Genomic DNA, 144,179 nt, shown 5'->3' with positions numbered 1-144,179 from the left:
TCTGTCTCTCTGTGTCTCTGTATGTCTCTCCATGTCTGTCTCTCTCTGTCTGTCTCTGTCTGTCTCTGTGTGTCTCTGTCTCTCTCTGTCTGTCTCTGTGTGTCTCTGTCTCTCTCTGTCTGTCTCTGTGTGTCTCTGTCTCTCTCTGTCTGTCTCTGTGTGTCTCTGTCTGTCTCTGTCTGTCTCTGTGTGTCTCTGTCTCTCTCTGTGTCTGTCTCTCTCTCTGTCTCACTGTGTCTCTCTGTCTGTGTCTCTGTATGTCTCTCCATGTCTGCCTCTCCCTCTCTCTCTCTGTCTCTCACTGTGTCTTTCTATCTCACGCTCTCTCTCCACCGAAATCATATTAACTGACACATTAGCTGTCTTATACTTGCCTACAGCAACCAAATAGAGCATCTTTTAATGACCTGTAGCAAAATAGAAGCAGAGCTGTGAGCGTGTGTCTCTTTAGATGTGTGTGTCTGTGTGTGTGTGTGTGTGTGTCTCTCTCTCTGTGCGTCAGTTTCTCTGTCCATAATAGGAGTCTATACTTACAGATCCATTCCCAGTTCCTTTGACTTTAATGGAAGCAGGTTTTTTGGCGAATAACTGTAAAGCGCAGGGTTAAATTTTCCCATCAAAACATAGTCTATGACGTTCCCTGAGACAAATGAGGCGGCTGTGCAAAATTTTGTGATTGTAAATGCGACGGTGCGGATCCTTAGGCAGACATACACAGATACACATACACACACATACATACACTCAGCTTTATATATTAGATTACATGAGATTGGGCTGTTAACCTCTCCATTGTATGGAGCCCTATTTCGGCACCAGTAGATTTCTGTGGAATTTGGAGGCGTGGAAGTCACCTAAGAAGTCCATGTATTTTTTATTTTTTTTTACCAAATACTATAAGACTCTAACTGTAAAGTAGAAATCAGGGCACGCTCTATTACATGCTACATTACAGTAGTATTATGAGGCACCATATGGCGACACACAAATTGCCTTTTCCGGGCACATGAGGCCAAAGACGTATTGAACTTCTACTTTTCCTTTCACATTACTCAGCATCTTAATGATAATCTTCCCAGTACAAAAAGTCTCTACAGTAATAAACCAGGAATGTCAGGACTGTACCGCCGGGTCACGTGTACACTGCAGCGAGCGGCTAATAGGAGAAATCGGCCTCATTGACCAGCAGGATATTTTACGGTGCTGGAAATTGGAACTTTAGAAAATAACCTATTGACTTCTTTAGTCTGTTCGGGTGATATATGGGGCTTTGTGTGTCTGTGTTGTTCTGTATGTGTGTGTGTCTGTGTGTCTGTGTCTCTCTCCAGGCCTCAGTTTATTTGTGTATGGCTTTTCTGCAGTGCCCTTGTCCTCAGACAGTCATAAATCCTTTTAGTTTTGCAGGTGTAATTGCAAAAGTCAAGGGTCAGTATTTGAGACATTCCACTGTGGTTAACCCATTGCAATCCAGAAGACATTCCCCAAAAGTTCAGAGACCCCAATTCCTTATTGCAACCCCCCAGAGTAAAGAAAATCTTTGGTGTTTATTGCAGAATGATTAAAGTAATGTTTATTTCTTGTCTATGCACAATACAGTGTGTCACCCCAAACTCTCCAATAGATATCTAATAGAAGAATGTAGGGGGATATTGATAAATACTGATGGACGGACAGATGGATGGATGGATGGATGGATGGATGGATGGATAGATGGAGAGATAGATGGAGAGATGGATGGAGAGATAGATGGATGGATGGAGAGATAGATGGATAGATGGAGAGATAGATGGATGGATGGATGCATAGATGGAGAGATAGATGGATGGATGGATGGATGGATGGATGGATGCATAGATGGAGAGATAGATGGATGGATGGATGGATGGATAGAGATAGATAAGTGGATGGATAGATAGATAGATAGATAGATAGATACATGAATGGATAGTTGGATGGATAATTAGATACATGGATAGACAGATGGATAGAGATAGATAGGTGGATAGATAGATAGATCGATAGATTTTGGTTGAGACTTCGGAGGTGTTGCACCCATTGTGATCTCCTAATGTGAGCAGTTCTGCTTCATTATAGATAGTTACATAGTTACATAGTTACTTAGGTTGAAAAAAGACCTAGGTCCATCTAGTTCAACCTTCCTCCACCAGTTCTACATTTAGTCACTAAGTCATTTATAACCAACAATGTTGTGTGTACTGAGGAAATCATCCAGCCCTTTTTTAAAAGCTGTTATAGTATCTGCCGTTACTACCTCTTGTGGTAGGGCATTCCACAGTCTGACCGCTCTAACTGTAAAGAACCCTTTCCTATTTAGGTGTCGGAATCGCTTTTCTTCCACTCGCAGTGAGTGCCCCCTGGTCCTTAGTATTGTTATTGTAGATAGATCTGTATGTATAAAAATGTATACAATTCAAAACAGTATTACACCCTAAAAAAAATTGATTTTATTTCCGTTTTGTTAAGATGATTATAAACTTACAATATGTCAATGTGGTTAATATTGCAACAACATATACTACAGCACCGAACACTATTTGTAATGACTAATAGATTAAGACAATTTCCTAGCAAACCAACAGCGATGAAATTGGAGCACATTATATTGTGCTATTCTCCCTTGATCGGATATTGTTGTCCAAAACTTGCTGTTCCCAAACAACAGAGGTTACCTGTCTACGAGGCCAAGGAGCTTCCACTGTAATTAGATGAACTGTGTCTAGACCAGAGCAAGCCCTACAGGTCTCACCAGTGGTGCAAAGTTCAGCACTCTCCCCATCAGGTTGGGTTAATTATTAGGAAATGTCAACATCTATCAGTTGTCCTCTTGTGTCCCCTTCACTTTCCAGATGTAAAAACACTGGTGTTCAGGTCTCTTTATCTTACAAATTACTAAAATTACAAGGAATGGTAATATTGACTGAAAGCTATAGGCGGGATATGTTGTAAGCAGCATTGGTACAAAGCCATCATTTATTCACAAATGTGTTCTGTAATCTCATCTCAACAAATGGACTAGCAGATGTGATAGCCCATCTGGTGGCCTCAGTTCTCACAATATGGACACTGTTGGCTGTCAAAAATGTACACACAAAACACACACATATTAAGTATGCATTCCTGTATACTATATTTTCCATATATTAATTAATATATGTGTGGATATGTGTATATGTGTACGTGTGTGCGTGTGTGTATGTGTGTGTGTATATATATATATACAGCGCTGGCAAAATTTAAGAGACCACTGCAAAATTGTCAGATTTTCTGACTTTTCTCTTTATAGGTTTATTTTTGAGTAAAATGTAAATTGTTCTTTAATTCTAGAAACTACTGACAACGTCAGAAATGGTCAAAATAAAAAGATGCATTGTTTTTAGACCTCAATTAATCCAAAGAAAACAAGTTAATAATCATTTAGAAACAACAATACTAATGTTTTAACTCCGAAAGAGTTCAGAAATCAATATTTTGTGGAATAACCATGATTTTTAATGACAGCTTTCATGTGTCTTGGCATGCGTTCCACCAGTCTTTCACACTGCTTTTGGGTGACCCTATTCCAGAGTTAAAATATTATTAGTATTGTTGCTTTTCTAAATGATTATGAACTTGTTTTCTTTGCATTATTTGAGGTCTGAAAGCAATGCATTTTTTTGTTATTTTGACCATTTCTCGTTTTGAGAAAATAAATACAAAATTTATTGCTTGGAAATTCGGAGTCATGTCAGTAGTTTATAGAATAAAAGAACAATTTGCATTTTACTCAAAAATATAGAAATAGAATAAAAATTAGAAAAACTGAAAATGTTGCAGTAGTCTCTTAATTGTTTGCCAGAGCTCTATATAATGACGAGCAAAAGGGTAATAATGTTTTGAACTTTTGACTTTCAGGCTCCATATCTCACCATCAAATACAGCTTTGAGCGTGAGACTACCATCTTTTTATAGACAATCATCTTGGTTATATCATACATAGTTGACTTGCAACTATTTAGCATATGATTAGTTGTGCAGATTCTTGTCATGTCACTGCACTGTTACTGTTTTCCTCCTAAAAAAATATCTAAAGTTTAGTATTTGGTGCTTTGTTAGTATTTTGTAAATCCAGTTTTGGCTGTCAGCACTGGATGAATTCTTACGGGCATGCTCTTGATTGGATTCAAGCATGTCTTGACTGAATCTGATTCCAGGTCTCTTCTACACGTTCCCAATGTTGGTGGATACTGGTTGACTTACTTGGGTAAGTATAAAGCTTTCTCTTCAACTCTACCTGCAAGTATTCGATAGGGTTGAGGTCGTAGAACTGTTCGAGCCAATCCAGCATCCTTACATCATTGTCATTGAACCATTTCTTTGCCAATCTCGATGTATGCTTCTGGTCTTTGTCCTGCTGGAACACTGTGGTCATTTTTTTATACCCATAGTAATCGAGTGTATGAAGTAACTTGTTTTGTAGGATACTCACATATAGCTCAGCATTGAGACCACCATCAATCTTGGTCAAGTAGCCAACACCTTTGGCTGTGAAACAACCACATATCATCAGGCTTCTTCCACCAAACTTGACAGTTCTTTCAATTTCGCAATCCGTTAGCCCCTTTTTCCTTTGTTTCTTCCAGACCCATTTGTACCCATCGTAGTGTAGTCTATTAACTTTTCTCTCATCACTGCAAATCACCCATTTCCAATCTTCCACTGTTCACTTTTCGTAATTTTTTAATAGAGTCGAGCCGATGCTTCCCATGACGATATTGAAGTTGAGGCATTTTCACCTTTCTTTGGGCCACCATTCCAGACTTGTGTATTGTGTTTTCATGGATGTCTATGATCTCACTATTATGAAGCATACTAACCATCTCTACTGCCATGGTTTTTGCTCCAGAACTGATAGACCTTTCTGTTGAGCCGACTTGTTGACTGTTATTTTGCCTGGACGTCCACCTCTTCCCTTTTGAATAGATGGATGGACTTAATTTCATACTTTTGCAACTGTCATGGCGTCACTTGATGCAGTTTGGCAATGTTTTTGGCCAAGACACGGCTATCGATGAGCTGGATGATGCTATTTCTTTTTTCCTCAGGAAATCTTCTTTATGGCTGCTCCTCGATTTGGAACAGTGACCTTTCGCATGAAAACAGCCTAATAACACACTTAGCTATTAGAGAATGTGAGAATACATTGTAATTTGTAGTATACTGGAAGAAAAATATTTTTCCACCACCTGGAGCAAAACAGTAACAATGCAGTGACATGAGAAAAATCTGCATAACTAATCATATGCTAAATAGTTACATTTATGTATGAGATACTCAAGATGATGGTCTATAAAATGAAGGTAGTCTCACGCTCAAAGCTGTAGTGGATGGTATGATATGGAGCCTGAAAGTCAAAAGTTCAAAACATTGTTACCCTTTTGCTCATCAGTGTATATTCTAGAATCTTTTCACCATTTTGTTTTTGTTTCCTTTCTAGGAGCTTACTGTACACTATTTATACTCAAACTCAAGATACAGTATGCGGCTAGTACTTAGGCTCCCCCTAGAGGTATCTGCAGGCAGCCAGAATTTTGTCATATACGTACATATCAGTAGGGAATGTTGTAGATCTATATGAGAAATTTAGAGCTCTGAATTTTATTAAGAAGTTGATCAGCATAAAAATGTAGACAATAATGTTCAGCTTTACCACAGTAAGCCGCCTACTTTGCAAAATAGATATGAAGTAATTAAATTAGACTTAAATAATAAATAGATACAATTTCCTAGTATAATTTATTAGCTGAATGACTTTAGTTGCACAGCAGTCTAACATGCAGGAGGGCTGTCGAAAAACTGGAAGCTGATAGCAGCAACTCAAAAATTCTCCACTAAACATGTGATGGTGTCTCCGTGGCTTTCTCATTTGCATACTTCCTAGGGGGCTTTTCTCTAGAATCACTGCATTGAGAAACACGTGATGGTGTCTCCGCAGTGGATATGTTGATCTCCCTAAGGTCAACAATGCTTGCTTAAGTAGTCTTTTACTAGGCATTGCCCCCACTAGCCAGATTCCTACTCCACACTGATGAGGGGCAAATACCCCGAAACGGCTGTCTGTGGATGGATACCATGTTTGGTATAGGTGGTCTCCTTGACTGGAGACTGCCCTTCCCGTGGTTGTTCCTTCCCGGTGAAAGACCTGGCTAGTTTCCTGCCAGCGTTGAGAAACATGTGATGGTGTCTCCGCGGCTTTCTCATTTGCATACTTCCCAGGGGGCTTTGCTCTAGAATCACTGCATTGAGAAACACGTGATGGTGTCTCCGCAGTGGATATGTTGATCTCCCTAAGGTCAACAATGCTTGCTTAAAGATCTTTTATGATATGCTAATGAACACAGGGACTAGTCGCAAGCGCGTTAGTTCCTGCGCTCATTCTGTCCACTCTGCATGGTATCACACCCACAGGGGCATGATAACATGCTATTCAATGCAGCATCAGCAGCGGGGCCGCGTGTACCGTTGTCACCGCTGATCTGAAGTCCCGACACTTCTGGCCATGTGCAGCATAAAGCCGGGTGTATACATCTCGGCTTTAGAGAAGTCTAGTGCACATGACCGGAAGTGGCGAGACTTCGGATGTGTGGTGACAGCAGACACAGTTACATGTATCAGCACTGGTGATGCTGCATTGAATAGCTTGTTAGACTGCCCCTGTGTCCTTGCAGCTAGTCCCTGTGCTCATTAACATACGGTAAAAGATCTTTAGAAATACTTTTTCTATAGAGCTCTTCATCTATCTAGTGTATACAGGGACGGTTAGGCCGGGATTAGCAATATGCACCCAGAACTGCTCGTGGTACTGAGTGCATATTGCACCTGACAGGTGTCCTTTAAGTAAATTAAACTAAATTAACTAAATTATAGTAGGATATGGTAATCTAAACCTGCCGTAATGCCACTAGCCATGTTTTAAAGGAAAGTGCAATAAGCTAGAACTACTTATGGGGGGACTTTCTGTTTGGTTCTATTGCTTTTGGGGGCACTATATTAGATGTAGTGGTGCTAAAATAAATATTAATATTGGGAACATTTATATGGCTCTGATATTTGTTTACTATAAAATATCATTATCGGTGTATGACAGCATTATTTATGTGTACAGTGTGGCAACTTAACCTATGTATAACCACGCTTGTAAACGCCACATTGAGGAATTCCGGCATGCATCCCTGCCTATGTATTGTACATTTTCACTCACAAATTATTTTTTTTAAGAAAGGCTATCTCCATTTCTATATCACTTGAAATGGCTAGCATTAACATTGGAATATAAGAAAACAAAATCTAAACAATAAACATATTTTTTGAGGATTTAAAGCTTTTTTAATACTGTCCAGATGCTAGTAGCCATTTTGGCTGATGAAATAATATTTTTCACAGCAATTCCATGTAATGTAGCAATATTCTGGCCTGAAGTGTGAATCTTTATATACTGGAGTGTTGGTTAGGCCTCAACCAAAGAACACATTAAAACTAAGCTAATAGAATTAGGTGTTAAAATTAAACTTCCATAATTTATGAAGAGGAGAGAAAAATAAAGGCGATTGCAGTTATCCCTTCTTGTAAAATGCTCTTTTAGATATGAGAAATGTCTTACATTTATCCATTACTTTCATTTAAAAATACCACCACACCTCCCAAGTTGCTAATTTGAAAATAGAGGATACCACCACGAGAATAATAATCATCTCGCCCCTCCGCTATTACATATCAATCACTAGAAATGGTTGTAAACAATACAAATGGATGCCAGGCAAAATTAATCTGACTTGCCAAAATTAATTTTATAGGCTTCAAACGAATAAATTAGCTTCATTTTAATCCCTGAGATGTACGTCAAATATTCTAAATTAATCTGGGCCGAGTATTAATACGGTATTCTCTTCTTAATTTAAATCCTTTATTATAACTCCCAAGTAAATATTAATTACGTCAACTATATATTGAGCCAACCTAATGATTATAAATAGGACATGACGTGTAAAGACCGTCATTGTCATCTGTATCCTTCAAGTTAAAATTAGATTGTAAGCTCCTATGGGGCAGGAACCACTAGAATGAATGGGCCTTTTGTATAGTGCGATGCAGAGGAATAGCCTGAAGCTCCATGGTCCTGGTATAACATCTATAGCCCTTCTGAGTAATTAAAATATTTTTATTTTCCTCCATTTTCGCACCATTGTCCCAGGACACCACAACACCAATCATAACAACTAGTCAAAAATTATGGGTAAAGCTTGCCCAATATATGGACTAGTAGATGGTACAGAATGATATCAATTAGAAACCATTGACTTGCCACCATTGAGATATTTATTGTCCAGTCGATGACTTTCCATTCACATTTACTGAATTGTCACCCGGTCAAAACATCAACATCCTCTTTTAGCATCATAAAAAATTGTATCATTCTGAGACTAAAAGTGGTCTTATCCATTAGATGAAGGTCCTGCGATTTCAGTGGGACCGTCTGACCATCTAATGTGGTTTGGATATTTGGCTGACATTAATTACCTTATGTCGTCTATAGAATTTTTATCAAGGTAACCAGTCAGATGACACACCTTGAAAGGCGATGACTGGACCCGTGGAAGTTTGGTTCAGCGGGTTCAGATGGACCGAACTTCAGATAAAATTCGGTTTGGGTGAAACCAAGAAGAAAGAGTCTTTCATTTTGCCAAATAGCAAAAGTACCCACACAGGCCATATCATGAAAATATAAATATTTTATTATAAATGCTGTAGGGGAATCAATTGTAGGCATACATAAATAAATACAGGACCAAGGGAATAGTGCTGGAGGGAAAAACCCCACGTGTCCCAGGCATTCATTCAGGAGAACCAGTCTCTACTGAGTAACGGCAGACACACCATAAGTAACACCAGGCAGACAAAGCTCAAAGAGTAGTAAGGCGGCCGAAGAGGCCAAAACAGTTAATGCCCAAAGGCAAAGCCACCTACCAGGAGAGTATGACGCCGAGGGCCGGGATAACACGTGGGGACCAACGTCCCAACACGTGTTTCGCTCCGTGTGCTTCGTCGGGGGACGACTAAAAATAGTGCAGGAGTAAATCTTATATAGGGTCCAACCCCGATCAACAGACGCCCCCTCATTAAGTTAATCATAAGAACCAGGGTACAGCGGAACGCACCGCACTGGATCCTCAGCAGCGGAAGCCGGAGGGAAGAAAACTTCCTGTGACGTCACAGCACTTCCGGAATTCCGCTGCTAAGGACGCCAGCCGCGGCCGCGTCAGAAGGTAGGGACGTCCCTCTAACACGTCATCGGATACGTCCGCCTTAGTGAAAGGCGCCGGACCATCCATTAGTAAACAGGGCAAAAATGCCCACAGTTGTAAAAAAGAAGAACGGGCAGTCAGTTATAAAACCTTCTACACAAGGTTTGCAAATATACCCTAGTAGGAATAACCAGATAAAAAAGGGACATAGAAAAGAACAGCAGAGGATGCTTAAAAGAGACAAGGAGGGAAATGATATCGGCCACTCATACATAAATCACAACCACATATGCAGCGATAATATGTGTAATAATGCGCATACATGCATAGACAATAAAGATACATATTCAGAGATACGATGTCACATATAAAACAACCACATGTGTACATAAGTAGAGATATATCCGTTACATAGTTGTGGTAAAACATGTACATATTTAATTGTGGTAAAACATATATATCTTTAGATTGATCCGACATCAAAGATGCTCCTTGTCTCAATAAGGTTGATGAAAAATTGACATCTTCCGCAGTAGGTGTCCCAACTATAGGGGCTTAGGACATAAGGGGGGTGGGACCCAGGCTAAAGAAAACAAAAAACACACTGTTAAAATTTGAGAAAACAGAGCCGCACAAAGGGACCAATCGTCCTATTAATACCAAGTCTAAAACTCATAAATACAACTGCCAAGGGGTAACAATTACCACTAAAAGGACAATACTCCGGGCAAAAAAACCGGATGTTATAATGGTAATTATTATCCAAGACAAAACACGGATCATAGAAAGGGGACAAAAGTGAGGCGTTCATTAAGTCCTCTTGGGGACATGGTACCGAGTGTAAAGATCCATCGACATTCCACCTGTGCAAGACGTTTTTTCAGATCTCCACCACGGATACCAAGATGAACCCGGTCAATCCCACGAACCTTCAGGGAGGTTGGATCACAATTGTGAAACTCCCTGAAATGACGGGGGATTGTCTTGAGAGTCTCCGGGTTAGTAACCTCTTTGGCGGCCATAATATCACGTACATGTTCTCTCGTACGGATGCGAAGTTCCCGAGAGGTTAATCCGATGTATATTTTGTCACAACCACATGTGGCGTAATATATTACGCCAGATGTGTTGCAAGAAATATAGACTCGGATCGAAAACTCTCTCAGGCCGTCAGCGGAGCAGAATGTAGTGGCCCTAACGATGTTCTTACATCCCCGGCAACTGCCACATGGGTAGCAGCCAACTCGTTGTGGGCCACATCCGAAAAGAGGGGGAGTCTTTGCCACATAGTGGCTATGAACCAACATATCCTTAAGACTCCTCCCTCTTCTCGCTGTCATCATAGGGCGGTCAGGCAAATATCCTTCAAGGGAAGGCTCCGTTTGGAGGATTGCCCAATGCTTATTAAGGACCCCCCTTATCTGCTCCCACTGTCGACAGTAGGTGGAAATGAACCTAGCCATACAACCAATTGGCTTCACCGTTGGAATTCTTCCAGACAGTAATTGATCACGATTAGCGGACTTGGCCCGCTGGTATCCACGTTTGATGGATCTATTGCTGTATCCCCTGCTTATGAATCTCTCCCTCATATCACCAGATTCAGTTTCAAAGGCTTTACCTGAGGAGCATAATCTGACTTGCCACCATTGAGATATTTATTGTCCAGTCGATGACTTTCCATTCACATTTACTGAATTGTCACCCGGTCAAAACATCAACATCCTCTTTTAGCATCATAAAAAATTGTATCATTCTGAGACTAAAAGTGGTCTTATCCATTAGATGAAGGTCCTGCGATTTCAGTGGGACCGTCTGACCATCTAATGTGGTTTGGATATTTGGCTGACATTAATTACCTTATGTCGTCTATAGAATTTTTATCAAGGTAACCAGTCAGAGGACACACCTTGAAAGGCGATGACTGGACCCGTGGAAGTTTGGTTCAGCGGGTTCAGATGGACCGAACTTCAGATAAAATTCGGTTTGGGACCTGAACTTGACCTGAACCCCAATGAAAGTCACTAGTTGGGCAGTTCGGGTCTCCGTGCACATGCAGATAGCCATAAACAAATCACTTCCGGCGGTGGGGGTTTTCCAATTTTTTTTGTTTGGTGCACAATACATCCGATCACACTGTTGTTACCCCCAATGCGAGCCAATCAAACTCTGCAAGCGGCTCACACTGGACTGAGCACCAAGTGTACCTGAGCACAACGATTCTCAAGCAAGTGGTTTGCATAGCAAAAACACCCAAACTTTGAACCCAAACTGTGTTTTTTAGGAAACGTCTGTCTTCGGTACTAAAACTAAACCTTGAGTTCGATCGGCTATAATCTGAATAGTGCCAATTATATAAACTGCTTCTTGCATTATTTAGTAAATATCTACAGTGTGTGTACATGAAAGGAGAGAAGTAGCAAATGCCCAAAGATCCACAGACACATTTAAACATTTCACAATGTAGACAATATTATTTCTTCACTGAATGATAATAAGGGCGAGTGCCAGCAACTGGCAAACCTGGGAAAATTTGGGGAACAATGATTTCAATGTGAAATATCATCTGTATGTAACACTCCGGGGTCGAGGGGGTTTTCACCCGACATGTCGCCGGGCCAGGGGTGCAGATCCTCTGCATCGTCATGGGCTGGCCTGGCTCGGTTTTGTGACCCCGAGATGTACAGGAGGGAAGGAAGGCGGTGGACGGGAGGATGAATGGAGGATGGGAGTGGTGGTGACGGTTAGGGAAGTCTTTTTAGATCGTGACACCACCTGTGGTTTGCGGCCAGGGATGGGCCACCGCTGCGGGTGCTGCTCTCCAGGGCTGATGGTGAGTGTCGCAGCTGGGATGGTGTCGCTCCCCACAGGAGGAGTGGGGTTACCGCGGGGGTGATGGAGGACGGGGGTGGTGGTAGTCCCCGTTGGCGCTGCAGCGCTGGGTGACGGCAAAGGAGAGGCAGAGCCAGGGGCTGTGGTTCCAGGTCTTTTACTCACAGGTAGTTCAGGTGCTGCCCCAGAGTACCGGTCTCCACCACGATGGGCTCCAGCCGATCCCGAATCCGTGGAAGGTCAGATCCGGTGTGTGTGTCAGCCTATGAGCCCTTCCTCCTTTAATGCGCTAAGTATCAGATCCCTGTGGTGTGAAGCACTTGGGGATCCCGGTGTCAGTAAAGTGTCCCGTTCTGTATGCTGATAGCGCGGTTCCGATGTGGGGCCGGTCAAAGACCTCCGCCCCGGATCCTATATGCTATTTGGCTGCAGACTCGGTGGGACCGGTCCCGTGACTTTTCTAGCCATTCCCGTGACCCTTGCAAAGTTGGTAGACAACGTGAAATATGCCTGCCCTAAGGTTCAGTACCCCGACAGCGATGGTCCTGTGGAAGCAGCAGCCTGCATCTCCTCAGCGACTGTATTGAAACGCCTTGGCCCACAGAGCTGCCTAGCAGCATGTACGCTCTGCTTTGTGTCTATAGCTGTTCTCTCCTTGTTGTAGTTGTGTTGTGTATTCCAAGCTGTTGCCCCCAGCCGCTGCCACTAGTTGGTTCACTACTCTCACTAGGTCAACCTGCTCTTCCCAGTGTTCCTGACTCCCCCCTGGTGGTTGCTTCTCCCTGACCCTGAGTCCTGGTTCCAGTGGATCGGGGAGCTCCTGTAAACTCAACCGCTATAGTGACCCAGTACTGTGACTTGACCCTGGCCTAGTCCCCATTGGGGAGTGAAACCCACTGTAACTGTGTTTGTGTGTTGGTGGAACCGGTACCGACCTTCCTTGGACCCGACATAAGTACTACGTGCTAACGGAGGTGCCTCAGGGGCGCCACATGTACATGCATGACGAAGGTGTGCACTGCATGTATGGAGCAGGCTCAACTGCGTGACACGGGAGCTGTCTCTGTTATACAACTGGCAACCAATTCTAATGGCTGCCATTGTAGCTAGCACCGATTACGCAGTTCTATGCCTTTGATGCCTTTTTCCTCTGTCAGCCATGACCGTAGCATTTAGATGAAAAATGTATAAACATGTCGCTGCTGATGTCCATAGGCCATCCTGCTACATAATTGTGGGGTGCCAATGACATATTTTTTTTTATTTTTTTTTAAATATAAAAGTCCTATATAACTTCTTTTTTCCAGAATTTGAATAAAATTAAATTAAAAAGCTACAGCTCGTAAAATAAAAAATAAGCCCACATGCAAACTTTATCGGAAAATAAAAAGGGTAAAGCTCTTTGAAAGCGAGAACGAAAAAGCAAAAGCAAAGAACAGTTCACTGGGATTGTCGTCCAAAAAGCTGGCGTTTTTAATTATACTATTTATGGGTAGATGCGCTGTTTTTATCCCGTTATTGGCTACCAAAAACTGTAATTTTGGCGTTTGTAATTTTTTTCTCAACACGGCGTGTACCGATCTGATTGATTGATTTCATATTTTGATAGATCGGGAATTTCTGAATGCAGCGACACCAAATATGTGTATTTTTTATTGTTTTATTTTCAATGGGGTAAAAGGGAGTGATTTGAACTTCTTTTATTTTTTTAAAACTTTTTTTTACATCTTTTATTGATTTCACTAGTCTCCCTAGGGGACTTTATGACTGCTGTGTCCAATCACTTCTCCTGATCAGAGCGATGCTGCGGCATCGCTCTGATTAGGAAAAGTACTGCTTTCCTGGGATTGCCGGTGCTCTGTCGGCTTTCACAGGAAGTGAGTCATGACAGCTTCAGGGGTCATCAGCTGACCACACGCTACTGTGACAACACATTGGCGCCCTGTGATCGCGTCACTGGGCTGCCGATGGCAGCAGGGAACAGCGCGATCCCCGCCATGGCTGTATAAGTCGCGCTGTTTGTGATTAGCAGCGCAATCTAAGGGGTTAACAGGTGAAGGTTGATGGGAGATCCACCCGTGCCTGTTAAGGGGGCTTTACATGGAGCGACATCGCTAGCGATGGCACCTGCCCCCGTCGTTTGTGTGTAACGGGCAAATCGTTGCCCGTGGCGCACAATCTCACTTGTCCGTGTCACACGTACAGCCCTCCCTAACGACGTCGCTGTGGGCGGTGAACAACCTCCCCTGAAAGGGGGAGGTTCGTTCGGCGTCACAGCGATGTCACAGAGTGGGCCACCAATAGAAGCGGAGGGGCGGAGAGTAGCCGCATCTCCGTCACTCCCACGTCGGTGCTCGTTATGGACACAGGTACGCTGTAGTTCGTCGTTCCCGAGGTGTCACACATAGCGATGTGTGCTGCCACGGGAACGACGAACAACCTGCGTCCTCAACAACCAACTATTTTTTGAAAATGAACGTGTCAACGATGGACGATTTGGTGAGTATTTTCCATCGTTAACGGCCGCTCGTTGGTGTCACATGCAACGACGTCGCTAACGATGCCGGATGTGCTTCACGGAATCCGTGACCCTGGTGTTATATCGTTAGATACGTCGTTGCATGTAACGGGGCCTTTAGCCACACGTCTGCTGATCATATCAGCAGACGTGGGCTGGGAATACCGTGGGCTCACCGCCAAAACCCAGAGTACTGGTATATACATAGTTGTTAAGGGGTTAACTCTGAATGGCAAAGTTTTCCGATACATTCTGATTTTATATAATTCTTCAGGTATACTATATTTTTTCATATTTGGATTTTCTTTCCACTATTCTTGCAAAACTTGAAAAAAAAAATCTATTTCTTTCATCTAATTATTTAATGATATAAAACTCGTATCTCACTGTACAAATAATAGTTTTATTGCGTAGAACAAAACTGAATGAATTCTTAGAAACTTTTCATTGATGCCCAACAACAGTTTTCTGTGATCTCTATAAGCTGTATCGGCTCGTGTAAAGAACAAACTGATTCCAAAACGGTTTATTGCATTTACTTTTTGTCGATTGACTGTAGAGCTTTTGGCTTCTTCATCATTGACCCTTGAGTTTTTCAAATACATTTTCAGTATTTTAGAATCCAACAGGGGTCTTCAGAATAATGGATGATAACTTGTAGAATATGATGTACAGCGGTATATATATAGCACAAGGTTGATCTTTATCAAGAGTTGACCCTTCCGAAGGGGCTTTATTATAGAATGATAGAACCCATGCACATGTGGTAGGTCTGACAGTCAGTGCGAGCTGCAGGCCACAATTTAACTGGATAACTTTAGTATTCTTTCCATTCAGATAACTTTACAAGATTAGATCATTTGTTATTTCTTCTCCTTAATCTTTCTGTTTCCGTACACTCCTCCTGTACCTGCCTTCTCCCATTATGTACGCACCTGCAATGCTGGTGTTCTTCCCTCAAGGGATATGTTCTCCTTCCAAAACCCATTTGTCCTATAGAGCCTGGGGCAGAAACAGCCCCTTCACATGTAGCTAAGAACAAGAAATGGGGGAGGAAAGTTCTATTCAGCCTGAATGATGATGGAGAGAGACACTGTCAGGAGGCAGGAGAAGACAACATGTCATGTGGAAATATATAAGCGAGTTCTCCTGACTTCTACTACATGCAGATAAATCACGTCAGTCCTCGCACATCTGTACTTTGTAATCAAGTAGTTTGGAGTACTGCAATAAGATCTCACAGTTTGAAGTGGTATTAAGTAATGTCAGTGTGACCCTACTGCCGGGTAACCCAACTCTGAAGACATTTATGGGTCATATGTCACCACTCAGAGCTTTCGCCTTCACTTTTATCTGGTTTTTTGAAATACTGTAGAAGTTTTTGGGAAATTTGTATATTTATTGCCCTCAGTACAATTTGCAGATGGCAGTGTAAGGACAGGACTAGGGATGAGTGAACCAGAACGGTAAAGTTCAGGGTTCGTACCAGACACCGGCTGTCCTGGGCTCAAACTTGAACACGTACGTTTTAAATAAAAGTCTGTGTCCAAGTTCGGATTTTGTGTGCTGTTCGTATGCTAATAAAGTTTGTTGAAGGGCTGCAGTGAAACCAATCAACAAGCTTTATTACATGTGGAAGATGACTGTAAGCAGTTATGAACAATAAAGTAAAAAAATAAATGACGTGGGGTTCTGCCTATTTTTGATAACTAGGTAAAGCAGACAGCTGTGGGCTCCTATTTTCAGGCTGGGAAGGCCCATGATTATTTGGCCTCTCCCTGCCTAAAAATAGCAGTAAGTATCCATTTGATGCGCAAATTCTGGTGTTTGCCCAGCTATTCCTGATTGCCTTGGGCAGTGGCAATCAGGGTAATACTTTTTGGGTTGATCTCAGCTGTGAATTGACAGCTGGTATCAAGCTCATGGGTTAGTAATGGAGAGGCATCTATCAGACACTTCCATTACTAACCAGTCAAGTGTAGACTTTAAAAACACACATACACAGGAATAATATAGTTTATTTCAATAAAGACTCCCCCACACTCCCTCGTTCACCAATTTATTAATTAATAAGAAATCCTCAAAGTTCCAATGTAATCTAATGGTGGAATCGATTACTATGGAGCCTTGTTCTGAGAACATTTTCAGAACGAGGCTCCATAGGTCACTCAAGGTCAGATGAAGGTACACTACAGTTCAAGTTTGGAGTCACCCAGACAATTTTGTCTTTTCCATGAAAAATCATACTTTTATTTATCAAATGAGTTACATAATGAATAGAAAATATAGTCCAGACATTGACTAGGTTAGAAATAATGATTTTTACTTGAAATAATAATTTTCTCCTTCAAACTTTGCTTTCGTGACAGAATGCTCCTTTGCAGCAATTACAGCTTTGCAGATCTTTGGCATTCTAGCTGTTAATTTGCTGAGGTAATCTGGAGATATGTCACCCCATGCTTCCCCCCTCCCACAGGTTGGAATGGCTTGATGGATATTTTTTGCGTACCATACAGTCAAGCTGCTCCCACAACAGCTCTATAGGGTTGAGATCTGGTGACTGGGCTGGTCACTCCATTACAGACAGAATACCAGCTGTCTGCTTCTTCCCTAAATAGGTCATGCATAATTTGGAGGTGTGCTTTGGGTCATTGTCCTGTTGTACGATGAAATTGGCTCCAATCAAGCGCTGTCCACAGGGTATGGCATGGTGTTGCAAAATGGAGTGATAGCCTTCCTTATTCAAAATCCCTTTTACCTTGTACAAATCTCACAATTTACCAGCACCAAAGCAACCCCAGACCATCACATTACCTCCACCATGCTTGACAGATGGCGTCAAGCACTCTTCCAGCATCTTTTCAGTTGTTCTGTGTCTCACAAATGTTCTTCTTTGATCCAAACACTTCAAACTTTGATTCGTCTGTTCATAACACTTTTTTGCAATCTTCCTCTGTCCAATGTCTGTGTTCTTTTGCCCATATTAATCTTTTCCTTTTATTAACCAGGCTCAGATATGGCTTTTTCTTTGCCACACTGCTCTGAAGGCCAGCATCCCGGAGTGGCCTCTTCACTGTAGACGCTGACATTGGCGTTTTGTGGGTACTATTTAATGAAGCTGCTAGTTGAGGACCTGTGAGGCATCGATTTCTCATCTAGAGACTCTAATGTACTGGTCTTGTTGCTCAGTTGTGCAACGGGGCCTCCCCACTTCTCTTTCTACTCTGGTTAGAGCCTGTTTGTGCTCTCCTCTGAAGGGAGAAATACCCACCGTTGTAAGAAATCTTCAGGTTCTTGGCAATTTCTCTCATGGAATATTTTTCATTTCTAAGAACAAGAATAGACTGTCGAGTTTCACATGAAAGTTCTCTTTTTCTGGCCATTTTGAGAGTTTAATGGAACCAAAAAATGTAATGCTCCAGATTCTCAACTAGCTCAAAGGAAGGTCAGTTTTATAGCTTCTTTAATCAGCAAAACTGTTTTCAGCTGTGCTAGCATACATGCACAAGGGTTTTCAAGGGATTTCTAAACATCATTAGCCTTCTAACACGGTTAGCAGACACAATGTACCATTAGAATACTGGAGTGGTGGTTGTTGGAAATGGGCCTCTATACACCTATGTAGATATTGCATTAAAAACCAGAAATTTGCTGCTAGAATAGTCATTTACCACATAAACAATGTATAGAGTGTATTTCTGTTTAAGTTAATGTTCGCTTCATTGAAAAAAACTGTGCTTTCCTTTCAAAAATGAGGAAATATCTAAGTGACCCTAAACTTTTGAACTGTAGTGTATGTGTCAAACCATTGCATATGCATAGGAAGGGGATAGGGACTCTAGCAGAATAGTGGTAGCAATACCAAAGTCAATATTGACCTTATTAAACTTAATTTGCAGACATTTGTTTCTGGATGTTTACCCCTCATCAGGGCAAAGCAGTAAATCTGATTATTCTGGGTAAGAGTCCCCTGAAGGTTGGGTGTCTAAGGGGGAAGGTTCTCCTTGTGTAGAGTACCAAGGTGATGTAAAGAAACCTTTAAGTCATGCAATGCTCCTCTGGGAATGTAATTTGTTGTCTTTAGAGTCCCGGTCCTCTTCCTCTCTAAGGAGGCTATTTGTATATGGAATTCTCGGAGAAGCAGTATATGACTTACAGTGACTTGGCATTCTCCACAAGGAGAAACGTTACCCCTTAAACTATTGCAGACAATGCTAGAAAATGTGGAACTGTTTAGAAGATCTTTAATATTTTCCATTTTTGTTTTTAATTTTAGCTGTCTGATAAATCGTCTAATGGAATCTTTCTTTAATGAATCCACAGATGGCAGAATATACTGGACATATCTATTGTCAGAGGTTGTCACCAGAACTCCACCTATTTATTCGTGGCCTTTGTTATGCGTCTCAGCCAATGGAACAACTAGACGCTGCTTTTCTGTAGCGTTCACTAAGTGCGTGATGCCCTCTGCTGTTCAAAGTTGGTACTGCAGTTCTACATAAACTATTCTCCAGAGATGTAAAAATACAAAAAATATGATTTATGTAAAGCATATGATTAAAATTATTAGGATATTAGTAGTATAAAATATGTCATGTGTAATGTCATTCTTAAAAATAGACAAAACCTTAATGTTGCAAATAATATAACACATTTCAGAATTGTCTGCATATAGGATTATACATCAATATAGACTTCAGTGACTAGAAAGAATTACATAGATGGAAGCAATTTACAAATTTGCATAAATTTCACTTAAAATTAATTTTGAGGAAATTTAAATATACATTGCTGGTTTTTGCTCTCTCGACTTCTATAGATCCTACTGTGCACGATGGCTCAGTGCTTAGCACTATTGTTTGGCAGTGTTGGGGTCCCACCAAGAGCAACATCTGCAATGAATTTGTATGTTCTCCCTGCGTTTTGGTGGGTTTCCTCCTACATTAGTGAGCCCCAGCAGGGACGGTGATGATAATGTCTGTAAAGTGCTAATATGTGGAATATGATGGCGCTGTATAATCAATCATAAAAAATAAAAAAAAAAATATTTGAAGACACATGATGTAAAATTATTTGAAGATGCATAGTATAAATAACCTGAGCCAGACAGATATTAGCATTTGTGTTATAGACATCATGCTCAATGTGTATGTATAAAATAAAATGTCATTTTACCTACAGTTATCCATAAAGAAATAAATGTGCCGCCCAGGGCTATGGGGTACTCGGTCCCGAACCATATATGTACGGGGATGCTGTGTCACGGGTGTGTAATGGCCGATGCCCGGTTCCGTGACTCTGGGGGTCGCTTGTAAGGGGTTTATATACAGGGGAGATTAGAGATTTTATGTAGTGACGCCACTTGCGGGTTGTGGCTAGGTGGATGGAGCCGCCGCTGCACAGTTTATTGCCACTGGGGCTGGTGGTAATGGCAGCCTGGATGTTTGGTCCTCTGCAAGTAGGGCCGAGCCCTAGGGAGTAGATGATGGAGTTTGGCGTGAAAAGAAGGGAGACCACACGATGGGAATGCAGTGCAACTGGTGTTTACTCACAGCGGTGGTAATGCTAAAGACTGCTGGTTTCGACCCCTGGTCCCTTTAGTCCCAGTGCCGGTGTGGTAACCTGGTGGCTTCTTTCCCCTGCACCTCTCACTGGTTGGTAAAACCTCATGGATTGGAGTATCTGGGGGTCCCTTTCTGTTTGTCGTTCAGTCTCTGATCCATATGGCGAGCAGTGTGAACCCTGTAGGGTCAGTGTTCTGTTCCGGTCCCTGGCTCTCTCGTTATTGCTGATGTCCCCGGATTCTTGGGTCAGTGAGGTCCTGGATGGTCCCCTCACTGTGCAGGTATTTGTCAGGTAGCCTGAAGCGTTCGCCTGACCTAGGGCCCTCTGCCCCGTCGATGCTATGGTTCCAGGGGTACCTCGTAGTACCCTCCCTGGCAACCACTCTCTTCACCGCTAGGTCACTGCTACACGACCCGTCTCTAGACACGTCAGTCTCTTACAACGGTCACTACAGACTGTCCTGTTGTTTCACTCTCCCCCTTCCTGGTTGTCATCTAGTGGACCGGATCAGCTCCACCCCTGGGTGGCCATCCATTGGGTCTTAAACTAGTCAGTCACCAATGATTGGGAGAGGGAAACTGGGGATGTTTATGTGTTTTGCTGTTACCGGCACTGGTCTTTCAGGTCCCTGGGGGTAGGCCCTGCATCTTTGACAGGATGCAGTACCTTGTAGTGCCCTGACAGGTTCAGGGGCACTACATAAATATTTATAACAATTTGCTAATTTAATGGAAAGTAATTTGCAAGAAATTATATCATTGTTATATATTCCATTTGCCAGTGGCATGTCTTGAAGCTTGTGAGTCCCATTGCAAAATATCCAACAGGTCCCCTAATCATATGGACCAAAGGGGCCTTTTAGGACCCCCTACTTTCCAGGGCCAGGATGTGACTGCACCCAGTATTATTCCAAACCAAATAAGGCCCGGGGTCACACAATCATATTATCTACATGTGAGAAAAATGCTTCGATTATTCTTAATTAGACTCTGATCTGATTTTAATCCGAGTTTGATCCATTTTTTTCGGATGTGGAGAAGAAACAAAAAAGTCTCCAACTTCTCCATTCTGTCAGTCTGTGAAAATCAGACCTCACTGGATGGCATCCGAGTGCGGCCCGATTTTTTTCACAGACCCATAGACTTAAACGGCCAGGTGTCCCCCAATTTACGGAGTCAAATTAAGCATACTGTGATTTTGTTTCCTCGGACCACTAGCAAAATATGATGGCGCGATATAAGCAATGCGTAATAAATAAGTGCAGGTTATCCTTGTAGGACTTTGCTCAGTGGTTACCACTGTTGCCTTGTCTTGGCTCCTGAGTACAAATCTGACCAAAGTCCTCTCTATGGAGATAATCTTGGTTTCCTCTGGATTCTGATAAATGAATCTATTTACTATAATAATAATAATTTTATTCATTTAATAATAATAATAATAATTTTATTCATTTATATAGCGCTATTAATTCCACAGCGCTTTACATACATTGGCAACACTGTCCCCATTGGGGCTCACAATCTAGAGTCCCTATCTGTATGTCTTTGGACATGAAATGATCATTACTTTATGTATGAATGAGAATAAAGCCGTGTTGTAGACAATGAAAATCTTAATATAGAGCTACGAACCATGCTGACACTATGTGGATCTTGTCGGCTGTGGTGGGCACCAGAGTCTGTAACAGCAGAGACCAGAGCGAGCTCAGATCGCTGCATTTCAACCTGTAGCGTAGCAAAATGTCAATGTAATTTCATTATATATCACAATACTGTGTTATTTCAATACATAGGACAATTGATCTAATAATCATATGATCATATCCACTATGGGGGCTAAAAAAATGAAGTAAAAATGTTTTTAAAAATAAGACATAAAAATTCAAATCATACCCATTTTCCCAATTACAAATAACATTATTAAAAATTAAACATATTTGGCATTGTCACATCTATAAAAGTTTGATTGGTCAGAATATAAAATTATGCAACCTGTACGGTAAACACTGTAAGGCGGAAAAACATATATTTTTTTTTTATACAAAATTCAGAACTTATTTTCATCATTAAAAATAACAACACCTTTATTAGTTTGTTGTCACTGTAATAGTACTGACCTGGAGAATCATGTTGCCAGGTCACAAAGAATATAGTAAAAATAAACCCCAAAAATTAACGGCAGAATTGCATTTTTTTTTAACCATTTTAACACATTTTAATTTTTTTTAATACATTATATGGAAAAATTGAATGGTCTACTTCAAAAGTACAACTCACACCACAACAAAACAAGCCCTCCAAGAAAGAATAAAAAGTTATGGCTCTTGGAACAAGGGAAGGAAAAAAGGCACAAAAATTAAAATTGCATGCATGGGAAGAGGTTAACTATGATCATACCTCCTTGTTTGCAGAGGAAATGGGCACAGGGTGCTCCAAGGCCCATTTGCAACTTTTGTGCAATTAAGTCATGTATTTGGAACATAAATGTTGGAAGATCTCCTAAAAATACAAACAAAAAAATAAAAATGAGTTCTTCCTATGTCAACATTTGTGAACAAACAGCCTCTGGCGTGTATATGGTGAATGGTCGAGTGCATGTGAATGTCATTAACAGCTTTCTTATGTCTTCGTTATGTAAGGCAGCATATGTTTTCGCTTTCGTGACACTTTGAAGGAATGAGCTGGAGCATAATTTGTGTGCTCTGGGATGATGGAAAAGATCCAAAGTCTTGGACCATGTGCCGAATGGCTGGCATAGATCCAACTAAAATTCTTACATGTGTAGCCAAATTGGACCTTAATCTTGACCTGTATGCTGACTGACGGGTCGGTGATATGTTTGGCCAGTGCGTGACAATGAGAGGCTCAGTGTGCCCTCCATGACATAACTCTGCTGTGCGCCGCTCCGTAGTCAGTGTAGATCTCTAATCAGAAATAGCAGTGACTTCAACCTCGGGCTCAAGATATGAGCCCACAGGATGACACCGAGATCTATCCAGTCTAATTCCAGTATTCTCACTGAATAAAAATAGAACAAGCTGTAATAACCATGTAACACCAATAATTATAAGTATGGAGATGTCATCGACCATTGAATTTATTCGGTTGCCCTTGTGGGGTGAGGAAGGATTTTTTTCTCACCCATTAGTGCAGCTTTGCTCTTAGTGTCCAGTGAATTTCACTTTATTTTCCTCTAAAGGGTGCTTTACACGCTGCAACATCGCTAACGATATATCGTTAGGGTCACACCGTTAGTGACGCACATGCGGCGTTGTTAGCGACATTGCAGCATGTGACACGTAGGAATGACGATCAATGATCGCAAAACCATCAAAAATTGTTGATCGTTGACAAGTCGATCCTTTTCATAATATCGTTGGTGGTGCATGCCGCTGGTTGTTCGTGGTTCCTGTGGCAGCACACATCGCTGTGTGTGATACTGCAGGAATGACGAACATCTCCTTACCTGCGTCCACCGGCAATGAGGAAGGAAGGAGGTGGGCGGGATATTCCGCCCGCTCATCTCCGCCCCTCCGCTTCTATTGGGCGGCTGCCGTGTGACGTCGCTGTGATGCCGCACGAACCGCCCCCTTAGAAAGGAGGCGGTTCGCCGGCCACAGTAACGTCGCAGGGAAGGTAAATCCATGTGTCTGGTGTAAGCGATGTTGTGAACAACCGACGGGATCGCGGCGAGTAAAGTGCCCTTAAGGCTGTGTGCACACGCTGCAGATTTGGTGCAGAAATTTTCTGCTTCAGATCTGCATGCCGTGGCAAAAACCCGTGTGAAAACTTGATGCGGTTTTGAGGCGAACTTTTTGGACCATCAATAAAGTCAATGAATTGAAGTCAATGGGTGAAAACATGCTGTTAAACCTGACCAATAATTGACATGCTGCAGATTTTGTTCTGCATCAAAATCTGCACCAAAGCCGCACCGTGTGCATAGGAAATCTAAAATCCTATAGACCATGCTGGCTTCAGCAGAGACATGCAGATTGTAAAAAAACTGCGTCAAAAACAGCAGCGTCTGCACAGGGCCTAAGTCAAGTCAAAGAATATTGATTTTAGCACCCTGTACTTATAGTCCAAGTGCTCTAGATGCTAATACAGTTGTGTAAAGATAGAAAATCATGGCTGTTTTCTTCCAGGAGCAGTCAGTAAGGCTTCTTTCACACATCAGTTTTTTGCCATCAGGCACAATCCGGCAAATTGCGGATCAAACTGATCCAGCGCCAGATCCGTTTTTTTCCTCAAAGACTTGTATTAGCGCTGGATTGTGCCGCATGGCCTCACGTTTCATCCTGCGTGCGCCAGATCCGGCGAAATTTGTTTGTCCAGCTGCCGGAAAGGACGCACCATGTAACGGTTTTTGGCTACGGTGCCGTCTGGCGTGTTGTATAATGAAAGCCTATGGGTCCCGGATCCGTTATGATGCGGCAAAAAACACATTACAGCGACGGATTCCGTTTTTTTAAACTCAGCATGCTCAGTATCACAATGAATACATCGAGAAACGAATGGAAAAAACTGATGCGACTGATCTGTTTTTTGACGGATCCATCGCATCAGTTTTTACAACGGATTGTGCCTGATGGCAAAAAACTGATGTGTTAAAGTAGCCTTAAGTTGTGTTTGCGACTGTAGATCATCACCATTTATTGTCATGAGTTAAGCCATAATTGGCTGAGCGTACGCACATCAACACTTAAAAGGGGTGACTGGTTAGAGCAAGTTGTCACTAGCCACAGGATGGGTGATAACTTTTAGATCTCTGGGGATTTAACTATTGGGACCCCATTGATTACCAAAACGAAGCACTTTCATCCTTAGAGTAAACCATCAGTGTGCTATGGGGCTGCTGGAGACAGCCAGGTAGAGTGTCAGCCCATTAGACAATGAATAAATAAGTGATAAGCAAGCCAACCCACTGAATGTGCTGAGTCACATTAAATTTGTGAATTGTAAGCCTATATTTTTAAGGACTATAAAAGATCTGATTCTCATTAAAAGCATTTGGATCATTTGGAGAGCTTTGGAAATCACATGTCTATGTATTTCTTTCATTCTCACCGATGCCGTAGAATGAATCCCAGAAACTTTTAATAGGAGTAAGAATTACTTCAACACGGTCAATGAAACGACCGCAGCTGAGCGTGCATGTGTTCTGACTGGGCAGAGGAAATAAGCCACTGCCAGGCAAATCTTCTATCACACATTAGTCCCACGACACCTATCGATTCCTATGGAGCCTTGTTCTGAGAACATTCTCAGAACAAGGCTCTATAGGTCACTCATGGTCAGAGGAAGGTATAGAATGTCTCATAGCGTGGGATTCCCTCTATTTTTGATAACCAGCCAAAGTAAAGCAGACAGCTGAGGGCTGCAGATCGTAGTTGTCTGCTTTATCTCCGCTGGTTATAAAAAATAGGGGAAACCTAAAGTCTTTTTTTTTATTTATTCCCTATCCACATTTGTTTGCAGGACAATTGTCCTGCTCTCACCCCCATTTTGCCTCCTTTTGCAGACACTTAGTAGTTACTACAACCATTTTACAGCACCAAAGTACCGGGGTCCCCATTGATTTACATGGGGTTCAGGGTCCAAGGTCAAGTTTGGGTCAAGTCCAGGTCTTGAACCAAACTTTTAACTAAAGTCTGCGTGCACCTGAACGTCCATGAGTCCGCTCATCCTTTTTTAGGACTATACTATCTTCCCTGAGTACATTTAATTGGACGTTAAAATTCACCTGGGCCTCCATATACATAAGATAGTCGGTTGGCTGTTCGGTCATTACGACTTTCTCTAATGTCTATGGGCACTTTTATTCTGTAAGTGTTTGGCACCCCGGAGTAATTGTTTGTCCATCTCTGCACCAGGATCTTGTCCAGTTTCTTACCTTGCAGTTTATCTGTTTCACAGATTGCAAAAATGTAATATTTTCATAGAATAAAGAATAATAAAGGGGGCACTGTTGCAACTAATGAATAAGAGTGGCACTGCTTCTCAATGAAATGTACCTCATATTTCTAATCTTATACAAACCCAATAATCAGTGACGCCCATGCACGGGAACTCCGTATAGTCAGATGTACATGCAATACCCAATGCAGGAGATTCTCTATAGAGATTAAAAGCCTTCTCCTAGAATGGAAGATATAGAGGTGGAATTGACTATAAAAAGAGACTGTATCCTATAAATATTTTACTATGCTTTAATATATGACCATAGAACGCACTGTTTGTCCTTCCAGCTTTACTGTCAGATGCTTCATAAATAAACACAAGCATAAAGTCTAAAAGTCTCTGGTTGTTCGGGGTAAAGCTGCTCATACATACTGCACTTTAATGACCAATTACCCGGATTTAATTAGCTTAAAATTGCAAAGTCTATGTGTAGGAAATTGCTGATAACCCGATCAAAATGAGCCGGGAGACTGCCCTGATTATATTGGGATGGGCAAAACGTAGTCCAAACATGTCCACCAATTCAGGTCATGACATTTTCATACTGAAAGGTTAATTGGTCTGAGCGTGTGTATGAGATTGTACTGTCCATCAAGAGTAAGGACTGTGTGACCGATGACGTCCTCTGTACACAGATGCATATTATGGTGGCACCAAGGAGGACAAACTATATGTGCAATAAATGCAGCTGCACTAGGGGCCACGTGATAGAGAGACATCGGTAAACTAACATAACAAGTGGGCTTCTTGCCTTCTATAAGATTGCATTGTAGGGATGTGGCACCCTGGACAAGCCGGGGGCCACAGGTAACAACACACACACCCCCACCCCCAGCAGTTCACAGCAGACATCCCCAGTGAAACTTGATTCCTTTCCTCGGGCTCAGACAGACACACCAGGTGGGCGGAGTCAGGAGATGAAGACACCCACCCACGAGTTTAGCTGGCCTGAGGCAGGAAACAAGTCCAGTCAAGTCCAGGGAGAGGAGAAGAGAGAAGGTCTGCAGAGAGGCAGACGCAGACTGGGGCCTAGGTTGGAGCCTAGGGCCCTCGTGCAGAGAGTGAGGCAGACGGTAGTGGCTGTCTGCAGGGAGCCGGGCAGACAGTTGGTGGAACCGTAGGTAGCCAGGGCTGGGCGGTGGCCCACCGGTACTGAATCGGGGAGCCAGCTGGAAACCGGAGCACAGGAGGAGCGTACGGAAGGTGCAGGGAAGGACTTACATTACCAACCTGGGGTCAGGGGAAAAACACCGCAGCCGCCTGTGGGACCCGTCCATCCAGCCGTTTGTTTCAGCAGAGACTCTGTGTGCATCATTGGGCTGAGTGAGTACCACCGTGCCGTGCGGCACAGCGCTGCCCCTGTGACCCTGCACCTCGCCAGGCCCCGTAGCCCGCCTGCCATCATCAATCCCTACCCCATCACCGGGCCCCGGGACAACAAAACGCCCTACCCATGGAGGGGAAACAACATCCTAGCTGCTCCACACCATCGCTCCCGGGATCCCCGTCCAGAGCAGCGGTGGTGTCACAACCTCACCACAACCGTGGGTGGCGTCACGGACAATCTCCCTTACCTAATCCCCTTTTTACTGTGGAGCCTGGGATCACAGACCGGGTCACGCCACCGTGATACCCACAGAAGTGACCTCGTGGCCCGGATCTGAGTACCCCTTATCCATGGGCGACACAGGGACTAGGCTGATGAACTTCATGACTCGCTATTACTGGGGGATCATTATATACATATGGGGGTGCTAGACAATGAGTTATTGAAGAACAAGGGGCCCTAAAACCATTGATGAACTTGAGTCTTCTACCACTAGTTTGTCAGAAGCTCTGCAGTTCGGAAGGCACTGGGGAGATTTACTCACTCATCCGGGAGCCAAGGAGTATACCTCTTTTTTCAAGAGCCTCAATGATGTTCCAGGAGAATTCACAAGTATGATAAATGGTACTTGCAAACTACAGTTTCTGGAAGCATGGAACCTCCCATTGGTGTTGCATTACAGAGAAGCAATGATTATTGGGTGAAAATATCTCCATATATGAATTTATAGCCATAGGTAGGTACCGTATAGACCCATAGAGTGTGATATGGATCAATATTAGCATCGGGCCCTGGTGTCAATGGATACAATGAATGCACAAGATTGGTATAAATGTACACCAAGCCTTATGATTGTCTTAAAGCACTACTCCAGTGTTCGTTTTCTTTATTGCACCTCTGGGGTGGTGCTTTAAATCTAAGTCCCTTGCCCCTTGTATTATTCTCACCTTCTGGCGGCTTCATCTTATATCACCACTGCTCTGGACAGTCTCCCACATTGTTTGGCCTACCAGCAGCCCCAGTATTTTATGAAGCATGCGAGAGGTCTCAACTCAATTCAACTCTATGAGACCCTCGGCCAATCATAAGTTACTGTCAAAAGATGGTGCCGCGGAAGTGGAGCAACGTCAGTAATAAGTGAAGACGCTGGAGGGTGAGTATATAACAGGGATCAAAGGGCTTAGATTTAAAGCACTACTCCACCACTGAAAAAAGAAAAAAAAAAAAAAAATCGCTGGAGTGGTGCTTTAATTCAGCATGATTTACACCGTGTGCAGAATTATTAGGCAAGTTGTATTTTAGGGGATTTTTTTTATTATTGATCAACAACTAAGTTCTCAATCAACCCAAAAGACTCATAAATATCAAAGCTTAATATTTTTAGAAGTTGGAGTGGGTTGGTTTTTTTTTAGATTTGGCTATCTTAGGAGGATATCTGTTTGTGCAGGTAACTATTACTGTGCATAATTATTTGGCAACTTAATAAAAACTAAATATATTTCCATCTCACTTGTTTATTTTCACCAGGTAAACCTATATAACTGCACAAAATTTAGAAATAAACATTTCTGACATGCAAAAACAAAACCCCCAAAAATTAGTGACCAATATAGCCACCTTTCTTTATGATGACACTCAACAGCCTACCATCCATAGATTCTGTCAGTTGCTTGATCTGTTTACAATCAACATTGCGTGCAGCAGCCACCACAGCCTCCGAGACACTGTTCCAACAGGTGTACTGTTTCCCCTCCCTGTAGATCTCACATTTTATGAGGGACCACAGGTTCTCTATGGGGTTCAGATCAGGTGAACAAGGGGGCCATGTCATTATTTTTTCATCTTTTAGACCTTTACTGGCCAGCCACGCTGCGGAGTAGTTGGATACATGTGGTGGAGCATTGTCCTGCATGAAAATCATGTTTTTCCTGAACGATACTGACTTGTTCCTGTACCACTGCTTGAAGAAGTTGTCTTCCAGACACTGGCAGTAGATCTGGGAGTTGAGCTTCACTCCATCCTCAACCTGAAAAGATCCCTCAAGTTCATCTTTGATGATACCAGCCCATACCAGTACCCCACCTCCACCTTGCTGGCATCTGAGTCGGGGTGGAGCTCTCTGCTCTTTACTGATCAGTCTCTGGCCCATCCATCTGGCCCATCAAGAGTCACTCTCATTTCATCAGTCCATAAAACCTTTAAAAAATCATTCTTAAGATATGTCTTGGCCCAATCTTGACGTTTTATCTTATGTTTCTTGTTCAAAGGTGGTCATTTTTGAGTCTTCCTTACCTTGGCCATGTCACTGAGTATGACACACCTTGTGCTTTTTGATACTGCAGTAACGTTGCAGCTCTGAAATATGGCCAAACTGGTGGCAAATGGCATCTTGGCAGCTTCACGCTTGATTTTCCTCAATTCATGTGCAGTTTTGCACCTTTTTTGCCCAACATGCTTTTTGCGACCCTGTTGGCTATTTGCCATGAAATGCTTGATTGTTCGGTGATCACGCTTCAAAAGTTTGGCAATTTCAAGACTGTTGCATCCCTTTGCAAGACATCTCACTATTTTGGACTTTTCAGAGCCCGTCAAATCTCTCTTCTGACCCATTTTGCCAAAGGAAAGGAAGTTGCCTAATAATTAAGCACACCTTATATAAGGTGTTGATGTCACTACACGGCTCCCCTCCAATTGGTAGTTGGCTCTCAAACCTTTACAGTTTGGAGTAAGACAACATGTATAAAAATTATCATGTGATCAAAATACTCATTTGCCTAATACACATAGTAATAACCTAACACTGATATATAGTTCATTAACGGACAACGTAGCAACATACCAATCTAAAAACACTATGGATGTCATAAAAAGTCACATATATTGGTAAAAGATACAACTAGGAGGAACCTGGACCTTATTGGATTGGTAGATGTTTCCACAAATATAATATCTTTTTTCAGAATAAAGGTAATATGTAAAAATACTCAAAGGCCAAGAGCTACATTGCTGGAGCTCCTGTTTTCCTCTTTATCCCAGACTCCCAGGAATCACACTGAGATTTATGGGGGAGTGACACCACCAGCAGTTACTGTCCCCATGAAGATATATCTCCTACTTCCCGACTGCAGCAGAGACAAGAAGAAAGACAAAGGGATAAGGAGCAGATCTGATTGTGGATGTCAGTGCAGGAACAATGTTTACAAGGGGAAAACCGTCTGTGTAGTTCTCCTATGCAATAAGGTCATCATAAATACACTCCATACTGAAGTCCTACACTTGTAGCTCCAGAAGAACACCGGGGAACAAGACTACAAATATCTTAAGATGCTATGATACAGACAGATTGGTGAGGTCTTCCCTGCCCTCACATAAGTTAAATAAACGAGAAGAGATCTCAGGAAATTCAGAGTTAAATATGACAAGAACTTTGGACAAAACGTCTAGCGACGCATGTAACTTGGCAGCTTTGCCTTGATTCCGAAAATGCATATTGCATCCCATAACCGTGGATGAGGTCATGGAAATTAATTGGGAATGTCATCTGAGATGTAATGATAAAGCAGAAAGAAGCTGAATTATAGCTCCCCATTATGCTTCTTGGGAGCAGTTAATAATCACCGTGACTCCCACTTTAACGTCAGGAACTTCCATAACTCAGCCATCCCTACCTTTTGATTCTAGTGTGCTGTTGAGTGATCTCTGCCTATAAGCCATTGAGCCTCCATTAGTCCATAGATATAATATATAGTTGGTAGCACTTTACACTGAATGTTACAAGCACGCGAGCGCACTTCATTACTGCCCCCAAGAGCAAACACTTCCATAATACTGCGTGGAAAGCAATGACAAAAGACATTGTATTGAGGTGGTCCTGTTGTTGAGTAGGGAGCAGTAGGGAGACTTTCTCTTTTCCATGTACGGTATTAATTGATTTATATTTTTGTGCAGAAATGAAAAATGGTGAAAATGGAAAAATTGTTTTAGCTGTAGTATGACAATTTACTCTCTTCTGATTCCCTGTGCTGATCAGTTTCTTGACGAGTAACCAGAAACTATCCTTAAAGGGGGGTTTCCAGACAAATCGCATGACAAATGACCAGAAACTACCCTTTTTTTATCAACTTTTTATTTTTGAAAATTTTACAACAACGTAACAATTACACGATAAAAAATAAATACTTCCCAGGTATACATAGAAGAGCATAACATCATATTCGTACCTAAGGGCTCAGTTGAAGACTATGCCAATGCGAGATGGGCAGATTCCAAAGACAGAGTGGCATTGCCTTATCCCAGCCTAAACCCCAGGCTCCTCCAGGGGGTCCAAGAGGGACACAGCGGACCAGTCCATCAGATCCAATAGGTGTCCATAAGAGCATCCCAGGGAGCCCACATCAAGAAACTATCCTTAAAGCGGGGTTCCCAGACAAATCTCTTGACAAGTGACTAGAAACAATCCTTAAAAGGGGGGTTCCCAGACAAATCGCATTACAAGTGACCATAAACTAGCCTTAAAGTGGGGATCCCAGACAAATCACAGGGCATATTGCTATGGCTTTGTGACTGTGCTTGGTACTGCAGCTCAGTCCCAGTGACTTGCAGTACCAGTCGCAGCCAAGAATACAAACACAGAGCTATGGAAGCAAGTAAATAGGAAAATGAGGCACTGTGTTCCCTCAACTAAACTGATAGCTGGGGTACTGGGACCCTTAACAATCACATAATGGAAGTCAATCTTTAAGGTAACCCCCCACCACTACCACCCCATTGCCCACCCCATCTGGATTAATGGGTTCTGTCTAATGATGTTATGATGATCTTGATTTTTTGACTATAAGCACAAGTAATTTTCTGGTGTTCCTTATTTCTGGAAGGTTACTTTAGTGCCTGGGAGTTTTTCTAACTCTTTCAGATTCCACTAGTTCCCTCCTTTTCCCTGAAGCCTCTTGGACGTTCAAGCAGAATTGGCAAGTATGACATCATTTAAAGAGAATTGCATCATGTTGCCCTAATGGTGAGAAGAATAAAATACCAACAGGCTCTCTCATTACCATGAACTATGTTTTACTGCACCATATCAGAGAAAACTTTGGGCCCAATTCATTGTTGTATTTGTGAATTTTTTTGCCGAGTTTACTGTTTTGCATTTTTTTTTTCTTTTTATGTGATCGCATGTTCCTTGTTTTTTTTTTAATTCACCATGGGGGAAGGAATTTCGGGTTTCCAGATGTTTTCACACTATTGATCATCAGTCCCCCCTGGGTTGATTTTGATGTACACCAGATATTTTGGCACAATTTTTGTATGATTTTGCAGAACTAACAACTTTTCGAACCAAAATGTAAGCAGAAAAGTTAAAGATCAAAATAAAGATCATTTCTTTTACCTTGTGCAAAATTCATTATCCGCACGCGCCATATTGAAGAATTTGGCGCAAAGAAAATACCAAAGAATACCACAAGACAGAAAAAAGAAAAATGACTTAAAAACCCCACGAATGCTGAATAGGCCATAGTTTTAAAAGGAAATAGGCACGGAGAGGTGAGTTTTTTGGGAGTTCCTATGTAGTTTCAACCCCACTTCCCCCAACTCGGCTTGATAGGCAAGTCTCTCCCAAATTTGAAACAGGGAGATACCTGTTCCCATGGGCTTTAACAATGATAATAAAGGTCCAAACCTCCTTGACCCACTTTATCTGCAAAATGAGGGGTCCTCCCCAATTGTTTATATAGGGGCAGCAGCTCAGAGCACCACCACTGAAACATTGATGGCCACTGCTAAGATTAGACCCTCAATGCTGTAACCTTGGAAAGCCGTTATGACCTAAAGATGTTGGTGCTTCAAGGAAGACACACAGACCCCTGCTTTATTTATCCCAAAACATAAATTCATTACAGCGTCTTATATCTAAAGTGTGCGTGGAGTAATATAGAAACGCAGTAAGTGCAGTCATCCCTATACACTGTACCGGGGTCCTCTCCTGGTTAGTTTGGAGTGATGGCTCATTTTTGTCATAAGAGTTCATAAAAAGCTCCGACATCAAATGTGAAGGATTTGGGAGATCCTGTAATGCTAAGTAAATACAACTTTTGGCATTGTGTCAGGGTACGGAAAATGAAATTACTGTAAAGCAGCGGTCGGTGGTGCCTTGTAGCAAATATCAAGAGCAAGAATGTGAGTGAGAGCTAATTGAGACGAGGGGGGATGGTGGGGGGCATTAAAACAGATCTACTGTACATAGGATAAAAGGGTGATATTTGGTAGTATATTGATGGAGTATGCAAAATATGCAAGGCTAATAAAAATAACAGAATTGGGGGGTGAGAGACGGCTGGCGACATCGGGGGGGCTGTGAAGACTGGGAGGATATAGCGTCTAATAAAAATTCAAAAGCCTGATGCCTCATGCTGTGTGCACCTGTCTGAGAGGGAGACAATGCCGCTGCCGCCCCTCCCCCGCTCTGTGGTGCTATGAAGCTCAGCGCTCATTGCCCTCAGTTATACAGCAGTGTGAACCTAAACTACACATATTCCTTCTTAACCTACTGAATATACGCCGGCCTCCTTTTCCTGGGTAGATTAGGTACAGAAATGAAACAGTACATTGAATCCTGTTTTGTATATAAGCCTGTGACCTACAAAGCCCATTGATTAAAATGTAAAACACATATTTTTAGAAAGCTAATTATGACTGAAGGAGAAGCATTTCGAGAGCTGAAGATGCTAAAGATGATAGTGATTGTTGATGGGGAAGATATTTTACTTAACACGTCACACTTCCTGTCATGATGTAATGAGCGTTCTATAGTAGTCTCCAGTATACTGGTGATAATAGACACCTAAAGGAATTCACAGCACAGACATTAATGGTATACTACTACGATATGCCATTCCTGCTCTGTGGTAATCCGACTCCTGGGACACCCCACGGACAGAACCTCAGAATGACAGTGTAAACCCACTAATGGGACACCCCACAGAAAGAACCTATGAGCGACAGTGTAAACCCACTAATGGGACTCCCCACAGACAGAACCTCAGAGCGACAGTGTAAACCCACTAATGGGACTCCCCACAGACAGGACCTCAGAGCGACAGTGTAAACCCACTAATGGGACGCCCCACAGACAGAACCTCAGAGCGACAGTGTAAACCCACTAATGGGACGCCCCACAGACAGAACCTCAGAGCGACAGTGTAAACCCACTAATGGGACGCCCCACAGACAGAACCTCAGAGCGACAGTGTAAACCCACTAATGGGCCTCCCCACAGACAGAACCTCTGAGCGACAGTGTAAACCCACTATTGGGCCTCCCCACAGACAGAACCTCAGAGCGACAGTGTAAACCCACTAATGGGCCTCCCCACAGACAGAACCTCAGAGCGACAGTGTAAACCCACTAATGGGCCTCCACACAGACAGAACCTCAGAGCGACAGTGTAAACCCACTAATGGGACTCCCCACAGACAGGACCTCAGAGCGACAGTGTAAACCCACTAATGGGCCTCCCCACAGACAGAACCTCTGAGCGACAGTGTAAACCCACTATTGGGACGCCCCACAGACAGAACCTCAGAGCGACAGTGTAAACCCACTAATGGGACGCCCCACAGACAGAACCTCAGAGCGACAGTGTAAACCCACTAATAGGCCTACCCACAGACAGAACCTCAGAGCAACAGTGTAAACCCACTAATGGGACTCCCCACAGACAGAACCTCAGAGCGACAGTGTAAACCCACTAATGGGACTCCCCACAGACAGAACCTCAGAGCGACAGTGTAAACCCACTAATGGGACTCCCCACAGACAGAACCTCAGAGCGACAGTGTAAACCCACTAATGGGACGCCCCACAGACAGAACCTCAGAGCGACAGTGTAAACCCACTAATGGGACGCCCCACAGACAGAACCTCAGAGCGACAGTGTAAACCCACTAATGGGCCTCCCCACAGACAGAACCTCTGAGCGACAGTGTAAACCCACTATTGGGCCTCCCCACAGACAGAACCTCAGAGCGACAGTGTAAACCCACTAATGGGCCTCCCCACAGACAGAACCTCAGAGCGACAGTGTAAACCCACTAATGGGCCTCCACACAGACAGAACCTCAGAGCGACAGTGTAAACCCACTAATGGGACTCCCCACAGACAGGACCTCAGAGCGACAGTGTAAACCCACTAATGGGCCTCCCCACAGACAGAACCTCTGAGCGACAGTGTAAACCCACTATTGGGACGCCCCACAGACAGAACCTCAGAGCGACAGTGTAAACCCACTAATGGGACGCCCCACAGACAGAACCTCAGAGCGACAGTGTAAACCCACTAATGGGCCTACCCACAGACAGAACCTCAGAGCAACAGTGTAAACCCACTAATGGGACTCCCCACAGACAGAACCTCAGAGCGACAGTGTAAACCCACTAATGGGACTCCCCACAGACAGGACCTCAGAGCGACAGTGTAAACCCACTAATGGGCCTCCCCACAGACAGAACCTCTGAGCAACAGTGTAAACCCACTAATGGGACGCCCCACAGACAGAACCTCAGAGCGACAGTGTAAACCCACTAATGGGCCTCCCCACAGACAGAACCTCAGAGCGACAGTGTAAACCCTCTAATGGGACTCCCCACAGACAGGACCTCAGAGTGACAGTGTAAACCCACTAATGGGCCTCCCCACAGACAGAACCTCAGAGCGACAGTGTAAACCCACTAATGGGACGCCCCACAGACAGAACCTCAGAGCGACAGTGTAAACCCACTAATGGGCCTCCTCACAGACAGAACCTCAGAGCGACAGTGTAAACCCACTAATGGGCCTCCCCACAGACAGAACCTCAGAGCGACAGTGTAAACCCACTAATGGGCCTCCCCACATACAGAACCTCAGAGCGACAGTGTAAACCCACTAATGGGCCTCCCCACAGACAGAACCTCAGAGCGACAGTGTAAACCCACTAATGGGACTCCCCACAGACAGGACCTCAGAGCGACAGTGTAAACCCACTAATGGGCCTCCCCACAGACAGAACCTCTGAGCGACAGTGTAAACCCACTATTGGGACGCCCCACAGACAGAACCTCAGAGCGACAGTGTAAACCCACTAATGGGACGCCCCACAGACAGAACCTCAGAGCGACAGTGTAAACCCACTAATGGGCCTACCCACAGACAGAACCTCAGAGCAACAGTGTAAACCCACTAATGGGACTCCCCACAGACAGAACCTCAGAGCGACAGTGTAAACCCACTAATGGGACTCCCCACAGACAGGACCTCAGAGCGACAGTGTAAACCCACTAATGGGCCTCCCCACAGACAGAACCTCTGAGCAACAGTGTAAACCCACTAATGGGACGCCCCACAGACAGAACCTCAGAGCGACAGTGTAAACCCACTAATGGGCCTCCCCACAGACAGAACCTCAGAGCGACAGTGTAAACCCTCTAATGGGACTCCCCACAGACAGGACCTCAGAGTGACAGTGTAAACCCACTAATGGGCCTCCCCACAGACAGAACCTCAGAGCGACAGTGTAAACCCACTAATGGGACGCCCCACAGACAGAACCTCAGAGCGACAGTGTAAACCCACTAATGGGCCTCCTCACAGACAGAACCTCAGAGCGACAGTGTAAACCCACTAATGGGCCTCCCCACAGACAGAACCTCAGAGCGACAGTGTAAACCCACTAATGGGCCTCCCCACAGACAGAACCTCAGAGCGACAGTGTAAACCCACTAATGGGCCTCCCCACAGACAGAACCTCAGAGCAACAGTGTAAACCCACTAATGGGCCTCCCCACAGACAGAACCTCAGAGCGACAATGTAAACCCACTAATGGGACTCCCCACAGACAGAACCTCAGAGCGACAGTGTAAACCCACTGTCGCGGGCGGGGAGGAGGGTGTCAGCACACTACGCTCACCCCTTCTGCTCGGGTCCGGCGGCTGCTGCTCAGTGGTGGCTCGAGCGGTGGGCCGGATCCCGGGGGTTTCTCGAGCGGCACTCCTCGCCCGTGAGTGAAAGGGGGTTGTTGGGTGTGGGGATGATTATTGTCCGTGACGCCACCCACGGTTGTGGTGATTTCACCACCGCTGCTCTGTACGGGGCTCCCGGGGTTGGTAATGCGGAGCAGCCAGGTGTTGTGTTGCCCCTCCGTGGGTAGGGGTTGGTGATCCCGGGGCCCGGTGATGGTGATGGAGGTGCAGGGCCTGGTGGGCGCAGGGACGCGGGGGCAGCGCTGTGCCTTGCGGCACTGTGGTACTCACTCAGCCTGAGACGTGGACACAGTTTTTACGGTAAACCAAACGGCTGGATAGACGGTCCCACGGACGGCTGCACTTGCTCTCCCAGTAGGTGACGGTGATGTCCCTTTTCCTTGCACCTTGGTGTACTTGTTGGTTGCGATGGGTCCCCACCGGTAACCCGCTCCCCGGCTTCAAGCTGGACCGGGGGAGCTCTACTCTTTGCCCGCAGGCGCTGGCCCTAAGAAACTGGTGCCTTGGCGGTGGCGGTGTCTCTTCTATACTGGCTGGGCGGTTGCCTTCAATCGGGACTTGGTTGTTGGGGGATCTGCGTCCCCTTCACTGACGGATTCGGCAAATTATGGCGACTCCTAGCCTTGCCGGGGTCCGAGAGGCCCCTGCCCTGGTGCTGACTGTCCTTCGGAACACTGCTCCAGACCGCCGGGCACACAGCCCACGTGGTCCTTCCAGGAACTTCCAAACGGTCCCCCTCCAGACAGTCATCGCCGTTGCTGACCTTGCTGACCTGGTCCTACACAAAGCTGGACCCTTCAGGCTTTCCTCCTTCTTGTCACCTCACTTGCTTTCCTCCTTTTCCACTTTTCTACTTTCACTACTTTCACTTAGCTGTTTACTCAAGCTCGTCCCTGAGCTGACTCGACTGCACTCAAGCCCTGCCTGGGCTAATCTGCGTTGTTTACTCCTTCATGTCCCTCACTGGACTCAACTGCCTGGTTTCTCCCGCCTCCAGAGCTGTGTCCTCCTCGGTGGGCGGAGCCAACCGCCTGGCCCACCCCCTGGTGTGAATCATCAGCCTCTGGAGGAAGGCAACAAGGATTTTTGGTTAGCTGTGGTGTTCCTAGCTGGGATGTAAGGTGTGGTGGTGTGTGACCTGTGTCCCCTGGCTTGCCCAGGGCGACACACCACTAATGGGCCTCCCCACAGACAGAACCTCAGAGCGACAGTGTAAGCCCACTAATGGGACTCCCCACAGACAGAACCTCAGAGCGACAGTGTAAGGCCACACGGGGATTTGTGCTCGCATGACACTCGGCTCAGGCTCGCAGCACAGCAGGAACTGAGTGTCATGCGACTGTGGTCCGATCGTGCGATCAGACCACAGCTGCGGAGGGGAGGGCCGACACTGTAGAGGAGAGGGAGGGATTTATCTTCCTATCTCCTCCATTGCCGGCTGATGCGAGAATCGCACTGCACTTGCATGACACCACAGTAATATCAGTGCAATGCGATTTTTCTCTCGCGCCCATAGACTTGAATGGGTGCGAGTGAAACAGGACCGCATTGCGTCCGCAGCATGCTGCGATTGTTTTCTTTATACAATTAGGCCTGAGAAAAAAAATCGCTCATGGGAGCAGGCACATAGAGTAATATAGGTCCGAGTGGAATGCGATTTTTTTATTGCATTCCACTTGCTCCTTATTACTCGCCGTGTGTGCTGACCCTAAACCCACTAATGGGACACCAGAAAGACAGAACCTCAGAACGACAGGGTAAAACCCCTCATACACTTAACATAGCTGTTGGCTGGCAGGTATTTCACCCAACTTTCCCATAAACAGAGCACTCACTTGGCCAAGTGCACCTATATTCTCTATGAGAGAACCACTGTTAAAATTTTCCACCAGCATCTCATCTCTTAGAGAACAAACGGATCAATAATCTGAAATGGGACATGCCGGATACTTATGTTCCCCAAGATTATCTATCAGTTGTATCAGAGGAGAGGAAGCAGGTCCCCATACACATTAGACTGTCGGCCAAACACTTCAATGTCTGGTGTAAGTCTTTCATACCCTCTATATCAAAGGAATAATTATTCATAACTGTGATGTCTCACCACCAAATCACTTTTCAAATGCAGAATTCAGAAAAGAAGGAAACAGCTAGGTTTATATGATGGTCTCCATTATGGAGGTGTATTACTTGACAACATATTGAAACTTGAAGTTCAGAATAACACGTGAGCAGCCTCCTCCTCTTGCACCACCATGGGTAGTCTGTGCCACAGGGTCACAGCTCTTTTGTCAGTATTCAGTGAGACTCACATTTACACTCGTTGCTTTCCAGAGGTCTTCTCTCTCTGTTGGTCTTCACTGATAGTCCCACTGGGCCTTTGCCCATCCATCTATGAGCTTCTGCCTCACACCAGCTTTAGCCTGACTCCTTTGCACTCCTATTAAAGGCCAGCACTTCTCTTCTCTCTTCTGGCCTGCTGGCTGTACAATCTTTACTGTAAAATCTCACTATCAGTCTTTCTACCCACGAGACGCTCTGGCCTATTGACGGTGCTTCAGCACATCATGGCCTACTGATGGTGTATCAGCCCATCATGGCCTACTGATGGTGCTTCAGCACTTCATGGCCTACTGATGGTGTATCAGCCCATCATGGCCTACTGATGGTGCTTCAGCACATCATGGCCTACTGATGGTGCTTCAGCACATCATGGCCTACTGACGGTGCTTCAGCACATCATGGCCTATTGACGGTGCTTCAGCACATCATGGCCTACTGATGGTGCTTCAGCACATCATGACCTACTGATGGTGCTTCAGCACATCATGGCCTACAGTCTCTTTATGGGAAAATCCCTCTTTCTATCTTTTTCATACAGTTACATAACTCACTGCTGTTCACTCATCGGTCTACAAGACAACATGCCACACACTCCTCTTTACTCTTTGATACCACACCACTTGAAGGAACAATTCAGCACCAGTTTATCACAGAAACATTCTTAACTTTTACTTGTCAACAATGAAGATGAAACTAGATTTGGTGAAAGCCCAACCTCGTTATATAGAAATAAAGCATTTTGTCATTAAGATTCAGAATGGGTATAATTTTGGCTGTATCAGCTCAGTATAAAGAAATGGAAAAAGACAAAGCATTGTTCTCTTACTAAAGGGACCATAGTTTTTCCCTCATTAAACCTCATTAAAGCTCCCATACACTTTAGATAAAATTCATCCAAACCTACTGATTTTGTCAGGTTCGGCTGACCTTCTAATGTGTATAGGGCCTTACAACTCTCCCCTGACATTATCTGGATTTTGCATATTAAACTTCCACAGCTTTCACAATAGACAGGAGCGCTTGGTCAGAGAGAGTTGGTGGTGGCACGATTATTCGGCCAACAGTTCCTAGTGTGCATGGCCAGCTTTAGAGTCTGTTCACATCTGTACAATAGTAGTAGATGCTGGAGACGGAAAAAAAAAAAGGCGCAATATAGAGTCTTATCCCTGTAGGAAGGGATAGAAAGTACAGGGAATTGCTCATCTGGGGTAGTTGCGCAAGTAACAACTACTATGAAAGGTATATAGCTATGCGATGTCTGCTGTAGCAGACTCCGTGTAAACTCAAAATGTATAAAGCAGTAGACGAAGGGGTTAAATCCGCTCTGCCATGTATAGTAAAAAAGGATCCAGGAACAATCTGTATCGTGATTTTATTGTTCTACGCGTTTCTGAGTCTTGCTTTTTTTTCAAGACAAGGATCACCCATATACATCAGTGATTTTGTCCTGAAGAAGGAGCAAGACTCCGAAACGTGTAGAATAGAGTTGAGCGGATTGTCAATAATCCTGGTCCGGCGGATCCGTTGCGGGTTGTCAAAGAAGTCCGGATCCGATCCGGAATCCGGACCCATGTATGTCAAAGGGGAGCGGATCCGGGACACGAGAGCGAGAGTGCGAGGGAGCGAGAGAGAGAGCGCGAGAGAGCAAGAGGGAGAGCGAGAGAGAGCGAGCGAGAGAGCGCGCGAGAGAGAGAGAGAGAGAGCGAGCGAGCGACCACCCCGAATCCGGATCGTGCAGCCGAATTCCCGGGTCCAAGTCGGACCTGGATCGGACGCTGAAACCGCGTGGATCCGGACTTTTACAGTTCGGGTCCGCTCAACACTAGTGTAGAACAATAAAATCACAATATTTATTCCTGGATCCTTTTTTTTACTATATATGGCAGTGAGAATGTAACCCCTTCTTCTGCTTTATCCATTTTCACATGTGTACAATGGCAGGTGTATGTTGGGAGTACTCCATGACATATGTCTCAGATGTGAGACACTCTACAGCTATCAGTGGACAATTAGTTGTGCAACAAGGGCACTAGATGAGTTTTGCAGAATCTCAGAAAAAAAAAAACGTTTTCCCTCTAAAACTATACTAGAAGTGGCCATAATGTCATATATAATCTAATCATGAGGACAGCATCCAGTAATTATCACCCTTTTTGACCTTTTTCAGGAATGGCAGGAGGTTAATGTGTTTCATGAATCTGCTCGGTGCTGTGTACACAGAAATCCAATCCCTGGCAGTGTATGAAGATGACTGCGCTTTCAGAGACTGAATGCCCACACATATTCAATAATTTATCTGCTCATGTCTGGCTCTCGCCAGTGTCTCACTTCTCCAGGGATTTGCAGCTCATATCTAAGGTGTCTTTTCTCACATGTTCATTACATGCTCCAGACATCAAAAACATTCCTATTCTACTCTGTATCTATCTGACCCAGCACAATTTTAGGATGTTGACCACTGTTTTGATACTTATAGAATTTTTGCAAAAATGTTTATATTTTTGGTTTAAGTTGTCTGTTTTTTTAATTTCATAGTGAAGATTGGTTCAATGCATTCCACTTCCACTAGGGGGAGCCGAGGAGCTTCCTATTCAGTATAGTGAGCTGTATAAATCTGTCTGCAGTGAGCTCCCCCTAGTGGTGGCTGAAACAATCTTAAATTTCATTATTTTCCAGTTTAAAAATAAGCAAATAAATTTTAGCACTATCCACTATTATATCATGATTTAATTATTGAGCAAAGCATATTTATTCAGGTCATTTTTAGTTATATCTCTTTCTTTTCCCACAGAACGTTTAAAGACAATCAAGACAGCTCCAATTCAGGAGTATGGAAAAGCTGAGCAATTGAATGAAAGGTGATTGAATATGTTCTCAGAGTTTTGTTTTTTTTTAGGTCTTTAAAACCTAAACATTTTTCAAGCAGAAGTCACTTTAAAACTGGGACATTTTTTGAGGATGTTTTTTTATTTTCCTGAATCAGTTTTGAAGATATTTGAAAGCACTTTTGTGGAGTTTTTTTTCCCTCTGTAGTGTGTTTTAAAGCCTTTTGATCTGACAGTGTAGAATTCTATTAAGATCCTCTTAAAATAAGTGACATGGACTTTTTTTTCTTACAACAAGGCATTTTTCTAAACATTTTCAGGTCGAAATAAGCTTAAAGAAGTTGTCCAGTACTTTTACATTGATGGCCTATCCTTAAGGCACCGTTACATGGTACAATATATCGTGCGATATGTCGTCGGGGTCACGGAATTCGTGACACACATCCGGCATCGTTAGAGATGTCGTACCATGTGACACCTCCGAACAACTGTTAATGAGCAAAAATACTCACCTTATCGTTGCTCGTTGACACGTCGTTCATTTCCATAATGTCGTTCCTCCTTCTGCGCGCCGGTTGTTCGTCGTTCCTGTGGCAGCACACATCGCTCCGTGTGACACCCCGGGAACGACGAACAACAACTTACCTGCATCCCGCCGGCAATGAGGAAGGAAGAAGGTGGGCGGGATATTCCGGCCGCTCATCTCCGCCCCTCTGCTTCTATTGGCCGGCCGCTGTGTGACGTCGCTGTGATGCCGAACATCCCTCTCCCTTCAGGAAGATGATGTTCGCCACCCACAGCGACGTCGTTAGGGAGGTAAGTACGTGTGACAGGGGGTTAACGACTTTGTGCGCCACGGGCAATGAATTGCCCGTGACGCACAAATGACGGGGGCGGGTGCAATCGCTCATGTGATCACATGATAAATCGTTGCGTGTAACGCCGCCTTTAGGATTGGTTATCAACGTCTCATTGGCCGGGGTCCAACACCTGGCACCCCCGCCGATCAATTGTTCTCAGTCACAGTGGCGGCAGCCGGCAGCCGGAAGTGCTCAGTTCTTGAGCTGCTCCATTTTCTCATAGCGGCTGTGGCCGGGTACTACCCATCCGCCTCCTTTCTAATCAATACAATTCTGGTCACCGATATATAAGAAGGACATAGCTGAACTGGAGAGGGTGCAGAGAAGAGCCACCAAGATTATTAGAGGAATGGGTGGGCTGCAATACCAAGACAGGTTATTAAACTTGGGGTTATTTAGTTTATAAAAACGAAGGCTTAGGGGGGATCTAATCACAATGTATAAATATATGAGGGGACAGTACAGAGACCTTTCCAAAGATCTTTTTACACCTAGGCCTGCGACTGGAACACGGGGGCATCTGCTACGTCTTGAGGAAAGAAGGTTTAATCATAATCACAGACGAGGATTCTTTACTGTACGAGCAGTGAGACTATGGAACTCTCTGCCGCATGATGTTGTAATGAGTGATTCACTACTAACATTTAAGCAGAGCCTGGACGCCTTTCTTGAAAAATTTAATATTACCAGTTATGTATAATAGATTTTATGACAGGGTGTTGATCCAGGGAACTAGTCTGATTGTCGGATGTGGAGTCAGGAAGGAAATTTTTTCCCCATTGGAGCTTGTTTGCCACATTGGGGTTTTTTTGCCTTCCTCTGGATCAACATGTTAGGCTACGGGTTGAACTAGATGGACTTAGAGTCTCCCTTCAACCTTAAAAACTATGATACTATGATACTATGAATAGGAGGCGAATGTGTAGTACCCGGCTGTGGCCACTATCAGAAGATGGAGCAGCTCCAGAACTGAGCATTTCCGGCTGCTGCAGCTGGCACTGAGAGCAGCTGATCGGCGGGGGTGCGGGGTATGTCATGTCGGACCCCGGCCGATCAGACATTGATGACCTGTCCTAAGGATACGCCATCAATGTAAAAGTAGTGGACAACCTCTTTAAAAACTCAATACAACAGAAAAGGATAAGAAGAGCTTCCCAAATGAAGCAGTTTTTGAGAAAAGGTAGATCTTCTAAACAAAAAACGTTATATACAAACTCTGCGTGAGTGAACATAGTCTTATAGTTTGACATATGAGAGTAACTCATGGAATTAAAGGAGTTTTATTTGATTTTAGGGCGAATGATCCATGCCACGATTGTTGAGTGCCCGATGGTGAGCAGAAGCAGGACGCTACACCTCCACTTGTAAGTAATTGTTTGTACAGATAAAAGTTCGAAGGAAGACACAAATATTGCACATGATACTTTCCTGTTAAATAACCCTTCTCTGATGATCCGAAAGAGTATTCGAAGACAGAATACACTTCACAGTCACTGTATATACTGAAATATTAATACAGTATGTAAAAATGTGGTGCCAAAAACAAAGAGATCACCAGTGTGAGAGTACAAAATGGCACTTACTGAAGCCCGCACCCTGTGAGGGGTCCAAGACTTAAAGGGAATCTGTCACCACCAGGTTTTTGCTACCCTATCTGAGAGTAGCATAACATAGAGACCGAGACCCTGATTCCAGGGATGTGTCACTTACTGAGCTGTTTGCTGTCATTTTGAGAAAAATCAATGTTTTCTCTACTGCAGATCAAGCAGTTATACAGATCTCATGAATATGCTGGACTACCTGGCAGGACGCCAGGTAGTCCTGTAATGATAATCTACTGCTGATTAAACAGAGATTTTATCAAAACTACACCTGAGTCCAGTAAGTGACACATCGCTGGAATCAGGATCTCTGCCCCTACATTATGCTGCTCTCAGATTAGGTGGCAAAAACCTGGTGACAGATCCCCTTTAAGGATGCAATGTCCACTTCCAAATTAGGTGGAATTTTGCATTCTGATGAGCTATTGGGCTGCGAAGAGCTCATATAGTGTTCTTGTACAGAGGCCCTTCTCTGTCTGTGTCTGCCAGTGGTTATACTCTGCTGGAGTGAGACTGCTGACCCTGAAAGATGAGGGGCAGGGAAAATGAGCCAGATCAGTTTCACCATCTTCTGAGAAAATCAGATCAGTGTCACCATGAAGTGAGAGATTCACAACCTGCTGATAGACTGAATGTGATCAGAGTTAACGCCCTCTGCTGGCAGCATGCAGTATAGCATGGCGGTGTAGCCGGTATGTATCTGTAGCACTGGCATTATCATAGTCCCTGTTGCCAGTGCTCTGTCTGCCCCAGTTGAATTATGGGAAACACAGCATGGCCCCATAAAATGTTATGAAGACATCTGTAAAGGCAGAGGGATTTTATGAGCCATGATCTGCGGAGTGTGCTGTAAACCCAACCTTACATGCTTCAGAGACTACTAGCATCTGCTCCCATCCATTTCTTAAAGGAGAAAAGAATCCATTCTCCAAGAACAACTTTACTGCTCAAATGTCCTTTGTTATCGAGAAGCTCCCATACCATAGTCCTGACGAGTCTACCATGGACTTTTAGAAATATACACAGTATATAACTCCCTGCTATGGGAATCTACGAGAATGCTCCACATGGCCAGTCCCGCTGCTGGACCTGAGCAACAGAGCCTCCATGTGGCAATACTGGATATTTTGCAGTGCCTTAAGAAAAAAAAATGTATTTTTAAGAAAAAAATTGAATACGTCTTGTTAGGGAATTATGGGTTGATTCCATTTCTTACATATTTTTCTACACTAGTGTCAGACAACCAATGTGGATGGCATTACTGCCTCCAAGATGTCCCCCGGCTAAGACACAGATATAAAGAATGACCTGCCTCATTGTGCAGCATTCAGTGTGACTATGCAGATTTGCCATTCAGGAGTCACAGAAAGTTGGGTGTCAGCTTCTAAAGGAGCCAATATGGCCACCATAACGGATGTTATGTATATATATAATGGGAGAAGTCTGAAAAAATATGTATATTGGCAGTAGAAAATGACTTAAATAGGTTGTACACCTCTATTTTAGAACAAATACTGTATAAAGTCTACTTACCTACTGGTTATTTGTGCTTCCACTTCTGGCGGCAGTGACCAATGTGTCACCGCTGCAAACAGTGATTGGCTGCAGTCATTATATGTCTTGCTGGCCAGGACAAAATGTACAGAAATCAGCTCAGCACTAGAGTTGAGCGAGTATCGAAATATTCGTGTTCGTGATACTTGTAATGAGTACTGTGTAATGCTCGCGTATTCCTTCCGAATAGCGAGTACAATGCAAGTAAATGGGAAATGTGCGTAATATTCCGCTGATTGGAAAATGCGAGTAATATCCGCTGATTGGGAAATGCAAGTAATATCCGCTGATTTGGAAATGCAAGTAATATCCACTTATTGGAAAATACGAGTAATATCCACTTATTGGGAAATGCGAGTAATATCCGCTGATTTGGAAATGCGAGTAATATCCACTTATTGAAAAATGCGAGTAATATCCGCTGAGTGGGAAATACGAGTAATATCCGCTGATTTGGAAATGCAAGTAATATCCGCTTATTGGAAAATGCGAGTAATATTCCACTGATTGGGAAATGCGAGTAATATTCCGGCAGAAAATTACTCGCATTTCCCATTGACTTGCATTGTACTCGCTATTCAGAACGAATGCGCAAGTATTACACAGTACTCATTACGAGTATAGCAATTATGCATATTACGGTACTCGCTCAACTCTACTCAGCACCAAAAGTGCTTTGAACTTGTCAGATGATTTTTACTCCTTTTGCCTAAATCAACTTCCTAAAGATGTTATTTGTAGCTCAATTGTCTTATTTTTAGGGTTCGTTCGCACTGGTGTATAACTCGGATGAGTGCAATGCGGGGGAAAAAACAGATTCTACTCAGACCAATGTGATTCAGTGAGACAGTGCAGAGCTGTGATTTTTTTTTTTAAATGTATTCGGCCTGGTTAAAAAATTGCAGCATGTTGAGAATCTACGTGTAAATCGGGTGAAACTCAACGAATTAAGTCTATAGGAGCAAGAAAAAAATCGAACGCCACACAGACCATCCGTTTTTTACGGATTCATTATTATTCCGTAGCATAAAACTCTGTGAATGAATAATAGTTGTAGAGAAATAAAACGGCCAGCACAAGGATGACAAGTGAGAAAAAACCATCTTAGTTTTCACGATGAAAATTTGATCAATCACTAGTGTGAGCGTACCCTAATAAAAAAAACATTTCTATACCTGTGCACACAAGGGGGCGCTGGGGAGAAAAGTCAAGCTGACCCCCCCACCCTTACCTGCCCATTGTGGTTTGATGGACAGCGACCCCTTTTATGTTTTATGTAGGAGACACAATATAGGAAAAATATATATCATAAGCACAGTTCTTTACCTATTGAATTGGATTATATGGACGGGTGGTAAAATATCAAATCAGATGCAAAATTTCCTTTTCTTCCTCTTTTTTCCCCCCTCACGTCTCCAGTGGGTATACATAGTGGGGCAAGGATATTGGGGTAGGGTCTGTATATGTGGTTTCTGATAATATTTATATAGTAAATTGATAATCGAATAAATTTAACTGCGTAGATGACAGATTTCAGAAGAGCTTTGGATGATGCACTGCGTCCTCAGGGGTGCCAGTCGAGTTAGAGCACAGGATTAGAGCGCAGGATTACAGCGCAGGATTACAGCGCAGGATTACAGCGCAGGATTACAGCGTAGGATTAGAGCGCAGGATGCTTGTCTATCCTCCTCGCTGTTTTCAACAAGGTATTGGCTTATTGCACGTGTGGTCATTAAAATGCATCTTATTAAAATAAATCAGTTGCTTGAACTGCTAATAACACCTTTCTAAAGTCCAGACGCAGGTCAGTCCGGTAGTCGTGGTGAGCTGGGGGAGATAAATGATCTAAAAGGTTCCATTTCAGATCACACTAAAAGTTTATATTCTTAGTAAAGACAAAAGCGAAACACAAGACAATCTGTGGTAGAATATCAGTTCCTGGCAGTACCAAGAACCCTGACATGCTCCTTAGATGCCGCCATAACTCACGACTGTCAATGACAAGGTCTGGGGGGGCTTCACATACTCTGTTGATTTCCCAGCTATCTAATTACCTCATTGTTTAATTTATGTACATTTCACCAAACTGGGGTTGGGAGAAGTTCCTGACATCATGGAGGCTGAGATTTTGTACTATGCCCCTAAATCGTCAAGAAGAATAAACTCCATAAAAGGGCTTCAATAAATTAATGGAGATATTCTACACCTAGAGAAGATCACCTTAGGCCGGTTTCACACATCCGGCATTTTACCGGATTGCTGGATCCGGCACACTCCAGTACAGTGTAATACTGTACAATGGCATCGCGGCACCTCCGGTCACATGCTCCTGTCACATGACAGCATGCCATTTTACAGTATTAACACTGTACTGGAGTGTGACGGATCCGGCAATCCGGTAAAATGCTGGATGTGTGAAACTAGCCTTACCAAAACCAAAAAATAAATAGTGTTTCACGTTTAATTGATAGTTGAAGGGATGAGCAGCTTCTGATAATATCAGGATAATGATGAGACAAATGTTTGCCTTTCCAGCAGAGCTTTGGGGAGAGTTGGACCAATGGTCCCTTTAGCTGGGCCGATCCAGGCCACAGAGCAGACTAGACAAGCAGACAGTGATGGGAACAGAGCAATCACTGATACTACCGTTCTGTTCCCATACAGCGCCATGTTTTCGGCAACGCAACGTTTTTCAGACAGTTCGATGTGCTGGCGATAACTATGATTTTTAGGTGTGAGTTGAACTCAACAACGGAGCATTTTGCACGTTTATTGGATAATTACCAGGCTGTTTAGATGGGAGGAGCGAACGTTCCTATGTAGGCCAATTCACCAATTGTTTGCTCATCTAAATGGACCATAACGCTATAAACTTGCCTTAGCCCTACAAAGAAGGAACCGTTCTTTACAGGAACTCTCAGGTCTGCACTTCTTGGAAGGACGTCTCACTTCGTTCCCAATATATATTGATGATACAACCAGGGTTCATGAAGACATCCAATCTCCATATACCTTATAAACACATAGAGGGGGTTACCCCAATCAGACCTCCGCCATCACCTTACGAGCCAGAACAGAGATGATCTGTTTAAGTGGCTTCCCTTATGGTGGACTCACGCCTTCCTTGTATTACACAGATGACGATTTATCTGTATGGCCGCCATGTAATTCTATATTTCCCTTGTAGCAAACAATGCAGTGGAAATGCCTGGTGGGCCGAGGCTCCCACTGACAATATCAGCTGTTTGCCAGGGGTGTTGGGAGCAGGACATGGGGCAATTGTCTGATCACCCCGAATGCTTCATGCTGAAAGTGAAGGTGGCTGTAATTGTATACACGAACTGTACAAAATCAAAATGTCAAAGTCCCATTTCAGTGTTTTTTTTATGTCCCCATCCGTTAGCTGTAAGTAACATATGTGCAGGGCATGCAGGAAAATACTTACTGGTCTCTGTCTTCTGCCATTTCTAGCGCTGCTCCGGTCCTCTCCTATATTGTGTGACCGCACCACTTTCTTTGTGGCTCACACCAGAGACTGTTAGGGCTTGTGCGCACGTTGCATGAATTCATGCATTTACGCTGCATATACACTGCAGCGTAAATGAATGCGTCCTGCGTCCCCTGCACAATCTATGTAGATTGTGCATGACACGTTCGCACGATGCTTTTTTGAACGCAGCGATTTGGATGCCAAAATTTTGACCCAAATCCGTGCGTACAAAAAAGCAGCATGTCAATTAATTTGTGCGCTTTGGATGCTGCTCCCACTCTATGGTGGGGGCAGCATCCTGATCCCATGAATTCGGCATTTATTCTGCTGAAACACTGCATCCATTACGCAGTGTTTCTGCAGCGATTTGAAGCGCACATGTGCTGTCAAATCGCTGCAGAAATTTCAGCAGGTACATGCGAACATAGCCTTTGCAACTACAACATTGCAAGCCGATGCTACGATGCCGAGCGCGATAGTCCCCGCCCCCGTCGCAGCTGCGATATCATGGTGATAGCTGCTGTAGCGAACATTATCGCTTCGGCAGCTTCACATGCACTTACATGCCCAGCAACGTCGCTCTGGCCGGCGAACCGCCTCCTTCCTAAGGGGGCGGGTCGTGCGTCGTCATAGTGACGTCACACGGCAGGCGGCCAATAGAAGCGGAGGGGCGGAGATGAGCGGGACGTAAACATCCCGCCCACCTCCTTCCTTCCGCATAGCCGGCCGGGACGCAGGTAAGGAGATGTTCCTCGCTCCTGCGGCTTCACACACAGCGATGTGTGCTGCCGCAGGAACGAGGAACAACATCGTAACATTGGTCCTTCCCAAGTCATGGGAATGTCCGACGCTACACCGATCATACGATTACGACGCTTTTCTGCTCGTTAATCGTATCAAAAATGCTTTACACACTACGATGTCGACAGCGACGCCGGATGTGTGTCACTTTCGATTTGACCCCACCGACATCACACCTGCGATATCGTAGTGTGCAAAGTGCCCCTTAGTTCCTTTCTTATTGTACGTCTATGAGAGCCTCGTTCTGAGTCTTAAAGACTTATAGTGAGAAAGTGACTTTGGATCACGATGAAAATCTTGGTCACAGGAGAGGACCGGAGCTGGAAACGGCAGAAGATGGCAACTGGTAAATATTTTAATACATACAGTAACTATACATTATTGATAGTTAATGTATGAGGAGATAAATAAATAAATAAATAAATTAATTAATTAAAAAAAAAAAATCAGTGGAGTAGAACTTTAATGTAACCATTAGTGATGGGAGAGCTCTAAAATGCTTGAATGCTCATTTCTCGATTCAAGCTGGTCAGATACTCGAACAAGCTTGTTACGAGTATCGAGCATTATGGAGGTCAATAATTGGGCAGTTCACCTCTCCACCCACTTACTGCCATAAACAGAAGAGTTCCGGTGGGAGGAAAGGTGGGGTTTGTCTTTGTTTTTCTTTTGTTGGTCACACTACTTGTGAGAATGTTGTTTTATCCCCTGGGAGGGTCATTTAGAGACCCTCTCTGGGATGCCTGAACATATCACGCAGAGAATCAAGCCGTTGCATTGTGGTCATTGTTCCACAGACTAAATATCTGAGCACCTGTGATACTTGGAAGTACTGAGCACTCCAATGCTCAAACGAGTAACGAGCAGTGCCGAGCATCCTCACTAATCACTAATGACAAGGTAGATAATGTGATAGATCCAGAAGTGAACTCAGGCAGAAGAGGGCACCTGTGCAGTCCAACACTCCTCATAATGAACAATTCCACTTATTTTGGAGGTAGAGGTGGCCCCTTCCGTCTGGCCCCTGGTGACTGCACCAATGGTAATTCTGCCCATGAAAACCTCCATCATACATCTCAGTCCTACCTACTAATGACACCTCAGATCTAACGTTCCAGGCACTAAGACCCCATTTTCGGGTAGTGAAAATGCAGCAGATTTTCCCTCCAAATTTTCCAGAGGAAAATTACCTTAGTTTTACTAAACCAGCAATATATATGAGATTTTAAAAATGTACACACAATATTTTTTTCTATGGGAAATAAAATATATGAATAGACCCGTATACACCCTCAGCTAAGCCACAGGATCTGTTATTCCCTATTATTAAAGGAGAATAATTGTGGGAGCGGCACAAGAAAATGTGTAAAGGACAATATCACCCCTTTAACATGGGGAGATTTCCAAAGCATTAGATCTGATGTTTTATTCTATTTACAATACTGAGCGTGAAGGTAATTCAGCCCAATATCAATATTATCAGCCATCATGTCACAGACAGCTATATTATAGGGGCATTTACTGGCAAACAGTCGCTCTACCCAGGCTGCAAACATCTCCGCTATAAAACTGTATATGTGGCTCCTAAACGTGGAAATTCAAACAGATTTCTAAGGTTTTGCAATCTGAATTCCTGACCCACTTCAATAAAAGCGCCACCCTGTGGTTGATTTTTGTATTTTTTTTTTCTTTAAAACCATTTTCTGGTTTGCTATAAAAATATAGAAATTATCCTTGTAAATTGCATTAATTTGTACTTAGGATATGTTGCAGAAAAAATTTTTCACCCTGTATTTCAGTTTAATATATTAGCATTTTTATTGATATATTAAACTATGTAAAACATATAATTATAGATATAAAAACAATACAAATGTTCTGATTGTTTGTAGAAAAATAACTAGTAGCTAAATAAATAAAACCAGGGGAATCCTGTAAATGTAAATAATTCACAGATCTGACAGGGTTAATATTTAATGACAGTGAACAGATACAAACCGTGTGAAAGTGAATGGCAGCTTCTCCGTGAGTCACTAACTGAACCGATCAATATTTTCCATGTCTAACAAAATGAATGAAGCCACAGACAATAAGCTACCAAATAACTACCACAAACAAATATTACACCTATACTTGCTAATTATTAGCAAAAACAATAGGAAATAAATGATTAGGGAAAATACAATTAATAAAAAAAAATCAATATAACAATAACATTCATTTGTATTTGAGTCAAAGCAATATAATCTGTTATGTCTTACAAATGGAAAATGCTCCAAATTGTGCACACAGTATATATATATATATGTATATATATATATATTTTATATATATATATATATATAGTTTTTATATATATATATATATATATATATATAAAATATATCTCGATGATGTCTGTACAGAGCAAATATAAAGATACATATATACATAAAAATATATTCATATATTATTTAAAATATAAGGAGATACATGTGTGTGGGTATATATATATATATATATATATATATATATATATATATATATATATATATATATATATATATATATATAAATAAATATATATATATAGACATGTATCTATCTAAATATTGGAAGCAGCACTCCAGTGGAGCTGAGTAAAATTAAAAAACAAAAAAGCTAACCTTTATTCAAATTATATTATACTTTTATTCAATGCAACATTTTTGCTTCTTGAGAAATTCTTCAAATGGTAAGCACAAACATTGCATATGTCTAGAGGTGTCTAAATTCCACCTTTTTCACCTCTTTCATTGGAGTGTTGCTTCCATTATGTGTATAAAATATATACTTTATATACGCACGCACACAAAATATAAATACCATAATAAATAATACAGTTTCATGGAAAGGACATGCAGCCTATAACATTTTGCTGCTGTTTTAGGAAAATATTTGTTTTCTACTCATTAAAACTGGGACAAAAAATGAACTCCAAGTCTGTTGAATATTGCAGCACAAGATCTATCCATAAAAGGTATAGAATTATAGTGAAAATTATATATATATATATATATATATATATATATATTTATATATATATATATATATATATATATATATAGTTGTAGGTATAACATTGGTTTATACACTACCTGAGTAACTGAGCACAAAGGGCAAAGATAGTGTTAAGAATGAAGTTGAGAATTAGACAACAAATAACACATTACAAGTCATTCATATATATATATATATATATATATATATATATATATACTGCATAAAAAAATAAAGAAAACACAAACAACAAAATGGTATTTTAGTGTCCCCTTTATTTTTTTGAGCAGTATATATATATATATATATATATATATATGTATTATATGTGCAATATGTGTATCTATATTATATGTATTCATAGTTATGTGTTTAAGTCTGCGCGTGTATATATATATATATATATATATATATATATATATATATATATATATATATAATATTCTGTATATCTATATACAATGTTATGAATTATCTGTATCTAAACATTATAGATTACCTACGTATGTCAGATATAAATTCAATTATTCCTTTAAAAAAAAAAAATACAGAAACTAATATATATATATATATATATATATATATATATTTGTGACACTATGAAACAGAATTGTAAGATTGAGAGAAAATAAACTGTGGTTATTTTGTGTATTTTTATATGTTTATATCATCTTACTTTTGCTTGTTGTTTTCCCCTTAGTTTCCTATATTCGGTTTTTGTTCTATTCTATTTCATATTAGTCTGCAAATTATTTTTTTTTTAGTTTTTTTAGGTGTTAATAAACCACAAGGGCTGAACTTCAACAATTTTTTTTGAAGATTACAAGAACTTTGAGGATCAACTATTAACCATAAAGCTCAAGTTATAAGGTAATACAAATACATCCAAAAAAGAAAATTGATCATTTAGGAAACCATACAATTCTTTATATAGATACAGGAATATTTTCTCAATATTTGCACATTTTATTTATATATTATTTGTAAACATGACATTTCCAAAATGTTAATTATTCTTATTTGTTGATTCTGGCTCGTGAATTCGACTATATCTATTTTGTATTTATATATGATTAATGCAGCAAATAATAAAATAGGTGTTTTTAACAAAAGAAAATAGCAATTTATGGGATTTTATGTGCAATTCTTTACATTATCTTATATAACAGGACTCCAGCACTAAAGGACCCTTCTGTCTCGTCCACTGCTGGTCACAAACACTCCTGACAATTTCATCATCTGACAACCAAATGATATAATAAGTCCATGAGATTCCATCCTAGTTGTCAGGATGGAATCTGTCATTATCAGGAAAGATCTGAGTAATGGAGGGACTGAACTAATGTAAAAAAAACCCCCACAATCTTACAGATATTTGGATACTTTTGGACCTCTCCATTTGCTCAGGATTTATGGAATATTGGAAGGATTGATCTCTCCATATATTATCATTTAGGACAACATCCAATATTGTGGAGGTTTTTTTAAATGCATGCTTGTTTGCTATTTAAATGATTAATAAAAAAAAATGTATCATGGTAATTAAATAAAAAATATGGGATCCAGTTTTGGGCTACACATTTTAAACAGAATATTAAGAACTTAGAGTCAGTTCAAAGGCGGCAACTAGATTATTACAAAGGATGGAAGGCCGCCCATATGATGAGAGGCTGGAAAAGTTAGGCTTATTTAGCTTAAAAGACAGAAGAGATCTCATTTATATGTATAAATACATGTGTGGTCAATATAAAGGACTGGCTCATGACTTATTCCTTCCAAAGACAATACTAAGGACCAGGGGCATACACTGCGAGTGGAAGAAAAGCGATTCCGACAGCTAAATAGGAAAGGGTTCTTTACAGTTAGAGCAGTCAGACTGTGGAATGCCAACCACAAGAGGTAGTAATGGCAGATACTATAACAGCTTTAAACAAAAAGGGCTGGATGATTCCCAAACCAAAAATGGCATTTTGGGTTATAGATAATTTAGTGACCAAAAAATGAATATAATGGTGGACCTAAGTGTTTTTTTCCAACCTATGTAACTATATGTAAATGATAATAGTGATAACATTTTGCTGGTTTTTTTTTATTAAAGAAATCAAAATAATAGAAAAATACAGAACAAATCATGCATGTAGCTCTAGTGGATGACATTCACTTTTTTACCACATGGTGGTGCTATTGCACAAGTTGAGATTTTCCCCTACGTTCCTTGCAGTGTGAAATCTGTAAAGAGATGGATTTTATTGTGATAAATTTGTAATTTCCACCCTTAGAGGCATTCATCACATGATTGAATCTTGGGTTACACCTATTAGAGGTGACACCTGTATATATACACACAGTATGTATATATATATATATATATACATATATATATATACATATATATATATATATATACATATATATATATATATATATATATATATATATATATATATATATATATATACATATACATATATATATATATACATACATATATATATATATATATATATATACATATATATATATATATATATACATATATATATATATATACATACTGTATATAGTATACACACAGATATATATATATATATATATATATATGTGTATACTATATACAGTATATATATATTATAAAAATAAATATAAATATATATATATATATAAAGATAGATTTATATATACATATAGTTTTATTTTTTTTATATATATGTATATATATATATATATATATAAATATATATACATATATAATATATATATAATATTTTTACATATAATATATATTTTATATATATATATTTTTATATATATATATATATATATATATATATATATATCATTTCTCTTTTTTTTTAACAATAGAATGTATTACCCAAAATGCATTATATTTAATAGTCTCTACTTGTTATATTATTTATTATTATATTATTAGTTATATTATGTTAGTTATATTATATTATTAGTTATATTATTACACTAGTTATATATTTAATAGTCTCTACTGCATTATATTTAATAGTCTCTACTAGTAAGCGCTATGTCACTGTAATATCTTCATTAACGAAAAAACTAGGGGATCAATATCTCATATTTGTAAGAGCCATATTGGTAAAGTCAATGGTCCATATTAGTGAGAACCAAATGATACTCCTTATGGGCCAACTAACAGGGGTGTGTGGTGTTCACAATGCCTCTTGAAGCTGTACAGGGGAAAATACTGAATTGGAAGCTGTATACACCCCTTTGGGGCCGATCCTTCTAGTGACACCACTAACCCTTTAATTTACTATAATTGGCGTTGGAGAATATACTCTAACTTGGAAACCTCACAGCAAAAATCCAAAAATGTAATAAACTTTTGTCCTTTTAATATTTAGCAAGACTCAGCATTACCTGTCATAGGAACAGGCTGCAATTTAGAGAGGATGTAATCCCACTCTTGAACACTAGGAGGCGATAAATATCTCACACATAGATATATCTGTCCTCTGTTTACAGTCATTGAAGCTGAATGCTGTATACAGATTCGCTTTTTTAAAAATACTACAAAATATAATCCCGATTTTCTTGCACGCTTTTAGTGTAGCTGTACAAAATCAAAATACCTCATATTATCTTTAGTGACGTAATGTTTATGGAAAAATATATCTTCCAACACTAGATGGTGCTAGAGGAGAGGAATATGCTCCTATACATCATAATAGCCTTGGTAACCCCACAGCAGCATGTGTCCTTACAACAGTTTGTGTCACCCCCAGGTACCCCCACAGCAGTGTGCACCACCCACAGGTACCTCCACAACAGTGTACACCAGCCACAGGTACCCCCGCAACACTGTGCTGCAGCCACAGGTACCCCCACAACACTGAGTGCCAGCCACAGGTATTCTCACAACAGTGTGCATTAGCCACAGGTAACCTTACCACAGTGTGTGCCACCCTCAAGTACCCCCACGGCATTCTGCGCCAGTCACAGGTACCTCCACAGCAGTGTGCACCAACCAGAGGTACACCCTTGCAGTGTGCACCAGCCACAGGTACCCCCACATCACTGTGTGCTAGCCACAGCTACCTTCTAAACAGTGTGCACTAGCCACAGGTATCCCTACAACAATGTGTGCCAGCCACAGGTACCCCCAGAACACTGTGCTCCAGCCACAGGTACCTGCACAGCACTGTGCTCCAGCCACAGGTACCCCCACAACAGTGTGCGCTGGCCAGTAGTTCCTTCACAATTGCATTTCGAGGTTGCAAACATTGTACGATTAAATAGTCTTCAGATTACACATAAATGTTGGCAGATATAATAGGAGAGGAGCAGTAAGCAGCAAAACATCTGCCAAATATGGCTGCTCTTTGCAAGGAAATTGCAAAGTTGTAAGATTTTCTAAACATTTTGCAATTTCAATCATTAACCCCTTCCTGACATACTATTTCGGGTGCCTGTCTTTGATGCAAGTTTAGTAAGTTAGTTTGCCTCAAACATCTGCAAAAGGAGCCACATTCTGCTGCTAATCACAGAAATGCCGCTGTCAATCTGACATGTGCAGTGCGCAGTACAAGAGGCTTGACTTTATACATGTCGCGGGCGGAGGGGGACGCGCTCACCACGCTCTGGTCCGGAGCTTCTGTAACGCCCCTGTAAACGGGTCGTTACAGGGTATTAAATGTTACCCCATTTTTCCCGGGCAAGAGGAAGAAGAGTCCCCACAACACACACTCACATCACACTGGCAGGAAGGAGTTAATAGCTTTTGCAGCATGAAGGTTTGAGTCCATGACTCATCCTGTCTTGTTAATGAGCAGGTGGCTGGACACAGGCAGGTCCCCATGACAACCAAGGGGAGGGGGGCCTGAATAGGAGTGAGTTTAGTGCAGAACACACAGAAAGTTTGTCAGAATGTCAGAGGCTGCAGGGGAGTGCAGACTTACACAGGACAGCTCCCTGCTGAGGAGATGCTACGAGACCAGGGATGATAACACCTAAAGGAAGGGAATGGAGCTGAGGACTGGGGATCCCTGGAGAAAGCTGTACCCGGTGGCGGTTTGTGTGTTGTCCGCTACTGGAAGAGAGACAGACAGAATGGCGGTGGGTCCCCAAGATGCTCTATGCCACGGGGATAGCATTATCGCACCGAAAGAGAGAGGGATTCCAAGATCACTCACTGGCCCCTTCCTCCTACCTGCCCGGGACCGACCAAAGGCTACAGGCGGCGAGGACCAGCACCCGGGTGCGATGTGGAACGGACTTTAAATAAAGAACAACTGGAACCGCACTCCGTGACTGCTGTGAGTATTGCCGCCGCCCTGTGCCCCCGATGTCCCTGAGGACTGTTGCCCTGGGTCTCATAAACCTCCCGGGGCCACCTCCCCATAACACCTGCCCCAGAGAGAGACTGTGCAGCGGCGGCTGAACACCTGGCCGCAGACCACAGGTGGCGCTGCAAGCATCCCCCGTCCCGTACCGTTTCCTGGGGGAGAGCGATGGCAAGCTCCCCAGGAACCCCGTTACCCTCCTTCCATCCCCCCTGTAACACCGGACTGACGGTCGGACTTTCCTTTTATTGAAACCCGCCGGGGGTCACGGAAGCCGGGTCGGGACACTCACAGCCTGACCCCGAATACCACCGGCCCGGTGACCGTGCGAGCCCTGCAAGCCCCGGCGCGGGCGTTTCACTTCTGCTGCTGCTGCTCGGTGGCTCAAGCGATGGACCGGACCCGGGAACTCGAGCAGCGCTCCTCACCCGTGAGTGAAAAGGGATGGTTTGGTTAGGGAGATTGTTCGTGACGCCACCCACGGGACATGGTGATGATGGCACCACCGCTGCTGGTAACGGGGATCCCGGGAGAGATGGTAGGGTGCAGCTAGGATGTTGTCCCCTCCATGGGTAGGGGGTTGGTGATCCCGGGGCCCAGTGGTGTAACGGGGAGGCCGGATGGCTGGGGTGCAGGGACTGCGCGGCGCAGTGCCGGACGGCACTGGTGTACTCACTCAGACAATCACTGACAGAGTCGTTGGTAAACCAAAACGGCCGGATGGATGGGTCCCGCAGCCGGCTGCAGTGTTGTTGCTGTGCTCTCCCCGGATGGCTGATGGTGGCTGTCTTTCCCTGCACCTTTTAGAAATGTTCTGACTCCTGTGGTTGCCCACCGGTAGTCTGCTCCCCGGCGTATAGGTGCCGTAGAAGCCCGTTTTGCCCGCAGGCGCTGGCCCTTGGATCTCTAGCCTGTGGCGGTGGCTGTATATCCTCTCTGGGTGGACGGTTGCCTTCAATCGGGACTTGGTTGTTAGGAAACCCCTGGGGTTCCTGTCACATTCGGATTTGACTATTGACGGCGGCTCCAAACCTGGTCAGGGCCCGATAGCCCTGCCTGTGTGCTTAGCTTCACTCCGTTCCCCGGTCCGGGACCGGCGGGCCGACGCCCGACCCCGGTCCTTACGGCTCTGCGGAGTTCCACCAACTCCTGCAGACGGCCACCACCGTCTGCCAACCTTGCTGTCAGTGCCTGGGCTCCTACCCAGACACCTCAAGTGTTTACTCCTCTCACTTTCGCCTCCAAGACTGAACTGACACTTTTCCCGCCTCCAGGCCTGTGAACTCCTCGGTGGGTGGGGCCAACCGCCTGGCTCCGCCCCACCTGGTGTGGACATCAGGCCCTGGAGGGAGGCAACAATGGTTTTTGGTTGACTGTTGTAACTGCCTAGGGTGGGGTTGTGTATGTTGGTATGTATGTGACTACCTGGCTAGTCCAGGGCGTCACATACACACCCATTTGCCCCTCCAGGGCATGATCTCAGGGGGCTGATTGGTTGCTATAGCAGCTGGGGGTCTGCTGAACCCTAGCATTCACAGGAGGCCATGATTTTAACAGATGATTTATATAGTAAAAGCAATGTAGTAATCAGTTTCAAAATAAAGAGAAATAAAATTTTAATCAACCTCTTTTTGCCTTATTTATAAAAAAAAATAAACATATTTGGTGTCACTGTGTCCGTAAAAGTGCAATCAAAATATAAAATGAATGAATAAAAAAACTCGAAACACCAATTGCTGCAAGATTGCAAAAACAAGGCAATAAGAAGCGATCAAAATGTCATATTTACCCAAAAATGATATTAATAAGAATGTCCACTCGCCACACAAAAAACAAGCCCTAACATAACTCCATCAGCAGAAAAATGAAAATGTTATGGGTCTTGGAAAATATCTACACAAGCAAAAATGATTTTATATTTCCAAATTTCCGCAATTTGTTTTTCCATCCCAGGGTCTGTGCACATATTGCGGGCGGGGGCGCAGACCACGGCAAAGGGGGGCTACTCGAGATGCTCGGATCCGGCATCGTAGTTGTGGCTCGAGTGGCAGCCGGACCCGGGGCTCGTGCAGCAGCCCGTCGCCCACAACTTAATAAAGGGGTTATTTACAGGGGAGAGTTTGTCAGTGACACCACCCGTGGGTTGCGGTGAGTGTTGGTGACATCACCGCTGCCTTGGTATGGGACGCCCGGGGCTGATGGAGCAGGGCAGCAGGATGGTATCCCCTCCACGGGTAGGGGAGGTGTTGTCCCAGGGCCCAGGTGTAGGTGGAGTGGAATGATGGGGCACAGTCTGCAGGCTGGACCGGATGATACCGGTGTACTCACTGTTGCTGAATGATTTTTGCAGGCACTTGCAGACTCCCTATCCCCAGCGTTGGGCTTCTGTCTCGCTCTATCTGGGCTACTCGTGGGACAAAACGTGGAATCTTGTCCCATGCTGGTTAATCGGAAAGGTGCTTGAAGCTGTCCTCGCCCTGGGGTCCAGGTACCCCTGCTGTGCACGGCCTCCGGACCGGATTCCCACTGTCGGCACCGGCATCTGCCACCTAGTCAGCTCAGGTAGTCTGGTAGTCTGGGAGCTACAACCTCCGACTACCACTTCACTCCTCTCACTTCCACTGTCAGCACTCAACTGTCTTGTTCCCTCCCCTAATACCTCAGAACCCCTAGGTGGGCGTTACCATCTGCCTGGCCCCGCCCACTGGTGTGTCCCTCTTGTCCTGGGTGGGTGACTAGGCTTTGTGGCTGGTGTTTGTACCTGTGTGTGGGGTTGTGTTGGTAGGACAAGGAGGAGAGAGTCCTGCATCTGGAATATGGATGCAGTCTCCTGTGACAACCTGATTTTGTCAGGGCGTCACACACACATTGCAGTTTTGTTACGTTTTTTTCTGCGCAGACGCTTCACCAAACCTGAAGGATTACCTAGTCCCAGCAAACTGAGTACTGAAGTCTCCTGCATGTTATTTTTTTCTTGCAGATCTGCAGCACATTCAATTTTGCAACATGTTTATTATTTCAGCATTTTTGCTGCAGATTTCACCCTCACTAATAGGAAAAATGCATCCAAAAGCATAAAGCTGGTACTTCGTTTTTTCTGCCAACACATCAGTGTTTGCTGTAGATTTTTCTCCTTTAATTACTGACTGTTTGCACTAGTTAAAAGCAGTGATGTGCGAGCGTGTGATCAGCACTGCTCGACACTGGATCAAGTATTCTGGTGCTCGAGTCTCTGCCCCACATTTCCCGACTTTTTATCAGCCTATAAACATGCAGGGGTTACTTGCCAGTCATGGCAATGCCAAAGCCATGTTGACTGCTGGCATTACTGTGATTGGTCACCGTAGAGCATCAACAGGTCTATATAAGACCCAGAGACGCCATGTTTACCACACTCTACCTGAAAATATTGTAGGGACTAAGGAGAGATTCTACTGTAGAAGGGATGTATAGCGTGCCAGTGCCAGCTGGTGCAACAGAAAACAAACAGTCCTTTTCAGGGCTAATTTAAATCTATTCTATGCTATAATAATACCATTCTTATGTCGCACCCCAGGGCTTTGGGGTACTCGGTCCCGGGCCTTGTATTCACTGGGATGTATTACGGGTGGCCGTTGCCCGGTGCCGTAACTCTGGGGGTCGCTTAAAAAGGGAGTTTTGTACAAGTGTGCCGCCCCTGCAGCGGTTGAACCGCTCGGATCCGGGGGTGGTGATTACTCGTGGCTCGAGGGTCTCCGGACCCGGAGGCTAGGGGCCACACTCAAATGTAAAAGGGGGTTATTTACAGGGGAGAGATATAGTTTGTGACGCCACCCGTGGTGTACGGTAATTAGGAGTGCCACCGCTGCCATTGGGAGTACCCGGGGTGATGGAGTGGGGCAGAAAGATGACGTTACCTTCCATGGGTAGGGGTAGGCCCGGGACTCTGGATGGTGATGAGGGGAGTGCAGTGCGGGGGTCAATCGGGTACGTACTCACTCAGGAATGAAGCAGACGCTGACACCAAGATAAACCAAGTCTCTGACTGCTGCTGTCTCCTGAGGGGAGCTCGTCCGGGTCCCGTCCCCTGCAGCACTGCCTGGTGGTCTGGATCTTTCCAGGCCCCGCTCCCCACTGTGACTAAGTGAAGGAGCCTGCTCTCAGGAGCGCACGCTTGGGATTTCAGTGGGCCGCTTGTTTGGAAAACCCTATCCCCCTCGTTGCGCTAGTGCCTCCGATCTTTCAGCTTGGTGGGAACAGTCCATAAAGGCCCTGTCCTCTGCAGGTTAATTGCCGGGTCGCCTGTAGCTTCTCCCCGACATAGGGTCCGTGTACCCCGTCGTGCCTTTGGTTCTGGACTGGTGAAAGGACCAGGCTGCTGACCGTCCTCCTTGACGGGTTCCAGGCACCTAGCCTCAATCCCCTGCAACCGGGGGTCCAGCTCCTCTAGCTCCAGACCACCGTCTGCAACCTAGTCTGCTTCTCCCCTGGAAGCTACAACTCCCAGCTTCCTCAGAGCTCCTCACAGCTCGAGGGCTACCAATCAACTGACTTGACACCTCTCACCTCCCTGCCTGAACCCTAGGTGGGCGGCCCTATTCCTGCTTAAGCAGCCCACTGGTGTGCCTGATAGGTGTAGTGCAATGTGTATCTAGGATTTGTGAATGCTGGTGGAGGCAGTACTGCAGGTTAGGTTCCCAGAACCATGGGGGTTTGATTCTTGCACGGGAAGGGCAGATTGTGCAGAACCCTGTGACGACCCAAATTGTCCAGGGCGTCACACAATAGACAAATATAAATAAAGTGTTTTTCGTGATGCCACTTGCGGTATGCGGCTATATGAGGAAAGCCGCCGCTGCAAAGTCTCTCACTGCTGGGGCTGGTGGTATTAGGCAGCTTAGATGTAATGGCTCTCCGCAAGTAGAGCTAGGCCCCAGGGGAGGATGATGGTGATTGTAGTATATTGCTGTAGGGGTGTAGGAAGAATTCAGACAACAAAGGGATTGCGGTTTAACGTGTGCTGTACTCACTGGTTTGGAGTTGCTGCAACCCGGCTGGTGCTGATCTCTACCAATCCGGTATTCCTTTGGTCCCAGTGCCAGTGTAGTGACCTGGTGAGCTTTACTTCCATGCACCCGTCTATAGTTGGTGGGTCCCCGTAGCCTTGAGCGTTTTGGGGGGTCCCCTCCTGTTGTCTCCATCTTGGCCCGTATATCAGGCAGCTTCAACCTCTCTTGGGTCGGACCTCTGTCCCCGTTCCCAGGTTCCCTCTCTGCTGCTGTAACCCGGACACTAACGTTGGTGAGGTTCTTGATGGTCCCCTCACCAGGCAGATTGTTATCAGGTGAGCCTGAAGCATCTTCCTGAACTAGGGCTCTGTACCCCGCCAGTGCTCGGTCCAGTGACTACTCACGCCGTACTCTGGCAACCGTTCTCCGTTCTCCTTTTGCTCAGTCATTTTACACTTTCCGTCTGTCTACTGACTTCTGACTGAACATCTTACTGACTTGAAGTTTTCCGACTTACTGTCTGACAAAATGTCCGTCTCCCATTACTCCACTGACTAGCCCCTCCTCCTCCCAGGTTTCTGACTAGTGGATTGGATGAGTCTCAAACAATAGGTGGCCATCCATCAGTTCCGTCTCTAGCCTCTTACCCAGTCTGGGGAAAAGGGCGTGGAACGTGTGTGTGTTGTGGTAGTTACCGGCACTGGTCTTCCAGGAATCCGGGGTTAGATGTAGTACCCTGTGTCACCTGACACTCAGGGGCACCATACTTATTCTGTAATTAGTGTAGGGTGAGTTTCTGGAGTAGGCATAGTGTATAAGAGGCATGTAGGCAGGGATTTCAGCCTTACAGAGTGCAGCAGTTAGCTAAATAATATTTTCTTTTTCAATACTGCTCTTAGTGTGCAATAATGTCTGGTGAGATTCTGGAGTTTTACCTGGTGGACTATGGGGTGTGTATTGTCGCACCCAGGGATATGGTGTACTCGGTTCCAGGCAGTGACTCTCTTGGGAATGTCACGGTGGGGGCCATTACCCGGTTCCATGCCCTGGGCCCTTTTTGTAATGGGGATACTTACAGGGGATTGTTAAATAACGTTTATACATGACGCCACTTGCAGTGTTGCAGCTAAGCGTAGGGAGCCGCCGCTGCAGAATGTCTCCACTGGGGCTGGTGGTATTGGTAGCTAGTTTGGTAGTCCCTCCGCAATTAGGGTTTTGCCCCAGTGGGTGTATGGTGCAGTGGGCGTCGGAAGAAGGTAGTCCACACAGGTAATCAGTGCAACTGATTACTTTCTTGAGATGTTAACTGGTTGCCCGAGGCCGGCTGGTTTCACCTCCAGGTCCTCTTCATCCCAGTGCCAGTCTAATTCTCTGGTACCTTCCTCCCCTGAACCTGTCTCTGGTAAGTGGGTCCCCGTGGTATAGAACACTGGGAGTCCCCGTTCTGTGGTTTGTCCACTTCTGTCCGCATGACGGTAGCATGAACCCTGTGGGGTTAAAGTCTCTGGTCCTGTCCCCGGGTTCTCTGTTTGCTACTGAGTCTTCGGATTCTTTAGGGTCAGCAAGGTCCTTGATGGTTCCGTTTGCTGTGCAGGTGTTAACAGGTCAGCTTGAAGCTCTTTCCTGTCCTAGGGTCCTGTAATACATGGAGGACTATGGGGTGTGCATTATTTTTCATGGAGGACTATGGGGTGTGCACCATTTTATATGGAGGATTATGGGGTGTGTATTATACTATATGGAGGATTTAGGGGGGTGCATTACACTATATGGAGAACTATGGAAGGTGCATTATACTATTGGCTGACTATAGGGTGTGCATAATTCTACATGGATGGCTATGGGATTTGCAGTATGTTATGTGCATGTCTGCGTGTGCATGGGGCCCACTGAGACGCTTTCACCCGGGGTCCACAAAAACCTGGAGTCAGCCCTGCTATGGGGTGTGCATAGTTCTACATGGAGGACTATGGGGTGTGCATTATACTATATGGCTGACTATGAGGTGTGCATAATTCTACATAGAGGACTATGAGGTGTGCATTATTTTATATGGAGAACTATGTGGATTACGCATTATTTTATATGGAGGACAATCAGGTGTGTATTATATTATATTGAGGACTATGTGGGGTGCGTATTATTTTATATGGAGGACTATGGGGCGTGCATTTTATTATATGGAGGACTATGTGGTGCGCATTATTCTATATAGAGGACTATGCGGGCCCATTAAACTATATAGAGGACTGTGGGGGTGCTATATAATATATGGAGGACTATGGGATACATTAAGTTATATGGAGTACTATGGGATGTGCATTATTTTACATGGAGGACTATGGGGTGTGCATTACTTTACATGGAGAACTATGGGGTGTGAATTATACTATATTGAGGACTATGTGGTTTGCGTTATTTTATATGGAAGACTATAGGATGTGCAGTATTCTATATGGAGGGCTATGGCGGGCCCATTATACTATATAAAGGACTATGGGGTGCAAAATAAAAATAATATATGGAGAACTATGGGGTGTGCATTATACTAAATGGCTGACTATGAGGTGTGCATTATTTTATGTGGAGGACTATGTGGAGAAGGCATTATTTTATATGGAGAACTATCAGGTGTGTTTTATATTATATGGAGGACTATGTGGGGTGCGCATTATTTTATATGGAGGACTATGGGACGTGCATTTTATTATATTGAGGACTATGGGTGTGCATTTTTCTATATAGAGGACTATGGGGGCCCATTAAACTATATAGAGGACTATGGGGGTGCTTTATAATATATGGAGAACTATGGGATGTGCATTATTCTACATGGAGGACTATGGGGTGTGCAATACTTTATGTGGAAGACTATGGGTTGTGCATTATACTATATTGAGGACTATGTGGTTTGCATTATTTTATAAGAAGGACTATAGCATGTGTAGTATTCTGTTTGGAGGGCTATTGCAGGTCCATTATACTATATGGAGGATGATGGGGTGCATTATAACATATGGAGAACTATTGGTTGTGCATTACTCTACATGGAGGACTATGGAGTGTGCATTATTCTTCATGGAGCACTTTTTGCTGTGCATTATATTATACGGAGAACTAGGGGGCAGGGCCAGTGTCAGCATCCGGCACACCTGGCCAAGTGCCAGGGCCCTAGACAACTGGGGAACCAACTCATGGTCGGCAGGAGCAGGTCGGTCACCATCTTTCCTGAGCAACCCAGGCAGATTTATCGGGAATGCAGAGTGCTCTGGCAGGCAGCCACACTTTTCTGGCTGTCAGCCCTTTAAACCTGCTGAGCCCATGCAGGCAGTGTTCACTGTTGAATGCTGTGTGCACAGGCATTGCAGGCTGGGGCTCAGCAGTGAGCGGAGCTATTGTGCAATGCGCTTCTGTCCCACAAATGAAGAGGAGTGTCTGCCAGCCCCCAGCATCCTCCAGTGCTGCCTGCATTTTCCAGTATGTATATGCCCCCCCAGTATCTGTACCCTCCCAGGCCCCACTGTCCCCCAGTATCTGTATGCCTGCTAGGCCACAGTGTCCCCCAGTATGTGTATGTCCAGCAACCCCCAGCATCCCTCATTATGTGTACGTTCTTCAGGTCCCAGCGTCCTCCAGTATGTATTTGACCCCAAGTATGTGTCTGGCCCCCCAACATCCCCAGCAATGTGTATGCCCCAAGCGACCCCAGTATGTGTATGGCCTCCAGCTCCTAGCTACCCAGTATGTGTATGCCCCAAAAACCCAGTATGTGTGTGGCCCCCAGCATCCTTCGGTAATGTGTATGCCCCTCAGCAAACCCAGTAATGTGTATGGCCGCCACTGACTCCAGTAACGTGTATGGCCATCAGAGGCCCCAGTAATGTGTATGAGCCCCCAGGCGCCCCAGTAATGTGTATGACCCTCAGCAGCCCCTGTAATGAGTATGCCCCACACCAGCCTCCGTAATGTGTATGCCCCCAGGGCCCATAGTCCCCAAGTATGAGTATGACTCCCGATTCCAGCATCCCCAGTATGTGTATTCCCCCAGGCCCCAGTATTTTTATGGGCCCCAGCATCGCATATCATAATAATATGTATGCCTCCCACTGGCCTTAGTAATGTGTATGCCCCTCACTGGCCCCAGTATGTGTATGCCTCTCAGCAGCCCGAGTAATGTGTATACCACCCAGTAGCCTCAGTATGTGTATGCCCCCACTGACCTCAGTAATGTGTGTGCTTCTCAGCGGCCCCAGTAATGTGTGCCTCTCAGCGGCCTCAGTAATGTGTGTGCCTCTCAGCGGCCCCAGTAATGTGTGCCTCTCAGCGGCCCCAGTAATGTGTGCCTCTCAGCGGCCCCAGTAATGTGTGTGCCTCTCAGCGGCCCCAGTAATGTGTGTGCCTCTCAGCGGCCCCAGTAATGTGTGTGCCTCTCAGCGGCCCCAGTAATGTGTGCCTCTCAGCGGCCTCAGTAATGTGTGTGCCTCTCAGCGGCCCCAGTAATGTGTGTGTCTCTCAGCGGCCTCAGTAATGTGTGTGCCTCTCAGCGGCCCCAGTAATGTGTGTGCTTCTCAGCGGCCCCAGTAATGTGTGTGCTTCTCAGCGGCCTCAGTAATGTGTGTGTCTCTCAGCGGCCTCAGTAATGTGTGTGCCTCTCAGCGGCCCCAGTAATGTGTGTGTGCCTCTCAGCGGCCTCAGTAATGTGTGTGTCTCTCAGCGGCCTCAGTAATGTGTGTGTCTCTCAGCGGCCTCAGTAATGTGTGTGTCTCTCAGCGGCCTCAGTAATGTGTGTGCTTCTCAGCGGCCCCAGTAATGTGTGTGCCTCTCAGCGGCCCCAGTAATGTGTGTGCCTCTCAGCGGCCCCAGTAATGTGTGTGCCTCTCAGCGGCCCCAGTAATGTGTGTGTCTCTCAGCGGCCTCAGTAATGTGTGTGCTTCTCAGCGGCCCCAGTAATGTGTGTGCCTCTCAGCGGCCCCAGTAATGTGTGTGCCTCTCAGTGGCCCCAGTAATGTGTGTGCCTCTCAGCGGCCCCAGTAATGTGTGTGCCTCTCAGCGGCCCCAGTAATGTGTGTGCCCCCTAAGTCCCATTGTCGCTCAGTATGTGTATGAGCCCCAGGTCCTGGCGTCCCCCATTATGTGTATGCCCACTAGGCCCCAGTATGTGAATGGCCTCCAGCAATGTGTATGCCTCCCGTTTGTCGAAACGTCCGTAGTCCTGGGGGAGCTCGCACCCAGTTCTGTCACTGCCTTTTTTCTGCACACTTTTTTGAACCAATAAATCCTTTTTATGGACAATGGAGTGGCTCTACTTTTTCTTCTGTGGATTACTGTATGAAAGTTAGGTGTTTATTCTCCTCACAATAAGCTGCCATGGCAACAGCGGAGAGGAGTCTCCCACCTCAGTGCGGACACGTCCAGTAAACTGGATCAAACAGGTCTAGTCAGGAGACAGAGAAGAGGCTTCCAGAATCTCTATCCCAGTCCATGCTGAGGGGACATCCTTTCCTTCATATAATCACCTCCACATACGAGTGAAGCTTTATACAGGCAGGAGAGATAAGGCTGAACCCGCTCTCCTGCACACTGGTTTCTTGTGTGCTTCCAGCCAGAACCAGTGTAACGTGACTTGTATGCCACAAACTGTCTGCTCTACCCCCTGCAATAGGGAACAGTGGCGCCAAACCCGTGAGTAGCTTTATACCACTAGTGTCGCCACGGGGAGCCAAACTGTGAAGATCCCCTATCAGCGAAGCATTACATGGACTGTGGATTATAGTGATGGGCAGTCCGGCTCTTTTTGGTGATCCGGTTCCCATGGCTCTACTCACCAAAAAGACCCAGCTCTTGCATGGCTCCTTATTAACCCCTTCAGCCCCAAGCCTATTTTGACCCTAAAGACCAGGCCATTTTTTTGCAATTTTGGCCAGTGTCACTTTATGAGGTTATAACTCTGGAACGCTTCAGCGGATCCCGGTGATTCTGAGATTGTTTTTTCATGACATATTGGGCTTCATGGTAGTGGTAAATTTAGGCCGATATTTTTTGCGTTTCTTTGTGGAAAAAAACCAGATATTTCGCAAAAATTTAGAAAATTTTGTAATTTTCAAACTTTGAATTTTTATGCTCTAAAACCAACGAGACATATGACACAAAATAATTAATAAATAACATTTCCAGTGTCTACTTTACCTCAGAACAATTTTGGGAAAAAATTAAGGAAGTTATAGAGGTTCAAAGTTTATGAGCAATTTCTCATTTTTACAACAAAATTTACAAAGCCAATTTTTTTTAGGGACCACATCACATTTGAAGCGATTTTGAAAGGTCTACATGACACAAAACACCCAAAAGTGACACCATTCCAAAAACGGCAGCCCTCAGGCTACTCAAAGCCACATTCAAGAAGGTTATTAACCCTTCTGGTGCTTCACAGTAACTACAGCAATGTGGAAGGAAAAAATGAACATTTTACTTTTTGCAACAAAAATGTTAATTTAGCCTCAAATATTGCATTTCACAAGGGTAGCAGGATTAAATGAACCCCCAAAAAAGTGTTGGGCAATTTCTTCTGAGCACGCAGATACCTCATATGTGGCGAAAAACCACTGTTTGGGCGCACGGCAGGACTCAGAAGGGACGGAGCGTCATTTGACTTTTTGAACAGAAAATTAGCTGGAATCGAGAGCCCCTGAGGTGCCGAAACAGTGGAGCTCCCCCACATGTGACCCCATTTTGGAAAGTAGACCCCTCATGGAATTTATCTAGATGTTTACTGAGCACTTTGATCCTCTGGGGGGCTTCACAAAAGTTAATAGAGTTGAGCCGTGAAAATAAAAAAAAAAAAAAAAGTTTACCACAAAATTGTTACTTCAACCAGGTAGCTTTTTTTTTCACAAGGGTATCAGGAAAAATTAAACCATAAAAATGTATGGTGCAATTTCTCCTGAGTACAGATACCTCATATGTGGTGGAAATCAAATGCTTGGGCGCACAGCAGGGCTCAGAATGCAAGGAGCGTCATTTGACTTTTCAAACACAAAATTGTCTGGGATAATTAGAGTATTCCATGTTGTGTTTGGAGACCCTCTGAGGTGCCGAAACAGTGGAGCTCCCCCACATGTGACCCCATTTTGGAAACTATACCCCCCATGGCATAGAAAAAAAAAAAAAAACAGGGCGCATGCACGAATGGTCTGAAAAAAAAGGGGGGGGGGGGGACTTGGTGGGATGGAAAAAAGTTTTGTCCAAAGTAGCGAACGACTGCAGGACGATTGCTGATCAGGTACCTAATTGTTGTTTTGTTTTTTTATTTGGGGTGCACAAAAAAAAAAAAGCAAAAACTAGAGCAACAAGGGGAGTGGGAGGTGAGATTGGGGATAGTTACCTTACAGGATGGATCTAGGCAGCAGGATCACAGGAGATGAAGGAGGCAGATCGGGGAGGATGAGAGGTAGGAGAGGGAGCGCAGCGCAGATCACGGGGGAGACAGGTGAGCAAAGCACAGATCACGGGGGGGTGAGAGGTGAGGGAGCACAGATCACAGGGTGTGAGAGGTGAGGGAGCACAGATCACAGGGTGTGAGAGGTGAGGGAGCACAGATCACGGGGGTGAGAGGTGAGGGAGCACAGATCACGGGGGTGAGAGGTGAGGGAGCACAGATCACGGGGGTGAGAGGTGAGGGAGCACAGATCACGGGGGTGAGAGGTGAGGGAGCACAGATCACGGGGGTGAGAGGTGAGGGAGCACAGATCACGGGGGTGAGAGGTGAGGGAGCACAGATCACGGGGGTGAGAGGTAAGGGAGCACAGATCACGGGGGTGAGAGGTGAGGGAGCACAGATCACAGGGTGAGGTGGCGGGAGAGCGGACAGCAGATCACGGGGGTGACAGGGGAGGGAGCACACATCACGGGGGTGACAGGGGAGGGAGCACGCATCACGGGGGTGACAGGGGAGGGAGCACGCATCACGGGGGTGACAGGGGAGGGAGCACACATCACGGGGGTGACAGGGGAGGGAGCACACATCACGGGGGTGACAGGGGAGGGAGCACACATCACGGGGGTGACAGGGGAGGGAGCACACATCACGGGGGTGACAGGGGAGGGAGCACACATCACGGGGGTGACAGGGGAGGGAGCACACATCACGGGGGTGACAGGTGAGGGGGCGGGTAGCCGATCACGGGGGTGAGAGGTGGGGGGGAGGGGGCGCCAGCCGATCACGAGGGGGAGCGGCAGGCAGCGCATAACGGAGGAGAGAGGACGCGCAGCCGATCACGAGGGGGAGGGGCCGGGCAGCAGATCAGGGAGAGCACACATAGGTGAACACATATTTAAGCTTGGGTTAATGCCGCCGAAACACCGCCCACTCACAACGGGCCAATTAATTTGCCGAATGGGTGCGATTTCGACGACCAAACACCCAAATTTTACACCCAGTGAGAGCCGTTAAGAGAATTTAGTGGCTCTCACTGGGTATCTGGCTCCTGTCAGTCACAGCAGAGAGCCGGATCTTTGTGTTGGATCGTTCGCAACCGACACATCACTAGTGGATTATATTACCTCCTATAGCAAGTGAGGAGAACTGTACTCCAGCCGCCCTAGCCCAAGCTTGCTTGTTTCATGAGAAGATGCCTTCTTTCATAGGCAAAATACCCTATACAGTGAACTGCTGCCTCTTTGCCATTAAGAGAGACTGTACCCGGTTTCCTTCAGGAAAGTGGTAATGCAGTTCACCTTTGTGTCTGGCTGCTCGTAACTGGACAAACATCACGGGCGCGCCAACACATGCACCGAGACACTACCTCGATAGGAGCACCCCCTGGGGGGTCCTATACCATCTCCATAAGTGCCACCTCCCACTATTGACAATTGTTGTGGACACGAGGGAGGCATTTAGGGGTCCAGCGACGCACTTCAGCTTCCGTGACAGTACCATCTGCTGCTAGGGGAACTACATATCCCAGCTGGCCCTTCTGCAACATCGGGCACCTCCCCTGTGGGTCACTGCAGCGTGATATCATCCTATTGTTTTGTGGCCTATGCAAGGGTGGCACATGCATTCCCATGGTCACAACAAGAGCAGAGGATGAGAGTGTGCATGGGCCACAAAACAATAAGATGTCACATTATCTTCATAAAGAGGGCGCCGGAGATAAGCGCTATGTGCAGGCGCCAACTCCGACGCCATCTTAGTGAAGAGATTTACTAAAGCTGAGATATACTATAATTAACATAAATAACAGACATTGGGAGGAAGGCCAGGCAGCAGAAAGAGGCAGGAATGACCAGCAAAACCCAACCAACCCAAGTCATCAGGCTTTGTCCACAGGCTATTTACTTCATGCAGCATTTGCTTGGACCTGTCCCGCCCACAGCCATGACTCAGTCATGGGCCGGGATTGAAATAGACCAGGTGAGTGCTGCTAAGAGCAGTTCTACTATTCATATGTGAGGCCGTATGGCACATTTTATACAAATATTTTAGTGTAGGACTGCTTCAAATGAGATTTGCCGTGACGTGGCGAGGCAGCTCAAGAAATTGCAATTTTTTGCCAAAAATCTCAAAATTTTTATAATAAGTACAGTTTGGAATGTTTAGTGCTGAAGTGCACATTTGGTGCTGGCTTTTTGTTTTTTCTTCATATTAGATATTCTGTAGCTGCTATCATCAAATAACAGTAAATTTCACAAACTTTCTTGTATATTTTGTGAAATATAGGCATCTGACATCACAACTAAAAGTATATATAGAATCAGCATGATAGTGCCAGTATAGCACTGGCTTTAGTTTATACAGGAAACTCCTGGTGGTTGGTCCTCTAAATTGTATGGTTTAATCCCTTAATCAGTGCAGTCTTTCCGTAGTGGGATTGTGTCAAGAGATTAGTGATTTTTTTCTTCATCCCATTACAGGTCAGCTCAACAGTGGATGCAGAGTAAAATAAACTAGTTTTCCAAATAAATAAAAGCAGTCATGCTTACCAATGCCAGGTCACAATACTAATGCACAGCAGGAGGCAGCAAGCCTCCATAAGGAAGGGCTGAGGCAGCACAAGTGCAAGGAACTGATAAACCGCACTCACATACCGTACTCACCACCATCCATGAATAAGGCCTGTACACGGTAACAGTAAATTATTTATATATATATATATATATATATATATATATTATACATATATACACACAGTAGTGCATCATTCTGGCTTACAACCAGTGATACCCATAGTATGTGTTCAAACGGACGGCACAGCACTATGTCAATATGTCCCCCACAGGGACAGGTTACTTAACCCCCCAACATTAAAGAGCCCGATTGCATCCTACAAAGATGAAAAACCATGTATGAGGCATTAGTTAAAATTCTGGACAAAATACATAAGATCACAACCTTTGTTAAGAGTCCCTATTCGTCTTTCATGTTCCTACACTAAAATGAAAAGCAATTCCATGAAAAGAACATCGAATCCAAAAACAACACAGCAGCCATGCTTTCCTAAATCAAGTAAGACCAAGGCCGCTTTCACACTGCGTTCCGATCTCCATTCAGTGGTCCCATCAAGGCTTCTGTCCGAATACCCCGCAAAACAGGTTTCAGACATATGCACCGACAGGGCCTTTGACTATAATGGTGCAGACGGAGTCATGGTGTGCTCGGTCATGCACCATTTTCGGGAGTATAAGCCTATTGGAGGCGGACACCCAGACGTAGTAGACTGCATAGACGTACTAGGATGCAGCCGGCCCTCGTGATAAAAGACAAAGGTGCCAGGGAAGGAAAAAAAAAAAAAATTTAGTGGTCAACAACCAGTAACACACCTATATGATCTATGGCAGGGGTGGGCAATTATTTTTCCCATGGGGCCGCATGAGAAATTGGGATGGTTTTAGAAGGCCGGACTAATATAATTAACTCAGTTCTACCCAATACTGTATATAGTATATATACTATCCCTTCATAAACAAACAGTAATTTAAACATTACAAAGATTCAATGAAAATATGGAGGTCAGTAAGTGGTATACACATTACTGGGGTGAGTGGGGGGCATACACATTACTGGGGTTAGTAAGTGGCATAGACATTACTGGGGACATAGACATTACTGGGGTCTGTGGAGCATACATACAGACAGCAGTGGCCTGTGGAGCATACATACTGACCGTGGTGGCCTGTGGCGCATACATACTGACCCTGGTGGCCTATGGCGCATACATACTGGCCCTAGGGGCCTGTGGCGCATATATACTGGCCCTGGGTGTGCTGAGTGCACAGGCTCGCAGGATTGGAAGATGCTTAGGGTCCAAGCTGGCAGCACTGCAGCAGCAGAGCCTGAGGGCTCCTCTAGCTGCTTTCTCTGAGTCCCCTGTGTGTCTGCTTCTTCTATTGCAGGCACAGGAGGACCTGAGAAGACAAGTGCTGGACTCTCCCCTCCTGCAGGCACACTGCACTCTCACTGCTGCTACTGGCTCACATTACCTCAGTTGCACAACAGACGTTTTTGAAGCAGCCGCTGTGGAGATGAGCCGGTTACATGTGAGAAATAAGGATCCAGGGTAGAAGGGGCAGGCAGAGGGGGCGTGGCCAGCATCAAGAGAGCAACCAGAGGGTACAAGGAACGCATCCGAGGAGTGTGTGTACAGCATTGATAGGGGGCGTGGACGACAGCAAAAGGGGCGTGGCCAGCAGCATAGATACCATAGAAAGCATCCAGAGAGTGAAGCCAGCATCGAGGGGGCGTGACTGGCAGCAAGAGGGGGCGTGGCCGGTAGAGTGCGGGGATGTGGCAGTCGCTTATCACTGCACTGTGGCATACAGAGCTCCCGGCTGTGAGAGCAGGGCTGAGGCATAGATCAGGCCACGCCTCCAACTCTGAGCTAAGACGGGCCGCCCTCTGCCCAGGTCTGATCTATGGGGTGGTGGTTGTACAGTAGACTATGTGCACACGTTGCAGACGGACAATCTGCATGTTCTGGCACAAAAAACACTGTAGCAAAAACATGCATTTATACTGCACCTTTTTAATGGCTTTCAAATGGTGAAAATGCAGAAAGAATTGACATGCTGTAAAATTTTTTCTGCAACAAAATCTGCAAGGAAGAAATTCCTGAACGTGTACACAACAATTCAGGATTCTCATAGGCTTTGCTGGAATAAGGATATCCTTACAGATTTGTGAAACTCTGCAAGAATAAAAAAAAAAAAAAGTGCAGTAAAAATGCAACATGTACAAACAGCCTTAGAGGATGCACACATATAAGGCTGATAAGGTGCCTGTCCACTGATGTGTAGTGCAGCCTGCCCTACTAGTGGATCAGTGAGTGGCTGTTCATCAGGATAGTAGTATTATATTCATGAGGGATGCACCATTCACCAGAACGTGTTTGTCTCCCAGATGGTGAGAAAATGTTGACTGGTGCGGCCTGGTGAGCCATTCACATCTATGGCTGTGCAGATACCCATAGAAGGCACTGCTCTGCCTAGACCCATGCATGTCGGGGTCAGACAATACAGCGGCAGGGCAGGTCACCTGCTGTATGATTCACATCCTCCTCAGTCTAATCTTGTGCCAGGAAAGGACAGAGGACATAATTAGTGTTGAGTGAGTAGTTAGTGAGTACTGTCCGCTACTCACAGTCTTTACGAGTAGCGAGTGCAATGTAAATCAATGGGAAATACTCGCTAAGTAGTGAGTAACCCGAAAGTCGTACTTTTCGTGTGAGTAGCGAATAGTACGGCTTTCGGGTTACTCGCTACTTAGCGAGTATTTCCCATTGACTTACATTGTGCCCACTACTCGTAACGAATATGCAAGTAGCGGACAATACTCGCTAACCGCATAGCGAGTACAAATAGTCAACTACTCGCTCAACACTAAACAAAATACGGATCACATATATAAGGCTAGTACTCCAGAGGTCTCACCTATCCAGCATATAGGCAATAATACCCATTTAATTGTAGTTTCTCCTATGATCACATACCCATATTTTTTTATTTTTTTTTAGATATATAGCAAATATGACGGCTTCATTGTTGCAGCATGCAGTCCCCCACCATGAATTTTATATAAAAAAAAAAGAAGAACACGTACTATAGAAAATGATCTTACTTTAAAAGAAACTTAGTTTTGCATTACAACCACAGAAACTGAAATACAACCACTTACATATTTGAGATCTCTTCTGCATAAAAAACCATCGAGCAGATATGAAAAGAAAACGTTTCTTTTACTGTACTATACATAAGTTCATTTTGTCACTGACATAACTGAAATGTGTCATTTGTATTTTCCCCCTTTAAGAAAATTTGTATCAAAACCCACAAAGTGGTTTCAATGTATTACAGATGGAAAGAGTATATATATATTTATATATAAAACGCTACCAAGCTTCACGTCAGCATCGTACTTGGGATCAATACTGTATGGCATGATTTCGGTCTCACACGTGACGCTCTATTACTAGTTATGGCACATGGAATAAAACAATACATACAAAAGCCACACAGTCTCATAACACCCCGTACAAATGACTGATGAGGCCTATAAAGTGCAGGTGGTGGGACCCACACACACAGTGTCTCTTACAAAGTGCTTGTTTTGTCATTGACACTTTGGATGTGAACATATAAATACTCCCGAGAGAAGTTCCTTGTTGTTTTTAGCAAATATCTTCAGATACAAAAACAAGTAATACGCAGAGAGACCCCAATCAAGGTACATACAGATAAAATGTAAAAAATAAAATAAAAATCGAAAAAAAAAAATTAAAATATAACCATTAAAACATTCTGCTCCCTCAAAGCACAAGTGTCCAAGAACGGGAGAAAGCAGCAACATCCCCTAGTACAGTATATGCTTGGTCACTGTTAATAGAGGGAGGTCCCTTCACTATTGTCCTGGCGGGACTTACTAGACACTAACAATTTACTGACATAACCCCTTCCCCACCACTGTGGATCTTCCTCACAATAACTAAATGTTGAAAGACGTTTAGCAGCACTCAGCAAGCAATGTCTACAGTGCTTTCCTCAATCGGTGGTACATATGCAATGGCTGCCCCTTCTTGTAACGTATGGCAGGCAGATTTTGTGCAAATGCCACTTGGAGTGTTTCAGAGTAAAGGGGTTAAGTGTACATCAAAAAATAATCTATGAAAGGCAAGATTCCCTCTCCCTCTTGATAACACTTGGACCAGGGTGGATGAGGAGTGTGGGGAGAATGTGTGTATGCGTTTACATGAGGGGAGGTATATTACACACACACATATACGCATAAAAAGGGCATTTTAGCTTTTCACAGCTTCTTTTTCTTTGCTTTCTGTGTCTTCGGGGTAAGCGTGCCAAGTCAATCTCTCCTCGTAAAATGCAATAACTATTTGTGGACACTTCACATTGGCTTCTTTCGCTAGAACAAGATCTGCTTCATCAGAATCTTTCCTGCAATACAAAACAGGTAGAAGGCTTGTAGTCAAGATAGTCACTAGTCTATATTACTTACTAGAAATAGGCGCCATGCTATCGCATCGGGAGTGCGGTGAAATGAACATCTGTCTATGCTAAGTGGTGTGACAGGAGCAGTGGACATGTGTCACACTGTTTGTGCCTTCCAATATACAGAGGAATCTTGCTTAACGAGCAAATACTCACTGCACACACTTTCGGTTCCGTACATCCACCGCGCTCTAACCCGCTCATGCAGTACACACACACACACACACACACACACACACACACACACACACACACACACACACTATGCTCACCTCACCTTCCGTTCCATCGCTGGCCTCATGGTTCTTGTAGTTCGCTGGTACAGGATGTGTATCGGGTCGCGATGGTTACCCAATACACAGCCTGTACTGGCGAGCTACAAGAACCATGAGGCCAGCGATGGAACGGAAGGTACACATATTATGCTCACTTTACCTTCCGTTCCATCGCCGGCCTCATGGTTCTTGTAGTTCGCCGCTACAGGCTGTGTATCGGGTAACCATCGTGATGGAGGAACTTCCGCTGTCAGCCGCTACTCAAAGGCAGCTCGCTGGCCAATCAGAGGCAAGCGGCTCCTGCCTTTGACGTCAGCGCTCTGGCAGCGAAAGATCCTCCCTCGTCGCGATGGTTACCCGATACACATCTTGTACCAGCGAACTGCAAATTCTAGGAGACCTGAGATGGAACGGAAGGTAAGGTGAGCATAATATGTATGTATTTCTGCGTGTTTGTACGTGTGTATGAATGGCACAATAGGGAACCAGGATGGGACATTTAACAAGTTGTGGAACGATCTGTTTGTATTGCAATGATTTCCTATGGGAAATCTTGCTTTGCTGAACGAGTAACTTGGTTCACAAGCACACTCCCAGAACGGATTGTTCTCGTTAACCAAGGATCCACTGTATCTGTTGCATGTCATCCCTCCGCATTTGTGTATTGTATGTGTTGCTTTGACGTCTTTCACGCCTGTGCACGGTCTCCTCCTTGTTGTGTGCTGTATATTGGTATCTGGTGTTGTGTTTCTTGAGCTGTGCTGTGTGTACATGTCGTCCGTGTGTGTGTATATATATGCTTACCCCCCTCCCCCTGGAGAAAACACGGGTCTTCTAAATAAGAACATTTTCTATCTTTACCTCTCCAGAGCGGTTTCATCGGCTCTGCTGCCTCCCGCTCCTGACCGCCGCTAATTAAACTCACTGAATATTTACTGCACTGAAGAGCTGGAAGCAGGAGCAGCGCTGGGGACTTCAGTGCCGGGGACCGTATCGCTGGGACAGGTGAGTATCCAGGTAGGTGTGTAGGGGTGTGTGTGTGTGTAGGGGTGTGTGTGTGTGTGTGTGTGTAGGTGTGTGTGTGTGTGTGTGTGTGTGTGTGTGTGTGTGTGTGTGTGTGTGTGTGTTCAGTGTATACATGCATTGCGTGTATGGGAAGAGCGGTAACATCACCGCTAATTGCGCACGCGCATTTCGTACAGTTCGAACTGCGCCTGCGCAGCTGACAGTGCCGCAGTGCTGGAATAGGGTTACAGACACAACTGGCAATTATGTATGTAGATTATTAACGAAGAGATTCATACAGCAAGTGTACAGCTCATCAGCCCTCATTTGTCGTCTGTGATACAGGTGTGAAGGGCATTTCAATAAAACCCATTCACCCCATGTGGTTTTCAGGGGCACGTGTTCTACAGCCCAGTGCACACCTCTAAACCACAGTATGGCCTTATAAAAATAAAAACTCAAGACAATAAGTTGATGTAGAAGCCACTTTTCATGCAAATGAAATCAGAGAGATGGCTGGATGTCAGCCTACACTTATACTCACCATTTCATTAGGAACATGAGCTCACCACAGGAATCTGTAGCCCCGATTATCTTTTCGGGCTCCAGGCCCCTTTCGAATCCTCGTGCGATGTCATTACTCTGGAGCAGATTATAGAGCAGAACAAATTGAAAAAAAACTGCACATCAGCATTGCAGTAAACAGTATTAATACACTGCAGCTCCCAGATACAACATACAACCATACTTCCTTCACTTTAATGCCAGTTCCACATTGTCCAGGCTTGGGTCAGGTCTGCAGCCAATACTGAATGGTCACAGTATGAGGTGCGCACAATTAATTCTCTGGTATTGTTGATGTAAGCAGGCGGTCACGTGACCCAAAGTATGAGATCTGCATACTTGTAGTCAGGTGACTAGAGACATTCAACCTCTTTCCATAGAATTGTGAGAAGCCAGATGAGTCTAGTTGGTGAGGCTATTGACTTGGGGTCAGGAGACCTATGACCACTCCATTCAACATGGTCCATACTCCTATAGTGAATATTGGAAGTGTGAAAACAGCCTAAACCCATATAATAAGTAGATTAAAGAAGCACTCATTTTTTTTACTCCATAAATCAGTGTAGTGTAGTGTCAGTGTGCACATACTCACAGATTGCAGTTTTCTCTGGCCACTCTGCTTCTCTTGATTCACGTGCCGGTGATGCAGACTCTCCGGGTCGCACTGCGCTCTGCTCACAGTTATGTGAATCAAAAGAGGAGCAGAACAGTGCTATCGAAGACGGCTATTGGGGAGTATAGTAACACACTGACACTACACACAAAAAAAAAAATAGAAAAAAATAGGGGAGTGCTTCTTTAAGGAAGAAATAGGATGAAAGTAATTGAACACAATGATTAATCACAATGGAGCTGCAACTAAAGAACTGTGCAATACAATCTAGTGAGCCTGTCACTATATGACGAAACTGCGATGAGGCCAGAGACCACCACGGCATGCAGCTGCTGCCAAGGTGAAATCCATTGGTCATGTCTCCACAATACAACAGTGTCACCCCCTGCTGTTCTACAAAATCACATGCCCATTTACTAATCAATTTAGCTGCAAGAAACCAAAGTATCCATCCTCAAGTTTATCAGCATGAATTGGTGCCACAGACACTAATTTCAGAGCTGTAATACTTCCAATAAAATCCCAGTTCAGCTCCAGCACTGGAGCTCACATGTTCCTGATCTCCAGGTCCCTCCTACCATTGATTGACGACTTTCCCCACTAAATTGTTCATAGGGAGAAAACGGATGATGAGAAGGAGGTGGATAGAGACTATAGCTCCTCATACAAGGACTCTTCTCTTAACACAATAGAGAAGGCTCCTCAGCTCAGCTGATAGTGGAGCAAGTAACCAGGGATCAGAACGTAAAGGCCCCTTTACACACTGCGATATCGCTATAACGTCACCGGTATTGTGACGCAATAGCGACCTCCCCAGCGACATTGCAGTGTGTGACACGCATCAGCGACCTGGCCCCCGCTGTGAGGTCACTGATTGCTACAAATCGTTCAGAGACATTTTTTGGTCCTTTGTTTCCCGCTGTGCAGCATGCATCGGTATGTTTGACACCGTTACAACGACATCGTTAGCGACTTAGAACCCAGCCCGTAGGCGGGTTGCTGTTGCGCTCTGATTGGGCGGCTTTCACTGAAAAGAAGGCAACTTAGCGCTTCCGTCCTCTGTTTCAAAGCGTTACCTTGTTCCTGAGCGTGCTGGTTTGCGGATCATTAGAAAGTTCTCCAGTCTGCAATACTATAAAGCCTATAATATTATATATATATATATATATATATATATATATTACAATAAGCATCATTTGGGTGTATCAAATTCTGATTTTTTCAGCGATCACATTCTGATTTTGTAGCAATCACTTTCTGATTTTTTTAATTTTTTTTTTGCGTTTCCATTTTTATTATATGACATGTGCAATCATAAGTCGCCAATAAGAACGCACTAGCGACCACCAATCAGAGATGAGGGGGGCGTGTAAAAAGGACACCTAGGTGGCTTCAGCGCCAAACACCACGCCTCTAACATAGGTGTGAGTCGTCCAATAGCTGCTGTGTGACACGTCCCCAATGACCAACAAGGTCGTTCTGCAGGTCCGTATCGCTGCTGCGTCGTTGGCCAGATCTGCCTGTTTGACAGCTCAACAGCGACTGTTTAGAGACTTTAGAGAGGTCGCTAGTAGAACACAAAACCAGTGACGTTACAGCGATATCGCTAGCAATGTTGCAGTGTGTAAAGGGGCCTTAACCCAGCACTGGAATCAGAGTGTCAGTCTCACACCAGACAGATTCCCTTCAAAAAAAAAAAGGGGTGTCACATCAGGGCACATATCTGCACACGTGCAGGGTTAATCTTAACTTATGGCTTTACCTCTCTTCTCCTTTTGGCTCGAATGTCATCACTTCCAGCTTTTCTTTTGGTGGCTTCTGTCTTAGATTTGGGTTCATCTTTACCCTTCTTGTACTTTTTCATGAATTCAGAGATCAGCTCTGGGCAGTCCAGGTTCCTATCCGGCTCCCATGTGTTATGTTCCCTGGAGTGGAGAGAGGTGGACAACGTCTCAGATGGAATCTCCAGATAGAGGGGTTATGAGTGGAAAGAAAAGTCCTATCACATCATGACAGAGGGGGCTCCTGACTTTCAGTATTGCCAACAAGTTATTTCACTTATTTTAAATAAATTTACTAACTCAAGTATGCACCTTTTAAGCATTTACAACTCTAGTTTTCCATGTAAAATAAGTTGTCGCTCATTAGTGGCCAATGTTCATGTCCACACCGTCTCAGATGACAAGCTGCACTTTCTAGTGATTCATTGTCATATATTGGAACAGAAAGTTTAGTATGACAAATTAAAGGGGGGGAAAAAAACCCCAAACAAAACCCCAAAACATTGCTATAGACAATGCATCTATCCTAGAAACATAATTTGCTTAGTGTTGCAGCTCATCTCCATATAAATGAATAAGGTTGAGCTTTGATGCCTGACAGGACCCATGGGCAAAAGTGTATTATTGGAAAACATTTCCACCTTTTCTTCTAGTCTGCAGTTTTATCAAATACATATCTTTATATTTGAACCAAATTGGAAGGTAACAAAAATAAAAAGGTGAGATATCACAGCTTATGAAGAGCATAGCATATGTTAGTGATTGGCGAATAGTAACTATTCGCGTTCGGATAATGCTTACCGAATACAGAGTACTATTCCAGTATTCATCACGACAAGAAATATGCTCGGGTTCCCATTGACTTCCATTAGGTTTGCTATTCGTGACGAATACCGGAATAGTACTTTGGGATTCATTACGAATAATTCAAACACGAAGAATTACTATTCGCTCATCACTAAAATATTAACATCTCACTTTTGTCTAAGTCACAAAAATAAGTCGAGTGCAGTAGATTTTCATGCACCTAATGTATGCTAGCTGGGCTGGGGTGCATTGGCATAAGTAAACTGATAAATCACTATGCATGGAAAAGAGTTTAAGAGTCAGTCGCCACATTGGAGAATACACCAATATAGCAGAAGAGAGAATAGAAGCAAAACCTACATAAGTAGCCACATTAGAATTGTACTGCCAGCACACAATCACGCTAAGGCCGGGGCCACACGGGGACTAATGCGATCCTCGCATGACACTCGGATCACGCTAGCAGCACAGTGGGAGCAGATTGTCATGCGAGTGTCACTGCGACTGAGGTCCGATCATGTGATCGGACCTCAGGTGCGAGGGATCGGGCCGGCCGGCACGGAGGAGGGACGGGAGGGCTTCCCTCTCTCCTCCGTTGCCGGCTCTTGCCATTCTCGCCCTGCACTCGCGGGAACACCGGTGTATTGCGAGTGAAGTGAGATCTTTCTCTCGCCCTATAGACTTGAATGGGTGCGGGAGAAAGTCTCGCATTACAATCATAGCATGCTGCGATTGTTTTCTTGGTCCGATTAGGACTGAGAAAATAATCACTCGTGTGCTGACAGTCTAATATTGGTCCGAGTGGAATGCGATGTTTTATCGCATTCCACTTGGTCTGATTTTCATGCCGTGTGGCTTAGGCCTAAGAGGCTCTTTTACCCGCATGGTGATAAAATGCAGGCTGTTGTAGAGCAGACAGTGTGCGGACAGTTTCAATATGACCAGTACAAGAACACTCACACTAGGAAGGAAGAGAATCTTCTTATCTTACGGAGTAATGATCTAAGGGTACCTTCACACTTAGCGATGCAGCAGCGATCCGACCAGCGATCTGACCTGGTCAGGATCGCTGCTGCATCGCTACATGGTCGCTGGTGAGCTGTCAAACAGGCAGATCTCACCAGCGACCAGTGAACAGCCCCCAGCCAGCAGCGACGTGCAAGCGACGCTGCGCTTGCACGGAGCCGCCGTCTGGAAGCTGCGGAGACTGGTAACTAAGGTAAACATCGGGTATGGTTACCCGATGTTTACATTAGTTACCAGTGTGAGCAGGGAGCAGGGAGCCGCGCACACTGAGCGCTGGCTCCTTGCTCTCCTAGCTACAGTACACATCGGGTTAATTAACCCGATGTGTAATGCAGCTACATGTGCAGAGAGCAGGGAGCCGCGCACACTGCTTAGCGCTGGCTCCTTGCTCTCCTAGCTGCTGTACACATCGGGTTAATTAACCCGATGTGTACAGCAGCTACATGTGCAGAGAGCCGGAGCCGGCACTGGCAGCGTGAGAGCTGCAGAGGCTGGTAACTAAGGTAAATATCGGGTAACCACCTTGGTTACCCGATGTTTATCTTGGATACAGCTTACCTCAGCTGTCAGACGCCGGCTCCTGCTCCCTGCTCGCTTCATTTGTCGCTCTCTTGCTGTCACACACAGCGATCTGTGTGTCACAGAAGGAGAGCGGCTTTGAAGAAAACGAACCAGGGCTGTGTGTAACGAGCAGCGATCTCGCAGCAGGGGCCAGATCGCTGCTCATTGTCACACACAGCGAGATCGCTAATGAGGTCACTGCTGCGTCACAAAAAGCGTGACTCAGCAGCGATCTCGGCAGCGAGCTCGCTGTGTGTGAAGCACCCCTAACACACAGCTTAATACTCATTCCTCCTTAATGTATTGTTATCCTGGCTTGTTAAAGAACTATTTGACTCTGAACTTGAGCAGTTCCATATTCCCTGTGCTGCACTGACCTAGGTCACCAATGAGCGCAGACGGACCACTATGATTATAGTAGGGATTGTTGTGTTTTTACCAAGGTGTCAGTCCTTCTGGACAAAATATTGGTCCGGTATTTTTGGTCAGATTTCTGATACAGGCTCCAAGTGGGGCTTCCAATACAAAGGTGATCTGAGAACTTGAGGTGCAGGAATGCAGAAATCTACTTCAGAAGTATGTGGTAATACATTATTTCATCATTATAACTTTTACTATTTTCCAGGACTTCAGCAGAATCCACCTGATTGATACCCCTCACCAGCAGAAAGTTATCACTGGACATCTGAGAAGAGGACCAACATTACAAAGGCTGTGAGAGACTGATGATTTGGTTGTGCTTGTTGCCCACTATGTAGTCTAAGAATATATTGTTTGTGCAAATGAAAAGGACAGAGCTTGTACAGAGTGGCTATGATGTAAAAAATACCAAAAAGGCAACCCAAGAGCGCCGAAGCAGAGAAATGGAGGATTCTTCACTGAATGAGACAGTCATTTGTAGTCGATCGCACGGAGCACGCTTTTCTGTCACCCGAACAAAACTGAAGGCAAAAAAATTGCAAGCAGCAACTGGAGATGGCTGCCTTACAGGCTCGGCCAAGCATCAATAGGAAGGAAACTGCAGTTAGTGAATACAGACATCACCCATCTACTAAGCATTTCATTCCAAGTATTAAAAATCCTTAAGTTTTATAAAATTATGCTAATTTGACTAATGACTTTTAAGCCCCAGGAATAATAACTTAAGATGGCTACACATTCAGATCCCTTGTACAGGTGCAGAATGAAAACAGTATAGACAGAATCCACTACTGCAAATAATAATAATAAATATCTAGGGTTTGCTGACAGTCTAATGTGTTTAGGGACCCCAATGCAAACTATTGTTGGGAGAGTTAAGCCCGCTTTACACACTACATCTTACGATGTGTCGGCGGGGTCACGTCGTAAGTGACGCACATCCGGCATCGTAAGTTATATCGTAGTGTGTGACAGCTACGTGCGATTGCACGTTAAAACGTTCATCGCACGCACGTCGTTCAATTGCTAAAAATTAAACGTGAGTTTGTTCAATGTTCTTGAGGTAGCACACATCGCAGTGTGTGACACCCCGGGAACGATGGACAGATCTTACCTGCGTCCCGCGGCTCCCGCCGGCAATGCAGAAGGAAGGAGGTGGGCGGGATGTTTACGTCCCGCTCATCTCCGCCGCTCCGCTTCTATTGGCCGGCTGCCGCGTGACGTTCATGTGACGCCGAACGTCCCTCCCACTCTAGGAAGTGGACGTTCGCCGCCCATATCGAGGTCGTATGGAAGGGTAAGTACGTGTGACGGGAAATAATAGTTTGTGCAACACGTTCAACAAATTGAACGTGCCGCACATACGATGGGGGCGGTTACGATCGCATACGATATCGTATGCTTAATCGTAACGTGGTAAAGCAGACTTTAAGGATCTGGATTGTCCAATTTCAGACATCCAATCTTTTCATTCTTGCTAAGATAATTGGCCACCAAAGATGTCCGATAGTGGCACTCTTCCAGAGAGCACGGGAACGCTGGGCAGAGAGACTACTGACGTGTACAGGAGACACAGCCGACATAGCTGCCCGCAGAATGATCAGCCATCGCTCACTGGCAGCCACCTATGGTTTGTGGGGCGAGGACATGAGGATTTGCTGATGCTGTTACTTACTCTGAGAATCCTTTCCATTTCAGGAGAAATTCAACTTGCCCTTTAACGACTCTTCGATCAAGAACCTTCTCCACCACATATTCTTCTTCTTCAGAGGAAGAGGAGGCATCTGATGTGGTTTTGCTCTTCTTCCCCATGTTGTTACTGCTATTCACCTTTTCCTCTAAACAAGAAAAATAGAGAGAATACAGATTTTTACTATATAATTGGAAGGGTAAAACAATCTAAGGTACTGTTACACAAGACACAGAAAAAAGGTAAATCATTAGAAAAATAATGCCATTTTTACCATTAGTGATGACAATCCCCTCCATAGTATCATGGGCCGTACTCGATCCTTTCATTATACAGTCGCCTTACTTTCCTCCCACTCGCATGCAGTACATTGTGCATATATGATCTGCCTGCTTGCTGTGCATTGCTCCGGGAATACCATGGCCGCTTTTTTCAAGCAATCGGACCCCTGCTGTGTTCTGTGGCCTGGGATTTCATTGATGGGATACAAATCTGTCATTCAACATGAACTGCCGACAACTACAAAACCTGACAATCACTAAAATAATGCTACAAAACTGATCAACTTCGATAGATATGTGCCAGTGGCCGGAATCTGTCATCACTGTTCATGATCACCAGCAGAAAAGGGTCATCTAAATCTCTGGTGTGTGGTAAGCCTAGGACAGAAGCAATTTCTCCAATAACTGGCTCGTATTGCAGAGCATAAACCCGTACACACCTGTAGTATGTGACATATCGGACCCATTAGCATAGGACTGGATCCTCCGATTTGTCTTAATTATACGCATTATATAGAAATGCTGGCACTACTTGGAGAATAATAACCACTCATGTTTTCTAGACACATCGTAGCCAACATGTAAAATACTGATATTACAAGTTCCAAACACAAAATATCCATTCTCCACTAAACCATGTGTGTGTGTTACCATCTTCTAATCTGTCCATCTAGGACTTAGAAGGGTTAAGCTGGATGTTTCCCTCCCCCAACATGTGGCTGTACAGCAGCACAGAAGAGCTGCAGAAGAGACTGAGCCTCCCATCCCCCACAGACCGGTGGGGGAGGGAGCGGAGAGATGGCAGATACAGTCTCTATTGAGGATACAGCCGCAGTGTGGTTACTGACTCCTACATGGCGACTGCCTTCCAGGAATATACATTATAGATTATATAATAAGTGCATGCATCTGGCCTCACACATGTAGCGCACAGCTTGTCTACAAGGGCAGCCGCAGATCTCTAAGTAACAGTGGGCAATACAGGGGGCTAGAAGGGTGGTTACATGGAGGGATCACTGGGAAGAGATGCTTTCACAGATCCGGTTTTAGCAGTGCGGCTATATCCGGCTCTAAAACCTATGTAACGGATGCGGCGAAAAAAAAAAAGCATCCTTTGCGTAAGTTTTTACAAGCGGCACGTCCGTTTTTTGCCGGTTGCGGCACGCTACTGAGCATGTGCAGTGCAAAAAAAAAAAAAACGCATGCGGCGGTCGGATGCGGTTTTTGCCGCATCACACCGCATCCAGCGTCCATAGGCATGCAATGGAAAAAGGGCCGCATTGGCCGGATGCGTTTTTTTTTTGCCGGACAAAAAAAACATGCCAGGCAACGTTCTATCCGGCCGCCGCATGGGCTAAATATGCCGCATCCGACAAAAACCGGACCGAACGCAAGGCCATGCGGCACAATCCGGCACTAATGAAAGTCTATGCGGAAAAAAAACCAACCGGCGGCAAAAAAAAACAAAAAAAACTGTTGCGTTTTTTCTGGAAAGAGCCGGATTGTGCCGCACAGCAAAAACCGGATGTGTGAAAGCAGCCTAAGGCCTTGTGCGCACATACCCTAAGAGATGCTGCACATGTTTAGGAATGGGACACTTGTCGTGTTAGGCTGGTTTCACACTACGTTTATTTAACATCCGTCCATAACGTTTTTTTAGCGGAAAAACGGATCCAGTGCAAATGCGTTTTCACTTCAATGCAGGCTTTGTCCACAGGTTATTTACTTCATGCAGCATTTGCTTGGACCTGTCCCGCCCACAGCCATGACTCAGTCATGGGTACGGGATTGAAATAGACCAGGTGAGTGCTGCTAAGAGCAGTTCTACTATTCATATGTGAGGCCGTATGGCACATTTTATAAAAATATTTTAGTGTAGGACTGCTTCAAATGAGATTTGCCGTGACGTGGCGAAGCAGCTCAAGAAATTGCAATTTTTTGCCAAAAATCTCAAAACATTTTTTATAATAAGTACAGTTTGGAATGTTTAGTGCTGTAGTGCACATTTGGTGCTGGCTTTTTGTTTTTTCTTTTATGCATTGGAAAAAGGGCCGCATTGGCCGGATGCGTTTTTTTTTGCCGGACAAAAAAAACATGCCAGGCAACGTTCTATCCGGCCGCCGCATGGGCTAAATATGCCGCATCCGACAAAAACCGGACCGAACGCAAGGCCATGCGGCACAATCCGGCACTAATGAAAGTCTATGCGGAAAAAGAAGGGAATTTTGTTTACTTACCGTAAATTCCTTTTCTTCTAGCTCCAATTGGGAGACCCAGACAGTGGGTGTATAGCTACTGCCTCTGGAGGCCGCACAAAGAACTACACTTAAAAGTGTAAGGCCCCTCCCCTTCTGGCTATACACCCTCCCGTAGGAGTACGGATTCCTCAGTTTTAGTACCAAAGCAAGAAGGAGGAAAGCCAATAACAGTTTCAAAAACAAATTCAATCCGATAACAAGATCGGAGAACTTAAGAAACAACATGAACAACATGTGCACCCGAAAAACGAAACCCTAAGAACAAATAGGGCGGGTGCTGGGTCTCCCAATTGGAGCTAGAAGAAAAGGAATTTACGGTAAGTAAACAAAATTCCCTTCTTTTTCGCTCCTAATTGGGAGACCCAGACAGTGGGACGTCCAAAAGCAGTCCCTGGGTGGGTAAAAAGATACCACATGAACGGGCTGTCAGACAGCCTCTTCCTACAGGTGGGCCACCGCCGCCTGAAGGACCTGTCTACCTAGGCTGGCATCTGCCGAAGCGTAGGTATGCACTTGATAGTGTTTGGTAAACGTGTGCAGACTCGACCAGGTAGCCGCCTGGCACACTTGCTGAGCCGTAGCCTGATGCCGCAATGCCCAGGACGCACCCACGGCTCTGGTAGAATGGGCCTTCAGTCCAGATGGAATCGGAAGCCCAGCAGAACGGTATGTGTGAAGAATTGGTTCCTTGATCCACCGCGCCAGGGTGGATTTGGAAGCTTGCGATCCCTTATGCTGACCAGCGACTAGGACAAAGAGCGCATCAGAACGGCGTAGAGACGCCGTGCGAGAAATGTAAATCCTGAGTGCTCTCACCAGGTCCAACAGATGTAAACCCTTTTCAAATTGGTGAACTGGATGCGGACACAAAGATGGCAAAGTGATATCCTGATTGAGATGAAAGGAAGAAACCACCTTGGGAGAAAACTCTGGAATTGGACGCAGTACTACCTTGTCTTGGTGAAACACCAGGAAGGGAGATTTGCAAGATAACGCCGCTAGCTCGGACACTCTTCGAAGAGACGTGACCGCCACAAGAAAAACTACCTTTTGTGAAAGCCGAGAAAGGGAAACCTCTTTCAAAGGCTCGAAAGGCGGCTTCTGGAGAGCAATGAGAACCTTGTTCAGATCCCAGGGTTCCAATGGCCGTCTGTAAGGAGGAACGATATGACGAACTCCTTGGAGAAACGTGCGTACTTTAGAAAGCCGTGCCAAGCGCTTCTGAAAGAATACGGATAGCGCGGAGACTTGACCCTTAAGAGAGCTAAGCGACAAACCTTTTTCCAACCCAGACCGCAGGAAGGAAAGAAAAATTGGCAATGCAAATGGCCAGGGAGAAAACCCTTGAGCCAAGCACCACGCTAAGAATATCTTCCACGTCCTGTGATAGATCTTAGCTGAGGATGGTTTTCTAGCCTGTCTCATTGTGGCAACAACTTCATGAGATAAACCTGAGGCCGCTAGGATCCAGGACTCAATGGCCACACAGTCAGGTTCAGGGCCGCAGAATTCAGATGGAAAAACGGCCCTTGAGACAGCAAATCTGGACGGTCTGGTAGTGTCCACGGTTGGCCTACCGTGAGATGCCACAGATCCGGGTACCACGACCTTCTTGGCCAATCTGGAGCGACGAGTATGGCTCGATGGCAGTCGGACCTGATTTTCCGGAGAACTCTGGGTAACAATGCTAGAGGTGGAAACACATAGGGGAGTCGGAATTGCGACCAATCCTGAACCAAGGCGTCTGCCGCCAGTGCTCGGTGATCGTGAGACCGTGCCATGAAAACTGGGACCTTGTTGTTGTGCCGTGACGCCATCAGATCGACGTCCGGCGTCCCCCAGCGGCAACAGATCTGCTGAAACACGTCCGGGTGAAGGGACCATTCTCCTGCGTCCATGCCCTGGCGACTGAGAAAGTCTGCTTCCCAGTTTTCCACGCCTGGGATGTGAACTGCGGATATGGTGGACGCTCTGCTTTCCACCCACGTCAAAATCCGCTGGACTTCTTGAAAAGCTTGGCGACTGCGTGTTCCCCCTTGGTGGTTGATGTACGCCACCGCCGTGGAATTGTCCGACTGAATCCGAATCTGCTTGCCTTCCAGCCATTGTTGGAAGGCTCGCAGGGCAAGATAGATTGCTCTGATTTCCAGAACATTGATCTGCAGGGTGGACTCTTCCTGAGTCCACGTCCCTTCCTAGGAAATGCATGAGGCGCCTCAGTGAGTGCGACTGGCTCTGAAGGAGAGATTGCACTCCAGTCCGTAGCGAGCACTGCTTGTCCAGTGGAAGCTTCACTATCGCTGAGAGAGTATGAAACTCCATGCCAAGATAAGTCAGAGATTGGGTCGGGGTTAGATGAGACTTTGGAAAGTTGATAATCCACCCGAAACTCTGGAGAGTGTCTAGTGCCACCTTCAGACTGTGCTGGCATGCCTCTTGAGAGGGTGCCTTTATAAGCAGGTCGTCTAGATACGGGATGACCGAGTGACCCTGCGAGTGCAGAACAGCTACTACTGCTGCCATGACTTTGGTGAAGACCCGGGGGGCTGTTGCCAGACCGAAAGGTAACGCTACGAACTGCAGGTGTTCGTCGTGTATGACGAAGCGTAGGAAACGCTGATGCTCTGGTGCAATCGGCACGTGGAGATACGCATCTTTGATATCTATTGATGCTAGAAAATCTCCTTGAGACATTGAGGCTATGACGGAGCGTAGGGATTCCATCCGGAACCTCCTGACTTTTACGTGTCTGTTGAGCAACTTTAGATCCAGGACGGGTCGATACGATCCGTCCTTTTTTGGGACCACAAACAGATTGGAGTAAAAACCGTGACCTTGTTCCTGAAGAGGGACGGAGGTCACCACTCCTTCCGCCTTTAGAGCGGCCACCGCCTGCAACAGAGCATCGGCTCGGTCTGGTGGTGGAGAAGTTCTGAAGAAACGAGTTGGCGGACGAGAACTGAACTCTATCCTGTACCCGTGAGACAGAATATCCCTCACCCAACGGTCTTTGACGCGTGACAGCCAAATGTCGCCAAAGTGGGAAAGCCTCCCACCGACCGCGGGTGTGGGAATCGGAGACTGCAAGTCAGGAGGACGCCGTCTTGGCAACGGTTCCTCCGGCTGTCCTTTTTGGGCGTGACTGAGACCTCCAAGAATCTGAGCGTCTCTGGTCTTTTTGAGTCTTTTTTTGACGAGGCGAATTGGGACCTGCCCGGTCCTCGAAAGGACCGATAACCAGACTGACCCTTCCTCTGTTGGGGTTTGTTTTGTCTGTGTTGCGGTAAGGATGAGTCCTTACCCTTGGAGTGTTTGATGATTTCATCCAAACGCTCTCCAAACAATCGGTCACGAGAAAAAGGCAAATTGGTTAAGCACTTCTTGGAATGAGAATCTGCTTTCCAATGTCTCAACCACAGGGCCCTACGCAAAACAACGGAGTTGGCTGACGCCACTGCCGTGCGGCTTGTAGCGTCAAGAACAGCATTAATCGCGTACGACGCGAATGCCGCCATTTGCGAGGTCAATGGTGCTACCTGCGGGGCAAATGCACGTGTGACTGAGTCGACTTGCGCAAGCCCGGCTGAGATAGCTTGGAGTGCCCATACGGCCGCAAAAGATGGCGCTAACGACGCTCCAATCGCTTCATAGATGGATTTCAGCCAGAGCTCTATCTGCCTGTCAGTGGCATCTTTAAGTGCCGCTCCATCTTCAACTGCAACCAAGGATCTAGCTGCAAGCCTGGAAATTGGAGGATCCACTTTTGGACACTGGGTCCAACCCTTGACCACCTCAGGGGGAAAAAGATAGCGTGTATCTTTAAGCCGTTTAGAAAAACGCCTTTCAGGATAAGCGTGGGGTTTCTGGATTGCGTCTCTAAAGTCAGCGTGGTCCAGAAAAGTGCTTAATGTACGCTTAGGGTATCTGAAATGGATTCTCTCGTGCTGCGAAGCTGACTCCTCTACAAGAGGAGCTGGTGGGGAAAAATTTAACATCCTATTGATGTTAAATATAAGATCATTAACTATGGCGTCACCATCTGGTGTATCTAGATTGAGAGCGGTCCCAGGATCAGAATCCTGATCAGTTACGTCCGCCTCATCACCCATAGATTCATCTCGCTGGGATCCTGACCATTGAGATGAATGTGAAGGCCCGTCATAGCGAGCCCGCTTAGGCTGCCCGGGGCCATCGTCCGAGTCAGAGTCTTCACCCTGAGGTGTATGTGCCCGTCCCGGAGCTTGGAGGTAATTCAGCTGAGGGGGACCAGGGGGCAATGATTGCACAGTGTCCGTGGCCTGAAGTACAGGCCTAGCTCGCAATGTGTCAAGAATTTGTGACATAGTGAGAGACATTCTGTCAGCAAAAGCTGCAAACTCAGTTCCTGTCACCTGGACAGCATTCACAGGTGGTACACCCTGGGTCACGTCCAGCAGAGGTCCCGACTGTGCAAGCGCCGCAGGGGCCGAGCACTGCACACAATGGGGGTCCGTGGAGCCTGCCGGTAGAAAAGTCCCACATGCGGTGCAGGAAGCATATAATGTCTGTGCCTTGGCACCCTTGCGTTTTACGGACGACATGCTGCTGGCTCTCTGCAATGTGAGAGAGTCTATAGCCAAAGGGCGACCAGCGCTATGCAATACAAAGTATTTGTAGAAACAAAATACTAAGAATACTACTGGCACAAGAGGGGGTGAGCCCTGAGGGCTGCTTACCGCCCGCTGAATAGCGGGTAAGAGGCGCAGAATTCCTTGTCTGGGTCTCCCCGGCTCCCCTCTGCAGCTCAGCGTGTCAGCAGGAATGGCTGCCGGCGTCTGTGGAGAGGGGCGGTCCGTGGGAGTTCCTAAACAAAAGTGCGGGAAACAGTGTCCCCTCTGTGCCTATTGTGAGGGCTGGAGTATGTAAAAACGACTCCAGCCCTCGGCGCTGATGCACTGACCAGCGTCCCGCCCCTCTCCTGACTGGCAGGTCTGGGGGCGGGAACGAACGGAAGCAGGCCGCAAAAGCCGGGGACTCGAGTTATCAGCGCGGCCGCCGTAAAAGCGCGGCCCGCGCTGAAGTCCCCGGCGCACCACAAGTGCCAGCCGCGCCGCAGTCCCAGCGGCCGGCGCGACCGATTCCCAGAAGTGTGCCTGCTTCAGCGAAGCTGAATGAGGCCATGGCACAAGCGCCGCAGCGCTGATGTCCCCGGCGCACTACAACACCCAGCATGCTGCGGTGTGAGCGCCAAATGCACGGGGACACAGAGTACCTTGAGGAAGCAGGGCCATGTCCCTGATGTACTCCGCTCCATCCAGCATCTTCTCCAGGGGCTGTAGATGGAGCACGGTCTCAGTGCCTGGAGACCAGTAAATCCCACTTCACCCAGAGCCCTGTAAAAAGGGATGGGGAAGGAATCAGCATGTGGGCTCCTGCCGCCGTACCCGCAATGGGTACCTCAACCTTACAAACACCTCCGACATACAGTGGGGTGAGAAGGGAGCATGCTGGGAGCCCTGTATGGGCCCTCTTTTCTTCCATCCGACATAGTCAGCAGCTGCTGCTGACTAAAAACAATGGAGCTATGCGTGCGTGTCTGACCTCCTTCGCACAAAGCTAAAACTGAGGAATCCGTACTCCTACGGGAGGGTGTATAGCCAGAAGGGGAGGGGCCTTACACTTTTAAGTGTAGTTCTTTGTGCGGCCTCCAGAGGCAGTAGCTATACACCCACTGTCTGGGTCTCCCAATTAGGAGCGAAAAAGAAAAAACAACCGGCGGCAAAAAAAAAAAAAAAAAAAACTGTTGCGTTTTTTCTGGAAAGAGCCGGATTGTGCCGCACAGCAAAAACCGGATGTGTGAAAGCAGCCTAAGGCCTTGTGCGCACATACCCTAAGGGGTGTATAGCAGGATGGGTGGGGGGGTGTATAGCAGGATGGGTGGGGGGGTGTATAGCAGGATGGGTGGGGGGGAATGTATAGCAGGATGGGTGGGGGGGGCGTATAGCAGGATGGGTTGGGGGGGCGTATAGCAAGATGGGTGGGGGCATATAGCAAGATGGGTGGGGGCATATAGCAAGATGGGTGGGGGCATATAGCAAGATGGGTGGGGGCATATAGCAAGATGGGTGGGGGCATATAGCAGGATGGGTGGGGGCATATAGAAAGATGGGTGGGGGCATATAGCAGGATGGGTGGGGGCATATAGCAGGATGGGTGGGGGCATATAGCAGGATGGGTGGGGGCATATAGCAGGATGGGTGGGGGCATATAGCAGGATGGGTGGGGGCATATAGCAGGATGGGGATCATATACAAGGCAGGAGGATCATTACCAGGATGGGGTATCTTAGAGAATTTGGGGACATTACCCCCATAACAGTGTCAGCAGCAGATCCTCGCCCCATAACAGAGTGTCATGACCACATATTTTGCTTAATATTTTATTTTCCTATTTTCCGCCTCTAAAACCAAGGTGCGTCTTATGGTCCGATGCATCTTATAGTCCGAAAAATACGGTACTATAGCACTGTAGAGGGAACTGAAAGCGCTGGTCCAGGTTTCTTAATCTCACAATTACTTGATATTGCTGGTGACTGAATTGGCATGAATGTAGTCACACGTGGACTACTCTTCCGGCTTCTTAGACTCGAAGTCACCATGTATAGCCGCCACAAGTATGCAAATTACATATGTATGGTCATGTGACCAGTAACCTGCACATCAATACCGGGGAATCGCATGGCACAATCACGATTCAGAAGATTGCAAGACATTGATCTCAAGCCTGCACAAATCCTTTAATGCCTAAAATAAGAGGGCCACCACAAGTCTGCAGTGCGGCTGAGCAGGGATGTCACCGATGCAGACTATTCCCGGGACTTCAGAGGGCGGTCCCTCTATTATAAAGTGATTGCATATTGCTAGGATAAGCAGTCACTATACATAGTGAAATAGTCCTTTACCTTCGTATAAGGAATGTTTGGAGGGCAGTCACTTTAGACATTTAAAGTCCCATTGCTTAAAATAAATAAAACTTTTCATAATCACATTGCATTTGAAAATCTGCATTTTCATAATGCAGCTGATGTGATTTATTTGGATTTTGCAAAGGCATTTAATACTGTACCACATCATAGCCTTATACTAAAGCTCCAGAAGCAAGGACTAGGGGAAACTATATGCAACTGGGTAAGTAATTGGCTAAAAGATAGGAAACAGAGTAGTCATAAATGGAACATTCTCTAAATGGGCCATAGTCAGCAGTGGGGTGCCGCAGGGATCTGTGCTAGGACCGATTCTTTTGAATCTCTTTATTAATGACCTTGTGGATGGGATTGATAGTACAGTGTCAGTCTTTGCTGATGACACCAAACTATGTAGGATATTAAAAACTGACCTTAATAGTACAATAATACAAAACGATCTGCATAAGATGTCAGAATGGGCAGACACTTAGCAAATTAAATTTAATGTTGATAAATGTAAAGTAATGCACCTAGGACGGAGTAATCCTATAACTGCGTATACATTAAATGGAAGTAAACTCGGGACTACAGAACAGGAGAAGGACTTGGGTATTCTTGCTACAAATAAGCTGAGCAGCAGCACTCAATGTCAGGCAGCAGCTGCTAAAGCAAACAAGATTTTAGGGTATATAAAAAGAGAGATTAGAACGCGTGATCCCAACGTATTGTTACCCCTCTATAAATCACTTGTAAGGCCACATCTGAAACATGGAATCTAGTTTTGGGCTCCACATTTTAAAAAGGACATTCAGAAGTTAGAGTCAGTCCAAAGGCGGCAACTAGACTACTACAAGGAATGGACGGCCTCCCATATGATGACAGGTTGGAAAAGTTAGATATGTTTAGCTTAGAAAAAAGACGTCTCAGAGGTCTTATTTCTATGTATAAATACATGTGTGGTCAATATAAAAGAACTGGTACATGACTTATTCCTTCCAAAGACAATACTTAGGACCAGGGGGCATTCACTGCGAGTGGAAGAAAAGCGATTCCGGCAGCTAAATAGGAAAGGGTTCTTTACAGTTAGAGCGGTCAGACTGTGGAATGCTGTACCACAAGAGGTAGTAATGGCAGATACTATAACAGCTTTTAAAAGAAGGGAATTTTGTTACTTACCGTAAATTCCTTTTCTTCTAGCTCCAATTGGGAGACCCAGACGATTGGGTGTATAGCTACTGCCTCCGGAGGCCACACAAAGCATTACACTAAAAAGTGTAAGGCCCCTCCCCTTCTGGCTATACACCCCCCGTGGGATCACGGGCTTGCTCAGTTTTAGTGCTAAAGCAAGAAGGAGGAAAGCCAATAACTGGTTTAAACAAATTCAATCCGAAGTAACATCGGAGAACTGAAAACCGTTCAACATGAACAACATGTGTACCCGAACAACCAAAAATCCCGAAGGAAACAGGGCGGGTGCTGGGTCTCCCAATTGGAGCTAGAAGAAAAGGAATTTACGGTAAGTAACAAAATTCCCTTCTTCTTCGGCGCTCCATTGGGAGACCCAGACGATTGGGACGTCCAAAAGCAGTCCCTGGGTGGGTAAATTAATACCTCATGTTAGAGCTGTAAAACAGCCCTTCCCTACAAGGAGGCAACCGCCGCCTGCAGGACTCTTCTACCTAAGCTGGCATCCGCCTAAGCGTAGGTATGCACCTGACAATGCTTGGTGAAAGTGTGCAGACTCGACCAGGTAGCTGCCTGGCACACCTGCTGAGCCGTAGCCTGGTGCCGTAATGCCTAGGGCGCACCCACGGCTCTGGTAGAATGGGCTTTCAGCCCTGATGGAACCGGAAGCCCAGCAGAACAGTAGGCTTCAAGAATTGGTTCCTTGATCCATCGAGCCAGGGTGGATTTGGAAGCCTGCGACTCTTTACGCTGATTAGCGACAAGCACAGAGAGTGCATCCGAGCGGCGCAAAGGCGCCGTGCGGGAAATGTAGATTCTGAGTGCTCTCACCAGATCCAACAAATGCAAATCCATTTCATATCGATGAAATGGATGAGGCAAAAGGAAGGTAAGGAGATATCCTGATTGAGATGAAAGGGGGATACCACCTTAGGGAGAACTCCGGAATCGGGCGCAGCACTGCCTTGCCTCGGTGAAACACCAGGAAGGAAGCTTTTGGATGACAGCGCTGCTAGCGCGGACACTCTCCTAAGAGACGTGACCGCTACCAGAAAGGCCTCTTTCTGGGAAAGTCGAGAGAGTGAAACATCTCTCAGAGGCTCGAAGGGCGGCTTCTGGAGAGCAATTAGTACCCTGTTCAGATCCCATGGGTCCAACGGCCGTTTGTACAGAGGGACAATGTGACAAACCTCCTGCAGGAACGTGTGTACCTGAGGAAGTGGTGCTAGGCGCTTCTGAAGAATACAGATAGCGCTGAGACTTGTCCTTTAAGGGAGCCGAGTGACAACCTTTTTCCAAACCAGATTGCAGGAAGGAAGGAAAAGTAGGGAATGCAAATGGGCAGGGAGACACTCCCTGAGCAGAGCATTAAGAGAAGAATATCCTCCACATCCTGTGGTAGATCTTGGCAGACGTCGGTTTTCTAGTCTGTCTCATGGTGGCAATGACGTCCTGAGATAATCCTGAAGACGCTAGGATTCAGGACTGAAAGGCCATACCGTCAGGTTCAGGGCCGTAGAATTCAGATGGAAAAAACGGCCCTTGGGACAGTAAGTCTGGCCGGGCTGGTAGTGGCCACGGTTGGCAGACCGTGAGATGCCACAGATCCGGGGACTACGACCTCCTCGGCCAGTCTGTGGCGATGAGGATGGCGCGGCGGCAAACGGACCTGATGTTGCGTAGCCCTCTGGGCAGCAGTGTCAGAGGGGGAAACACATAGGTAGCTGGAACTGCGACCAAACCTGAACTAAGGCGTCTGCCGCCAGAGCTCTTTGATCGTGATACCGCGCCATGAAAATCGGAACCTTGTTGTTGTGCCGAGACGCTATTAGGTCGACGTTCAGCATCCCCCAGCGTTGACAGATTTCCTGAAAACCGTCCGGGTGAAGATACCCTTCCCCTGCGTCCATACCCTGGCAACTGAGGAAGTCTGCTTCCCAGTTTTCTGCGCCCGGGATGTGAACTGCGGATATGGTGGATGCTCTGTCTTCCACCCCCATCAGACTCCGCCGGACTTCCTGGGAGGCTTGCCGACTGCGTGTTCCGCCTTGGTGGTAGATGTATGCCACCGCTGTGGAGTTGTCCGACTGAATTCGGATGTGTGTGCTTTCCAGGCACGGCTGGAAGGCTTGCAGGGCAAGATACACTGCCCAGATTTCCAGCACATTGATTTGAAGGATGGACTCCTCTGAAGAGAGTCCTTGACCGTCTGAGAAGGGGGACGTTCCTTCTAGGTACGTCGACTTCCCATCCCATTGGCAAAGAATGCCACATTGGAGTGGACGCAGATGAAACTGCGCGAAAGTGACTGCCTCTGCATGAGGCGTGTTAAGGGGTGTGACTGGCCGTGAAGGAGAGACTGCACCCCCGTCTGTAGTGAACGCTGTTTGTCCAGCGGAAGCTTCACTATCGCTGAGGGAGCGTGACACTCCATGCCCAGATATGTCAGCGATTGGGTTGGTGTCAGATTTAACCTTGAGAAGTTGATGATCCACCCGAAACTCTGGAGAGTCTCCAGCGCTACGCTCAGGCTGTGTTGGCATGCCTCTTGAGAGGGTGCCTTGACAAGTCGACCGTCCAAGGAAGGATCACCGAGTGACCCTGAGAGTGCAGGACTGCTCCCACTGCTGCCCTGAACTTGGTGAAAACCCGTAGGGCTGTCGCCAGACCGAAGGGCAGGGTTACGAACTGAAGATGCTCGTCTTCAATAACGAAACGTAGCAAACGTTGGTGCTCTGGAGCAATCGGCACGTGGAGATAAGCATCCTGATGTCTATTGATGCTAGGAAATCTCCTTGAGACATTGAGGCAATGACGGAGCGGAGGGATGCCATCCGGAAACGCCTGGCCTTCACGTGCTTGTTGAGCAGTTTTAGGTCCCCCACAATCAGATTGGAGGAAAAACCGTGTCTTGTTCCTGAAGAGGAACAGGAATTACCACTCCTTCTGCCTGCAGAAGAGCATCGGCTCGGTGGGTAGGTGGGGAAGTTCTGAAGAATCGAGCCGGAGGCCGAGAACAGAACTCTATCCTGTACACGTGAGACACAATGTCTCTCACCCACCGGTCTGTGACCTGTGGCAGCTAAATGTCGCCAAGGCGAGAGAGTCTGCCACCAACCGCGGATGCGGAGAGAGAGAGCTTAAAGTCATGAGGCGACCGCCTTGGAAGCGGTTCCTCTGGCTGCCTTCCTTGGGCGTGATTGAGCCCGCCTGGAATCTGAGCCCCTCTGAGCCTTTTGAGCCCTTTTGGACTAGGACAATTTGGACCTGCCCGAGCCCGGGAAGGACCGAAACCTCGACTGTCTCTCTCGGACAGCATTAATAGGGTAAGTCGCAATGCAGACATTGCGAGGATAAGGACGCTACCTGCGGCACAGATGTACCTGTGCTCAAGACCAGCTGCGCAAGACCAGCTGACATAGCTTAGAGTGCCCATACGGCTGCGAATGCCGGAGCAACCGACACGCCGATAGCTTCATAGACAGATTTCAACCAGAGGTCCATCTGTCTGTCAATGGCATCTTTAAGTGAAGTCCCATCTCCACTGCAACTATGGATCTAGCCGCAAGCCTGGAGATTGGGGGATCCACCTTTGGACCCTGGGTCCAGCGCCTGACCACGTCAGGGGGAAAGGGATAACATGTATCCTCAATACATTTGGAGAAACGCTTATCTGGTAAGCGTGGTGATTCTGAACTGCTTCTCTGAAGTCAGCGTGGCCAGAAAAGTACTCAATGTACGCTTGAGATACTGAAATGGGATTTCTCCTGCTGGGAAGCTGACTCCTCCACTGAAGGAGCTGGGGGAGAGATATCCAACATGCCATTGCTGGACGCTATAAGATCATTCACCATGGCGTCACCATCCGGTGTATCCGGATTGAGAGCGGTGTCAGGATCAAAGTCCCGATCAGCTACGTCTGCCTCATCATACAGAGAGTCCTCTGCTGTGACCCTGACTAGTGATGAGGCCGAGTGCCGCTCCCAGCGAGCTCGCTTAGGCTGTCTGGGACTGTCGTCCGTGTCAGAGCCTTCACCCTGGAATGCCTGGGACCCCCCCGGAGCACTGATTTTGTTCCAAATGAGGGTGGCCAGGGAGCAATGATCAAGATTGCCCATGGCCTGTCTGGACTGCAAGTCACTATCCCATGACAATCTATCAGCCGAAACTGCAACACCGTCCCTGTCCATGGACAGGGTTCACAGGTGGTTCCTTTGGCCACCTCTAGTAGAGACCCCGGCTGACCAAGTGCTACAGGGGAGCATTGCACACAACGGGGGTCAGTGGAACCTGCCGGTGGAACAGTATCACATGCAGTAAACGCAGCATAGAAAGCCTGTGTTGCTTTTTTGCTGCTGTAGTCTAGCCATCTAGGAGCATATAGCCGAGAATAGCGACCGTACAGTGCAAAGTATAGCATACAAGCATAAAGGACAAATGAGCACTTCAGCACATGCAATATGAGCAGCTTAGAAAGCCTGTGCCTTGGCACCCTTGCTTTTTTGCTGCTGTAGACTAGCCATCTAGGAGAATATCGCCAAGAATAGCGACCGTACAGTGCAATGTATAGCATACAAGCATAAGTACAAATGAACACTTCAGCACATGCAATACAAGCAGCCTAGAAAAACTGTGCCTTAGCACCTTTGCTTTTTTGCTGCTGTAGTCTAGCCATTCTAGGAGAATACAGCCAAGAATAGCGACCGTACAGTGCAATGTATAGCATACAAGCATAAGTACAAATGAACACTTCAGCACATGCAATACAAGCAGCATAGAAAGCCTGTGCCTTAGCACCCTTGCTTTTTTTGCTGCTGTTGTCTCGCCATCTAAGAGGGCATATAGCCAAAAATAGCGACCTACAGTGCAGTGTAAGCATAAAATACAAATGGACACAACGGTATTTAGTGGGGTCAGCACTTCAGGTGCTGCTTACCGCCCGCCTATAGGCGGGTGTGTGGTCGCCAGAGTCCTGTGACTGGTTGCCCAGAGCTTGTCTCCGTTCTCCAGCTCGGACTGCAGGAATGGCTGCCGGCGTCCTTCTCCAGCTCGTGTGACGAGGGGCGGGCCGTGGGCGTGCCCCAGGCAAGAGCGGGAAACCGGCGTCCCACTGTGTCCAGTGAAGGGGGCTGGAGAATGCAAAGCAGACTCCAGCCCTCGGCGCTGACTTTCTGTACAGCGTCCCGCCTCTCCCCTGACTGGCAGGGCTGGGGGCGGGAACGAAACGAAAACTAGGCCGCAAAGCCGGGGACTCGAGTAATAAGCGCGGCCGTCCTATGTGCACGGCCAGCGCGGAGTCCCCGGCGCACCACAAGTCCCAGCCGCGCCACAGTGTAAAAACACCCAGCAGCGGCCCGGCGCGGCAGTTCCCAATACATAAATTCACACAGCAAAGCTGCCGTGAATAATAGCACGAGCGCTCCGCGCTGTCGTCCCCGGCGCACTAGCACTCCCAGCAACCCTGTCCCTGACGATACTCAGCTCCATATCCAGCAGGTTCTCTGGGTCTGTGGATGGAGCCCGGTCTCAGTGCCTGGAGACCTGTAAGATCCCACTTCACCCAGAGCCCTGAGGGGGGATGGGGAAGGAAAACAGCATGTGGGCTCCAGCCTCCGTACCCGCAATGGGTACCTCAACCTTAACAAACACCCGACAAAAGTGGGGTGAGAAGGGAGCATGCTGGGGGCCCCATATGGGCCCACTTTTCTTCCATCCAACATAGTCAGCAGCTGCTGCTGACTAAAAACAGTGGAGCTATGCGTGGATGTCTGACCTCCTTCGCACAAAGCTTGAAAACTGAGCAAGCCCGTGATCCCACGGGGGGTGTATAGCCAGAAGGGGAGGGGCCTTACACTTTTTAGTGTAATGCTTTGTGTGGCCTCCGGAGGCAGTAGCTATACACCCAATCGTCTGGGTCTCCCAATGGAGCGCCGAAGAAAAGGGCTGAATGATTTCCTCACTACACACAACATTGTCTGTTATAAGTGACTTGGGGACAAAATGTAGAATTGGTGGAGGAAGGTTGAAGTAGATGGACCTAGGTCTTCTTTCAACCTATGTAACCTCTGTTCCTTGTGTCACGTCCATTTGTAATGGAGAGAAGTCAGCAACTTTGCTGTCACCCCATTAGACAGTAGTGACTCCATTACTGCAGCAGACAGACGATTTCCTACTAATACCATTAGGGAAAAGCGTAGAGTGAGAATCATGGAGACATCCATTGCCATGACAAGCTCCTTGATGGCTTCTGTGGCCACTAGCCATTATTGTGATAAAGGTGGGCTTGAAAATAGCTATTCATCCCCAACATTAAATGTCTGTACAACTGCACACTTGCTCTGTAGTCGGCGGTGGGGTGATGAGAAGCTGCGGAGATTGTCAGATATTCTAGTATACACTACAGTGTGAGCAAGGACATATAAAGCTTTGGTTAAAAGGGTTGTGCAAGACTAACATACTAATTGCCTTTCCATAGGATAGGTTATGACCATGAGGTAGGTGGGAGTCTGAACCCCCCACTGATCTGACATCGCCTCGCTGGAAGCCACGTGCAGTGTGAACTGCAGCCCCGACCATGGTGTGCTCGCTGCAGGCACTGCGCCTCATCTCCTCATCACGTGTATCAGCTGATCGGAGGGGGGCAGCTGTCAGACCCCCCCTTAATCTCAGACTGATCAACTATGTTATGGATAGGTCATCAATAGATCAGTCCCAAACAATCCCCTATAACTAATTTTTCTAAAAAAGGAGGCAAAAAAATTATTATATACAAAGTTGTAGATCCCTGTATCTTTCCCATGGTGTTCATCTGGGAAACAAACAATTATTTCATAAAGCATTGCCTAAAATCTGCAGCCAGCGTGTAGTACCTGTAGGAGTCTCAGTGGCGTCCATTATGTACGTCTGATCTGGGATGAGCCGGAAAACTAAGTTGGAAAAGAAAGAAAAACATGTGACATATATACACACATGTGCACAATATCATATTTAGTGAGGCTTTGTACTGGGGCCTTTTTAACCATTATATGTGGGAATTGCATTTCAATGCAACGTTATTGGTGGAAAATCTACTGGACTGACAACTCCGGTATTATCAAAGTGCTTGCCCTTAGGGGTACTTTGCACGTTGCGACATTGCAAGCCGATGATAGCGATGCCGAGCGCGATAGTCCCCGCCCCCGTCGCACATAAGATATCTTGTGAAGCTGCCATAGAGAACATTATCGCTACAACAGCTTCACACGCATTTACCTGCCCTGCAACGTTGCTCTGGCCGGCAACCCGCCTCCTTCCTAAGGGGGCGGGTCGTGCGGCGTTACAGCGACATCACACGGCAGGCGGCCAATAGAAGCGGAGGGGCGGAGAAGAGTGGGTCCTAAACATCCCGCCCACCTCCTTCTTCCACATTGCCAGTGGAGGCAGGTAAGGAGATGTTCCTCGCTCCTGCGGCTTCACACACAGCGATGTGTGCTGCCGCAGGAACGAAGAACATCGTATCTCCTATTGGTGCGACATTATGAAAATGACCGACGCTACACAGATCACCGATTTACGGCGCTTTTGCAATCGTTTATCAGCGCATCTAGGCTTTACACATTGGGACGCCGTTACCGGCGCCGGATGTGCGTTACTTTTGATTTGACCCCGACGATAACGCAGTAGCGATGACGCAACGTGCAAAGTACCCCTTAGGCCTCATGGGCACAGCTGTGTCATGTAAGGAGGCACCACAGAGTGAATACAGATCCACTACATGGAGCGGGGACGCCGTATAGGCCGCACACCAGGAGACGCTCACAATGCAATGCCTAAATAAAGCAGTTAAAGCAACCCCAAGCTACAGCCCCAGTTTATACACATACATTACAATACATTGAATGTACGACCAGCCCAGTAATCACAGGTAAGTACAGCGACACATTCATCAGTAAAAACTGCACTTTAATAAGAAAAATCCTGACTGAATAAAACACAAATAGAAAGTGAATTATATGCAGGCAAGTGTCAGAGCTGGTAAATGTGGATGTGTGAGCACAGAAGGGATGAAACGACGGAGAGTCCAGCACAGACAGGAGCGACCACAGACGAGCCCGCAACAAGACATTACAATACTTCTGATATATAGCGACACAGCCCACGTTCTGTACAATACACCAGCTGGACGGCCATCACCTCACATACAGACACGGAGACGACATGCTGGCCACGTTGTGTGTAATTTGCAAGATGTAATTGCAGATGTGCTCCACAGTCCAGGGCAAGCACCCCACTGCCTACCGCAAGCGCCCCAATGCCCACGCTGAACACCCCACAGCTAACAAAGTAGAAGGCAAAGCCATTGCAAATCCTTCACGAACCCAGGGATTTGTCTGCAGGTATTTTGGGGAACATTGAAGGCACACAGTAGGCTTCATTCACAGATCTGAGTGTCACACCCGAGTTCTGTCTGCCCCGCAGAAGCATTAAAGCATCACCGCAGCATTTCTTTGATTGCGCTTTAAATGTAAAGCCTGCTTTACACGTTGCAATTAGTTGTACAATCGCATTTGCGATGTGACACGCCCAGGTTGCATACGGGATCTTATGAGATTGCACGTAGGTCGTTCATTTGCTGTCACACGTGCGTTAGTAGTCTATGTTAGGCCTTGTGCGCACTAGGCGTTTTTGCCGCGTTTTTAGCGGCGTTTTTGTGCTGAAAACGCAGTGACATTGCTTCCCCAGCAATGTCAATGGGTTTTCATAAGTGCTGTCCCCACACAGCGTTTTTTTTTTAGCTGCGTTTTTGTGGTGACCACAAAAACGCAGCATGTCAATTATTTCTGCGTTTTTCACTGCGTTTTTCACTCATTGAATTCAATGAGATGTTAAAAACGCAATGAAAAACGCATATAGCCGCGTTTCTATGACTAAAAACGCAGCTATACACGCAAGGGGTGGGCACTACAGTGACGTGTACAGGAAGAGGATTCCTTCTGTTGGTAAACACAGAAGCGTGAATCCTCCCGGTACCGTCACCGCTGCGTCCACCTCCCGTCCTGTGCATGTCAGCTCCGTGCGGCGCCATGTCTGGGTGGGAGGTGGAGGCAGCGGCGAAAACCAAAGTGAACAGTAGAAAAATAAAAAAATGTCATATATACTCACCTGTCCGCAGGGTCCCGGTGCCATGCCCGCTCCCATCTCCTCCCGGTCCCGCCGCTCTGGCTGTGTGCAGTCTCCCCGGCCGGCAGGACCTTGCTTGCAGGACCTGGCGATGGATCACCTGATGCAGTCACCTGACGCATCAGCTGATCGTAGTCTCGCCGGCTTTTTCGCGCCGGCCGGCTATCAGCTGATCCTGCCGTCAGGGGACTTCATCAGCTGATTACCGGCAGCTGCTGCAGCGATCGGACGGGATCAGACTCCTGTCCAATCGATCGCTCCAGGAGCTGCCGGTAATCAGCACAGCACATAAGTGAGTATTATTTTTTTTTTTTTTCTACTGATGCATCTGCTGATTGTATAACCGGCTTTTATACAATCAGCTGATGTGTCATGTCACGTAGTTTAACCTGACACATCATCTGATCGCTTTGCCTTCCAGCAAACCGATCAGATGATATTGGATCCGTATTGGACGGCGCGGGACCCTGACCCAGGATTACTGCGGAGGGGGGTTTATTTCAATAAAGATGGAGTCACTAATTGTGTTGTGTTTTATTTCTAATAAAAATATTTTTCTGTGTGTTGTGTTTTTTTTTTATCATTACTAGAAATTCATGGTGGCCATGTCTAATATTGGCGTGACACCATGAATTTCGGGCTTAGGGCTAGCTGATAATATACAGCTAGCCCTAACTCCATTATTACCTAGCTAGCCACCCGGCATCAGGGCAGCTAGAAGAGTTGGATACAGCGCCAGAAGATGGCGCTTCTATGAAAGCGCCATTTTCTGGGGTGGCTGCGGACTGCAAATCGCAGTGGGGGTGCCCAGAAAGCATGGGCACCCTGCACTGTGGATTCCAATCCCCAGCTGCCTAGTTGTACCCGGCTGGACTCAAAAATTAGGCGAAGCCCACGTCATTTTTTTTTTTAAATTATTTCATGAAATAATTAAAAAAAAAGGGCTTCTCTATATTTTTGGTTCCCAGCCGGGTACAAATAGGCAGCTGGGGGTTGGGGGCAGCCCGTACCTGCCTGCTGTACCCGGCTAGCATACAAAAATATGGCGAAGCCCATGTCATTTTTTTTTTCTTTTTGGGCAAAAAACTGCATACAGTCCTGGATGGAGGCTGCTGAGCCTTGTAGTTCTGCAGCTGCTGCCTGCTCTCCTGCATACACTAGTGAATGGAGGATGCTGAGACTTGTAGTTCTGCAGCTGCTGTCTGCTCTCCTGCATACACTAGTGAATGGAGGATGCTGAGCCTTGTAGTCCTGCAGCTGCTGTCTGCTCTCCTGCATACACTAGTGAATGGAGGATGCTGAGACTTGTAGTTCTGCAGCTGCTGTCTGCTCTCCTGCATACAATGAACATTTTGAATAAGGAAATGACATCAGACCTTTTTTTTTTTTTTTTTCATCAACAATCTTTAATGGCATTGTGCACTGATTAAAAACGCAGTGAGCAAAAACGCAGCAAAAAACGCACCAAATCGCGGCAAAAACGCATGCGTTTTTGCCGCGTTTTTTTAGCCGCGGGTGCGTTTTTTAGACAAAAACGCACATAAAAACGCAGCGTGAAAAAAACGCCTAGTGCGCACATACCCTTAAATTGATCAATTTTGTGTGCGATACTTTAGATCATGTGTTCTGTGACGTATGCATTGGGCACCTTTTTTTTTTTTATTTATTGACTTGCCAAGCGTGAGTAATGTGTAGGGATGCGTTTTTACTATGTCATCTGCCATTCAGCTCTGCTACATGGCCGCTAACAGCAGACACAGACAGCCATGTAGCAGAGCTGAATGGCAGATGACAGCAGACACAGACAGAGCCGCACTGTCAGAATGAACTCGGGTTAACTTCACCCGACTTCATTGTGATGCTGCGGCTCCGTCTGTGTCGCGTCCTGATTAGCGGTCACCAGTGAAGGGCTCACCGGTGACCGCTAATCCCCCGAGTGACTGAATTGAGCAGCCCTCTCTCATATACTCACTGATCCCCGGCGCTGCACGGCATTCACACTGCTCCGGCGGCTTTTACTATTTTGAAAAAGCCGGCCGCCCATTAAACAATCTCGTATTCCCTGCTTACCCCGCCCACCGGCGCCTATGATTGGTTACAGTGAGACACGCCCCCACGCTGAGTGACAGGTGTCACACTGCACCCAATCACAGCAGCCGGTGGGCGTGTCTATACTGTGTAGTGAAACAAATAATTAAATAATTAAAAAAACACGGCGTGCGGTCCCCCCCAATTTTAAAACCAGCCAGATAAAGCCATACGGCTGAAGGCTGGTATTCTCAGGATGGGGAGCTCCACGTTATGGGGAGCCCCCCAGCCTAACAATATCCGCCAACAGCCGCCCAGAATTGCCGCATACATTATATGCGACAGTTCTGGGACTGTACCTGGCTCTTCCCGATTTGCCCTGGTGCGTTGGCAAATCGGGGTAATAAGGAGTTATTGGCAGCCCATAGCTGCCAATAAGTCCTAGGTTAAACATGTCAGGCGTCTATGAGACACCCTTCATGATTAATCTGTAAATTACAGTAAATAAACACACACACCCGAAAAAATCCTTTATTAGAAATAAAAAACACAAACATATACCCTGGTTAACCACTTTAATAAGCCCAAAAAAGCCCTCCATGTCCGGCGTAATCCAGGATGATCCAGCGTCGCTTCCAGCGCTGCTGCATGGAGGTGACCGGATCTGCAGAAGACACCGCCGCTCCTGTCACCTCCACACAGCAACTGAAGACAGCCGCGCGATCAGCTGAGCTGTCACTGAGGTTACCCGCGGCCACCGCTGCATCCAGTGACAGCGGGTAACCTCAGTGACAGCTCAGCCGATCGCGCGGCTGTCTTCAGTTGCTGTGTGTAGGTGACAGGAGCGGCGGTGTCTTCTGCAGCTCCAGGCACCTCAATGCAGCAGTGCTGGAAGCGACACTGGATCATCCTGGATTACGCCGGACATGGAGGGCTTTTTTGGGCTTATTAAAGTGGTTAACCAGGGTATATGTTTGTGTTTTTTATTTCTAATAAAGGATTTTTTCGAGCATGTGTGTGTTTATTTACTGTAATTTACAGATTAATCATGGAGGGTGTCTCAGACGCCTGACATGTTTAATCTAGGACTTATTGGCAGCTATGGGCTGCCAATAACTCCTTATTACCCCGATTTGCCAACGCACCAGGGCAAATCGGGAAGAGCCGGGTACAGTCCCATAACTGTCGCATATAATGTATGCGGCAATTCTGGGCGGCTGCTGGCTGATATTGTTAGGCTGGGGGGCTCCCCATAACGTGGAGCTCCCCATCCTGAGAATACCAGCCTTCAGCCGTATGGCTTTATCTGGCTGGTTTTAAAATTGGGGGGGTACCGCACGCCGTTTTTTTTAATTATTTAATTATTTATTTCACTGCACAGTATAGACACGCCCACCGGCTGCTGTGATTGGGTGCAGTGTGACACCTGTCACTCAGCGTGGGGGCGTGTCTCTCTGTAACCAATCATAGGCGCCGGTGGGCGGGGAAAGCAGGGAATAGGAGATTGTTTAATGGGCGGCCGGCTTTTTCAAAACAGTAAAAGCCGCCGGAGCAGTGTGAATGCCGTGCAGCGCCGCGCCGGAGATCAAGGATCGGTGAGTATGAGAGAGGGGGATAGACTGACATGGACAGAGAGAGAGGGACAGAGATAGTGACCGACTGACAGAGATTACTGAATGACAGACATTGTGAGGCGCTTCAGAACGCAGCTTTTCAGCTGCGCTCTGAAGCGGACCTTTTTTAAGCTGCGGTGCAGAGCGCACACCTGTGCACATAGCCTCAGACATCAAAATCGTATGAGGGATGTCACACGTTACAATTGACTAGGTTCATACAACAAAACGCTCAATTCTAGACAAAGATACGATGTGTTTGCGATCAACGGTTTTGTGTTCAATCCTGATCGCACGTAGCTGTCACACGCAGATACCTCACAAACGATGCCGGATGTGCGTCACTTACAACTTGACCCCAACGACGGATTGTGAGATATATTGAAGCGTGTGTTGGGGGCTTTAGTCTCCTGCCCCCTCTCAGTGACATAATCTTCTATCTCTGCTGCTCCAGTCGGTCTCCGGTGATTTGTGATCTGCCGGTTAGGCTTCTTTCACACATCCGTTTTTTGCCATCAGTCACAATCCATGGAAATGTGAAAAAAACTGATCCAGTGCTGGAACAGTTTTTTTTATTATTGACTTGTATTAGCGATGTATGGCATCACGTTAAATCAGTCATCTGACGGATCCGCCACAAATGTAACGTTTTTTGTGTGCATCAGAAAAAAAAAAAATAACCGTGACTGATCCGTTGCCATCCATCGTTTGTTGTAATGGAAGCCTATGGGCGCAGGATCCGTCGTTATCAGTCAAATGATTCCGCTTTTTTATAACCGAACATGCCCAGAAGTGTTGTAAAATCACTGCTGGTCAGGAAAAAAAAAAATGGTACGACGGATCAGTTTTGTTTTGTTTTTTTTACAGGATCCGTCGCATCAGTTTTACCACAATCTGCGATGTATCTGTCACATCAGTCACAAAACAGATTGTGACTGATGCAAAAAAAAAAAAAAAAACGATGTGTGAAAGAGGCCTTACTCCAGTGTTTCATGAAGCACGATGGAGGTTACAAATCAGTACAAGTCTATGAGAGCCTCGATCTGGCTCTCATAGACTTGCATTGAGAGCTTTTGACATAACATTTGACTTCTCGCCAGTCAGAAGTTACAGTCACAAGATGGCACCATGGCACCGAAGAGACGCTGATAAAACGTGAAGGTGCCAGAAGAGGAGTAGAAAACGGGGTGGGTTTTGGGGGGGAATGAGGGTATGGGGCCTTAGGATGCGTGCCCACGATCAGTACATGCAGCAGTTTGGACGCAGCATACGTCAGCTGCATCCAAAACGCTGCGTTGCACAGTACAAGCATAGTGGATGGATTTCTAGAAATCCCGTGCCCACTGTGCTTGTTATTTCCGCAGCAAACACTGACTTGCGGAGCGTCTTTCCAGACAGCAGCATGTCAATTGTTTGCTGCGGAATTGCATGCATCCTCTGTAGGGAGAACACAAGCAGGAGACCGCAGCTCACTGAACCCTGATCGTGGGCACATACCCTTAGATTTAAAGCACCACCCCAGTGATGAAAAACAAAACTCAGCTGGAGTGGTGCTTTACGATCATAGATTTGAGTGAGATCTGAGAGTCAGACCAGGTCTTATGATCAGATTTGCAGATAAGACTTCATCATTTAAATCTATGCCGAGCTGCGAAACCAGATGCAAATCGTAAGGCTTATCTTCAATAAAAACATGTAACCTTCGAATATTTTTAAGTGGCTTGGAATTGAGCACAGCTCTGAAGTCGGGAGGAAAAAAAAACAAAAAAAAAAACGAGGCAACTGGAATGACACCTAAAGGAAAGGAAACAAAAAAAAGTTGGTCTGTTTCTTTGTTAACTTACACTTAGACTAAAGGGTGCTTTACACGCTGCGACATCGCTAGTGATCTCGTTAGCGATGTGACACGCCAGATCGCAGATGCCATCTGCCGAGATCGCACATGTGACCGGCGCTACAAAACCGACCTATGTGCGATCTCAGCAGATCGCATCTGCGATCTGGCGTGTCACATCGCTAACGAGATCACTAGTGATGTCGCAGCGTGTAAAGCAGCCTTAACGTTGGTGGAAAATATTCACACTGCTGATCAGGTTTTTGTAAGAGATAAGGCACTGACATGTCAGGCAGCAGCTCTCCCATAGAGAAGACAGGAGCACTCTGCAGAGGAAACGCTCCTGTGTTTTGGACAAGACCGATCCCGGCTGAACCAGTTAGTTCAGTATTTCATGCATCTCAAGCAAAAGCGACTTCAAATTTCATGCATCTTTACTTTTCCATGCACCAGAAAAGCAAATCTAAATCAGCTTGTGTAATATTAACACTATATTTTAAACCAACTTGATTTCCGATTTAAAACACAAAAAAACCATCATTCCACTCGGACTAATGTTACTCTATCTATGGGGCAGCTCCCATGAGCGATTTTTTCCTCAACCCTAATCGGACTGAGAAAACAATTGCAGCATGCTGCGGGTGGAATCCAATACGTTTTCTCTTGCACCCATACAAGTCTAAGGGTGCAAGAAAAACATCACATTGCACTCGCATTACAGCGGAGTGCAGTGCGATAATCGCATCAGCTGATAATGGAAGAGATAGGCAGATTAGTCCCTTCCTCTCCTCCGCAGTGCCCACCTGTCCTCTGTGGCTGTGCTGAGATCGCAGGATCGGATCACAGTGGCATGACACTGCACACACTCCAGCAGAGCGAGAGCTGAGTGTCATGCGATGCACTCGCAGTAGGGCTTGTGTGGTTCCAGCCTGAAGCCCCCACTTTTTCCATAAAAAAAAAAAAATAGGTGCTGAGGGGTATAAGAACTTCCCTGTTCTAACTTTTGTACAAACCAGATGAGATAGAATATACCCCTGGATCTTTTTGGTGCTGCAGGTTTAAACCTCTGGAGAAGGTGTCTGGAATCGTATGGCTTTCTGACCAACTAGCCGGCCCGCTCGCCCTCTTGGATATGTTTCTGCTTAACTAAATATCCACAAAAATCCCAGCAGCTTTTAAAAGGATATTGTCTATGTTGTTAATCGATAGGGTCTCAGCTCTGTGAACCTACAATTTGTAGTATGGAGGTCCTTGCTCTGGTTCATGCATTAGTTCAATGCACGTTGACCTCAATAGATGGCATAATATAATGTAACACTGCTGGTGAAAAGAATGGTGGGTCTAGATGATTGCAAATAGTGGGTGGTCCAGCTACTGATGTCCAACAACCAGCCTATCATCAGGGTAAAAGGAATATGGACTCAGGAGGAGACCATTTAAAAATAAGGATCTATTTTCACTTGTACTAAACATACTGTATTGCTATAGCTAGCAGCCTCCATATGGGACTACAATGACAGACGTATTCTATTATGTTACATTAGCAAATGGTAAATGGGGATATTTGAGTAAAAAGGTGCAATCTACTAAGAGAACATGAAACAAGAAAAATGTATGCTTGAATGAACTCAAATATGCATCTAACGTCTAGATTCTCCCTATGTCTGCAGCATGGCCAGTGATCTCAGGCCTCTTTGGTTGGGATCTCCAGCTGTGAGACCTCCCTTTGTGGCCAACGGCAGCAGGATTATGTAGATAATCCTTGTTCTAATGCGAAACTGTACAGCCATAGGCAAATACGTGCAGGTGCCTTTTCAGCCACCAGCATATTGGTGCCATTTTCCTGGGGTTTTTTGTGTTTTGTTTTTTTTTTTTTTTACAGCATTTGGCCACGAATAATTAGAGGTAAAAAAAAAAAAAAAGGACTTTATACAGAAAGCGCAACATTCATGGCCTAGAGGACTGCCAGAAATAGAGCCCGCTCTTCAGATCCGCAGCAATCGGTAGGTTATTACCACCTGTGAGGATAGGCGATAACTTCTGAGGATGTGAATTACCAGCACATACAGCACTTTTCAGACCTTCTATAACATGGTCTCACTTTACTACATTACGAACAGAAATATGCAGCCAGATCCATGAGCAGGTCTGGGTGTATATTGCTAATCCCTGCCTAAAGGCCACGTCACACTAAGCAACATCGCTAGCAACATCGCTGCTAACGAACAACTTTTGTGACGTTGCTAGCGATGTCGCTGTGTGTGACATCCATCAACAACCTGGCCCCTGCTGTGAGGTCGTTGGTTGTTGCTGAATGTCCTGGGCCATTTTTTAGTTGTTGCTGTCCCGCTGTGAAGCACAGATCGCTGTGTGTGACAGCGAGACAGCAACAACTAAATGTGCAGGCAGCAGGAGCCGGCTTCTGCGGAGGCTGGTAACCAATGTAAACATCGGGTAACCAAGAAGCCCTGTCCTTGGTTACCCAATATTTACCTTCGATACCAGCCTCCTCCGCTCTCACTATCAGTGCCGGCTCCTGCTCTGTGCACATGTAGCTGCAGGACACATCGGGTTAATTAACCCAATGTGTGCTGTAACTAGGAGAGCAAGGAGCCAGCGCTAAGCATTGTGCGCTGCTCCCTGCTCTGTGCACATTTAGCTGCAGCACACATCGGGTTAATTAACCCGATGTGTGCTGTAACTAGGAGAGCAAGGAGCCAGCACTCAGTGTGCGCTGCTCCCTGCTCTCTGCACGTGTAGCTCCGTGCGGTGGTAACCAAGGTAAATATCGGGTTGGTTACCCGATATTTACCTTAGTTACCAAGCGCAGCATCTTCCACGCTGCGCTGGGGGCTGGTCACTGGTTGCTGGTGAGCTCACCAGCAACTTGTGTAGCGACACTCCAGCGATCCCTGCCAGGTCAGGTTGCTGGTGGGATCGCTGGAGCGTCGCAGTGTGACATCTCACCAGCAACCTCCTAGCAACTTACCAGCGATCCCTATCGTTGTTGGGATCGCTGGTAAGTTGCTTAGTGTGACTGGACCTTAACCGTCCCTGTACACACTAGCATAGATAAAGGGATTTGTAAAGATCTTCTATTGTATGCTAATGAGTGTTGCTTCCCTGGCTAGTCGCTCCTATTAGCATGTTAGTATGTCCCTGTGGGTGTTCTAACATGCTAATGAATGTGCAGAGGTCTCACTCACCTCTCCGCAGCTTGATGCTGGATTTTAGCTCAGGCTATGTGCGCACGTTGCGTAAATTCATGCAGTTACGCTGCGCTTTGCAGCGCAGAATAACTGCATGCGTCCTGCGTCCCCTGCACAGTCTATGGAGATTGTGCAGGGGCCGTGCGCACGTGGCGTCTCAGAGCGCAGCGCTTCGGCTACTGCCGAAGCGCTGCGCAAAAAGAAGTGACATGTCACTTCTTTCCTGCGCTTTGCCGGCAGCTCCTGCTCTGTCTATGGCAGGAGCTGCAGGCAGAGCGCATGGAATCGGCGCTCACTACGGACATTTCTGCAGCGATCTAAAGCGCACATGTGCTCTTCAGATCGCTGCAGAAATTTCTGCAGGGCTAGTACGCAACGTGCGCACGTAGCCTCAGTGTGCGTTACCCCAGAGTTTGGGTCATGCGCACTACTTCAGTTTGAAGCCAGGACATGTACACCCGACTTCATACTGCGCATGACCCAAACTCCGAGGTCATGCGCACTGAGCTGAAATCCAGCATCAAGCGGCAATGGCGGCGGAAAGGTGAGTGAGATCATCCTCTGACGCTGCACATCATTAGCATGTTAGCACACCCACAGGGGCGTACTAACATGCTAATGGAGGTGAAAAGCAAGGGAAGCAATGCCCAGGGGATTAGTCCCCTCGCTCATTAGCATATGATATAAGAGCTTTGGAAATACTTTTTCTAAAGATCTCTTTATCTATGATAGTGTACACAGGGACGGTTAGGCAGGGATTAGCAATATACACCCACAACTGCTTGTGGCTCTGGGGGCATATTGCACCTCACAGGTGCCCTTTAAAGGAGAGGTATCGTCAAAAAAAAAAAAAAATAACTGAAAAAATGTAAAGTAATAATGTTTAAATGTTTTGTTTAAATATTACTTTTTTTTTTTTTTAATTGTGCAAAATATAAAAAAAAAAAAAAAAAAAAAAAAAAGTTTGATATTTTCCACTGTTAAACACTAGGGGGAGCAGCTGCTGAAATCCAACTGAATTTCCACTGTATAAAAAGCTCAGATTACAGCCTGCCGTAAAGTGGGCGGAGTCTTCTCTCCTGTGTGTGGTGGCACGCCTCCCCCCTCCTAATCTGAGTGTTTACAACAGATAACAGAGAATGACATGTAAGGACACAATGCACAGCCATTTTCCTGGTGACCAGAAATGTCTAAAGTGTCACCAAGGACAGCAGGAGTATCACACAGGATAGGATTAGATACACAGCTCAGCAGACAGAATCACACAGGAGAGGATTAGATACACAGCCCTGCAGACCGTATCAGACAACATAGGATTAGATACACGGCTCAGCAGACAATATCACACGACAGAATTAGATACACAGCTCAGCAGACAGTATCACACGACAGGATTAGATACACAGCCGTACAGACAGTATCACACAGGAGAGGATTAGATACACAACCCTGCAGACAGTATCACCGGTACACACACAGGTACTCACATGCAGTGGCGCACACACACACACACACACACACACAATCACCCCTGATGGGGACCTTGTGCCACACACACACACACACAATCACCCCTGATGGGGTACATTGTGCCACACACACACACACACACACACACAATCACCCCTGATGGGGACCTTGTGCCACACACTAGTGATGGGAAATCTAGTTCATTTTGGTGATTAGTTCACCATGAACTAGTTCACTGAAAAGATTAGTTCAAAAGATTAGTTCATTTAGTTCATTTAGTTCAGTATTTCTCTGGAGGAGCTGATAGGAAATGCATCATGTGACCTGTGAACTAAATGAACTATATGAGCTGCTGAACTAAATGTTGTATTGAGAATGAATCAGGACAGTCTAGTTCAGTCTGATGCATCTCACTGAGCCCAGCAGCGCCCCCTGTGGTAGTGTAGAGTACTGTCTCATAATGAATGTGTATGAGGAGCCCAGCAGCGCCCCATGTGGTAGTGTAGAGTACTGACTCATAATGAATGTGTATGAGGGAGCCCAGCAGCGCCCCATGTGGTAGTGTAGAGTACTGACTCATAATGAATGTGTATGAGGAGCCCAGCAGCGCCCCCTGTGGTAGTGTAGAGTACTGACTCATAATGAATGTGTATGAGGGAGCCCAGCAGCGCCCCCTGTGGTAGTGTAGAGTACTGTCTCATAATGAATGTGTATGAGGGAGCCCAGCAGCGCCCCCTGTGGTAGTGTAGAGTACTGTCTCATAATGAATGTGTATGAGGAGCCCAGCAGCGCCCCCTGTGGTAGTGTAGAGTACTGACTCATAATGAATGTGTATGAGGAGCCCAGCAGCGCCACCTGTGGTAGTGTAGAGTACTGACCCATAATGAATGTGTATGAGGGAGCCCAGCAGCGCCCCCTGTGGTAGTGTAGAGTACTGTCTCATAATGAATGTGTATGAGGAGCCCAGCAGCGCCCCCTGTGGTAGTGTAGAGTACTGACTCATAATGAATGTGTATGAGGAGCCCAGCAGCGCCACCTGTGGTAGTGTAGAGTACTGACCCATAATGAATGTGTATGAGGAGCCCAGCAGCGCCCCCTGTGGTAGTGTAGAGTACTGACCCATAATGAATGTGTATGAGGAGCCCAGCAGCGCCCCCTGTGGTAGTGTAGAGTACTGACCCATAATGAATGTGTATGAGGAGCCCAGCAGCGCCACCTGTGGTAGTGTAGAGTACTGACCCATAATGAATGTGTATGAGGAGCCCAGCAGCGCCCCCTGTGGTAGTGTAGAGTACTGACCCATAATGAATGTGTATGAGGAGCCCAGCAGCGCCACCTGTGGTAGTGTAGAGTACTGACTCATAATGAATGTGTATGAGGAGCCCAGCAGCGCCCCCTGTGGTAGTGTAGAGTACTGACCCATAATGAATGTGTATGAGGAGCCCAGCAGCGCCCCCTGTGGTAGTGTAGAGTACTGACCCATAATGAATGTGTATGAGGAGCCCAGCAGCGCCCCCTGTGGTAGTGTAGAGTACTGGCTCATAATGAATGTGTATGAGTGAGCTGAGAAGCAGTTCAGCAGCCACCATTTTCAGAACACAACATGAGCCAGTGGTAAAGATTTTAGCAAGACTGATCTAGGCCACAGGAGGCTGCTCCTCTACAAGAGGGTGATCCTATCACACAGACAGGTGAGGGGCATGAAACACACAGAACCACTCTCTCTCATACACACATATGAGCTGTGTCTGTCTACTCTGCAATTTCAGTTTTTATTATTATTATTATTATTATTATTATTATTATTATTATTCTATTTGTATTTGATGTGTGGTCTAGTGTTTTACTACCTTCTTTTCCAGCATCAGGAGCTATAAGGAGCCAGTGTGAGAGCAGGAGCCTCCTGGAGCTGTAGAGGATCACTGTCTACTCCCACTGCTGTTTAGTTCAAAAGATTAGTTCATTTAGTTCAGTATCTCTCTGGAGGAGCTGACAGGAAATGCATCATGTGACCTGTGAACTAAATGAACTATATGAGCTGCTGAACTAAATGTTGTATTGAGAATGAATCAGAGCAGCCTAGTTCAGTCTGATGCATCTCACTGAGCCCAGAAACACACACAGAAACACACTCTCTCATACACACATATGAGCAGTGTCTTGTCTACTCTGCAATTTCAGTTTTTATTATTACTATTTGTATTTGATGTGTGATCTAGTGTTTTACTACCTCCTTTTCCAGCATCCGGAGTTATATAGAGCCAGTGTGAGAGCAGGAGCCTCCTGGAGCTGTAGTGGATCTCTGTCTCCTCCCACTTTCTGTTTAGTTCATAATGAACTAATCTCTGTCAGGATGGTGACTAGATGAACTAGTTCACTCTGAGGAGTAGTTCATTTTGAACTACTCACTCACGAACTACCCATCACTACCACACACACACACACACACACAATCACCCCTGATGGGGTACATTGTGCCACACACACACACAATCACCCCTGATGGGGACCTTGTGCCACACGCACAATAACCCCTGATGGGGACCTTGTGCCACACGCACACACACACAATAACCCCTGATGGGGACCTTGTGCCACACACACACACACACAATAACCCCTGATGGGGACCTTGTGCCACACACACACAATAACCCCTGATGGGGACCTTGTGCCACACACACACAATAACCCCTGATGGGGACCTCGTGCCACACACACACAATCACCCCTGATGGGGACCTTGTGGCCACACACACACACACACACACACACACACACACACACACAATCACCCCTGATGGGGACCTTGTGGCCACACACACACACACACAATCACCCCTGATGGGGACCTTGTGCCACACACACACACAATCACCCCTGATGGGGACCTTGTGCCACACACACACACACAATCACCCCTGATGGGGACCTTGTGCCACACACACACACACAATCACCCCTGATGGGGACCTTGTGCCCCACACATACACACACACACACACACACACACACACAATAACCCCTGATGGGGACCTTGTGCCGCACACACACAATAACCCCTGATGGGGACCTTGTGCCACACACACACACAATCACCCCTGATGGGGACCTTGTGCCACATACACACAATCACCCCTGATGGGGACCTTGTGCTACACACACACACACATACACACAATCACCCCTGATTGGGACCTTGTGCCACACACACACACACACACACACACACACAAAATCTCCCCTGATGGGGACCTTGTGCCACACACACACACACACACACACACACACACACACACACACACACAATCACCCCTGATGGGGACCTTGTGGCCACACACACACACAATCACCCCTGATGGGGACCTTGTGCCACACACACACACACACAATCACCCCTGATGGGGACCTTGTGCCACACACACACAGAATCACCCCTGATGGGGACCTTGTGCCACACACACACACACACACACACACACACACACACAATAACCCCTGATGGGGACCTTGTGCCGCACACACACAATAACCCCTGATGGGGACCTTGTGCCACACACACACACAATCACCCCTGATGGGGACCTTGTGCCACACACACACAATCACCCCTGATGGGGACCTTGTGCCACACACACACACAATCACCCCTGATGGGGACCTTGTGCTACACACACACACACATACACACAATCACCCCTGATTGGGACCTTGTGCCACACACACACACACACACACACACACAATCTCCCCTGATGGGGACCTTGTGCCACACACACACACACACAATCACCCCTGATGGGGACCTTGTGCCACACACACACAAAATCACCCCTGATGGGGACCTTGTGCTACACACACACACACACACACACACACATACACACAATCACCCCTGATGGGGACCTTGTGCCACACACACACACACACAAAATCACCCCTGATGGGGACCTTGTGCCACACACACACACACACACACAAAATCACCCCTGATGGGGACCTTGTGCCACACACACACACACAATCACCCCTGATGGGGACCTTGTGCCACACACACACACACACACACACACACACACACAATCACCCCTGATGGGGACCTTGTGCCACACACACACACACACAATCACCCCTGATGGGGACCTTGTGCCACACACACGCACACAATCACCCCTGATGGGGACCTTGTGCCCCACACACACACACACACACACACACACACACACACACACACACAATCACCCCTGATGGGGACCTTGTGCCACACACACACACAATCACCCCTGATGGGGACCTTGTGCCACACACAGACAATAACCCCTGATGGGGTCCTTGTGCCACACACAGACAATAACCCCTGATGGGGTCCTTGTGCCACACACAGACAATAACCCCTGATGGGGACCTTGTGCCACACACACACACACACAATCGCCCCTGATGGGGACCTTGTGCCACACACACAATCAACCCTGATGGGGACCTTGTGCCACACACACAATCAACCCTGATGGGGACCTTGTGCCACACACACACACAATCACCCCTGATGGGGACCTTGTGCTAAACACACACCTTTCACATCATTCCTCCCTGTGACCTCCGGTGGGCGCTCCAGGCAGCTGTGCTGCATGCCATCCTCCCCTGCGTCCGTCTGACATTTCACACATCCGATCGCATACACTCACACATCCGATCGCATACACTCACGATATCGCACATACCTGTACAATCGCGCGCACACACTCACAACATCCGGAGATATCACATGCTTCCCATGTGATCCTCTCGCAGGTCCTGGAAGCTCACTGCACAGCATCGCAAGCGCCGACACACACTCACAATCACCCCTGATGGGGACCTTGTGACACACACACACAGCAGCGGCGGCGGGCAGAGCTGGGGGAGCTGCGGCGGCGGCGGGCAGAGTGGGGACTTGGGAGAACGGAGGGAGGGGGGTGTCATTGGAGACGGTAACGGCGGGGGGAGGGGCGGCGTCAGTAGCTGGGGCAGAGCAGGGGCTGGGGAAAACGGAGGGATGGGATGTCATCGGAGACAGTAACGAGGGGAGGGGACCCGTACTCACACATCCCGGCGGGTGACAGGGGTAAAGTGGAGCAAACAGCACACGCTGTGAGCTCCACAATCATGGCGCTGAACTCCTCCCTCTGTTGTGTTCTGGACAGCCCAGGGGGCGCGTCCAGGTCACAGCAGATGCCCACTGTAACGTACTTCATGGGGTCGGACCCCGACTATCAGAGTCTATGCACAGGGGCTGCCATAAAGGAAGGAGTTACTGTCGTTACACACACAGCAAATCCAGCATGGCAGCCCCCAGTGCCTCCAGTAAAATAAGAATTACATAAAAACTAAATAAGCTGCGATTTTCATTTTGTATTAGAAATACTTGATTTCATAATCACTATTTTTAATACAAAAATAAAAAACCGCGACACCTTCCCTTTAACAGAGTAACATTGCGCAACAAATCCGTCCAAAAGCAAAATCTACATTGAGTTTGTACATTCTCCAGTTTGTCTCTCCTCTATAACACGCCGATAGGATAACTGGCTTTTGCTTAACTAGACTCCTGTGTGTGAGTTGATGGAGATGGTGTCCATCGCTGCACAGAACCATCAGATAATGCCCAGCATAAAATAAACATGGGGCAGCTGAGATACTTCATGTTGTATTTTGTGTAATCCACATAAGACAAGCCCTTTATCTGAATGACACCACATTCACAGATTGGTTTGCCTTGCGTCTCCTTCCAATGAGACTGTAGAGTTCAAGTAATGGGACCACGACCAGTGTCTGCATCACAGACTGCGACACATGGAAGTGCAAAAAGTACAAGAGTCAGAAAGAAGTCTTGAAAAACTTAAATTGTTGTCCAGGACTCACTTAGGGTAGGTCATCAATATGAGATGAGTGGGTGACCAGGATCAAGAGCCGCCACGGATGAGCTGCACCCGGTCCAGCAGTAGTCCGATGTAAGTGACTGGAACAGCTGATCTCATATTTACTTGAAAGGAAGATAAACCATAGTACTCGCTACTTAACAGTGTACAAAGTGGTGATATCCTCCCCGTGCATGAGCTTACATACACCTGCAGGAGCAGAGATCAGCTGATCAAGGGTGGTGTCGGGGGTCAGATCCCTACTGTTATGTGGACGGTTTATACTACAGGTAGGTCATTATTATTAGTCCAGCAGTTTAACATGAATGTTGTGTAATTAGAGAACTTATCAAAAACGGACTGTGTATGGCATCAATCTAATCTAATGATCATACCCAATTACTAGTGATGAGCGAGCACTACCATGCTTGGTGCTCAGTATTCGAAACAAGGAGTCGGACGAAGAGCACAATGGAAGTCAATGAAGAACTCGAGCATTTTTCCCGAAGAACTTCCAAACAAATGCATGGTAGTGCTCCCGCATCACTACTATTTACCTCTTGACAAGACAGGAATGGATCCCAATAGGAAAAGAAATGTAAATAATAATTGTTTCCTTTGCTAGGCTCTGCCCCTTTGTGGCAGAAGAGGGATGTGGCCACTGTAAATATTCATAAAATATCCACTTTATGTGTCATGAAACTACAGATCTCCACAACTGCAGTCCCCTGACTATCCTGCCTGGAGAGGTGACCGCCACATCTAGGCAGGGACTACATCTGTGGTGCTAGACATGCACGGCTATCTTTCCATTCATTTGGTGTAGCCGATGTCAGCTGCTTCATCCAGGCAGAAAAGTGGTTGGGGTTCTGAAAATAAATGTGATCTCACAAGTAGGACATGCATCTATGACAAATGTGCCTTGCGCCCTGTGCTCCGAGTGTCTAAGGTGAGAACGCCCATTGAAGTGGAGAGAACTACAACGCTGTAATATTGTTCTTTTAGATAGAACCCAGCAGAGAGTGATCTTGACCCAGAACAGGAGGCGTTCCCCATAGGAATCACTCCTGCTGTGCTGGTTCATAGAATGGTAGATTTGGAAGGGACCTCAAGGGCCATCGTGTCCAACCCCCTGCAGGCTTTCCTAAATCATCCCCGCTATTTGTTTGTCAGATGGTTATACATTGGAACCTCAGTTTACGAATAACTTGGTGTGCGAGTATTTCGCTATACGAGCAAAGCGTGCCGTAAATTTGTAACTCAGTTTACGAGCAAATCCTCACCACACACACTTCCGGTTCCGTACTTTCACCGCGCTCTGACCCGCTCTCGCAGTCCACACAAAAACGCGCGCACACACATATGCTCACCTTACTTTCCATCGCCGGCCTCATGGTTCTTGCAGTTCGCCAGTACAGGATGTGTATACGGTAACCATTGCGACGATGGAGGAACTTCCGCTGTCAGCCGCTACTCAAAGGTAGCGCACTGGCCAATCAGAAGCAAGCAGCTCCTGCCTTTGACGTCATCCGGCATCGGTTACCTGATACACATACTGTACCGGTGAACTACAAGAACCAGGAGGCCGGCGATGGAACGGAAGGTAAGGTGAGCATAATATGTATGCATTTGTGTTTGTACGTGTGTGGAATGGCACAATAGGGGACCAGGATGGGACATTGAACAAGTTGTGGAACGAATTGTCTGAGCTTGCATTATTTCCTAGAGGAAATCTTGCTTTGCTAGACGAGTAACTTGGTTTACAAGCACACTGCCAGAACGGATTGTTCTCGTAAGCCAAGGTTCCACTGTATATGGCTATAGGGTTCCCAGAACGTCCTAAAATTCTTTATTTCAAAGTTTTTTGCGATCTGCTATAAAAGGGGGCACAGAACATTCCTGGAAACTCTACATCAGATCCACAAAGCTCATGTGCACACAATCAGGAGATGCTGTGGTCTAGACGCAGTGTCAGTCCTCTTGCGGAGATGCTAGTGTTCTCTGAGGGAGCCTGCAGCTGCCCGTGCCCACAATCAGGATTCGGGTGCTGTGGACTTCACTGCCTTCGCTCTGCTAATAACACTTGTGCCTCTGCAAGAACAAATTGACATGCTGTGGATCAGAAGGCTGTGCCGAATGTCAGTTTACGCTGCATGGAAAACAAACACATTGGGCATGGGATTTCTATAAAACCCATTCACTGTACATCTAATATACAAGGCAGTGGTTTGGAAGCAACAAAAACACTCTGCATCCTAAGTGTCGCTAATCCTGATCGTGTGCACTCACGCTTACTGTAGTTTTGCTCATTAGACCAATGGTTGGGCCAGGATTTGCAAAAAAAAGAAAAAAAAAAATCTCCAAGACAGATGGGGGGGCAGAGGCAGACTTAGGCTGCTTTCACACTACGTTTTTTTAACATGCGTCATGAACGTTTTTTTTAACGCAAAAACGGATCCAATGCAAATGCGTTTATTTCAATGCATTTGCAATGGACTTGCGTCAACCTGCGTTCACCTGCGTTTGCGTGCGTTATAGTGAGGACCAGCGACTTTCAATTTTTTAACTTTTTTCAAAAACGCTACTTGTAGCGTTTTTGAGCTGTGTCCAAATACTGCAAATCGCTGGATCCTGACTAAACAGCACGCAAATGCTGGCATGCTGATAGACAGGATCCTGCTTGCTCTACTGAGCATGCCCAGAAACCAGCCTCGGGTGATCATTCCCATCTCCCCCTCCCTCTCTCTCCTCTCTTCCCCGCCTGAGAGCAGAGAACGCTCGTAACCAAGGTAAATATTGGGTAACCACGGGCTTAGTTACCCGATGTTTACCTTGGTTACGTGTGCAGGGAGCAGGCAGCACAATTCAAATGGCATACTTTATAATAGAACTTAGACCTGATGAGGCTGGTGAACTTCCTTTATAATTTTCAAATTAAAATGATCATTTAATGAATCCAGCGAGAGCTAAAATGATAAAATGCTCCTTTCAGTATCAGGCAGGTAAACTTCCACCAGTCACATTCACCATCCGTTTTCTTTTCGGCTTGAGTCGTCCTAGCTGCGTCCGTTCTTTAACCCTTTCTTTTTTAAAAACAAAAAAAACACGCAGGAATTTTTTTTTTTTTTACTTAAATTGATCAACAAATTTGCAAAACACAGAAGCAAATGAGAAGCCTGAAAATTTGTATCCGTGTTCCACAGATCCCCAAACAGATCCGAAGAGAAGCTGCCCCGAAGCCTAATACCGGTACGTCTGCTGAGAAACAAAAATAAATAAAAAAAGACTGCACAGACGTGTGAATGAAGCCTGACAAAGTTTCCACAGTAAGTACATCAGCCTCATCAGCTCTAGCTATATAGTCTGGAGACAGCTCAGCTATACATAGGATGACAGGCGGCCTGATATTTCCATTTAGGATTAATTATAAAAATGCATCATGCAGATTTCTCTTTCTTTCTGGAGAAATGACATATTACACCGGACAGCGATGGGCAGCGATCCAGACTGACTGGCACCACCACACTACAGGTGGGGTCCCACTGTACAGGGACCACCGCACTACAGGTGGGGTCCCACTGTACAGGGACCACCGCACTACAGGGGGCCCTACTGTACAGGGACCACCGCACTACAGGGGAGCCCCACTGTACAGGGATCACCGCACTACAGAAGGGCCCCACTGTACAGGGACCACCGCACTACAGGGGGGGTCCCACTGTACAGGGACCACCGCACTACAGGGGGGCCCTACTGTACAGGGACCACCGCACTACAGGGGGGCCCTACTGTACAGGGACCACCGCACTACAGGGGGGCCCTACTGTACAGGGACCACCGCACTACAGGGGGGCCCTACTGTACAGGGACCACCGCACTACAGGGGGGCCCTACTGTACAGGGACCACCGCACTACAGGGGGGCCCTACTGTACAGGGACCACCGCACTACAGGGGGGCCCTACTGTACAGGGACCACCGCACTACAGGGGGGCCCTACTGTACAGGGACCACCGCACTACAGGGGGGCCCTACTGTACAGGGACCACCGCACTACAGGGGGGCCCTACTGTACAGGGACCACCGCACTACAGGGGGGCCCTACTGTACAGGGACCACCGCACTACAGGGGGGCCCCACTGTACAGGGACCACCGCACTACAGGGGGGCCCCACTGTACAGGGACCACCACAGTACAGGGGGGGTCCCACTGTACAGGGACCACCACAGTACAGTGGGGGGGGCACAGTACAGGGACCACCACAGTACAGGGGAGGGGGCACAGTACAGGGACCACCACAGCACAGGGGGGCCCCTTCTACAGTACAGAGACCATAACGCCAGGATCACCATACAGGGGAAATCCCGACAGCATCAGGACCACCAAAGTACAGGGGGCCCACAGTGAAGACCAGGGCCCTGCAGTAGCTAGGACTGAGGACAAGCTGTGGACAATAGCCGCCCCTGACGGGCTCCATGCTGGGAGTAGTAGTGCCTAGGATGCGCCGTGTGCTCCGCCCCCACCCCCTCAGGCCTCGGTACTTGCTCCCGGCACCGGCTGCGCCCCGCCCCCACTGCCGCCCTGTGATTGGTCCCCTCCGCACGGTCCCCGGCACTGTCCGCTATGACGGAGCCCCAGAATGAGGCCGGGTGTCCAGGGTCTGCTTATGTCTGGGGCACAACGACCGTGCGCGCCGCTAACTCACCTTTCCCAAAGACAACCGTAAAATTCGGCAGCACCGGAACGCCACTACCGATACCGGAGAGGACTCTGCGCAGCGACCAAACCCGCCAAAAAACAACCCGAGGAGCGCATGCGCAGAACCTCCCCCTGCTCCCGCCTCCGGTACTGTCTGCTTACAATAAGCTGTGTAGCCCGCAGCCGGTGCTATTGTGGAGCGCTTCTCACAGGCCGCCCCGGGGCGCGCACTCCACTCATAGGCAGACAAGGCCGCACCGCGAGCTTCACACCATACAAAAGCCGGGCGGTGAGAACAATGATTGACTTAACAACGGACCAATAAGATTGCGCATAGTTAATGGGCGTGTCGTACGGTCTTCTGTCTGCAGGGAGGGGGCGTCTCCTTGTTGCTCCTCCAATCAAAGATAAGGATCGCATTATGCTTTAGCCATTCACAGATGGCGGAAACTGATAACGTCCAATGAGGACACTGCTGGGCGTATCCAGACGGACTACATGAGCGGTTTTGTCTGGTTTTAGCCCCCATTCTAGGAGGTGTCCGCTCTTTCTCCTTGGTCGGCAGGTCGGAGAGGCAGCAGAACACCGGCGCCATGCACAAGTCTGAGGTGAGGTTACCTGGAGCGGCGGTTGGGTAGGGGACGCGGCGGCGGTTGGGTAGGGGACGCGGCGGCGGCGGCTTTCATGTCTCTGTGATCCGCTCTATGGGCGTCTTCAGCGCGGACGCTAAAAATTTATTTTTTTTTTTTTTCAATTTGTATAGATTTATAATTTTTAATTTTAGTGTATTTTCATAAGATGTGTATATTATAGTTTTATATCTCGTGCTCGTATCTTTGGGTGCGGAGTGAGGCCCCGGTGAGGGTGAGTCAGCAGGAGTGTGGGCCGGCTTTGTCTGCCGCCATCTTGTGCGGCCTAGTCGTCGTCGCCGCCTCCACGTGCGCTGCGGCCTCCTCCTGCATCCCGCGCCTCCTCCTTTATCCTGCGGCCTCCTCCTCCTCTCCATACCCCGAGCCGGTGGTGTTCGCTCCCATTTTTTCCCCTCTCCCGTAGGGAGCTGGTGAGAGGGAGCAAGGACGTGTGAAGGCCGCGGGATATGGCCAATCAGAGTGGGAGCTGATTAAGAGAGCCGCGTTCTGATTGGTTCTTATGTGGCCCTGCACTGTGTCCAGTGCTCTCATTGGTTGCAGTCTTTCCCGTCCTATTGTATAAGAGGTCCTTATTTATTTCAGTCACCAAAGGAGCCCGAGCAACTCCGCAAGCTCTTCATCGGGGGCCTGAGCTTCGAAACCACAGACGACAGTCTCCGCAATCACTTTGAACAATGGGGCACCCTTACAGACTGTGTGGTGAGTGGAGCTGGGATTAAGCGTATCGGGCGTGGTCGCGGTGCTATTTCCTGGACTCGGCTGCCATTATGTCCTCTATTGCATGTTCTTAAGATCAGGATACACCTGTCCCTACCTGAAAGGGATATTCCAGCTTAACTCTTCTATGTAGACAATGAAAATACTCAGAAGTGCCTGTGACGAGATGAGCGTGCTCCACCATGCTCAGGTGCTTTGTCCCCATAATAAGCAGTTGGACGCTCGGATGGCTGTGACCCAAGTATAATGGAAATCAATGGGGAATCATGATTTATTTCCAAGGAAATCTTCCAGAAGTGTTTGAGTTACTCATTGATTTCCATTATACTTGAGCCGTGCCCACCTGAGCGTCCGACTGCTCTTAATGAGTACCCAAGCGTGGTAGTGCTCACTCCTCACTGTACATTGCTGCAATCCACAGCTGCTATTACTATACAGATCAGGGCACAGTAACCTTCAGTGCAACAGCTGTTGTGAAACTACAGCTCCCAACATGCCCAACCAGCTGCTTTGTGGCCTTCTGCTGTCAGAGAATGCTGCTGGGGGGTGTATCAGTGTAACTTACTATTTCAGTCATCTTAATTGCCTTCGGTTTCCAGTTTTGGCACTGAGCGGCACGATCCTCCTCGCTCACTGCTGGTCACATGACCCCGGGTGTTGTCTCTGGCATCCGCTGATGTCCCGTCAACTTCTGAGCTCTGAAAGTTGACTACATCAGGAGCTGCAGCTGCCTCTTGATCCTTAGACTGGGCTGTGGGCGGTCATCACCCCACATCACAGCCGAGCATGAGGAGAGGAGGGTTCACTTACCATTCTGCAGCTGTGTGTGGGGCCTGCAGCAGGAGCGAGAGTAGGAGTCATGTCTGTTGGGTGAGTGTTAACGCACAGGGGTGGGAGGATTAGCAAGAGCACAGGGTGCCACTGCAAAGGATTATGGGAGTTGCATAACTAAATCCAGGTAGTCAGGAGAGATTAACCCCATCAGAGCTGGAGCCAGCAATGAAGTGCTGCTAGAGCACGATAAAAGGTAATATTGCTGAAATAAGATAATAATGTGTGGTGAGGCCCATATTAGCAAGATTTAGGAAAAAACAATGTATTACAACACTTTCCTATTTTTACCTGCTGGGAGCCATTGTAACAGCTGGGGGTTGCTGATCGAAGGTATTGAGATAAAGGGAGCAGAGAAGGCTGTAGCCTATGTAAGTGCTGATTTGATGTCTGTCTAGGCCTTTTTTTTTTTTTTTAACGTGAATTAGGTTTGGAAACTTATAGAAAGGCTTACCTGAATTAGTGACTTTGGTACTGTCCTTGTATCTTCTGCTCTAATGGTTTGGTGTCTATAAGGATGGGCTCTGATGTTGGCATAGAATGTCCTACAGATGTTTTCTAGACCGGACACCCCTCCCCTTTACTTATCACTGCCTTTTTTATGCATTTAACCTACATATTGGTGTTTTTTAGGTGATGAGGGATCCAAACTCGAAGCGATCTCGTGGCTTTGGCTTTGTCACATACATGTCGGCAGAAGAGGTTGATGCGGCTATGGATGCCAGGCCTCACCGTGTTGATGGTCGTGTAGTGGAACCTAAGCGTGCTGTTTCCAGAGAGGTAACTGCTATCTTCAAACTCAATCTCTGAATTACGTCTTCTGCTGCTTGATCTAACAAGACGGGTGTTTTCTAGGACTCTCAGCGGCCTGGAGCACACCTCACCGTGAAGAAGATCTTTGTTGGAGGTATAAAGGAGGACACAGAGGAACATCATTTGAGAGACTACTTTGAGAAGTATGGGAAGATCGAAGTGGTGGAGATAATGACAGACCGGGCCAACGGCAAGAAAAGAGGATTTGCTTTTATCACCTTTGAAGACCATGATTCAGTTGACAAGATTGTTAGTAAGTGCCGCTGTTTTTCCATAACTTTACTTTATATTGGTTTATTTGAGGATTTGTGGCTTACCTGACACTTCCCATCTTATAGTTCAGAAATATCACACAATCAATGATCACAACTGTGAAGTAAGGAAGGCCCTGTCCAAGAGAAATGGCGGCAGCCTCCTCCAGCCAGAGAGGTGAGTTATCGGACAGGCTTGGGTACTTTGTTGGATCAGCGTTTAAGTTCTGTCTCATGTATTGTGGGCAACCCAGTCAGCAGCCTATTACACCCCCATACTATTCGATCAGGTGGGCTGTTGGTGCATTTATTACAGGACTACTTGGCGTGCTGCCAGGTCGTCCAGCATATTCATGAAATCTGTATCTGCTAGATCTGCAGCAGATAAAACATTGCTGTCATTTTGATAAAAAATCAAACGGCTCAGTAACTGACACATTGCTAGAATCTGGGTCAGTCCCCACCTCACGCTGCTCTCAGATTGGGGAACAAAAACCTGGTGACAGATTTCCTTTAAAGCCAAAGGCGCACTGCATAAAAGTATGCCTGGACCGTTTTTGTTTTTTTTTTTTTTTTGTTTTTTGGTCTACCTTAACGGTCCCATTGAAATATTCCTAGTTTGTCCAAATGTGCAAACAGACCAAACATTTCAAGTGAAAGTGTAACCATATCTTAATAGGAAATTGAAGGTCTTTCAGCTGAATCAACAGTCTTGCTAATCTACTATGTTATTAATTAGGACGCGGAAGTGGTGGAAACTTCGGTGGACGTGGTGGCAACTTTGGTGGGAATGATAACTATGGAGGAGGACGTGGAGGCAACTTCGGCAGCAGGGGTGGTGGTGGTGGCGGCGGTGGTGGTAAGTATCCTGACTCTGCTGCTTGTTTGCAGGCTCCCCCCCCCCCCCCCCTTCCTCATTTACTCTTGTGGTACTTTCCACAGGAGAAAAAAATGTAGCACTCGTGCAGAAAATTCCATTTATTTCCATAGCACCATGGTGAGAGATTTGTCTCCTTCACATGCTGCAAAGAACTTCTGTGACTTTCTCAGTTTGCAGCGCATAGAACATGCGACAGATCATAACTTTCTGCAATAAAATCTGCAACAGGGTGATCCTGTTGGAAAGTACGTAATTCTGTTCCAAGATTTAAAGGGTACGTCTGTCTGTTTCTAGGTGGATTTAGTGGACGCGGAGGATACGGAGGTGATAACTACAATAATGGGTTTGGTAATGACGGTGGATATGGCAACAGCCCACCTTATGGCGGTGGCAATCGCGGATATGGTGGAAATCAAGGAGGCTATGGAGGCAGCCAAGGTGGTGGATATGGAGGAGGAAACAGCGGAGGCTATGATGGCTACAACAACGGAGGAGGAAGCGGCGGTGGTGGATATGGTGGAGGCAATGGTACGTAGGGGTACTGATATTTGACTAGATCTTTGCTGTTGCTTTTCAAGACTCTTAAGCTTATTTTGTCATATTACTTTAGGTAACTTTGGTGGCAACAGTGGTGGTGGAGGAGGAGGTGGCGGTTACAATGACTTCGGCAGCTACAATAACCAGTCCTCTTCCAATTTTGGACCCATGAAAGGAGGCAACTTCAGTGGAAGGAATTCCGGACCTTATGGTGGTGGCGGCAGCAGCAGTGGAGGTGGTGGCGGTGAGTAATGACTAGTTTATTGCCACATAACCGTGATCACAACTTCTGCTTCTGCATTTCCCCCCTCATATTTTAGTTGTCTGTAATATTTTGGATTTTTTTTCTGTTCATGTAATGTCTTGGGGGGTTTTCTCAGGTGGCTACGGTGGCAGCAGCGGAGGAGGAGGCGGCAACTACGGAGGTGGCGGCAGACGGTTTTAACGGAGGTAGGTTCAGAAGATATTGTCAACTTGTCCTTAACTACACGCAGAATAGGAAACTGCCGTTACATTTCAGATGTCAAAGTATGTGCAGATTAACATACGTGTCCCATATTGTTCAACAGGAAACTATGCTTAGCAAGAGAGGAGAGCCAGGCAAGCGACAGGTTACTACACAAGTTGAAATCAGCCAAGCACAGTTGTGGCAGGGCATAGCTGCTACATGAAGAAATGTTAGCAAATCAGAATTACGTGTGAGGAAAACACAGGACTGTTCATGGTTTATCTATGAAGACTTTGAGTTTTTTGTGTCAAGCATTCCTAGGAGTGGGGTTTTATTGTATAGGACTTTTATATATAATTTTTTTCCTTTTAAATTTTGCTGTTCACACTGTACGCTGCATCATGACTTTAATAAATGTCCATTTTTGTTCCTTTTTATAAAATCTGTAGAAGTTTTTTGTTTTGTTTTTTTTTCATAAAGGTGGTAAAGTCAATGCAGTTTAAGGGGAGGTGGCAAAGTGTCACGTCTACTACTAGACTAACACATCCAGACAAGTCCTACAGAAACAATGGTACACATGCCTGTGCCGGTGTACTTGGGTGACCCAAGGCCTCAAGATGGCTATTCTGTTAGTGTTGGGAGGGGGAGGGGTCCTGTAGTAGATAAAATTACCTCTTGAGGCTATTGGGGTCACCACAATCAGGGATGCAGATGTTGAGATTTGCAATACCAGGAGACAAAGGAAGCTAGACCTGTGGTATCGTATACAAGGTGAGCTAGCGTGGCACTGGAAGATGACGGCTAGCAAGAAAGATGTACTCTCTCCAGCTCAGACCAGTGTGGCTTCTTCTAAGCATAGCTGACATCCAGTAAGATAAGAGCACATGTTACATCTAGCAAGATAAAGGGCTTCATCAGCACATCGGAAGGAGGCAGACCAGAGTACAGAGCCGTCATGTTAAGCCTAGCGTGCAGTACCAGCCAGAAGGGACAGTTTTGTTACCTTGCTCGTAGGTAAGAACAGAATTTTCTTAAGTGTACTATTTCTGTAACATCAGCTATACAGGGTACTTTGCTTAGCTAGTTATCATTATAGAAGGGCAATGTACAAAGACCTTTCATCAGCTAACCATTGTGACCTATGTAAGTCTGTCCTCCATTGTAAGGAACTTGTCATGGGCTGCAGAGCACAATTTGAGGAAGAGCTGATCAGATTTCGTTGAACTTCCAGCTTTACGAGTCCTGTGGGATGGCCTAGCCCTCCGACTATTCTATTTAAATCCTGGATTAACTGAAATTCCTGAATTTAAAGGTAACCTGTCACCACTTTTTTGGCCTATAAGCTGCGGCCACCACCAGGCTCTTGTATACAACATTCTAACATGCTGTATAAAAGAGCCCAGACCGCTGTGTAGAACATACACTTTAAAATACTCGCCTAAACCGGTCACTGTGGTGGATGTGGCTCAGATGGGCGCCTGTCGTCCTTCTGAAGCCACGGTGCATGACTCATCTGTCATCCACACTTGCTGGCATTCAGGTCCTGAGCAGGGCAGAGCAAAGTATTGTAGTGTACATGCGTGGGACCGGCAAGTGTATGACGTAGACGCATCATGCACACAGGCTTCAGAAGGAGGACAAATATGGCCGAAAGGGGAGGCGCCAGAGGATGAAGACTCCCATCTGAGCCACATCCACCGCAGCGACAGGTTTAGGTGAGTAGAGCCCAGTGGTGGTGGCGGCTGCATCTTATAGGCCAAAGAACTGGTGACCGGTTCCCTTTAATGAACAGCATTACATGTCCCACTTCAGCTTTTCTTGCAAACCAAGTGATGGTATACCATCATTACACAGCTGGCTCTGGTGCTGTCAGGATTCCAAAAACAAAAGGGGCCATATTAATGAGGCAAGGAGTCAATTCTCCTGTAATCTACAAAGAGGAAAAGCCAGCACCACTCCTCCCCAAAATGGACCATACTGGAACTGGTCTCATAACTACATTTATTTAGTAGTTTTTAACCTTATCTATGGCAAGAATTTAATCTGATGGGTTACTCCTGCACAAAAATGCTGCCTGCAGCTCAGACGTGGTGTGATGTCTTTGTGACAAGTTTAATGCGTAAAGGCATTGCACATAAAGTAGCTTTTGCCTATGTAAAACGTGACCTGTAGATTAAAAGAACTGGTCATCTTTTTAATTGAGAGAATGTTATTTGATTCGGACAGTCTTTAGCCAACAAAAATTACTTGCCTGCGTCTGAGGGAGTTGGCAGTAGGAGCCTTTTGTCAGTATTCATACTGGCGTCTTGGATTGGCCCCTATAATGGCTGTACTGCTGGGTTCTCCCTCACACTAACGGGCAGTGGGGACACTTCGGTGTCTTCCACTTGAACAATTGTTAGGTTGACCCCTGGCTAATTGTGGCCAGCAGAATGTAAGTCCTTATCGTTAGGTGGTACATATGCAATATGTGATGGTAAAGTCTGTACAGAGCAGGATGCCATTAAAGAATATCTGAAATGTAAAGCCTTGTCTGAGATCTAATTGTATGAACTCTCACAGGTGACGCTTCAACACCTGGACTTGGCACGCAGCTCATCAGACTATCCTGCACCAGAATTCTATGGACTACTGAATATAAGGTGAGATGGTGCTTTACAGGGGTTCACCACTGCTGGGTAGCCCCTGGATAGTAATTTCAGGGCTCTTTAGAAAGTGCAGCCATCTATACACTACTTGCACAGCTTAGGCAATGTCGGTGCTACTATTCCTGGTGGGTCACATGACCACTGCCGCTATCTAAGCAGATGTTCGCTTGGACAAAATGGCAAAGGTTACAGCTGGCCAGTGGCCATTGATGGGCTGCAGCAGTTGCACAACACAGCATTGCCAACGTCACTCGGTGCCACCGCAGGAGAAGAGTATGAACTGTTGTAGCGTCAATAGAGCCCTGAAGTGATTTTTAAGAGACATATCATCAGGTCTTAAGTGTGCAGTCTTTGCTCTTATTTTATGCCTACGGCCTTAGAGGGGGTGCAGCAGAATACTCAAGGGGAAACGGCAGGAATACGACGGGACTGCTCACTTTTGAGCCGGGGCTGTCCTGTAGTGAGCAGCTTTCCATAGTCCTTAGAGTATTGTACCACCTGAAAGTGTAAGTCATACATGAAACTATTCATGATCACCTCAAAACCCGAGCTGAAGGCCTCATCTAGGCTTATGAGCTGGTCAGCTCTGGAGCGAGTTCCATTTCATTGACTTATGAAACTGACATACATGCGCCCGAATATCAGTTTTTACACCTTTTACTACACTTGGTTATGTGCAATGCTAGGACACCTGCAGTGTCATATTGGGACACTACTCTGCTATATTGCTGCTCTGTTCAACATCTGAATGTCCAGATTATCCATTAATTACTTAATGTAGTGGTCCCTAATAAAAACTAGAGTATAGTAAGTTGCAGTTCAGTTAATGTTTCTGCATATTGGGCTGGTGCTATAGATGGTCATAAATGTGACAGCATCTGACACTTCGAACACAGAACTAAGACTTGTATTCCTGTGTAGTTCTCACTATTGTTCCTCCCTCCTTTATAAGGAACTTCAAGAAAATTCCCATTGTTCCCTATATTTGTAAAGCCCTGTTCTGTAGCGGTGTCTTAAGACTTAATGTGAAGACTAAATGTTTTCTAATTCTCTCTGCAGGTGATGTGACCTCTCTCCATCCAGGAGTACGTGTTTTTTATTTTTTTATATTTTTAATAAAACTGGTTTTTGTATATATTGCATTTGTCTTTGTTTGGTCAATCTCTATCACTAATCAAAGGATAGCATTTATCTGTATACAAGGGATTGAGCAGAGACTGATTCATCAAGAATGAAAGTTTGTTTAAAAAGAACTGAGTCCTCAGTAGTTACTTTTTTGGGTTTTTTTTTTCCCCTCTACTGGCTAACACTGTACAAAGAGATAGAGATATATCTATCTATATACATTATATATATATATATATATATATTTTAAAATAAATTTCTATCTATTATATTTCTCCAGTCTTGCTGAACTGTGGTAAAACATCCATAGTTCCTTAAAGTGGAGCCTGCTCTAAAATGTTCGCAGTCACTCGGTGCACTGCAAGGATTTGCCGGTTTCTCAGCCAGGAGTGTTGGCCACATGACCACAATATTGTTCCTGGCCAGAACAGACTGAGCGAGGCTGTGCCCACCAATGCAAATGTATTCAGCAAGGCTGCACACACTAGCCCTAAGCCCACTCAATACACCTGTACTTGCTGTGAACAGTAACTGACAGTCCCTGTAAAGCCTTGCAAGAACCCAGTCGCATCACATGCCACTCTCCGGACAGATGCGTGCAGCTACATGTATTTCTATGCAGCTGTACACTCCTGGCCAGAGAACAGCAGGCCGTGCTGGATGCTATGACTTGATTCTTGTACGAGTCATTCACAAGTGACACCAGCCTAAGGCTATGTTCACACAGTGCATCTCAAGATGCAGCGTTTTTGGCCCAAAATAAATGTACCCGTGGGAAAAAACGCATGTGTGCCACTTTTTTTCTGCATTTTGCCTAATGCGTTCAAGTCAAATCATTGGGACACCTACTAGCTAAGATCATTAGCGCACAAGATGGCTCCTCCCATACTACAAGATTAGTATCGGGCTCTGGTGGTATAGTGGAGGATAGTGAGGACCTTGTGGAAGAAACGTGTACTTATTACTCCTGTTTATATACTACGGATTGGGTTTTTTTTATTTTATGGCGTATGAGATTGCACAATATCTGCATGCTCTCCCACTTCTCAGATTTAAGCTGGTGTCACACATAACGACAACGACATCGCTGTTACGTCACCATTTTCTGTGACATAACAGCGACTTACAAGGTCGCTGTTATGATCGCTGCTTAGCTGTCAAACACAGCGACGCAGCAGCGATCATAACGTCGCTACATGAGCAGGGAGCCGCGCACACTGCTTAGCGCTGGCTCCTTGCTCTCCTAGCTACAGTACACATCGGGTTAATTAACCCGATGTGTACTGCAGCTACATGTGCACAGAGCAGGAGTCGGCACTAGCAGCAAGAGTGGCGGAGGCTGGAAACTAAGGTAAATATCGGGTAACCAGGGAAAGGTCTTCCCTTGGTTACCCGATGTTTACAGTGGTTACAGCTTTCCGCAGCTGCCAGACGCCAGCTCCTGCTCCCTGCTCGCTTCATTTCGTCGCTGTCACACAGCGATGTGTGCTTCACAGCGGGAGAGCGACGATGAAAAAATGAAGCAGGACATTCAGCAACGACCTCACCGCAGGGGCCAGCTCGTTGCTGGATGTCACACACAGCGACGGGACGTCGCTGCAACGTCACAGAAAATGGTGACGTAGCAGCGACGTTGTTGTCGCTGTGTGACACCACCTTAAGTGATGAGCATAGAGACTTGCTAGATAGGGACAGTCTGTTAGAAGAACTGCAGGAGGCGCTTGGATAGACACAAAATGAAAAGGCTCCGGGAATGATGGCCTGCTTGAGTTATTTAAAACATACCCCTCTGCCTCGATCACCTGAATTGCTTAAGATGTTTCAAGAGGAAGAAAGGTTAAGGATTTTGCCATCTTCTATGAAAGAAGCTTTAATAGTCCTAATTGTGAAACCTGGGAAAAAATCACTAAACCCTGGCACCGTACTGTCCGTTCTCCCCTTTAGCAGCAGACGTCAAAATGTTAGCAAAGGTACTCTCCAACAGAATATCCCGAGTCCTCTCAGCCATTGTGGATAGTGGACCAGACGGGTTTCATTCCATGTAGGGCCACATTGTTGAATCTAAGGAGATTGTATCTAGGCCAGCAACTTGGTTCTGAGAACCCGGGGGAAAGGGCAATGCCACGAAGGCATTTGACAGTCTAGAGAGGAGATTCTTGTGGGCAGTTCTTGAGGAAATGGGATTTAGTCACAGATTTATAAACTTTGTGAACTGCCGGGTCTCTGGGCCTTTTGCACTGCAAAGAGGAGCTAGGCAGGGGTGCCCGCTCTACACCCCCGTCTCCCCACCCTTGCTAGTTGTTACTGCGTTACGCCTTTGGCAGTCTCCATACAAATGTCAAAGGAGGTGATGGGATTTCAAACGTGGGGCTGTAGAGCAGAAAATCTTTATATGCAGATAATTTCCTATTACACTTGGATAGAGTGCACTCCTCAATCTTTCCGGCAATGGATCTCATTCGTGAGTTTGGGCGGAGATCTGGTCTCCGGATTAATTGGTCTAAATAGTCTCCTGGTGAGCTTCTGTAACTTACAGATAATCGTTCCCATAGTCCAAGAGTTTAAATATTTGGGAATAATTGTTAGCCTGAATGAATTCAGAGCTCTTAATCTCCTGCTGGTGCAATTTAGGGCAAAGGTTAATACCTGGTGCCAGCTCCCCCTGTCAGATATTGGTAGAACAAATTTAATATGGTATTGATGCTACAATTGTTATACTTTATACATAATTCTTCAGTGTGCCACAACATATCAGACTTTCACCTACCTTTTTGACAAGCTTCAAAAGGAACCGGAAGACCCACCTCTTCCAACAAGCCTACAACCTGCAGTAACTCTCAGTCCGATATAATGCCGAACAACCAGCTCTACCCTAAAGTACTGTATGCTCACCTATCCCTTGTAGACGGTGAGCCCTCGCGGACAAGGACCTCTATTCTCATGTACTAGTCTGTGCCTATTGTTTGATTATTGTACTTGTCCCTATTATGTATACCCCTTTCACATGTAAAGCGCCATGGAATAAACGGCACTGTAATTTATTTAACCAAAGTTGAAACGTTTTTCCGGGAACTTACATGGAAGAGAAAACACTAGGTCCGACGAAGTGTTGCAGAAGGGAAAAGAGGGAGGATTGGCGGTGCCAAATCCATATTTATATTATATCGCTTCCCAGATGCAACATTTTAGAGGATGGGGGGGGAAGAGGCTTACAATATAAGTGGTGAGAGAGGGATCAGAGTAGAAATATCCGCTGAGCCGGCTAGAAGTGGGACAGAGGCAGGTGAACAGTGAGGCACCCAATGCTAGCCATGATTTTTAAGGTATGGGATAGGGGCAAATCTCTTGAAAGCTAGTGGACCTGCAGAGTATTGGCCACTATGGCGGAACCCGGACATACAAGAAGTCCAGAAGCTTGAAGGATTTAAAGCAGGGGTGGGGAACCTTTTTACTGCCGGGGGCCATTTGGAATTTCCTACTAACCTTTGGGGGCCGCACAACATTATCAACTTGAAAAATAACCCAGCTATATTTGGTCAAACGATTAAATAACTCACCCCTACTGTGGAGGCAGGAGCTGCTTCTGTTTGGTGTGACTGTGATGTTTGGTGATATTGATCATCTCGTTTCTCACAGCTGCTTTTCCAGGTTTGTCTCAGTCTGGAGATGCTGGGGGCATATAGATCACAGGAGGGGCTGGGGTGCATAAATTACAGGAGACACTGGGAGCACACATCACAGGAGGGGCTGGGGCATATACATCACAGGAGGGGGCTGAGGCATATACATCAGTAGGGGGGCATGGACAGCCTTGGCTGTGGCACAGACAGCACTAGGTGGCAGCACGGACTGCACTAGGTGGCAGCACGGACTCCACTAGGTGGCAGCACGGACAGCACTAGGTGGCATCACTAGGGAGACACAGAGAAGCCTGGGGGAGCATAGACATCAACAGGAGGGCACAGACTGGGGGGCATAGAAAGCAGTGGGAGGGTACAGACAGCAGTACCAAGTTCAGAGCACTGGGGGGTACATAGTACTGAGGGGTGGCACACAGCACTGGGGAGCACGGACAGCATAAGGGGGCCCAGACAGCAATGACCGTGGCATGGACAGTACTGGTGGCAGCATGGACAGCATTAGGTGGTGCGGACAGCACTGGGGGGGGCATAGACATCACCCAAGGGGTACAGACAGCACTAGGGGAGCCACACAGTACTAGGGGGTACACACTGTACTAGGGGTGTACTCAACATTAGGGGGTACACACAGCATTAGGGGCTACACACAGCACTGGGAGGTACACAGCACGAGGGGCTACACACAGCATTAGGGGTACACAGCATTGAGGGGTACACACAGCATGAGGGAGTACACAGCACTTAGCGGGGGAGGGGGGGGGGGGCAGCGATGGGTTGCGTACTCACAGTGAGGGGGAGGAGGAGTCACACACACAGCAGGGCCGGGAGGCTGGTAAATCTGCTGCAGCTCTTCTGTGACATGTCGCAGCGTGCTGCTTACCCCGCCCTCCAGAGCACACTAGCACAGGCCGGGGTTAAGCCTAGAATGTATGGGCTGCAGTCAGGTCCTGGAAGTCAGGATCTGGATAGAGCCCATACATTCTAGCATCTACCCTCAAGGCATCAGGCAGTGAGATTTAAAGGGCCGGCGGCCGGGAAAAGCGCGGCTGCTGCCAGAGCACAGCGGTCCCTGGGAATGTGCCTGGGGGCCGCATAAAAAGTCATCACGGGCCGTATACGGCCCGCGGGCCGGAGGTTCCCCACCCCTGATTTAAAGGGTGGGAAGATAGGTGGGTCTGCCTGATGTCCCATATTTTACACAATAACGTTCTGAAAAGCTGAGCAATTGCAGACTGACTTTCATCTTCCACATGTATTTTTCTACTAAGACTTGCAGCTACAATATGCACTAAAGAGACAGAGGAGGTCAGGCCCTGTGAATATGACACATAATTGTATACTGTAGCCACATCTGATTCCACTAGAGGTCTGTGAAATACATAGGAGGTGTAGCTGCCGCCACACCTAGATCGATATACACTCACTCAAACATAAATGGGAACGGGACCTATCTCTTACGACCAGTGGTCCGATATATTGGAGCAGATTCCTAAAATGGCAGTCTTGGAGTGTCAGAGGATTATTATTATTTATTTATAGAGCACCATTAATTCCATGGTGCTGATGTCAGTTATTTCTTATCCATAGGGTGTACAAGACACCTAACCTCCTGTTCAATATCTGATGTAGACCAAATGCACAAAGTGTCAGATGTGGACAGGATGATGCTCATTTAATGCATGTCATGTGGGAATGTGGACATATAGGTGAGTTTTGGAAGCAAGCCCTGGGATTTATAGAGCAGGTGTACCAAATTAATATTCAGCCTTTGCCCCGTATTTGCTTGGTAAACTTATGGGAAGAGGGAGTAGACCTGGATACCCCAATGGCCCTGGGTATAACGCATTCTCTACCAAGCAAGGAAATTGCTGGCATATCATTAGCTAGATCAGGGGTCTCAAACTCGGCTGAGTGTATGGGCCGCACAGAGGAAAAAAATAATTTGGGGGGCCGCATTCTTTGCAGGACAAAGTGACATTTTTATTGGTACCATATATATTTTTTTACACACCTTTGGATGACTGATTTTCAACATTTTTCACTTGTTTATTATAACAAATGTGCACATTCTTTGATTAAATCTAAAAAAAAATTTGATAAAAAAAAGTCATGCCTTATTTTGTTTTTTTTTACATTTTATCCCTTTCTTGTAACTAATAGTGTTACAATTATCACTATATAGAAATTTTGGCCAACATCTTTTAGTAATGTTCCCTATCCTATAGTAATGTGCCCACCTTGTCCCCATCCTATAGACATGTGCCCACCTTGTCCCCATCCTATAGTAATGTGCCCACCTTGTCCCCATCCTATAGACATGTGCCCACCTTGTCCCCATCCTATAGTAATGTGCCCACCTTGTCCCCATCCTATAGACATGTGCCCACCTTGTCCCTATTCTATAGTAATGTGCCCACCTTGTCCCTATTCTATAGTAATGTGCCCACCTTGTCCCTATTCTATAGTAATGTGCCCACCTTGTCCCTATTCTATAGACATGTGCCCACCTTGTCCCTATTCTATAGACATGTGCCCACCTTGTCCCTATTCTATAGTCATGTGCCCACCTTGTCCCCATCCTATAGACATGTGCCCACCTTGTCCCCATCCTATAGACATGTGCCCACCTTGTCCCCATCCTATAGACATGTGCCCACCTTGTCCCCATCCTATAGACATGTGCCCACCTTGTCCCCATCCTATAGTCATGTGCCCACCTTGTCCCCATCCTATAGTCATGTGCCCACCTTGTCCCCATCCTATAGTCATGTGCCCACCTTGTCCCTATTCTATAGTCATGTGCTCACCTTGTCCCCATCCTATAGACATGTGCCCACCTTGTCCCCATCCTATAGTCATGTGCCCACCTTGTCCCCATCCTATAGACATGTGCCCACCTTGTCCCCATCCTATAGACATGTGCCCACCTTGTCCCCATCCTATAGACATGTGCCCACCTTGTCCCTATTCTATAGTCATGTGCCCACCTTGTCCCTATTCTATAGTCATGTGCCCACCTTGTCCCTATTCTATAGTCATGTGCCCACCGTGTCCCTATTCTATAGTAATGTCCCCATCCTGTAGTAATGGGTGGTGGGGGCAGTGGCGGCGGGTGAAAGGTGATAATTTACCGATCGCTCTCGGCTTCCACCCACAGATTCCTGAGTGAAGCTGAGGGGGCGGTCTCTGGCCCCAGATCCACAGTGATTGGACAGATCGGTCACAAGGCAGGTCTCTCCAATCAGAGCTGGGGGCGGGTGAAACAGAGGTCACCCAGCTCCAGCCAATGATCGGTGCTACAGCTGCACTGATCAGGGCTAGATTTCAATGTTACAGCCATTTTTCAATGGCTAAAACATTACAGTGGCTGTGATTGGCTGACGAACGCCGCACAGCCAATCACAGCCTCCGTAGGTCCGGGGAGGAGACACCACCCCTCAGGTCCCCTCCTCCCCGAATCTAAGGTATTTGCTATTTGCAATGCAAACAGCGATCGCAGCCACCGGGGCTG

At 46.1% G+C, this 144,179-nt stretch overlaps 2 protein-coding genes and 2 long non-coding RNA genes across 5 annotated transcripts in view; 3 read left to right on the top strand and 1 right to left on the bottom strand.

Annotated features, from left to right (window-relative positions):
- LOC142292085 (uncharacterized) overlaps positions 1 to 44,911 on the top strand; it is a 65,604-nt gene extending 20,693 nt beyond the window's left edge. The window contains exons 2-3 of the long non-coding RNA XR_012750577.1: positions 42,654 to 42,720; positions 44,842 to 44,911. This is a non-coding gene — a long non-coding RNA (uncharacterized LOC142292085). The remainder of the gene's footprint in view (positions 1 to 42,653; positions 42,721 to 44,841) is intronic.
- A 14,013-nt stretch (positions 44,912 to 58,924) lies between these two features.
- LOC142292084 (uncharacterized) lies at positions 58,925 to 86,536 on the top strand. The gene is made up of 3 exons (XR_012750576.1): positions 58,925 to 59,299; positions 79,952 to 80,087; positions 86,065 to 86,536. It is a non-coding gene; the product is annotated as an uncharacterized LOC142292084 (long non-coding RNA).
- On the bottom strand, positions 77,405 to 128,417 carry CBX5 (chromobox 5). 2 transcript variants are annotated; one of them, XM_075337186.1, is made up of 6 exons: positions 128,290 to 128,417; positions 105,086 to 105,142; positions 87,535 to 87,697; positions 83,027 to 83,189; positions 80,632 to 80,729; positions 77,405 to 78,753 (listed from the first exon to the last, which is right to left on the bottom strand). In XM_075337186.1, the coding sequence occupies exons 2-6, from the start codon at positions 105,108 to 105,110 to the stop codon at positions 78,603 to 78,605; spliced, it is 600 nt and encodes a 199-aa protein (XP_075193301.1). In that variant the 5' UTR covers positions 105,111 to 105,142; positions 128,290 to 128,417; the 3' UTR covers positions 77,405 to 78,602. The 2 variants fall into 2 exon arrangements, with proteins under 2 accessions (XP_075193301.1, XP_075193300.1); XM_075337185.1 differs by lacking the exon at positions 128,290 to 128,417 and adding an exon at positions 128,135 to 128,282.
- Positions 128,418 to 128,606: 189 nt separating this feature from the next.
- HNRNPA1 (heterogeneous nuclear ribonucleoprotein A1) lies at positions 128,607 to 133,696 on the top strand. The gene is given in 11 exon segments (XM_075337184.1): positions 128,607 to 128,735; positions 129,360 to 129,476; positions 130,959 to 131,105; positions 131,181 to 131,391; positions 131,477 to 131,534; positions 131,536 to 131,567; positions 132,129 to 132,248; positions 132,564 to 132,797; positions 132,880 to 133,050; positions 133,187 to 133,256; positions 133,376 to 133,696. Coding segments are annotated over 10 exon segments (1,170 nt in total). The 5' UTR covers positions 128,607 to 128,720; the 3' UTR covers positions 133,252 to 133,256; positions 133,376 to 133,696.
- The last annotated feature ends 10,483 nt before the right edge of the window (positions 133,697 to 144,179 follow it).

Source organism: Anomaloglossus baeobatrachus, chromosome 2 (genome assembly GCF_048569485.1).
Source record: "Anomaloglossus baeobatrachus isolate aAnoBae1 chromosome 2, aAnoBae1.hap1, whole genome shotgun sequence".
NCBI classification, from domain to species: Eukaryota; Metazoa; Chordata; class Amphibia; order Anura; family Aromobatidae; genus Anomaloglossus; species Anomaloglossus baeobatrachus.
The sequence above is the reverse complement of the archived record's forward strand: the minus strand, read 5'-3'. Positions and strand labels throughout refer to the sequence as shown.

Coding starts and splice junctions, on each gene's coding strand:
- CBX5 (XM_075337186.1), bottom strand. CDS start 105,110: ATGGACGCCACTGAGACTCCTACAG. Junction 87,698..105,085: donor CGCCACTGAGACTCCTACAG/GTACTACACGCT, acceptor TTTCTTGTTTAG/AGGAAAAGGTGAATAGCAGT. Junction 83,190..87,534: donor AAATGGAAAGGATTCTCAGA/GTAAGTAACAGC, acceptor TCTCCACTCCAG/GGAACATAACACATGGGAGC.